This window comes from Capricornis sumatraensis, chromosome 6 (genome assembly GCF_032405125.1).
Source record: "Capricornis sumatraensis isolate serow.1 chromosome 6, serow.2, whole genome shotgun sequence".
Taxonomy (NCBI): domain Eukaryota; kingdom Metazoa; phylum Chordata; class Mammalia; order Artiodactyla; family Bovidae; genus Capricornis; species Capricornis sumatraensis.
Window position 1 is genome coordinate 104,332,060 of NC_091074.1, and position 142,788 is coordinate 104,474,847.

General features: G+C 39.8%; 2 protein-coding genes across 2 annotated transcripts; both read left to right on the forward strand.

The window, feature by feature from the left end:
- The first annotated feature begins 29,789 nt into the window (after nucleotides 1–29,789).
- FKTN (fukutin) lies at nucleotides 29,790–66,875 on the forward strand. Its single transcript, XM_068974036.1, has 9 exons — nucleotides 29,790–29,902; nucleotides 30,660–30,719; nucleotides 32,862–33,068; nucleotides 36,406–36,683; nucleotides 37,350–37,482; nucleotides 43,380–43,509; nucleotides 45,473–45,606; nucleotides 47,003–47,130; nucleotides 66,662–66,875. Exons 1-9 carry the CDS (start codon nucleotides 29,798–29,800, stop codon nucleotides 66,873–66,875), a joined length of 1,389 nt encoding a protein of 462 aa, XP_068830137.1. The 5' UTR covers nucleotides 29,790–29,797.
- Nucleotides 66,876–98,958: 32,083 nt separating this feature from the next.
- TAL2 (TAL bHLH transcription factor 2) lies at nucleotides 98,959–99,276 on the forward strand. The gene has a single exon (XM_068973532.1). The coding sequence runs from the start codon at nucleotides 98,959–98,961 to the stop codon at nucleotides 99,274–99,276; it is 318 nt and encodes a 105-aa protein (XP_068829633.1).
- The last annotated feature ends 43,512 nt before the right edge of the window (nucleotides 99,277–142,788 follow it).

The following is a 142,788-nucleotide window of genomic DNA, read 5'->3' on the forward strand; positions in this document are numbered from 1 at the left end:
CTGAAAAAATTGATTGGGCATGCTAGAAAGGTTTTCTTGGTAGTTTATTTTTCCCCTTTTATAAATAAGTTGAGGTTTGCTAAATGATTGTCTTTTATTTTTCAACTAGATTGTATATCATTTTCTTCTTTCCAAATATTGTGACATTTCTCTCACAGTTTATAACTCAAAATAGAGAGTGGACAGGAAGTGTTTCTAGATATAATAGCTTTAAATTGCCCAAATTTCAGTTTTTTACCTGCTGCAAAGGGATATTCTTTATACATTACCTTGTTTAATTAGACTTCTTTCCATTATTTTGAATGATGGGTAAGGTTTTTTAAAGCTTTATATTTTCTGATTTTTTTTTTGTCTGGTTTAATAGAAACTTTAATAGTTTTGATAAAATTCCCACTTGAATTTGGTGTAATAACTGGTAATAATTATGCTTATTTTTAACATTTTTAGTAAGGTGAAAGATCATTAAAGCTATATAGAAAGTAGAAAAAGCTACCTATTCAAGTTTTATTTATAAGGAATAGGTTATAAAGGGAGGTGCCTAAAACTATTCTTTACTGAAGTCATCTATATCTGCTTTTTAATAAGATGGAATGGTTAAAAACAAAGAGTTTTGAAAAAACTATGTATCTCTGACTTATTTGGCACATGAATTTTTCAGACATACCTATTCAGAGGTTATTTTTCTCTCAGTCTTTTTGCTACTTAATTTGCTTTCTAAAGGATCATAATTCTTCAAAAAAAAATTAACATAGAGTGATCTTTACCATATGTCAGGAAGATGTGTTAAACCATGAGTAACACCCATGGTTATTGAGCAAAGCATTTATATTTTTTAAGTTGATTAGAATTTGTAACAAGTTCTTTGAGCCAAATTGAAAGTTGTCATTACGGTATTTAAGAATTCCTTGAGCGTTTTCAAGAGGTCTGGGTTTGTATATTCCTTAATTTTTGAAGCTGACTTTTTCATTACTTTCTCATGTTGACTTTCTTTCATTCATATTTTAAGTATATTGTCTTATGATACCTTTCTCCCTAGAAGTGACCATTGCTGTGTACATTTTAGTTACTTTAGTTACTATGTGAAAGACTTGTGGGATAGGAATAGCTCAGTCTCTCTTAAAGTTTATTGTTTACTGATGGGATATTTTGTTCTTTGTAAAACAAATCTAATGAGGAATTTTATTCAAACTGGGTATTCATTTTTCCAGAGGAGAGTCATATCTATACCGTTGTCTGATAACATATTTTAAAAAGCATAAGGCTCAGTAGATATTGTTTTGATTCTCCAAATATAATTTTGATTTTTGTTTTTCCTAGAGATTTTGAAAGAATTTTTGGATGTCCTGTTCTCTGCAGCAGGGTTATTGCAGGACCTAAGGAAACAGGAAGTTATAATTCTCTCTCGTAGAGTTAAACCTGAAAGCAGTAAGTTAGTGGTGGAGCTGCTTTATGTGAACAGTCATGTATATTTTAACAAAAATGACACTGAAAAAGCCAGAGGTTCTTGTATAAAAACTTTTACTATTATGTCTGTATAATTATATCCTGTTTTTAATTTTAAGTGCCTTCTTCCTCCAAAGCATGCTCTCAGTCCATGCCCCATGCATTGTCAACTACTTAAACCAGAGACCATTATGTAATACTGGTGAGGAGTTCTATTGCAGGGGCATGAGGAAAGGAAAATACTAGTCAGGGGCTGGAGGAGTGCATATGATTCTTGTGTGTGCTCATCCCATCATTTAAAACCCTTCATATAAAATATTCTAGTATCATTTGGAAAAATTCATTTGAAGTAATACTTTTATACTTCAGAATAAGAATCTGGGGTTTCCCTCTTACTATGCTTCTTCTTAAAGGTCCCCCCCTCCCAAAAAAAAACAAAAACAAAATGTGTGGACTTTTAGGTTAATTCATTTATGATATTTGTGTGAAGTTAAATTGGAGGAAGTGTGTCATTCTCATTTTCAAACTAGAAGATAATAACTATAGTGCCTATTTACATAGTCTCAAATTAAGGTAACTGTTAACTTGACACAATATATACATTCTCATTAACATTGGAATTAAAAAATATTGAGATTTTTTGCTCAATTGAAGACATGAAAAATTGGTATACTCTTTAAAATATTTTTTTTTTTACTCTGTTTTGACAGGTCAAACATGATTGCTTTCTACAAAAGAAATGCATGAGAGGTTGATGGTAGTGGATATACCACAGGTGTAAAAAATTATGTTTTATAAAAATATACACTTAGTATTGCCTTTCTCTTTTAGCAGTTGAATCTCAAACCAGTTGTAGTAAACTGGATAAAAAATGAAGGAGTTGCCTTAAGCACTTTAGAAAAAAGAATTTTTTTACATTTCGTTTTGACTCTTTGGACTGACTGTCACATACATCTTTAACTTTTCGTAAATATGTACATACCAAATATTTACTAAGTGCACATAGAAATTTAATATACAGTAATTCTTTGAATGTTCCAGGTGTAGGTAGACAATTTGAAAGTATTAAAGGTGTGCCTGTCTGTACAGGGGTTTAACTGATAGAATCTGTACTATTTTGACAAACCATGAACTGCTGCTGTACAGCTAGACTTCACCGAATTTGTTCTGCAGTCATTTTCCCCATATTGTCATCTGAAGAGACATACTGGCTTGGTTTTATTTGCTCACTTATGAAATTAAAGTATGCACAGTATTATGTATAATTTGAATTTTTGTGCTGATCTTCAGTGATATAAAGAAGAAAAATGATTTAGTTAGGCTAAGATACTCTTATTTCATGACTTACCCAGAATGATTAGTTTTCCTACATATACTTTAAATCACATAAAATTATTAAGTTACTTAGTGTCTTTTGGAAACATACGGGGAAAATTGGAAAAGGATATATATGAAAAATGATTATTTCAAAGTATTCATTAGAAGGGATAGTGTAGACTTCCATAAAATATGTGAATCTGAGCTAAACAGACTAAGGACTGTATTTAAAAATCACCATGATAATTCTTTTGGAGAAAACTCCATATTTGTAAGATCAGTATTCATTCATTTGTTAATTTGTGTAACAAATATTTAAGTCTGGGATGGCAGTCATACTTTCTATTCAGATTTCCTAACTTTGTGAAGTTTGATTTTCTGTGCGTACAGTGCTTTTGCTGCTTTTGAGAGGTATGACAAAGTTTGCATCTTAAAAACAATGTTTTTGCTAATCAGTCAGAAATTTAAAAAATGTTAAGAGTTTATAAAAAATTATAATTAACTGCATGTAAAATGGTTCACCTATATGTAGTCATGTAAGATGTTTCTGAAAAAGTTTCTTCCTTGATTTTATTTTTACACTGAATATATTATTTTAGGGAAGTGAATGGTCAGCATAAATAACCATAAAGTTATTTGTTATTTTAAATTTATATTTCATAATGCCAGTGCTGGAGCATTTATAAGTGATCACGAATTTTCCTTAATCATTGCAGAAAGATTACCTCATAGTTAGTATAGTTTTAGTTTTATGTGTATCTTACAGTATTCATATTATGCAAATACTTGTGATCCCGATGTCACATATGATAGCTTTGTTACCTGGAATATTTGATTAATGTAAATAAGCTTTTTGAGTAATTTGGAGGTTAACTGGATCACACATGGTATATGTTTTTGTTGAAGATATATTGTTGGGTATGCCATATAAAGGTTAGTATTGACTTATAAAATAAATATCAGAGATTACCATAGTACTTTTCTCCTCAGACTACTCACATTCAAGTTAAAACAGTATTTGTTATTTCTGAGTCAGTATAAGGTACTGACTTTTGATTTGTAATCATTTGAGCTGTGTTAGTTTAAATTGGTATATTTTCTTTACGGTACCCAATCAATATATGTTGGTTCTTGGGGATGAACATGCAGAGGATTTCACAGTATGTAGGACAGCCCGTAAGTTAATGTGTTTGCTTTGCCTTGGAGCTACTTAAGTTTATTGTAAGTGATTGGTAAAAGATATTTTTGTTAGTGTTAGAACATTTTGGAGAGCTTAAGGGTTATGAGAATGCTTTTTTTTTTTTTTTTTAACATTTCCAAAATCTCTAAGATACCAAAGCATTGCATCTAATTTACCTTTTAGGGGAGACTCTTTAAAATCAAATTTATAACTAATTCATACAATAAGATATATAATAGCTAAAGTTTTGAAATGATTTGTATTAAAAACCACTAGTCTTTAACTTTTCTAGATATAACAAAAATATTTTGGCTTAATTTCTTTTAAAGTATTTAAAATTAATCACCTTAGCTCTACCATATACTGTATCTGTGATCTCTACATAATCACTTATCATCTTTGGGCTTCCATTGCCTTACATAAAGGCAATGTAACTTGCATTTACAACAATGTAACTTGTTCAGCCTACCTCACAGGGCTGTTGTGAGGAATAAAATGAAATGGAGTATATGAAATAGATTCAACCACAGTAAAATGCTATGTAAATGTGAAGTATTACTTTTAGTTAATAATGGACTTAAGTGTTTGGATACCTCTAGATGCCATTTACTTTGATAAAGCATGTGCTTAAAGTGGTATCACCAGGACATGAAACCTGATTTTTTTTTTAAAGCCTGATTAAAATATCCTTTAACATTTTTAGTTTATGCATGACTTGTGGCCTTTTTGTATTTTCTCATCAAGGTGTATTCTATATCAAGACTTCTAGAACTGTAAAATTTCTCCCAAAGCATTAATGTGTGTCAGAGTAGAATAGTAGCATAAATAAATGATTTAAGCTGTTTCCATCCAGGCATTTGCACTTTCATGACTGCCCAGGGCCACTTGCAAAGACTGAATTTGGCCTAACTAATTCTTTGCAAAATACCAGCTTTGGAATGGTTCAACAGTTTGTTGTCATGGGATGGATGATATAAGGTGTATGTGACCATTTAAAACACTTGATAACTTTTGTTGCATTATCATTTTTAAAAACACAATGACACATTTCAAAACTCTGTTATCCTGGATATCATTTATCTCTCCTAACATAACTTGTTTTGCTTCAAACTGAATTAAGTGGCTTACAAATTATCTTGATCCACAGATTATTTGGTTTTTCTATCATCTGGACATGATTTTGCTATGCAGTTCTGATAATAAAAATTCTAATTCCTCAGGTTTAATGTTTAAGTTAAAGATGAACATTAATGAACTACTTACAATGTACACAGTGCTGAAAACTAGTGTTTTATAATAAGCATTTTGCCTCATATTTTGGAAGCAAGACAAAGCTTTTAAAATGGTTTTTGAAATTTCAAAATAGAGTATTCAAGATAGAGTAACTTGTATGTTGAAATGATTTTATGTTCTGTATAGAATAACCAAATTCTTAAAAAAGCACCTGGAATATCTCATCTAAAAATTAAACTTTTTTTTTCTTGCTTTTTTTTGCTTCAGTTCTTGCATTTTATCCGCTCTTATTAAATATCTACAGTGTGCTGTTGAGCATGAGAGATAAAAAAGCCATTAGGAATTTTGCCTCCAAAGGTTTTTTTTTTATTTTAGAGCAGTGCTATTCAACGCAGTTGTTTGCAATGACAGAACGTTCTGTAACCTGGGCTGTCCAACACAGTAAGCCACTAGCCACAGCCACCTGTTGAGCACTTTAAATGTGTATAGCTAGTTCAACTAGGGAACTGAAATTTTCATTGTAACTTAAATGTAAAGAGCCACATCTTGCTAGTATTAATACCTGCTGCTTGTACAGTGCAGCTATGGATGCTGTAACTATTATATAAACCAGGAACTTAGTTTCTGTCTTTGGAAGTTGTCACATCTTGGATTACATTTTGGTAGCTAAGACAGAATCAGAAGCTCAGATTTTTTAAATTTATATTGTAACTTGAAACCAGTTTGGGAGATAAAAGAAAACCAGTCAATGACCAGACAAGGCTGGAGCTCTTGTAACTAAGATCATTTTTACCAAGAGAAGAATGAAGAAATATTAGATAGCTTTGAGTCACAGGGAGAAGAGTATGACAAAGATACTGAGAAACCAATACCTTCATACAGAAAATGTTTTCCAAGGATGATTTCTTTGGACAAATATACAATTTATGGGTTTCATAAAGTTTTTAAATAACTAATTTAAAGATGGAGTGTGAATGGGTGCAACGTTTCTGGAGAACAAGTAATATCAAGGTGTTCAGTTCAGTCGCTCAGTCGTGTCTGACTCTTTGTGACCCCATGAATCGCAGCATGCCAGGCCTCCCTGTTTTCATCACCAACTCCCGGAGTTCACCCAAACTCATGTGCATTGAACCGGTGATGCCATCCAGCCATCTCATCCTCTGTCATCCCCTTCTCCTCCTGCCCCTAATCCCTCCCAGCATCAGGATCTTTTCCAGTGAGTCAACTCCTCGCATGAGGTGGCCAAAGTATTGGAGTTTCAGCTACAGCATCAGTCCTTCCAATGAACACCCAGGACTGATCTCCTTGCAGTCCACGGGACCCACAAGAGTCTTTTCCAACACCACAGTTCAAAAGCATCAATTCTTCGCCACTCAGCTTTCTTTACAGTCCAACTCTCACATCCATACGTGACCACTGGAAAAACCATAGCCTTGACTAGACAGACCTTTGTTGGCAAAGTAATATCTCTGCTTTTGAATATGCTATCTAGTTTGGTCATAACTTTCCTTCCAAGGAGTAAGTATCTTTTTAATTTCATGGCTGCAGTTACCATCTGCAGTGATTTTGGAGCCCAAAAAAATAAAGTCTGACACTGTTTCCACTGTTTCCCATCTATTTGCCATGAAGTGACAGGACCAGATGCCATGATCTTCATTTTCTGAATGCTGAGCTTTAAGCCAACTTTTCACTCTCCTCTTTAACTTTAATCAAGAGGCTTTTTTAGTTCCTCTTCACTTTCTGCCATAAGGGCGGTGTCATCTGCATATCTGCGGTTATTGATATTTCTCCTGAAAATCTTGATTCCAGCTTGTGCTTCTTCCAGCCCAGCATTTCTCTTGATGTACTCTGCATATAAGTTAAATAAGCAGGGAGACAATATACAGCCTTGACGTACTCCTTTTCCTATTTGGAACCAGTCTGTTGTTCCATGTCCAGTTCTAACTGTTGCTTCCTGACCTGCATACAGGCAGGTTTCTCAACAGGCAGGTCAGGTGATCTGGTATTCCCATCTCTTTCAGAATTTCCCACAGTTTATTGTGAGCCACACAGTCAAAGGCTTTGGCGTAGTCAATAAAGCAGAAATAGATGTTTTTCTGGAATTCTCTTGCTTTTTCAATGATCTAGCAGATGTTGGCAATTCGATCTCTGGTTCTGCTGCCTTTTCTAAAACAAGCTTGAACATCTGGAAGTTCACGGTTCACATATTGCTGAAGCATAGGAACCTGGAATGTTAGGTCCATGAATCAAGGCAAATTGGAAGTGGTCAAACAGATGACAAGAGTGAACGTCGACATTCTAGGAAGTCAGCGAAGTAAAATGGACTGGAGTGGGTGAATTTAACTCAGATGACTATTCTGTCTACTACTGTGGGCAGGAATCCCTTAGAAGAAATGGAGTAGCCATCATGGTCAACAAGAATTCGAAATGCAGTACTTGGATGCAATCTCAAAAACGACAGAATGATCTCTGTTCATTTCCAAGGCAAACCATTGAATATCACACTGATCCAAGCCTATACCCCAACCAATAACGCTGAAGAAGCTGAAGTTGAACAGTTCTATGAAGACCTAGCAAGACCTTTTAGAACACTACCCCCTGCCGGGGTCCAGCCCCGGTGGATCCAGGGAATTCGAAGCAGGGACTGCGTTGGCGAGGAAAGACTTATTTATTTATTAATGTAAGATTAGATTAGGAAGAAATAGTGTAGTAGGAAAATTTAAGTGGGGAGAAGAGGCTTGATTAACTTGGGTTACGTGGAAAACCAATGAAGTTCCAGACAAGGAGCTTGCACCGTCTACATTAGGCCGCCGGTGCCTGTTTGTATATCGGAGAGTGCCCCGCCTTGGGCTCTCTCTCTTACGGATCTTAGAAGCCGGGACAAGTAAGTAGATACAGTGAGCCTGCGCATTCCAAGAGATCAGCCTGAAAAGGAGAGGGAGGGAGCAAGAGAAAGAATTGACACGGGAGATGCCAGTCCAGCGACTGGCTCCCCTTCTATTGTCCTTCAAGGCCTTTTATACTTTTGATTATACATAGAGATCAATGGGTAATACAAAATTACGTAGGATTAGCAGCCCAGACTCTTTCTGTGTATCTTTTTGTATACAAAAGGTCTCAGGTGATTTACATTATCTTCTGGCCAAGAGGCTTGTTAACACTTTTTGGCTCTCTTCCTTAATTAATGTTAATTTCGTTTCCCCGGAAATGTTTTTCTTTAATCTGCATCTCCTTAAAGCACTAAAGTTACATCTCTATAGAACAAAGGCACATTGGGTTATAACAAAGAAGGTACTTAACTCAAAGATCTAATGTTGCTAATACCAGGTCTACTACTTGTTTTTCTATATACCAACTATATCTAAAAATAAAGGATATGAAAATTTGGCAGCAAGTATTGGCTCAACAAATGAAACTTTTAATCAGTCCTATTCTAATGATTTTGACTCCTCGGAAGTCCCTACATTTCTAGGATGTTTTAAGCTTCCTGTGCCTCCTGCGGTCAGGAGGCCTCAAACAATCACACGCGCAGCTGTACGAGTCCTGCTGGCAGGCTAGAAAGCCATCAGAGGGGTTTTTGGATTGAAACACTCTTTCAAATGCAGAAGACTAAAGCCCTGAATTGACTTTTTCCAGAGAATATCAGAAGAGTGGAAAAGCAGGCAGATTCTTATTTCTGGGGGGTGGATGCTCAGGAAATTCCAGGGGGAAAACCTGAGGTCTGATTAGCCTTGCCATCAGAGCTCTGCTGCATGACCTTGTCACGGGTGGAATTCCTCACGCTGGCTCCTGGCACCCCCTGCCCCCCCAAAAAATCAAGGTATTAAAAACATATATAAGGAGTATTCCTGCAATGGTAAGGAGTCTGCCTTCAGTGCAGGAGACCTGGGTTTGATCCCTGGGTTGGGAAGATCCCTTGGAGAAGGAAATGGCAACCCACTCCAGGATTCTTGCGTGGAAAATCCCGTGGATGGAAGAGCCTAGCAGGCTACAGTCCATGGGGTTGCAATGAGTCGGACACGAGCGAGCTACTTCGCTTTCACTTGAAACGTTTAATTCCATTTCTAGGTATTTCTGTTACATATACAGTCACAATGTTGCTAGTGGTAAAGAACCTGCCTGCCAATGCAGGAGACTTAAGAGATGGGGGTTCAACCCCCGGGTCAGGAAGATCCCCTGGAGGAGGGCATGGCAAACCACTCCAGTGTTCTTGCTTGGAGAATCCCATGAACAGAGGAGCCTGGCAGGCGAAGGTTCATGCAGTGACAAAGAGTTGGACATGAGTGAAGTCGGCATGCACGCACACACGCATGTTGCAGCATTATTATAGCAAAACACAACCTGACTGTTAACAGTGTACTACCATGGTTGGAGAAGGAAAAGGCACCCCACTCCAGTACTCTTGCCTGGAAAATCCCATGAATGGAGAAGCCTGGTAGGCTACAGTCCATAGGGTCGCAAAGAGTTGGACACGACTGAGCAACTTCACATGCAGAATATATTTACACAAGTATACAACTTGTGCAGCAACATAGAAAAGGGAATCCATCAGAACCATAGTGAATTGCGACCCTATGGACTGTAGCCTACCAGCCTCCTCCGTCCATGGGATTCTCCAGGCAAGAATACTGGAGTGGGTTGCCATTTCCTTCTCCAGGGGATCTTCCCTACCCAGGGATTGAACCCAGGTCTCCCACACTGGGGGCAGACGCTTTAACCTCTGAGCTACCAGGGAAGCTTACCCCCTCCCAAAATGTTATATAAACCATTTTTGGAATTGGCTTCCTCAATTAGAGAAACTTTTCCTTGATATGCCAGTCCTAATGTGCCTGACTGGATCTCTGGGACAAGAACTCAGGAATTGTGTACATTCCACTTTTTTGTCCAACCGTCCCTTATTACACCTCATTTTATTTTTACACTGCATGGTACTAGTAGTATGTTTATGCCCATTTTGCACAAGGTCATGGGATTAGATAGTACCTCGAGGTAACCCTACACAGCTGATACTGTTGTAAATGGGAGGGTTTTCATGATACCATGAAATGGAAAGAGCAAGCCCAACAGTATATATAGCATGATACCATAGGGATGGGCATGTACACTGAGACTTGGGCAAGAAAGGGGTCCCTGCCCTGATCCTCAATCTCAGGCTGTATCTTTCCACAGAATGAACAAGTGAAGCTGGTGAAGAATTGTGTCCACTCCTGGTCTATGTTCCACTACCCACTATGAACGCGACAGCCAGGATCCCATAATCCCCTGTCCCACCAGCCCAAAGCTGGCTTCCATAACACATGCAGGCCTCTTCCCCAATCCATCCTGAAGACATTCTGTGCTACAGACATATACCGCTAGACTCAGGGGAGGCAGTTCAGGAGTTTGGATGTGCAGACTGGGGTGTCCCACTTTCATGCTACCAGGACCCTTGGGCAAGCTGCAGCTAGAGGCTGAAAGGAAACAGTCCCAGGGGACTTCAGGGAGAACAGGCTGACCTGGTTCTCCTGTTGTCGCTTTCCAGCACATGTCTGACAATTCAATCTTGAACCTAAATTTCTGTTCCTTGAGAAGAAATATTTATCAAGATAGAAGTCTATATGTTATATGATTGACTCTTACGTATTTAGACACTTAAATCAAGACTGGCCTCCATTTCTATCTACTCTTTTTGCCCCAGACCCCACAGTGTTAAGAGTGGGCCAGGATGTGTATGTGCTACTGCGTCTGAATGATTTTTAAAAGATGGATATCTGCTAATAATAGGGACTGTTTTTACCAATCCTTGTACCCCTCCCCTACTGGACTGGCTAACCAAGTTAAAGTAACTGACTGTGATTCACAGTGAGTTGAAGGCTCACGGCTGGGCTCCCCTCTGGTATACTGGAGAAGCACTGCTCCTGCCAGCTGATTTAGTATGTATACCTCTAGTTAGCTGTTTGTTCCCCAACTTGTGCCAATGGCATTGTTGTATAATTTAAATATTACATAAACCAATGGAATTCAAGTATGAAAAGTTACTTATAAGGAAGGTGAGGGGGAACTTCAGTGATGAAGATCAAGTTGCTGATGAGTTAGTTGTATATAATTGTAAATTATAGAGGATTACAAAAAAGAAAAATCTAGGACTCTGAATTGAGATTCCTTCACTTCTATCTTTAAGTTCCTGGTCCACTTTAAAGAAACATACCAGAAGGTATAGATGATCCATTATGTCTCTGGTTTATGTAAGAAAAGCTAGTCAGTTGGTCCACATTTATAAAGACCATAGTTTAAATCAGCAGTGTTGGGAATTCCCTGCAAGTCCAGTGGTTAGGACTTTGTGCTTCCACTTCAGTGGACATAGTTTAGATCCCTGGTCAGAGAATCAGGTCTCCTGAATGCCTGAGGCGTGGCTAAAGAAAAAAAAAGACTGACTAATGTAATCCTTTATTATAACTGTCTTTTTTAAGCTTTACATAGAACAAGACTTTTTATGCACTTTACATTTATGAACCTGATAACTTTCCCCTTTTCTTATTATGAGTTTTCAAACATGCATGCATGCATGCATGCATGTGTCTGACTCTACAACCCAGTGGATTAACCCGCCAGGCTCCTCTGTCCATGGAATTTTCCAGGCAAAAATACTGAAACCGGTTGCCATTTCCTTCTTCAGGGGAACCTCCAGACCCAAAGATTGAATCCGCATCTACTGCATTGGCAGGCAGATTATTTACCACTGAGCCACCTGGCAGAAGAGTAGAGAGGCTATTTATAATGAACACGTTTATGCTCACCATCTAGATTTATCAATTGATAACATTTTGCCATGTTCATCATTTTTAAGTTCTAAAAAATTTCACCCATAAGTACTGCAGTATTCATCAATGATGACGACACAGCCACATTCTATTAACATTCTTAGCAAAATTAACAGCAATCCGTTAGTATCATCTAGGCTCAGTCTGTATTAAAATTTCAGTTGTCTCAAAAATGTGTTTTTCTGGTTACTTTTTAAAAATCAGGGTCCAGACAAGGTCCATACATTGCATATGGGCATATGTCTCTTAAGCCTGATTTTGCATTAGTTCCATCACCTTTTAAATGCCATTGATAAAGAAACTGGGACATTTGTCTTGTAGAATGTCCCACATTATGAGCGATTCTCTATAGCCTCTGTTAAATCGAGAGTTATGGTTAAATGTGGGTTCAATTTTTAGGCAAGAATCTTTCACAGGTAGTGCTGTGTACTTTCTGTTACATCACATCTGAAAGTGCATGGTGTGATGTTGTCCCAGAGTTAATGATAAGGTTGATCAGTGGGTTCAGGGGGTTCCAGCCTAATCCATCTATTAAGAAATTCCCCATCAACATTTCAACTTAATTTTAGCCTCTGCTGATGAGGGTGGTTGTTCTTATTTCACTAGGAGTAGCAATGATTGTTCTATCATTCCTTCTTATTAGTTGGAATTCTCATTAGCATTTTGATTAACACTGAAATCCTGTTCTAATAAGAAAGGCAGGATAAATGCTCAATGATTTTATCAAGTTTCAGGGTAGTGAGTTCATGCCCTGGCAGTCTTCAGTCTTCACTAATGAGTTTCACTTGTATGGAACCATGAAGTCAAGAATTTCTATGTATGTTCTGTATTTCAATTAATGGCAGTTACTCATTTTGATGCTCAAAATTTACCATCTTCAGTCCTTTAGGTGAACACCTGTATCCAATGAGCCCATGAATCTTCGGTAACTTCCTTTCTCTGAGTGTTACCTACTTTTTAAATTAACCTACTACTAGTCCAAGTAATAAGAGGGCTCTGTGTAAAACTGCATCCCCTAAAACAGTTCCTCTGGTGACTTTATAATTAACCTCTTTATCCCAAACCTTATTTCTTATTCCCCATTTCAGAACTGAGTGTCAAAAGGGGGGACTGTAACGAAGCAGGACCCTAGGGGACCTTCCCTGTGACAGACAACTCCCCCACCCCCAACCCACCCCACCATGTCCTCCACCTGCCTCTTGTTTGCAGAAAAGCTTTAGTCTCCCAGTGATTCTCAAAAGGCTGGCTCAATAGTTAATGATTAGGAAACAGGAAGATGTAGAAACAAAGATGCAAAGAACTGACTCATTGGAAAAGACCTTGATGCTGGGGAAGATTGAAGGCGGGAGGAGAAGGGGACAACAGAGGGTGAGACGGTTGGATGGCATCACTGACTCGATGGACAGGAGCTGGTGGACAGGGAAGCCTGGTGTGCTGCAGTCCATAGGGTGGCAAAGAGTTGGACACGACTGAGCGACTGAACTGAGAAAGAAAAGCAATTGGGCCAGGAAACTGGCAACAATTTAGACGATAAACCAGACACAGAAATATCAAACTCACAGTTTGCCTGAAAGATACAAAGGTCTGATTTACACAGCCTTAAGTTATTTTAACAGGAAGCCAACCCCCCACCTGATGAAAACTGCTGACCATAAGCACATAGACCACACACTGGTTGAAAACAGAAGATTGGTGATGCTGGAAACTTCACCTTGATGCCAACCAAATCCAAGAACACACAAGCTGGTCACGCACCCTGCTCCCTTCCTCACACTGCCTTTACAACATTTGTCTCCTAACTAGCAACTTGGAGATAGCCTTAGGACAGCAGACCACCGTCTTCCCAGGTTGCGGGCTTCTTGAATAAAGCAAATTTCCCTTTTCTACTAACACTCGGCTTGAGTACTGGCCTTCTGAGCAGCAAGCAGTGGAACTGGATTCAGTACTGGTGTTGTCTGGCTACATACAAAACAAATCAGTATGTACACAGAAAACTGCAAGGAAAAGTAAGAAACTGATAAGGAACATAACCCTGGGAAGTAAGAAAAACACTTAATTTTATGCATTTCAAAAAAAGTTCAGATTCATGTGCATTATTGAGCATTTCATAATAGTAGCATTCTTCTAGAAGGCACAAAAATGTATATATCATGCATCAAGTTGGAAACCAAGTTAACCCACTAAAAATAACTCAGGGTGTAAGAAAATGTATATACAGTATTAGGTATTAGTACAAAAATTGTTATACATACCAGCACTACTACTATTATAAAATGCTGATTTCAAAATGAAAAAAAAGTTTAGCAAACTACTCAGATATATGAGGAGAGTATTTTCAGTTTTCACCCTGGGCTGATACTATACATTTTTGTAGAAAGAAAATTACAGTGATTTGTTTAGTGCTTTATAGTTTTCAAAATTATGTTGAAACTGATTCATATGTGTTCCTTTACAGTAATTCTTTGGATTACAGTTAAAAGTTAGTCCAGTCTGGAACTGAACGTGTATTTCCAGAATTTAACAGGAGTGTAACAGTTCGCTGGAGCTTGGATGTTCCCCAGGCACCTCAACCTCAAGAGCAATATTAACTCAGTTGTTTTCCACGTGGATCAGTGGTAAAGAATCCGCCTGAAGACTCAGGAGACGGGTTTGACCCCTGGGTGGGGAAGATACCCTGGAGGAGGAAATGGCAACCTACTCTAATATTCTCGTGGGAAATCCCACGGACAGAGGCGCCTGGAGGGCTACAAATGCATGGGGTCGCAAACAGTCGTACCAGAATTAGCGACTACACAGCTTAGCGACTCAGCACGACGATCGTTTCCCACTCCATCCCCCGTCTCACCCGATGGTACCAAAACCAGAATCTGGAGTTACTCTGAATCCCTCTGCAGAGCATACACACTAAAAAATTATTCGTTGCTTATATGAAGTTCATATTTAACTGGCGTCCTATATTTTATCCGGCAAACCCACACACTTTGGGGAACACACCTCAGCGGGTGCCTCTCCAATTCTTGGACCACTTCCTAAAATCTCAGATCGCCTCTGTGCGCTGCTGTAGTAGTTACCTAGGCAAGAGATATTATTAAAAAAAAAAAAAAAAAAAAGCTTGGCTACGTAGCTTAATCCCCCAAACCAGAAAATTTCCGGGTTCAGTAAACTTCGGGTGGTGAGGAAGCGCCAGGGATCGTAGACCTGCCGGTGGCCGTCTCCCGAACGTGCTTTACGCCGCAGACACCAACCAGACCAGTGCGCACGACTCCGCGCTTGAAGGTCCCTTTTGCAGCAGTTGCTGTGAGTGCCGTAAAGCGGAGTTGCCGCCGCTGTTGGCTGAGGTAAGGTGTGAGAGGCGCTGCTTGGTCTTCGGGGACGGGCGGGCATCTCAGGAGGGTGTCGCCGGTGGCTCGGCTGCCGTCACTGGGCATTCCCCCAGCTCTCTGGGCACCTGCCCTGGCCCAGACAGGGCACAGGTTGAGCGCCCTCCGGACGGGGAATACTCAACGTGGCGGTCCACGAGCACCTCAGGGAGGGTGTGCTCGGGCTCCTCCCCTCGCTGCCGCGCTTCTGGTCGTGTCAGCCACTAAAATCCTCCTCCCGGGATAGGACCAGATTTGGACTCCATCGAGACCCTTGTAGGACCCGGTTGGGGTCGTGACGTTTGAGTAGGGTCGTGAGAGCCGTCTCGGGGTTTGGAAAAGGATCTACGGGGAGGAGGAGAACGTTGCAGGTTGTGGGGCCAGTGTGTATAAAAGTGTAGAAGCACGAAAGGAGCTCCCAGGTTTGGGCAGCTCTGCGTATTAGGGGAATGGCTGGAGGGATGGGTGCGGAGACGGGAAGCCAGGAACGTGGCGGGAGCTAAAGAGGCGGCTCGACTGGGAAGGGCCTTGATGCCCCGTGAGGGAGTGTGACGTGCTTCCGCGGGCAGTGGGGGAGCTAGGATACCTTTCTAGAGATGGGTATTTAAATTAGTCATCCCTTTCTCTCTTGCTTTTCCCCTGGATTCAGCTTTCAGTTCAGTAGGAGGAGTGTTTACTGACGCGTCCATTATGTATGCTTAATAATGGGATGGACACTGCTAGCCGTGTAAATAAAGTTTCATATGGCACTGACATGTGCCTTTTGTTTATATTATCAACGCGGGGTGTCGGGAAAGACTGACAAGTAGAGAGCTGACGCAAGCTTTGGATAGGAATCTGGGGAACTGTGTTCAGATTTTGTCACCATCACCAGTTCTTAAGTAACACAAGAGAAGTCACTTTTCTCTGGGCCTCAGATTTCTCAGATTAAACAGAGAAACTCGATGATATCAAGTTCTTTTTACTTTTTAAGATAGTAGGTTTCCAAAGAATAAGCATCAGCCAAAATCACTGCAGATGGTGATTGCAGCCATGAAATTAAAAGACGCTTACTCCTTGGAAGGAAAGTAATGACCAACTTAGATAGCATATTCAAAAGCAGAGACATTACTTTGCCAACAAAGGTCCGTCTAGTCAAGGCTATGGTTTTTCCAGTGGTCATGTATGGATGTGAGAGTTGGACTGTGAAGAAAACTGAGTGCTGAAGAATTGATGCTTTTGAAGTGTGGTGTTGGAGAAGACTCTTGAGAGTCCCTTGGACTGCAAGGAGATCCAACCAGTCCATTCTAAAGGAGATCACTCCTGGGTGTTCTTTGGAAGGACTGATGCTAAAGCTGAAGCTCCAGTACTTTGGCCACCTCATGTGAAGAGTTGACTCATTGGAAAAGACTCTGATGCTGGGAGGGATTGGGGGCAGGAGGAAAAGGGGACGACAGAGGATGAGATGGCTGGATGGCATCACCGGTTCGATGCACATGAGTTGGGTGAACTCCGGGAGTTGGACAGGGAGGCCTGGTGTGCTGCAATTCATGGAGTCGCAAAGAGTCGGACATGACTGAGCGACTGGACTGAACTGAACTGTGAACAAATACAAAAGTGAGTGATGGAGCAGTGCATTAGAAATTGGGGAAAAAGATGTCTGGGATTGGGCTGTACTTTGAGGATGAATAGAGTTTGAGTCATCCAGAACCATCTCTATTAAGCACCATAGATAAAGGTAGAGGCAGCAGGAATAAGCCTCTGGGAGGATAGAGGACTTCGGGAGGATGGCACTACATGTTGAAGGAACTTCAACTGAAAAGAAAGTGCAGTGTGTTCTAAAAAGAAAAAAGGAATGAGAGAAATGTCAACAATACACAGAACTTGATTTTTTGGATCTAAGTGATTGATATTTTGAACCTGTGTTTCTAAAAAGTGAATTTAAGTGCTGTTGATAAAAATGAGAATTCTATCAAAATTCTAGAATGTGATAATGTATTGGGAGTATGGTGGTGCAGACTGTAGTTTTGTGTTGCCAATAACTAGCCTCTTGGGCTGTCATTGAATTCTAGATCCTATTCTCTTCTGTAAAATAATGTTGTTAGACTTAGTGGTCTCTCTTCTCTAAAACTTGTAAAATGTGAGTCTGTGACAATGGAGAACTGTTCTCTTCTGAAGAGGGCAGGGAGATAGTTGATGGAGAATAAAAGGGTTAAATTTGAGGTGTAGGACATAGAGTTAAATATTTAGATAGCTGGAGTTTAAGAAAGTTAAGTAGTAAGGTTTCTCTCTAGAGATGTTAGTTAAAATCTTGAAAATGAGTTTGCTTTGAGGGAGAGACTGTAAAGAGTCACTATAGGATGTGTGCGTAGATAGGAGACTAGAGAAATAGGACTACATTTTGGGGGTCAACATTTTACTAAAATAATTTAACAGTATTTACAGTAAATATTAAGCAACCATTTCTGGGAACTCTGGCAGAAAATAAATAATTCAGATAGATACAGTCTCCACTGTCATTCTGATGTCTATTCAGAAGTAATATCATTTACATGCTTATTTATTCAACAAATACTTATGTTTCATGCCTGGAATGTATAATGAAAAAGGCAGATGTTGTTCCTGTTGTCCCTGCATGTAAAGGCCGTAGTGTCTAAATCAGTGCTTTTCAAATTTTAATGCACATATGAATCACCCAAGGATCTTAAAGTGTAGATTAAATATAGATTCTGAATCACGGGGCCTGTAGTAGGGCCTAAGAATTTTTGACACGCTCCAACGTGATGTTGATTTGTTGGTCTGAGGACCATGCTTTTAAGTAGCAAAGATTAAGCTATTACTACTACTTATTATCTACTTTATTAATAATTTTGTTGTCTTTATGAAAATAATATGTGTTCATTATAAAAATATCAGGACAGTGTAGAAAAACATAACAATGTAAAAATCACACCAATCTCCATACTTAGAAATGACCATTATTGATATATTGGTGAACATACATCTAGATTTTATGTACGTACATATATTCACACTTACATATTGTACTAAGTACTTGATGCATGCTGAGTCATATGTTTGATCCTGTTAGCTTTATAGTTTTACTGAGATCAGGACCCAAACATCCTCAACCAAGCAGTTAAGTACTTGCATTCTTGGGGGAAAGACTTTACCCAGTTACATATAACTTGGTTTAATGCTATTCTGTTACTCCAGAAATTGGGAGATATTGAAATAATGAAAGCTTGTGATGTTGTAGGGGCTGTAGTATTTGTTAATTGAGCCATAGAATGAGAGAATTTTTTTAAGTTTTTTGGAAAACTTGGTCATTTTTTTCTTCTCATTACAAAATCAGTTGATATTCACATAGGATAAATAAAAAGGAAAAAGAAAAACACCTACAGTCCTCCCAACCCAAAGACAACCACTGTTGTTACTCTGGTGTGTATGCTACTAAGATAGCTCTTAAATGACCCATGAAAATGACATATGTAAACTATGTTTGGGTCAAAAGAAATCCTTGGTTCATCAACTTTCTGCTGCCTTTGCAATAACCATAATCTTTTGTTTATACTATAGAGTTGGAGAAGGCAATGGCACCCCACTCCAGTACCCTTGCCTGGAAAATCCCATGGACGGAGGAGCCTGGTAGGCTGCAGTCCATGGGGTCGCTAAGAGTCGGACATGACTGAGCGACTTCACTTTCACTTTTCACTTTCACGCGTTGGAGAAGGAAATGGCAACCCACTCCAGTGTTCTTGCCTGGAGAATCCCAGGTACGGAGGGACAGGGAAGCCTGGTGCGCTGCCATCTATGGGGTTGCACGGAGTCGGACACGACTGAAGCGACTTAGCAGAGTCTTATAGCAGGGAACAACTCACAGGTTGCCTGGTGTCTGTAGGGTGTACATAGAACCCAGTAATATTTGTGAACTTAATGGAAAAAATGAATGAGGGGACAAACCAGACTGGTCTGTGTGACAGACTCTGGCTGTCACTCTTCACCTGCTGGTACTTGCATTCACCACTTATCTCAAATACTTTTGTACTGTTCTGGGGACACAGCTTTTCTGGGGTAATGGAAATCCATCATAAATCTTTTACAGTCTATGTGTTTGAATTCTACAGTGGAAGAATATAGAATATGAAATACTGAGGAATATGGAAACATGACAGCCTCCTGTCTCAAGGAACTGTAACTGATTAAGACTGACTACAGAAATAATACAAGTGCTGTGTGGATGTAAATGAGGGGACCTTTAGTTATTGGACAGCAAAGGGAATGACTAGTAGACTAAAGGTATGCTAGTTTTTTGTCTACAAGTTTTATTGCTAGCATTTATCATGTTAGAATTTATCATGTTCTAGGTACTCTTCAGTGCTTTACATGTCTTAATCTGACAGAACAGCCCTGTGAATTAAGTAAATTTATAGATCCATATTTTTTAAGATGGAGGCACAGAGAGATTAGTAACCTGCCTAAGAACATATGTATAATAAGCTGCAAGTGGCAGAGCAGGATTTGGATATAGTAGTCTGTCTTCAGAGCCTATGGTCTTAACTACTCAAAAGACAGTGAGAGAGGCAGGGTGTTGGGGAGAAACTGTTACACACAGAAGGAATAGCATAGACAAATGCACCAAGGTAAGAAGGTGCTGTATCAATGGGCTCACTTAGGGGATTAGTACTCAGTTAGCCGAGGAAGTCCTTAAAGCAAGGGAAAGTGACACAAAGTGTCACTGTAGAAATGACCACTTTGGTCCCTAAGATGGCATTTCAAGGAAAGCCTAGTAGTAGAGTACAGTTCTTCCTCAATTTGATAAACTCATCATAAATTGAAAATGCGTTTAATGTACCTAGCCTGCTGAACATCACAGCCTAGCCTGCTGCTCAGTCACTTCAGTTGTGTCAACTCTGTGTGACCCCTAGACGGCAGCCCACCAGGCTCCCCTGTCCCTGGGATTCTCCAGGCAAGAACACCGGAGTGGGTTGCCATTTCCTTCTCCAATGCATGAAAATGAAAAGTGAAAGTGAAGTCGCTCAGTCGTGTCCGACTCTTAGCGACCCCACGGACTGCGGCCCACCAGGCTTCTCCGTCCATGGGATTTTCCAGGCAAGGGTACTGGAGTGGGGTGCCATTGCCTTCTCTAGCCTAGCTTACTTTAAATGTCTTGAGGATACATATGTTGGCCTTCACAGATGGGCATAATCATCTAATATGAAGCCTCTTTTATAATAAAGTATTAAATATTTCATATAATTTATTGAATACTAGAAATGAAAAGCAGAGTGGTTTTTTAAAGTATTAAATATTTCATACAATTTATTGAGTACTACAGATGAAAAGCAGAATGGTCTTAAGTGTCAGTTATTTACCTTGTGATCACATGGTTAGTTGGGAATTGTGTCGCACGCTGCCACTGCCCAGCGTCGTGAGAGATTATGTGGCACTTATTGCTAGCTGCGGGAAAAAAATCAAAATTCAAACACAGTTTCTACTGAATGCTTGTCACTTTTCCCCCACTGTAAAGTCAAAAACTGTAAGTCAAACCATAAGTCAGGGACTATCTGTATTCATGTAGGAGGCTTTCTGTTTAGGCAGAGTTAATAAGGCCTTAAAAGTTGGCTAACTATACTGGAAATGGGAAAGAAATGACAGCTTTTAGAGGCACTGAGAAGAATGTATAGTTTGTTGACTCTTTAGATAAGGAATTAGAACTGTAAAAACTGTTTTAAAGATAAATAATTGAGAAAATAGGGATACCATTAACAGAATAGAGGGGCAAGTCATGAAAAAATCTGGCTTGAAGGTGAACAATGAAGTTTAAGAGGACATCACCAGCAGTCTGGTGAAATATTTGTAAGTAGTAATCAGTCAGTAGACACGGGAAGTATATCTAATTAAATGATTAGGAACAGCAAATGTAAAGAGAACGTCCATCCAGATTTCATATCAAACACAGAACAGTAGGCAATGCCACTTCCTTCACCCTTTTACTTTCTCCTCATAAATCAGTCCCCTCCTGTCTTCATTTTCTTTCTTATCTAGGTCTTTCATTTCAGATGTTCTCTAAAAGCTCACTACTCCATAGTCATTTCAGAAGGAGTTGCTGTGTAATTTGGATTTTTCTGGAGCATCAAATGGAGAGACTAATTTTTTAATCTTCAAATGTCAGCATTTTGAGAGCGATTATATTGCAAAGCGTTAAGGAGTGAGTGGTAAGCAGATGAAGAGACTTCTTAAACCCTTACAGTCTAACCTTTGCTTCCAGGTTACTGACCGTCTTGCAAAGTTAGCAATGAAAGAAAAAGAACAGTATATATAGAAAGGACCAGCAGTATTTGAGTAAGATGGATAGCATCTGTTGCTACTGGGGTGTTTTTGGCTTAGAATAGCTGAAAATGTTGACTTTTTTTTCCCATCTTCTCTCTGAATACATCTTCAGAAGCATTTTCTCTTTATGTCTTCCAGTTTGCTACCTTATTTCAAAACAATGGCTTTGATTGTTTACACTACCCTCTTTCTTCTCTAATTTAGCCTCCTGTTTTATTTTGCAGTGCAGGACATATTTGAATCTCAATTCTGTCACCCACTATGCCTTCCTCGCATTCCTCAGTGTTCCTGAGTAAATTGGGTGTAGCAGCATTGAGGGCACCAGGCTAACATACGTCATCTGCGAATGTAACTGCACTGCTAGGGCTGGTCATTTCTTGTTCAAGGGCCTCTGATATCAAGAGAGGTGATCCAGAAGCCACTAGTGGGTAGAAGTGTAATAAAAAAGTCAGACAGCTTGACATTCTTTCAAACAAATCCCTATCAAAATAATCCTCAAAAGAGTAGTGGAGGACGGGTGTTACATTAAGGCAGATGCCAAAATTTTTTGTGCTATTACCATCAAAGAACAAGTGATAATGTGAAATGGCAATGGGAAGCTGAAAGAATATGAAATGCTGCTCTTGGTTGTAGTAGGAGCCTGAGAACTGTCTTGAGCTTCCTATCCTATACATCTTTCCTTCAGATTTGTGTGCGGCTGTCATCTTACCACTAGTTTTTCCCAGGCTTTCTCATGCCTTGATACAAATTGATAATAAAGGACAAAAGAAAGGGTAAAAGAATGTGTTTGTTCTTGGCTGGAGGTGACAGTCTTGGTCTCTAGTTACCCCAGGCTCAGAGACTGATAGGACTGGTAACTGACATCCATAACCCATTAAAGGTTCAATTGGGAAGCAGATCTGCCCATTCCTTTCTTCTTAATTGCCAAATTGTAGTTCATGCACTAGTTAGAGCCTGTTTCCAAGTCATCTAAGGCTAATTCTGTGCTGTAGTGTGAAAGTTGCTCAGTCGTCTTTGACTCTGTGACCTCATGGACTATATAGTCTCCAGGCCAGAATACTGGAGTGGGTCACCTTTCCCTTCTCTGAGGGAATCTTCCCAATCCAGGGATCAAACCCAGGTCTGCCTCATTGCAGGTGGATTCTTTACCAGCTGAGCCACAGGGGAAGCCCAAGAACACTGGAGTGTGTAGCCTATCCCTTCTCCAGTGGATCTTCCCGACCCAGGAGTCAAACCGGGGTATCCTGCATTACAGGCGGTTACTTATATATTAGCCTTTGCATATTTCCATTAGAACTTGAAGATACTTAGGTACTTAAACTTCATAACTCCCCTTAAACTCCCCATTACATTTTTTAAAAACATTTTCTATCTCCCTCCACCATCCCATCATTTAAATTTACTATCTGTGTAGTGTTGTTCTTTTCCATTAGACATGATATACTGCTTTCTTTTTGAAGCTTTACCTAAGTATAAGTGAAAATACATTACTTGTCCTCCCCAGCATTTTTAATATCTAAAATGTCACATGTAAAGAGAAATGTATACACAAATAATATTTTTCTTTTGGTTAGATGCTGTATTTCTCCATATGTTATTTTTAAATGTTTACTGTTCAGGAGTTAGAACTAAGTATGGGCATTAAACTCTAAAAATTCACTTTTTCATATTTTATATTGTTTTATTATAAAAGTTCCTGTAGGACAGAGAACTTTTAAAAATAAAACTTAAAAAAAATAGTTTTGTGTTCTCTTGAACATTGTGCAGTTATTTGAATATATGGAAAATCCCACAGACGGAGGAGCCTGGAGGGCTGCAGTCCATGGGGTCGCTGAAGGTCAGACACAACTGAGCGATTTCACTTTCACTTTTGACTTTCATGCATTGGAGAAGGAAATGACAACCCACTCCAGTGTTCTTGCCTGGAGAATCCCAAAGGACAGAGGAGCCTGATGGGCTGCCGTCTATGGGGTCGCACAGAGTTGGACACGACTGAAGCGACTTAGCAGCAGCAGCAGCAGCATACTTAATATTTCTGGATATTAATTCAATCATTTTTAGTGTGATAGGGGAGGTAATTCATGTATTTTAATAACTGTAATTCAAAATAGAAAATAGTAAAAGCCTTAGGGTTAGTTTCCTCTCTTGGTGCTCCATAGTAGCCTGTACTTATTTCTTCATAGCCATTACACTCTTGATAGTGTCTCTATATTTATCTCTAATACAGTCTAACACAAACCAGAATAGTGTTTCTTAATAGATGTGAAGGTGGTAAGGATGGTGGTTGTGTGTTTTGGAAAATACTTCCCATGCTGTTCTTTAGGACTTCTTACCCTTAACCACCATCAATCACCATTCTTTTAAAAACCCTTATATACTCATCTCTAAAATCTTTGAAGATAGGGAACAGTATTTTACTTATTTTCTCTGCAGGGCTTAGCATTTTGTTGGCATCTCTCCCTTTTAAGGTAGACAGTAAATATTTATTCCTTGCAGGAAGGTAAGACTAGGAATTTATAGCTGGAAGAGATTGCTTCTGACTTGGAAGAGCATGAAAGACTTCATAAAGGAAGGTCATTGAGAAGAGCTGTGTAAAGAGGTATAGAACTGGTTCCCTGGAAATAGGTAAGAATACTTCAGACAAGAGGGAATGAACAAAAGCAAAGAGATAGCAAAGTGTCGTGTGTATTCCAGGAATACTTGGGCAGTATGTGAAGTGGGAGAAAGTCTAGAAAATTTGCCTTGTGTTCAGTTAGATTGTGAATGCCCTTGAATGCTTCTGTATTTGACCCTTGAACAGTGAAGTTGGCGGTGCCAAACCTCTGTCAACTGAAATAAAAACACACATTGTGAGAGCTGTGAGTTTCAGTTTTATTTGGGAGACAGTCTCAGATAGTTCTGAGTAATTTCTTAGAAGAGGAAGTAGATAGGGGAGGTCAGTAGATACATAATTTTGCAAAGAGGTATGTGCACTTGTGCACACATCTCTGTAGAAGTTTACTTCTAGTCTCAAGGAACATGTATCTCAGTTAATGATTTTAGTGCTTTTCTAAATATGGGAATATGTAAGAGTCCAGCTTCATAAACTGTTCTCCTGAAATATTTCCAACTATCTAAAGGCCTGTTTTCCCAGAGGACAGAGTGCTTCATCCTGCCCTTCACCCTGAATTCCTTTCACATATATTATAGGTTAGCAACTGCATTGGCTAAAGACTTGATTCTTGTAGAATTGGATGGTAGGCACCATCCTTTACACTGTCAAAAATCTACATGTAATAGAGTCAGCCCTCCATGTCTGCAGTTCCATATCTACAAATTAAGTCAACAGCAGATCGTGTAATACTGTAGTGTTTATTATTGAAAAAAAATCTGTGTGTAAGTGGGCCTGTGTAGTTCAAATCCATGTTGTTCATGGGTCAAATTTATGTGAAACTTGAGCTTTACTTGTAGGTGGTAAGGAACCATTGAAAAATTTTGATGATGTAATTTGATTCATTTATCAGCAGCTTGGTATGTCTGTCAGTGTAAGATTATGAGTAGGCAGAAAGTGGAGCCTGGGACATCAATTAGAATTAAGACATTTATACAATTAGAGTTTAAATTAGAATGACAGTGAAGAAAGAAGAGGAAGTTGGTACAAGAGATATTTTAGAGGTAAACTCAGTAAGCTTTGGCCTCTTAAGTATAACATTAGTCATTTTAAAATGGTAATTCCATTCCTAATGAAGAGATAGTGCTAGCGAAAAGGAATGTTTTGATGGGCTAATAATCATATCTTTGCAGTTAGTTGAATTGGTTTGGCATTTACAGAAAATAAATAATGAAATAAAGTTAATTGGATATCATCTTGATAATATAAATGTAGTTGTGATTAATGATATATTTTGTAGATTTAGTTCATGTAAGAATTAATAGTAGGTTAGAGTTATGTCCAAAAAGAGAACAAGATATTAATTTTGACTATATTTTTCTGTAGTGGTTTATGTAGGTCTTTTATGTTTTCTTCCCATTTGTTAATTCAAGCACAGGAAAGACTGGACTATAGCACACTGCAAGTGTTACTTTAGATTTTAGGAATCAGAGTACAATACATTGATGTACTTTTTAACACAATTACAAAAAGCTGAGCTGAAATACTGAAAATAAAGGCTGTTCTTTTTATTATCTTGTGAGATATCCTTATCACAGTACATATTTGACTATCTTTATTTTAGGAGGTTTTAGCTGACAGCAGAACTAATACCATTATTAATGTTGTTTGATGTTGCTAATTTTTACAGTTTTAGGAGATAGAATATGATCATGATTTCTTCAGTTATCTTTGCTTGATGCATTATCTATAAATCAAGTAGATTACTCACATCACTGGTGATATTCCTCTTAAGTAGTTTGTTGGCTTTATGTAACATCATTGGATGTTTGCTATATATAGGCTTTCACTCTGGAAGCCCATTTAGATTGTTTCAAAATCCTACGAATTCTGCTTTAAAGATGGCAGAGTGAAAACATTTGTGCCCTCTTCTTCCCTGGTGGCTCAGAGGGTAAAGCATCTGCCTGCAATGCAGGAGACCTGGGTTTGATCCCTGGGTCAGGAAGATCCCCTGGAGAAGGAAATGGCAACCCACTCCAGTACTCTTGCCTGGAAAATCCCATGGACAGAGAAGCCTGGTAGACTATAGTCCATGGGATTGCAGAGTCAGATACGACTGAGCGATTTCACTTTCACAGCAAGGAAAATGAGAGACAGAGATGTATAGTTGACCTTTGAACAACACAAGTTTGAATTACTACATGTGGATTTTTTTCATAGTAAATACTACAGTATTATATGACCCCTGGATAGTTGAATCCACAGATGCAAACCACATATATGAAGGAAACGCAGATACAAAGGAACGTTTGTATATGGAGGACCAACTATAAGTTATATGCAGATTTTTAGCTGCATAAAATGTTGACATCCCTAACCCCTGCATTGCTCAAGGGTCAGTTATAGTTACATCTTCAGTAGGACTAGAGTCCTGTGTCCCAAATTGAAATATTTGAGAACTGTTTGTGAAATGTAAGCAGGAAGAGATTAAAAGAGCATTCTGACAGAAAGAGATCTCAGGTAGAACTGACAGAGCAATGAAAGACAGATCTGTTTACAGTGGTGTCAGGGTGCATAGAAAAGCAGTAGGAGAAGCTTCCTTGGAATGTCTGGCAACATATTCTAGCAGGAAAGGAAGAACAAATGAGAAAGCACACAGATACACGATCTTTGCAGGAAGCGCTCTTTTGATGAGGCAAGAAATAATGGCTAAACATCTTTCTCTTCCTTGTTCTCACATACATTGTCTCTCTCTTACACACGCATGCACAGGACACCCTGTGTCATAAAGAGCTCTCTTGTAGGCTAGAGAGACTACCTTCTAGTCCAGAACACAGCCTTAATTCTTCCTCCTACAATCCTCTTGCAAATAATTGGCCTGGGTGAAGCTCATGTCATACAAGATAAACAGTGATAAAAAGAAAATGAGTACAATATGTACACAAGTGTTACAGAAAGAAAAGCAAAAAGAAATGGAAAAACGTGTGATGAAGGCCCATGAGAAAACTGTAGTGGCATAACAAATTTAAGGAGACAACTACTTCTTTAAGGGGGTCCTTGGTAGCTCAGCTGGTAAAGAATCGCTTGCAATGTGGGAGACCTGGGTTTGATCCCTGGGTTGGGAAGATCCCCTGGAGGAGGGCATGGCAACCCACTCCAGTATTCTTACCTGGAGAATCCCATGGGCAGAGGAGACTGGCAGGCTACAGTCCAGGGGGTTGCACAGAGTTGGACACGACTGAGTCACGAAGCACAACACAGCCACTTCTTTAAAATAATAGAAAAAGCTAACTGGCTAGGAAGAAATAGTAAGACAGTGGTAAATAATGAGTCATAATTTGGCAGAACTCAAGAAAGAAAAATAAAATCAGGAATAAAAAGCCACACAGGAAACAGAAAGGAGAATTAATATTGTTGAAAACTCAGTAAGGGCTATGACGACAGGCTTTTGAAAGTTGAGCAAAGTGAAACGGGAATGAAAAGAGATGAAACAAACGCTTAATTGTAGTTCTGGAAATAGAAATTCAACATTAGAACAGAAAAGTATTTAAAACACATAAGAAAACCTGTTGCAGAGAAAGAAATCTTGATTCTACAGATTGGAAGAGCACATAATGAAGAAAAACTACTAACAATCATTAACATCATTACATAACCTAGTTTTTAAAAAATTGTATTTCAAAACTAAGGAATGTGTTCTTTGCTCATCCATTAAAAAGATCATCTTGCCTGTAGTGCCAGGGAAAGGATCACATACTGTGAAAGGAGTATTTAGTATTGCAGAACAGTGGTACAAGTCCTGTAAGTCATCAGAGGAAAGAGGGTGTAACCGCAGAGCTAAACTATTAGTTGACACCTGTTTTTGAACAATGCAAGAACCTGTTTTGAACAACAACTCAAGGTAAATAATGCCCATATTCTAAGGAGAACATGAATATCAGCCATCTAATAGATGAACAGAGATGACACAGTGAAAGGACAGGGAGGGAAACATAGTAGGAATAAGATTTTAAAAACAGATTTGTATTACAGAATAAAAGAGAACTATAGCAAAGTGAACTAATAAAAATCAGGATTAAAAGGAGAGATGTAGAAAGTGTTAATAGATTCTCTCTTATTTTTTAGCTGGAGAACTAAAGACACAGTTTACGCATGAAATAATAGAAGTATTAGTACATAGTTAACGGAGAAGGCAATGGCACCCCACTCCAGTACTCTTGCCTGGAAAATCCATGGACGGAGGAGCCTGTTAGGCCGCAGTCCATGGGGTCACTAAGAGTCGGAAACGACTGAGCGACTTCACGTTCACTTTTTAGTTTCCTGCATTGGAGAAGGAAATGGCAACCCACTCCAGTGTTCTTGCCTGGAGAATCCCAGGGACGGGGAAGCCTGGTGGGCTGCCGTCTGTGGGGTCGCACAGAGTCAGACACAACTGAAGCGACTTAGCAGCAGTATATAGTTAAAGGAATAAAGATAGACATTTGAAGAACCAAATGCAGTGTGTGTGACCAAAATCGAACAGTGAAGAGGAGGTAAGAAGAAATAGAACTGTATTAAATTACTTGTTCTAAAGGAATAGTCAGATGGGACCAAAGATGAACAGAAACTTTGAGGAATTCCCTGGTGACGTAGGGGACATGGGTTCAGTCCCTGATCCAAGAAGATTCCACATGTCACAGAGCAGCTAAGCCTGTGCACCACGACTACTGAGGTCACGTTCTGGAACCTGCAAGCCACAACTAATGAGCCCCTGTGCCATAACTACTGAAGCCTGCACACCCTAGAGTCAGCAAGTTGCAACTACCGAGCCCATGCACCTAGAGCCTGTACTGCATGAGAGGAGCCACTGCACCTGAGAAGCCCACACGTCGCAGCCAGAGAGCAACCCCTGCTCTTCGCAACTAGAGAAAGCCCGTGTGCAGCAATGAAGACCCAGTGCAGCCAAAAAGAAGTAAACAAAGCAGTGTGTACATGTGAAAGAACAAAATTTTTTATCATGACTTTTTTTACACTTGCCCAAAACTGAAAATGTATATGGGATATTTATAAAAACTGACCACAACCTACATCACATTAGACAACAGAGCTGTTACACAGGTGATGTTCCTTGACCAAAAATTTATTTTTTCTTTGGCAGTGGTTCTTAGTATGTGCATCAGCATCACCTGAGAATGCATCAGAATTGCAAACTCAGAGGCCTCACCCCAGTTCTACTAAATCAGAAACCCTGGGGGAGAATCCCTCTCATCTCTGTTGGTCAGTTTTTATGGATATCCCACTTGAGTTTGCAGTTGTAAAGAATGCCATGATAAACATTTTTGTTCTTCCAGCTTTGGTCTTATATCTGATGATTTCTTTAAAATAGGACATTACCAAATCAAAGAATGTTCTGTTGAACTTTAGGTAACTTTTTCATGATTAATAAAGGTAAAAAATTAAATATAGGCTTTTTTTTGGTCTCTTCAGAAATATTGTTCACAGAAAACAAGATTATCTTTTTATCCCAAAAGATGAAACCAACTGGGTTACTTTCCAAAGACAACCAAGTGAGCACTGCAGACTGATGAGTAGAATCAGTAAGAACGTGATTTTGGTGCTTTTAACTTTGACAAGTTCTGCATTTCTGCTATTTCAGTTGTACTACTACAAGCACTATTTATCAGCAAAGGTAACTTTTTTTCCTTCTTTCTCATTATTAAACTTCATTTTAGCTGTATATCTTCCTAACATACTTTCCTTTTGCAGTACCTAAAATTAATCAGTTTTTTAAATCCTTGCAGAAATATTTCTTTGAAATTCTCCTCTTCATGGGTATGATAAGAAGCAATTCAGAATAGCAGTTAAATTATTATAATAACACACTAAAAGTCAGAGGTGCACAGTTTCAGTGATGTTGAAATTTTCTGATAGAATTATGTGAAAATTGTCATTTTTCCAAACATTTCATCACTCATTGGAGAGAGTTCAGTGATAAATAATTTTGATAAAATGTTAGACTTAGTTTAGTACAAAGTCGATTTTAATATAGTGCCTAACAGAAAGTGTAGTGTTATAACTTACCTTTATTATAAACCTTTAGGCATAAAGATAAAGAGACAATGATTTAGAATCTAGTAGCTTCTAAAGATCTTATAAATACAGTAATTCTAAAGAGATAGCAAAGAGTTTACTATTATTTGATGGAAGTTAATAGATTCTGAGATGTTGACCATATATGCCTGTTTGATAAATTATAGCAGTCTCAGTGTTGTCCATCTTGGGTAGTTGTATAATTGTAGAATTCTTAGTTCATGACTATGTGTATTTAGATTATGCTTTTTAATGATTATTAGCCAGTTACATAGGTTAAACCTTATACCTGCCCTAAATGTAATGTTAAGTGCTGGGCTTTGCATTTACTAACTTTTTTTTTGTTATCTTCCTAGAATGGATCTAGTTTATCAAAATCCAAAGAAAGCCGAATTGGATTTGATGGCACACAGTGGGTATGTATGACAGTTGAGAAATTCTTCAATTGCCAAGTTCATTTAATTCATTCACTTATATACTTAATAAGTATTTGTTAAATTATGGCAGTTTTAATAGCTGGCTTGGTGGGAAGTGGGAGTAGGTGATAGAGGGCAAGGGGAAGACACTGTGCCAGGTGCTTTATATGGAGTATCACATTTAGTCCTTATGCAGACTTGATGATGTTAATTTGTCCTCAGTTCACTTAATAAGATTAAGGTTGGTTGGCTAATAAGTGACTGATTCTAGATTCTAACTGCTTGCTTCCAAAATCCTCATTCATTGAGTTGTGGTGCTTCCCCAAATGAATAAATATGTGAAAAGCAGAATTGAACCAAGAAAATATAAAAAATATTTGCAAAACATGTGTCTGACAAAAGATTGATATCAAGGATAAATAAAGAACTCCTGCAACTCAGTAATAGATTTTTTGGTTCATATTCTATCAAATTGAACAAGTGTCCTATTCCTGGTTTGCTGAGAGGTTTTTATTATGAAATAGGAATTGAATTTTGTCAAATTTTTTTTGTGTTGAAATTGTCATAGAGGTTTCCTCCCTTTATTCTATTAATATGATTGATTAATTTTCAAGTGCTGCCTTTCATTCCTGGGATAAACTATACTTGGTCATAACATTTTCTCTTTTTCTAACTACAAGAATTAATTTTTTAGTATCCTATTAAATGTCACTGCATCTGTGTTCATGAGGGACAGTGGTATATACTTTTCTTTCTTTCTCTGTAATGTCTTTGTCAGGTTTTGGTATTAGGATTATACTGACCTCAAAATGAGTTTGAAGTGTTTCTTCCTGCTCAGTTCTGAAACAGTTTTTGTATAATTGGCATTATTTCTTCCTTAAATCTTCGATAGAATTCGCCAGTGAACCATCTTAGTCTAGAGTTTTTTCTTGTTTTGATGGCAAGACTTTTTTTAATACAACAAATTCAATTTCGTTAATAGTTATAAGGCAAGTCAGATTTCCTGTTTCATCTTCTGGTAGTTTTGTTAATTGTGTTTTTAAAGGAATTTATCCATTTCCTCTAAGTTATTGAATTTTGGGGCATAGCATTGTTTATTCTAACTTTTTACTTCATTGTCTCTCCCACTAAGAGATAATAAACTCCTCTGGAGCAGAGATTATTATATTCTTGGTATTTGCATAATACCCTACAGTAAAAACAAAGGATAAGAGACTGATTCATACATTTGTCTCACTTTTTTATCTTTATAATTCCTGATATTCGAATCTGTTTATTATCTTGTATATGTTTTTATAAGTTTCTTCAGATTTCTGTGAGTAGTCATTTCTCCTAAATTCCATGAAACATCTTTTTTGATGGGCATACATCCCTTTGAAGTCATTATTGCTTTCATAAATGTAGGCTTTTAAGCAACAATGTATGTTATTTATTCTGTTTATCTTGGCTACTCTTAGATATTGTTTACTCCTAAGTGTGATTATTCGGTTTCCATTCTGATTTCAAAATTTATTTTTTGCAGTAGAATGTTCTGCTTACTGCTCAGCAGAATTGTATTTTAAAATATCAGTATTACAGTATTATTAGAAAGTCAGACTGTATACAGGAATGGTCAAGCAGACAGTGTATTTTAGTTTGTATTTTGCTTGGCAATATTATTAAGCAGTATTTCAAATATGAAGAAAAGTTCCACATACAATTGATTTTTGATTTTGAAAATGTTGACATGACTAATTTTTTAAAATTGAAAGACCTGGTATTTCCTCTTCAACTTTTGCTTGAAAAGATTTGGCTACTACCAACGGAATAATTTGTAAGTCCAGAGTTGTCATCTCAGATACTGCTTCCTCTGTGAAGATTTCGATATCCTTTTGATGTGCAGTTAATTAGTTGATTACTGTTCTGTACTTACCTTATATTGTAAATATTTGTACATCGTCCTCAGTAGACCATGAACTTCTTAAGAGCAGGTACGGTGTATTATTTATTTGTGGGTTTTTTAATGTTAGCAAAATAGTAATCCTGGTATGTATTGAATAAGTACTCTATATGTATTCTTATAAAATTAATGAATAAAATTTAATGAGATAGATTATTGTATTGGTTTAGAAGAATTAAGGGAATTCTTTTCCTCTCAAACAGCGTGCAGTTAAAAAATTTATTATGCTAACATCCAGTCAAAATGTACCCGTGTTCCTTATTGATCCTTTGATTCTGGAATTGATTAATAAAAACTTTGAACAAGTCAAGAATACTTCTCATGCCTCCTCCACTTCAGAATGCAAGTTTTTCTGTGTTCCAAGAGACTTTACTACATTTGCACTACAGTATCAACTATGGAAGAATGAGGTAAGATGATTTGCTTTCAGGTAATGGAATGTGCCTTTTGTAAAACAATGTAAGATTAAACCAATTTAAACTGTAAAATATTTAAAATTTTTTATAAAGGCATAAATTATATCAAGAATATTTTCAGCTATAAATAACAAAACACAAGGCTCCTCTGTCTGTGAGATTTCCCGAGCAAGAATACTAGAGTGGGTTGCCATTTCCTTCTCCAGGGAATCTTACTGATCCCAGTTATTGAACCCACATCTGCATTAGCAGGTGGATTCTTTACCACTCAGCCACCTGGAAAGCCCATAACTGGAAGTAGATTTGTGCAGTATAGCCTTGGGTTAGGCCTTTGCTGTGTTTGATCAGAGCAACTTCTTTGTTCTTGACTCTCCTCTGTCATGATTATGAAAAGGCAAGCCATTTCATAGTTCTTCCTGTTTTGTCTGTCTCCTCACACTGGAGGTCTGATTCCTCTTCAAGTTCTGTCTGGGCTTTTAAATTTTTCGTAAATTTACCAATTTATAATGTTTTTATTTCATCCTGTACAGTAGATTCCTGGAGTTGGTGATGGACTCTTTGCGACCCCATGAACCACAGCACACCAGGCCTCCCTGTCCATCACCAACTCCTGGAGTCCATTCAAACCCATGTCCGTTGTGTCAGTGATGCCATCCACCATCTCATCCTCTGTTGTCACTATTTCCTCCTACCCTCAATTTTTCCCAGCATCAGGGTCTTTTCAAATAAGTCAGCTCTTCACATCAGGTGGCCAAAGTATTGGAGTTTCAGCTTCAACATCAATCCTTCCAGTGAACACCCAGGACTGATCTCCTTTAGGATGGACTGGTTGGATCTTCTTGCAGTCCAAGGGACTCTCAAGAGTCTTCTCTAACACCGCAGTTCAAAAGCATCAATTCTTCGGTGTTCAGCTTTCTTTATAGACCAAGTCTCACATCCATACATGACTACTAGAAAACCATAGCCTTGACTAGACAGACCTCTGTTGGCAAAGTAATGTCTCTGCTTTTTAATATGCTGTCTAGGTTGATCATAACTTTCCTTCCAAGGAGTAAGCGTCATTTAATTTCATGGCTGCAATCACCATCTACAGTGATTTTGGAGCCCCCAAACATAAAGTCAGCCACTGTTTCCACTGTTTCCCCATCTATTTACCATGAAATGATGGGACCAGATGCCATGATCTTAGTTTTCTGAATGTTGAGTTTTAAGCCAAATTTTTCACTCTCTTTCACTTTCATCAAGAGGCTCTTTAGTTCTTCTTCACTTTCTGCCATAAAGGTGGTGTCATCTGCATATCTGAGGTTATTGATATTTCTCCTGGCAATCTTGATTCCAGCTTGTGCTTCCTCCAGCCCAGCGTTTCTCATGAGGTACTCTGCATATAATTTAAATAAGCAGGGTGACAGTATACAGCCATGATGTACTCCTTTTCCTATTTGGAACCAGTCTGTTGTTCCATGTCCAGTTCTAACTGTTGCTTCCTGACCTGTATACAGGTTTCTCAAGAGGCAGGTCAGGTGGTCTGGTATTCCCATCTCTTTCAGAATTTTCCACAGTTTAGACAGGGTAAGTTACATTAATTGCTGCTAAAAACAACCCTAAAATCTCATTGACTTAGTGCAAAAAAAGGAGTAATTGTCTCAAGACAAAATCCAGTGTGAATATTCTTGGTCAAGAGTATTCCTGGATGACTTTTCCTATAAGCAGTGCCCCAGGATGCAGGATGTTTCATTTGTGTGGCTTCCCTATCCCATAGTTCTTTGTTTCTCTACATGCAGATAAAAGAGAAAAAGCAGAGATGATCTTGTGGGACATTGTAAGGCCAGGCTTAGAAGTGGTATTTGGTGTTTCCATCTGCATTCCTTTGACCAAAACACAATTTCACTCTATATCCAGAAAGGGGAAGGCAATTGTAATTGATACTGGTTAGCATTCTGTACCAGAATGATCACTTTTTAGACTTAGTTCCAACCTTTAATAACTTTAATGCCTGATATTACTACTTAGAACTTTATTTTCCTTAACTGTAGATTAGGTGTAATATCTTCCCTGTTGACCTCACATAGTTTCTATGGACATTAGATGAAATAATTAATGTGAATAAGCTTCATACACATTATATAAATATAGACTTAAAGAGGTGGTGGTGTAGAGTAGAAAGAACTTTGTATTTGGTTACATAAGATCTAAATGCTGGCAGTAGCTTTGCCTCTTGCTAATTTTGTCTCTTTGGACTTCTGTGAGTCTCTTTCTTTATCTACAATATCTGTGCTGCTTACTCTTTAAGATCAATGTCATGAATTCAACCAGTGAGTGAAAGTCGCTCAGTCATGTCTGACTCTTTGCAACCCCATGGACTGAACCCCATGGACTGTACAGTCCATGGAATTCTCCAGGCCAGAATACTGGAGTGGGTAGCCTTTCTCTTCTCTGGGGGATCTTCCCAACCCAGCGATCAAACCCAGATCGAACCTGCATTGCATGTGGATTCTTTACCACCTGAGCCATAAGGAAAGCCTAGGAATACTGGAGTGGGTAGCCTATCCTGTCAGGGGAACTTCCTGACCCAGGAATCGAACCGTGGTCTCCTGCATTGCAGGCGGATTCTTTACCAACTGAGCTATCAGGGAAGCCATAGATGTTATATGTAAATACAGTAATGTTTATAAAAGTTCTTTAAAAACTGTACATTTCTGTTCAAATGTGAGGTGTTCTTAATAATTACTACTGTTTAACCATCTGTAGCACTGGTTGTTAGGATTAAAAATCTACTCTATAGGTTAAAGTTATACTATAACTAATAACTGTTTGAAATGTACTTTGCTTTATAGTGTATCTTAGTCTGTTTTCTAATGATGTATATTATGATAGACTTCTATTTTAGTAGCAGTTTAAGGCATTGGGATATAACTATGAGATGAGAAACCCTGCTCTTATGAAGCACTTTTGAAGATTATTAGAAGTTAAGTTGAGAATCACAGGTTTAATTTTAAGTCCTTACGTTAACGTTTACTTTGGAGATGCTAACCAGAGAACACTATAGTGAATGGACATTCTCATTCCAAGGGAGAAATTTGTATTGATTTTCATAAAGAGAGTTTTTGAACATGTCTTCCATGCTCTTTGGTTTCTCTTTTTGATGCTTTCCTTAATTCTCCGACCACCACCTTTCCTTCCCCACCTTCGTTTTTTAATCTTCAGGCAAAGAGCAGGTTAGGACAATAATACAGAAGACTTAATTCAGTGTAAGAGTAACTTTAATTTTGTTACTAGTATTTATTTTAAATATTCAAATATTGAAAATATTTAAATGTTTCTTTTGTTTTAGGAAGGCTGGTTTCGGATAGCTGAAAATATGGGATTTCAGTGCCTAAAGGTCGAGAGCAAGGACCCCCGGCTGGATTGGATAGACTCACTTTCTGGGACTGAAATCCCCCTGCACTACATCTGCAAATTGACCAGTCATGCCATCCACTTGGTGGTCTTTCATGAGAGGAGTGGCAACTACCTCTGGCATGGCCATCTACGGCTGAAAGGACACATCGACAGGAAGTTTGTTCCTTTTCGAAAGTTACAGTTTGGTCGTTATCCTGGAGCTTTTGACAGGTAAATTCAGGATCTAAAGGGAATACGTGAAACCTACCTTGTTCAGTCATGAATTCTTTTTCTCTTTTTCACATTTATTAAAAAACCTAAAATGTATTTCATGCAAATCAGTTTTGAAATGTAAATATTCAACAAGAAGCAACTCATGTACATATACTCCAGGAAATATATATCAGAATGTTCATAACAACATTGTTCTCAGTGCCCCAAACAAAATGTGATGTGTTTACACAATGAAGAACCATGGGGCAGGGAAATGAAGAAGCTCTTAACTCATGCTCTATGTAGCAACAGAGATGAATCCTACAATGCTGAGTGACAGAAGTGAGGCATAAAAGAATACAAATCTTATTATATTTATAAAGAGATCAGACACAGGATAAAGTATGTTTGTGGATATATACTTACAAGTAAAAGTGTTCAGAATGTAAAAACTTCCAGTTATGAGATAAGTTCTTGGGATATAATATATAGCATGATCACTATAGTTAATTAACATTGCTGTATTATATATTTGACAGTTGCTAAAAGAGTAGATATTTAAAAATGATACCTTATATGCTTGATCTTTAGCTATTTTGCTTATGTTGTATTGAATGTACTTTGAAGAGGCTGCCAGTGTTCTGAATTTAAGTCCTTGTAATAAGTCTTAATTTTTGTTTTCAGGCCAGAGTTACAACAAATCACTGTTGATGGATTAGATGTTCTCATTCCAAAAGATCCAATGCACTTTCTAGAAGAAATACCACACTCTAGATTTATTGAGTGTAGGTATAAAGAAGCTCGAGCATTCTTTCAGGTTAGAGATAACCAAATATTGTACTTTACAATTTAAAGGAAATATGTTTATTTTTAGTATTTATCAGTTGAGGTGGGGGGGAGGGTAAAGGGACTTATGGTAAAAAGAGACTTAGATAAGAAAACATCTTTTCTGATTTGTCTGTTTCCTTCTAGATTGTTTAAATTTTTTAAGTAGATTAAACATTAACCTTAAGGAACAATTTCTTCCCCAGTTGAATGGTTTGATATTTACGGAGACCTTATTTTATTTGGATAGACATTGACAGGTTTAGCACTGGCCTCTGCTTTTATTAGGATTGCCCACAAATTTTATAAAGATGGTACATTCTGTTCTTAATGCAATCCAAGTAGGATCAAACCATGTAGAATACCTACTTCATAGAAAATACAGTTTTTCTCAGAGGGTTGGCACTGAATATGAATTTTTTGTGTTTATGAAGGTTTTTCAAGATAAATGCTACACAAAGACCAAGTGCTTTTGAACTTTACTTTATTCTGTTGTTTTAACTTTCAGTTCAATAAACATTTATTAAAAGCCGGCTTCCCAGGAACTCTCCTGACCCTGGGGATATAAAGATGATTTTAAAGGACATGAAAGTTCAGCTCTAGGAAATGACATGAAACAGAGGTACAATGAAAGCAGTCAGATCTATGGTGGGGTTTTGGTACTCTAGTTTTTCCTCATGCCCTTTATTTTTCTGGGCAAAGTTTTATTTTATTTTATTTTCTGGGTTCCCTTCCTAGAAAGCTGTGTATCCAAGGACTGAAAAGGGAATGAGAAAAAGAAGTACCAGCTGTATCATCACCAGCCAAATTCCCAGAACCCAAAAATGCAAGGGTTTTTTTTTCTGATAGGTTGTGCTGGCACCCAAGGCCTAGACTTGACAGCTAGAGTGGGCCTTCCTAGCCCTGTTCCTTTAAATCTGTAGATTTGTGGCTGAAGCCTCATGAATGAGAAGCTGGAAAACTGCATGTATAGCTGGGCCAGTGTCAGTGGGCAAGTGCTGCCCTTCACGTCCCTACCACAGAGTATGAGGAAGCAGAAGAGAAGCAGACTGATGCCTGAATTTCACCATCCATTCACTGCTTCTGTCTCAGTTTGTTCTGATTGCCACCTCTGTCTTAGCAATTATCACAATTAATTGTGAATGTCTGTCCTGTCCACCTGTAAGATGGTGTGAACTTTTTGATAGCAGGCATCTTATTTTACTCACCTTTGTAGCCCCAGCATCTAGCACAATACCTGACACAAAGAGAAGATCCTATAGTGGTAGGAAAATGCATAAAGAATAAGGTGCTCAGAATCAAATGGTTGTTTTTTTCTTTTTTTTTCTAGAACACTTATTGGGGCTGTTCCATTTACTTGGCAAGCATTTGCCCATACTCATTTTATTGATCTTTGTGAGAAGGCAGTGTAAAATGTAAAATGTTTCAAACTATTGAGAAATCATGAGTATCAGTTCAGTTTAGTCACTCAGTCGTGTCCGACTCTTTGCCACCCCATGGACTGCAGCACGCCAGGCTTCCCTGTCAGCTCCCGGAGCCTACTCAAACTCATGTCTGTCACATTGGTGATGCCATCCAACCATCTCATCCTCTGTCGTCCCCTTCTCCTACCGCCTTGAGTCTTTCCCAGCATTAGGGTCTTTTCAAATGAGTTGGTTCTTTGCATCAGGTGGCCAAAGTATTGGAGTTTCAGCTTCAGCATCAGTCCTTCCAATGAATATTCAGGGTTGATTTCCTTTAGAATTGACTTAATTTCTAATGTTAGAACCAGGAAGGTCAGTTTTCAAATTAAAGTGAACATACATAACTTTGAACACTTGATGGCGCCAAACAGTCTTAAATACAATGCCTGGTGTTTTAAAAAAAAAAAGTAATGAGCTAATCTACTAGATCTCATAGAGCAGCCTTCTAACTTTCCTTTTTTAAAATAGTAATTTTGGAAACGTTTTCAAACTTTCAGAAAAGTTACAGATGCAATATAAATAATTCCTTTTCCTTAACCATTGGGAGTTATTTGTTGATATCTTCCTCACAACCTCAAATAATTTATTATTTCTTAAAAACAAGAACATTCTCCTAATATCTTAATACAAAAATCAGAAAATAACATAAAGATTATTACCATTTAATCCTCATTCAAGTTTTGCTAATTATCCTAGTAATTACCATTATAATAAACGGATCTAGTTCAGAATCACATGTTGCTTTTATTTTCTGTCTCTTTATAAAGTTTCCTTAGATCGGGAACAGTTTCACAATCACTTTTTAACATTTATGACTTTGATACTTTTGAAGATTACAGGCCAGATATTTTATAAACTGTCCCTTGTTTGGGGTTTGTATGGTTTTTCCTCATGTTAAACATTGATGTTATACACCTTTAGTAAGAATAACACACAAGTGATTCCGTGCTTTCACTTCATCCTGTCAGATGCTTCTTGATTTTGATTTGCTCCATGTGGATGCCCACATCACCTGCTCAGGCCCCGATACCCATGCCAGGCCACCACTGTTCACTTTCTTGCTCTGCCTCATGTGATGGTTCTAGTTTAGAAGAGTCCAGGAAGGGAAAGAGAACAGAGGAAAGTGTCTCCTGACTTCCTTTATTTACTTCAACTATTTTCTCAATCTACCAAGAAGCATAGGATAATACATATTTTTCTGCATTTGATTTTGTCTCAGCAGCAGCTGTCAAAAAATAATTGGTGCGCTCCAGTGTGTTGAGTTCCAGTGAAAAAAACCATAGAGGATATGGAAATATCTAGACCCCTAGTTCAGGAATATCTAGAAAGCTATATTCATATCCTCTTCTACTACATTGCTCTGAGACCTGGGGCAAATTTCTGAGCCTTAGTTTCCTCATCTATGAAATGAGGGGGCACCTTCTGTTATCTTGTTATTTTTAATCTATATTTTGGGGAAAGATTTGGGGAAAGGTTGCCTGAACAGGAAAGATCAAATATGACATGGTATTTAAATTAGGATTCAGTCTTTTTCTAAACATATGATAATCCCAAGATTTACATGAGACAATTTAAATGGAAAAAAAAGTATGTTTGCTCAGTTGTGTCCAACTCTTTGTGACCCCATGGTCCATAGCCTGCCAGACTCCTCTGTCCATGAGATTCTCCAGGCAAGAATACTGGAGTGGGTTGCCACTCCCTTCTCCAGCTCTTCCCAGCCCAGGGATCAAACCCAGGTCTCCTGCACTGTAGGCAGACTTCATACCATCTGAGCCACCAGGAAAGCCCTATGTATAACTATAATTTTTAAAGTCCATAACACATGTAAAGGGTGTATAGGTATATACATGTTTATATTTTAACACATATGAGGGTCAGTTCTAACGAATAAAATTTCTGGGAGTGTCATGGTATTAAAGGTGTGTCACAGAGATGGGAGTATGTCCATGCAGGGGCAGCCTTAATGGGACATAACTATCAGAGTAATATTTTTGTAGAACATAAAGTTTTCATTTATATTATTTAATTTGATCCTTTCAGTTACTCTGTGAAATAAGCCAAGATTCACCATTAACCTTTAAGAAAACTAAGGTCTCAAAATGTAAGATATGAGGTCTTGAGATATAAGTCACGGTCATTATTGGCTGAGCATGGACTAAATTCTGAGTCTGTAAACTCCTGGCTCTAGGCTTTTCTCTCTGCAGCAGGGGTAAGAGCATGCATCTCTCATTCCAGTCGTATGTCCTAACAGCATTATGGCTCTGAGGATGTTTTCATATTAAAGAGATCCCATATACTTTCATATTGAAGAGATCCCATATACGTATTCTGGAGAATGTAACTTACCTTCCGCAATCCCTCTTTTTTCATAGGAATACTTTTTGCTTGAAATATATGGTCCTTGTAGGAACTATATTTCCTCCTGTTGTAAAAGAATGCCATGATATTTTAGGATATTGTTGGCATGGGAGGGGCTTAATCAATCATTTATTTATTTACCCATTCATCAGTATGTGTTAGTCACATATTATATGCTGCTGCTGCTAAGTCACTTCAGTCGTGTCCGACTCTGTGCGACCCCATAGATGGCAGCCCACCAGGCTCCCCAGTCCCTGGGATTCTCCAGGCAAGAACACTGGAGTGGGTTGCCATTTCCTTCTCCAATGCATGAAAGTGAAAGGTTAAAGTGAAGTCGCTCAGTCCTGTCCGACTCTTGCATATACACTGATGGAGAGATTCAGTACCTACCCTCAAGGAATCATTTTTACAGCCTATTGGAGGAAATATAAATAGAATCAGCAGTTAGAATGAAATATGATAAGTGAGAATGGGCAAAATAGGTGAAGGGGATTAAGAGATACAAACTTCTAGTCATGGGGTGTGTAATATACCAAATAAGGAATATAGTCAGTAATACTGTAATAGCTCTGTATGGTGACAGATGGAAACTAGAGTAATGATGATCATTTTGTAATGTATGAAAATATTGAATCACTGTCTTCTACACCTCTATGAAAATTTCAAATCACTGTGTTCAGTACCTGAAGCTAATATAATATTGTATGTAAATTATAATTCATTTAATAAAGAAGCCCTTGGTCTTTTTATATCCAAAAATAAAAAATGAATTAAGTATAATAATTATAGTAAAAGTTTATAAAAATGGTAATTTATGAGCTCATTGAACAGATTATTTCATTGGTCTGTGTCTACATATCTAGTAGCAAACATAATTTTTTGCTCTCTAATGTTGAACTGAAGAGGAGTCCTGGAAGAATAAATATATGTGTATTCCTAGGAAAATCAGAGATTGTTTTTCAGAGGGTGGAACTGAAACATTCAAGATTTTATTAGTCAAGGGCATTTCAAACAAAGGAAACATGTTATGAAGACACAGAGGCTTGAAAAATTGTGGCATATTTGGCGAGTGAAATATGAGGGTGGAGATAAGTGACAGACAAGTGACCTTGTTTGTCATGCTAAGAAATTTAGATTTTGTCCTGTAGGTAGTGAAGCATTAGTGAAGAACTTATAGTTCTTTCTTCAGTTCCAGAACTCCCTAAAAATGAAGAAAAGTGAAGAGACTATAGATAAATGACTAGTATTTGTATAGAATTTTAAAATTTGTGAGACATTTGTCTGTCATCCATTAGCTCGTTAAATTTTCACAGTTCTCTTGCAGACTATAATTATTATCCTTTAATTACTGATGAGAAAATTATATCTGAGAGAGGTTTGTTCTTTCATTCTCTCATTCATTCAGGCACTATTTTAGACATTGGAGATACAGTGATAAACAAAATGAAGTCCCTTTCCTCATAGAGCTTATTTTCTCCTGAAGTGATATGCCCAGGGTCACAGCTAAAATGAAGTGAGATTAGACTTGAACACAGTCTGCTTCAAAAATCCCATGTTCTTTCTACTATACTATTCAGTCCTAAAGAGCATTTATACTAGAGAATGATGAAAATATCATTGAACGCATTGTACTTCAGATATGCCTGTAACCCTCTTAATTAGCCTTCTTTTCCTGTAAAACTAGAACATATAAAACTCACCAGAGAGATGGTATGGGGAGGGAAGTGGGAGGGGGTTCAGGATTGGGAACACGTGTATACCCGTGGCGGATTCATGTTGATGTATGGCAAAACTAATACAGTATTGTAAAGTAAAATAAAGTAAAAAAAAAAAAACTCACCCCTTGGGAATCCTGATTATATTCCTTCCTCCTTTAATTTGGCTCTGCTAGAATCTGCTCTTTATAGTCTTATTTTAATGTGTGACTAACAAGGAATTCTGAAACCTGATTTTTATACTAGAAAAATTATAATATGGAGTTAGTTTTCAAGTTTAATTTGGATGTCACAGAAATATTTCTGGGAACTTAGAAATGGCTATAGTAGCTTACTATTTGTTATATCTGTAGCACTACCTTGATGATAACACTGTGGAAGCTATGACCTTTCAGAAGCGGGCAAAGGAATTGTTGCAACTAGCAGCCAAAACATTAAAGAAGTTGGGAGTACGGTTCTGGCTGAGCAGTGGGACTTGTCTAGGTAAAATTCTTCTTGCTTATAATTTGTCTTTTTGACATTTCATCCTTTTTGGCTTTAGGGATGACTGCCTGAGATGACAAAACATCGGTGGTATTTGAAGTGTCATATTTATAGACAGAATAAACATAGTGCATGGAGCAAGGATTTATTTAAGAAATAACTTCAAAATCATAAAACAAAATTAGGAAAACCATGTTGTGTTTCCCAAAATAATGTGTGTAAAATTTATATCAGAACATGTAGACTACATGTGAACCTCAGGTAATCTTTAGATTAGCATTTTATTATTTCTACCCATAGGTTGTTATTCTCTTTAAAAAGAAACTGTATTCTGTTTCTTTACATACAAACAATACAGACAACTTGCATTGCACCAAAAGTTTCTTAAGAGCAAGTTTTTTTAAGAGAAACAATGAAGGGAATGTTATAAGGTCTTTCACAAATCTTTTCCACATCATGATGGTATCACTGATTGGACATCATTGTCTTACCACATTCTGCTTATTCTGAGATGGGAAAGTATAGAATCCAAGAAAGATTTCCAAATCTCTTTCCACTATTCATTAGATCAAACTTCTTTGGAATGTAAAATTATTTAGAATCGTAAAATTTTTTGAATTCTTTCTTGTTTATAATGATAGCTGATTATAGCTGTTTTTGTTCCCTGTTAGTTATAACTATTTGTACAAAAGTTAATTCTGCTTCTGCTTTTAGAGGGTTACCGTATAATTTATTTAATTTGAGACATTTTTAGAATGAAAGGAGTGCTGTTAGTAATTATGGTATAACAGGTATAAACAGGGATATATTGTTATCTTGTCATTTAAGCTTTGTGGAAAATTTACATGATTCTTCCTGTCAAGGAGTTTACAGCTAGAGTAAGCCACCTCCGCCCCTTGCCTTGCACAAAAAAGAGTACATCTCGTTTATGTGGTATATGCTCTAAGGTTTAACTTTTTGAAGCAAGATTGTTTTGTGGACTGTTACCAAAATTCTTCGTAATCATTTCTCATGATATCTTTTGAGTTCTTAGCCCCATAAGAGCATTTATAAAATGAGAGAAGTTGGATTAGGTGATATTTAAAGTGCCTTCCATATTTTTCTATTTTAATAATTTTCATTTTTAATAATTTGTGACTTTTTGATAGATGTGGATTATAGATTTTTCTTAAACTGGATGTGAGATCCTCCTGTGCTTGGCTTCTAAAGATCTGTGTTAAAACTGAAATTAAAGTTTAGAATTCCAAGCAGTATTTCCCAAAGGTAATTGTAGACATTTGTTTACTTTTTGAATACTTTGAATGGAAGGAGTAGCAGGATATTAAGGGAAAACCCAGTGCCCTTAGTAATATTAAGGTATAAAGTGTTTTCCTTTTAAAAGTATAATAACACCTAACTTATAGATAGATACATAGTAAATATGTAGACATATCTTTGGATGATATGTGAAAATTGAGGTTGATACTGCTCTCTTTTTTTATATGGCCCATCACACATTCAGAGTTATTAAGTTCTACAAATTACTGCTTAGGAAAGGAATATTAATTAAGCAAAAGAATTAAATTATGTTTTTAGCATATCTTAAACGCAACCTTCATCATAGATTTATGAGTAAACATTTTAAGAAGTAACAGTGTTTTAAATGAATGGCTCAGTTAATGTTATTAAAGCTAATAATTTATTCAGAAATTAAAGTACATCATGAAAAGTCTTGAGGTGGCTGAGTGTTCAGAGCAAGTGAAGGAAGGACGGAATAAAAGAAATACTCTTCAACAATTGGCTCCTATGATCATAAATATTAAGTTGGGATCTAATTATAAAATTCTGATAAAGCACACTAAATCTAATCCTGTAAAACAAAATACATTGTACAAAGACTGTCCATTCTAATAATTACTAATTATTTCCAAACTTAAGTTTTTAAAAAAGTTTTCTTATTCCTTTTTTTTTTCTTTTTTTTTAGGATGGTATCGGCAATGCAGCATTATTCCATATAGTAAAGATGTTGACCTAGGAATTTTTATACAGGATTACAAATCTGATATTATTTCAGCATTTCAAGATGCAGGACTCCCACTCAAACACAAATTTGGGAAGGTCAGTAATAAAAATGCTTCACTTCATTAGTAACATGTTTCAAAAGTAAAGTTTATATTAAGCAACTCAGAGATATTTCATATAGCATTTTATCATTCAGTATTGGCCAGAATGAGTTCAGCAGAAAATTATTACCACTTGTGACTTCTGCACTATTTAAGGAAAACTAGAAAATCTGGCTTTTTATTGACCACAAGAAAGTGAAAAGGATCTTGGACTCTTAAAGAAGAATTTATTGCCATTACATTAGGGAACAACATAACATAATAATTAATTAATATAATAAGTAAGAATCCCACCTACCCTACCTGAAGTGTCATTTATTTTTTTGTTCACATAGACATCATATTATTATCACCTCAAAACATTCCAGTTATTGCTAAGGACTCAAAATACAGAATCATTTCAAACATTACTTGGGTTTCTTATTTATTTCACATGTCCTAGGTCATAGCAATTTTCTCACAGGTCATTGTGGCTTAGATGAAATCTCCTTTTAGATAATTTAATTCATATAGCCTAAGCCTATGATCCCTGGCAATCACCTTACTCTTAATGTGCTTGTTCCCAGGGAAGTGTTGTCCTGGAAAGCAAGGAGTATGTTCTGTTTGTGGAAAATTACTTCCCTCATCATAATCATTCTAGTTTATTTAAAAATTTAATAAAGTATCTTCTTGAGGTCAAAGTCAAAGCAATAGAACTCTAATCATTCAGCAAATGACTTAACATTTCCTTAACACCCAGTCTCTGCCTGGCACTGTGCTCTGCATGGATGGCAAAGGTGAATAAAGTACAGTCCTTATCCTTGAGGAGCCCACTGTCTAACTGAGAGAAAACAAATGCGTAAACAATTAAGTGGTTAGTGCTACAACAGACAAGTATACCAAGTCCAATGGGAACTTGGAGGATAAGTTTGTAGGATAAGTTTCTTAGGGAAATGCTCTCAGAATCCTTTGTACTTTTATTTCTTCTTTTTTCATATATATAATGCAGTGATATATGGGTTTCTATACTACCTTTACATAAGTACTTAGTTATTGATTATAATGACTTCTTGATAGTTTTACTTGGTTATAAAAGGGAATAATTTTTATTTGATTACTTTTCTTTTTTAGTGAGAAAGGAGCTCTGGAACAGGATGTTTTGCAGAGTGATCCTTTAACTACTATAAATCATTTATTCTGAGTTGTCTTCAGTTGTAAAAAGCAACATTATTTTATGTACATTTAAGAAAGAAATCTAATGATTGTGTGCTACTTTCAGAGATGCTCCAGCTTGAAAAACAGTTAAGACCTATATTCTCTCTATATAAAACATAAGAATCTTTTTTTCTTTTGATTTAAAAAAATGTTAATTCCTTTGTTTCAGTCTGTAAAGGTTTTCATCTTCTCCCTAGGTAGAAGACAGCTTGGAATTGTCTTTCCAAGGAAAAGATGATGTAAAACTTGACATTTTTTTCTTCTATGAAGAGACTGACCATATGTGGAATGGAGGCACTCAGGCCAAAACAGGAAAAAAGTTTAAGTATGAATCAGATAAGTTCTTACAAAGGGGGCTTTAGAAATAACTGCAGAAGGTAGAAGTAAGGAAGTAACTGAAAATGGGGTGGGATGGGGAATGACCATCAAGGCTCCACTGTTTAGCTGATACTTCTCAGCTTCCCAAAGAGTTTCCCAGTTACACTTGAGAAGTGAGGATACCTATCAGGACTGAGGAAGTGCCCCTGGGTTTGTCACTCCAAAAAGTCATTGTGATTGGAAGTCCTTGAGTCATCAGAAAGGGAAAGCCAAAATAAGGAACAGAAAATTAGGCCCAGATTCTGAGCCAAAAAACCAATTGGCTGTTAGAGCTGTTGGAACTTGATAATTTAATGAGAATGGGTAAGGATCAGTAAGAAGGAGATAGTTAAGGTGAAGTGAAGTTTAAGTGAGGAGATTGGGATTGGCTGGAACTGAGGTCATGAATGCTGGGCAAGCTCTGGAATGTGCCTTTAGCATAGACTGAGGCCCATTCTTTAAAGGATACTTTAAAGAATACATTTAAAGGATAATACGGTAGTTAACAGCTACCACGTTTCCTCAAATGTAAGGTGATATGCATTGTAAGATGTACCATTATTGTATGTGCTAACAAGAAAGGAAAGCACTGCTAATTATAATCTTTTTTAAGACACCTGGTTCAGATAGAAAATTGTAGGGGGAAAGTATCTCAATTCTGAATTAATTGATGGACTACAATATATTAGACTGGCATTTTGAGCATTTTTTTTTAATGCTACTGTAGTCAAACTCCTTGATTATTAAGAGACAAAAATGTAGAGTAACTGTGTATATACCCTTTATGATGCAGTTCGCTTGTTGACAGTTCTGAGAGAGAGAGAATGAATGTGAACCTGAACCCAAAGAATGTGGGCTCCGGAGTCAGGCAGACCTGGAAAATGTCAGCTTCACCCTAACTAATTGTAGCCTTTAGCTTTTTTGAACATTAATCTCCTCATACTACTGTGGGTCAGGCACTGATGGGAACATTTTTCATGTGTTAACTCATCTAATCCTCGTAACAACCATAGATAGTCTGGGAGGCACTGAGAATTTAAGTCGTTTGTTCAACATCACAGCAAATAAGTCAGGCAGCAGCCTGTCTCTGGAGTTCATACTTTTGATCACTACCCCCTACTGCCTCCCTAATACACCTGGCAGTATGAAGCACTTAGAGTGATACTTAGCCCTTACTATCAGTAAGTGGTGGTTACCTTTGTTATAATTATTTAATGTTGTTAATATTATGATTGCTAGTGTGACTGCTGTCATTCTTATGGTTCTTATGTCATTCTTACTGGTTCTTATGACCAGGAGCATAGATTTACCTCACCAACTAGCTGAGATTAGGGCTTCTATCACTGAATAAACTTGAGCCACTGGGCACATTGGAGAATGTTCTGTAGCACAGAAGAATAATTCCAAACTCAGACTGGTTTCTCCTGGATACATAGACATTACATACTTTATTTGAATCTTTATTTGAAGGCAAGGAGTCTCCATGTATTAACCTTGTTCTGGAGATTTGAGAATAATCCAAACCTTTTTTCTCGAAGTCATAAAGTATCCCCAAATTGACATGATCCTGGAGTGTGTTCCTGGAGCCTATATATTATAAAATATTATTTTGCTTCATGACAACAAATGCCTTCATGCTAAGTAAGCTCTGATTATAAGACAGAAATACTTAGTAAGTTAATAAATATGTAGTTGACACTCTCACTGTGGCTAGGTGAATACGGAGGTGTTTTTTTGACATTTAGCTAGTTTGTTTATTAAAATATAATACAGATGCCAAACTTAATGTATAATTTCCAGACTTAAAAAAAAAAAAAAAACTGTGAGATAATATACCATAGAAATTAAAGGCATGGAGCCAGTCTGTTTGCTTTTGAATCCCAGCTCTCCATTTTACCAGCTAGTTATTTAACCTCCCTGGTCCTGAATTTCCTCAAATGTCAAATGAGAATAATAATAGAAATTGCTACATAGAATGGTTTTAAGAGCTGAGTTAATCCACAAAAAGGGTTTTGAAGAGAATTAAACATATCTTGCGTGCTAAGAAGTTATTAGTTGCTATTATTAATACTCTCAGTAGTAGTAAAGAAAACTATTCTTCTTCTTAGTCTTATAAGAAATTTATAAATCAGAAACCTGTATAGTTATCTCCATATTAAACTGCCACATCTGTTCTTAGAGACCTCATGAGAATGTCACCTTTTGTTTCTGGAGCTTGTATTATAATCCTGTTATTCTTAATTTTTCTTCTAAAGCTTGGATTTCTTTGTTCCCACTGGCATGATCCCATGTCAAACCTCAAAAGAACTGTGCATTTCTAACCACTACATCTCTGGCTAGAAAAAGCTTCTTTCATTCTGCTTTAACTGCTCTTTATGGTAGCACTGTTTGGGAAGTGTGAATTGTTCTGATTATTTAATGAGAGAAATGAACAGTGATAGAACTGCCTGGACAGATGGTTTGAGTCCCAGATTTTCTATCATGTTACTGCGACCTTAAAAGGCAGAGAAAAGAACAGGGGATGGTTGTGAAGAGTAGTTTCTTTGGAAGATTCCCTCAGCCGTATGCCATTTTCATTCTTTTCAGCACTATTTACTGTAAGAAACTGTAGAATTATCACCACTACTATTCCTAGAGGGAAAAATCTTTAAAGCTAGTCTAAGGGTCTTTTTATAATCTACTTTTTATTCATGTGTAGTTTATTCTGAGAAAAAACTTAATGATAGTAGAATACTTACCGTTTTTTAATGGTTCAGAGGGTTAAGAATCTGCCTGCAATACAGGAGACCTGGGTTGGGAAGATCCCCTGAAGAAGAGAATGGCTACCCACTCCAATATTCTTGCCTAGAGAATTCCATGGACAGGGGAGCCTGGCGGGCTACAATCCATGGGGTTATAAAAAGTCAGATGTGACTGAGCAATTAACACTTTCACTTTCACAGTTTTGTATGAAGTTGAAGAGGAACTCAGGAAGGAAGCAAAAGGTTCCCCCTTTTAAAACTTTGTTCTGCATGCCTTCAGAATGATGTTTTGGTCATAAGATTGAATTATGATTACAATATTGATAGCAAATGATAAAGTTATAGCTACCAGGGTATCTACCTATATATCAGGCACAATGATAGGTGTTTTATGATTTACTCTCAGATCATCCTCACATGTTCCCTGTGGGTTAGATATTCTCACTTCCAGTTAGATATGAGGAATCTAAAGCTCAGAAAAGTGAAGTAACTTGCTGAAGGTTCTCTGGCCATTAGTGATAGGGCCAAGATTTAACTTAAGACCTGTTGGATTCTTAAGCCCACATGCTTCAGTCCAAGAGTTAATAGGTTAAATGAGTTAATATGTGTAGTAATGCATTTAGAACAGTACCTGGCATATAGGAAGTACTGTATAAGTATTAGCCACAGCTGCAACTGTAATTACCATATTATTATTCTTTTACTATTACTACTCATGTTGCACTGGTAAAAGCATAGGACTTTCAACCAGTGTTAACTTGTATTAGTTACTCTGGGTAAGCATTTTTTTCCCAGGTCTCATATTTCTTCCATCTTTAGTTCTTAGTCTAAGCCTGTACTTTCACCTAAAATCTAAATTCTCTTCTTAAATATTGTCTAGATTTTTAATATTTATTTTTATTCTCCAAGTTCCAATCACCAGTGATAAAAGGTGATGAATAAATATATTAACCTTGCCTCCAGCTGTGAAAGTTTCATTCCACAGCTTTACAGTTCTTATAGATGCCCAGATTCCTCTGGATTATTTCTTTCCTTCACATCTGAATCAACTAATGTAAGTGAAGGCCAGAAGTTTAAGAGGCAATAATAATGGTAATAACAAAATTTAACTTCTATTGAATATTTACTGTGTTCTAGGCACTATGCCAAGCTTTTATATGCATCATCTCATTTAACCCTCACCACAAATTTATAAGGGAGGTTTACTGTCAGCCTCATTTTATGGATGAGGAAATTAAGGCAGAGCTAAGACTCAGACTTGGGCCATATCACTTTAGAGCCTATATTCCAACCCGCATACAATACACTGTCACCACAATCTCAGTCATATTGTTAATACTCCCTCTGTGAAAAGAGCCCTTCTGTTTATTGACATTGTCAGAATATTACAGCTACCTCTGTGTCCACTGATAGAAAATTTACTACCCCAGGGCTAGTTGTGGGTTCCTTAGACCTTCTGTTATATGCAGCTTCTGCTTACTGTATAGATCTTCAAAAAAACTGGATTTGTCCTCTGTGGGACAAGGCTTATCCAAGTGTGACTGCTATATAATTTAACATTTTATTTCTGAAGAATTTATTTGCTAACTGCTATGTGCCAAGGATTCTGATGTAAATATAACTTAGTTTCTGCTCTCAAGAATCTCATAGTCTAGACCGTGAAACAGATATTAAAGTACTCTATTGGCAGAACATGATTTAAATAGGTGTCATGTATAGTTGAGATACAGATCAACTCTATCTAGAATTAATGACAAGGAAATGTGGCATAAAGTATAGAGAAGTTTGTTAGATAGACTTGGGAGGAATATGGAGAAGGGTCTAATAATAGTGAACTATTTTTATATTCAGATTGTTTCCATTTTTTATTACTAAAAAATTCCGTGAGCATCTTTGTACATTAAGTGAAAGTTTTACTAGGGATTGTTTCTGTGAATAGATTCCCAGAAGTGGAATTATTATTATCGTTTGATTGTGCTGTTTGAGAACTAGAGGGGTAATTGGGCAATCTTCTGGTAACAGTAAACATACAAGATTTTACCCTCAGTGTTTTGTTTTATCCTTTGACTCTTTTAAGGCACTTTGCAGATCTACAGGCCTCCTCAGTCGTCCTTGTCAGCATGCTTTATTCTCCCTGCCTTTTTTTCCCCTATTTTTAAAAAAATAGACAGCTAATTTTGTGATAATTTTAGATTCACAGAAAAGATAATATAATGAGTTTCTGGATACAGTTACCCAGTTTACCTTAATGTTAACATATTGTTACCATGGTACTTTTGTCAAAACTATGAAACCAGTCTTGGTGCATTACAGTTAACTAAATGTTATCTGTTCTTCACCAGTTTTTCTGCTAATGTCCTTTTTCTGCTCTGGGATCTAATCCAAGATCCCACATTGCATTTAGACCTCAGCATTTTGAAACTTGATTTTGGTCCAAGATTTTAAGTATATCACTAGTAGTACCAGGTTATTAGACATCATTCCATGTCCCAATTCTGCTATGCGAGGGTATTGAGTTGCCTTCATTTAGAAGTTGCTCCTCAGTTCCTCTAAATGGAAATAAATCTCCTCTTCCTTTGAATTTCCATAGATTTTTCTTTTCTGTTTACCTCTCTTATGGTGTATTTGGGTACTTTAGCTGATTTATCTGTCCTTTCTGAGTTATAGGTAAAATCAATCCTGATAAATCTATCAAGCTGAGTGAGACCTGAGCATTACTGGAAACTAATATCAAATCCTCTTAAACACAGTCTGTAGTGTTGCCTTAAGATGTAAGGGTGACCCTGGATTGATGACTTGATCCAACCTAGCACCTTTGGAGAATCAAAGCCATGAAGTTGTTCCCTGTTATTTTCAGTCACAGCTTCAAAAGAAGTAAAAGTGGTATTGATTGTTGACTCCCCACTCATAGGCTCTCTCAGCTCCATAGATTGATAACTATGCTTCCATAGTTTTAGCTCTCAAAAAACACATTCTCTTTTGAGTACTTACAGCTGTGAAGCTAAAAAGACAGATTTGAATAATTCTTTAAATGAATGCATTTAAAACATTAGCTTTACTAAAAATGATGTCATATTTCCAACTCTGTTTATACCTTCATATTTTACATTTAGACTATATTTAGGCCTCCTTAATTAATCTCCAAACCATCAAGGGCGGGGACACTGAATGCATATTATACGGTAATCGTATTTCTTATACGCTATATTGAAGGGGCAGTTCTTCATTTGTTTTTTTTTTTTAAGAGACGATTACCTCATAATGAATAGTCAGCTTTTTACTTATGTGAAATAAATTTTGTTTTTAAGACATATTTTGTTGTTTGAATATATAAGAGACTCTATAAGGTAGTATTCTGATAGAAATGAAAACAAATTTTCATTAAAATTTTAAAGAGTTCATAGCAGTTTTATTCATGGTAGCCAAAAAATAAAAACAACCCAAATGCCCATCTTTTGGTGACCAAATAGACAAGTTATGGTATGTTCAAACAATGGAATTCTGCTTAGCAACAGAGAGGAACCAACTACTGATACATGCAGTAACGTGGATGAATCTCCAAAACCTTGTGTTAAGTGGAAGAAGTCAGATAGGCAGAATATGTACTATGTACCTGCATTTATTTGAGATTGTAAAGCAGGCAAAAAGCAGGCAAAAGCAGTCAAGAATATAAAAAGGTCATTGATCACCAGGGGCCAGGGTGGATTGACCGTATGCCTGCCACAGAAGCAGAGCGCTTTAGGGAACCAGGGTGGTAGAAATGTTTTATATCTTGATTATTTTAGTGGTAACCCAGGTGTATATATATCTGTCAAAATCTGAAATGGGTACTTTTCATTATGTGTAAATTGCACCTTGAAAAACTGATTTAAAACATTGAAAAACAAAAAAATCTATGACTTAGAAAATTTATGCTAAGAGAAAAGCGCCCAAGATCACAGGTTGAAACAAGAGGATATCTGGGACCAGAAATCATGAATTTGATCAAGGCAGACCTAATTGCAATGATAAACTTGGAGCCTTTTGCATCAGCTTGGACAAATTGGATAAGCTGAGATCAAAATAAGCCTTTTATATGTTTAGTATGAAATTTGAAATCATAACTTAATCTCCTTTTTTCATTATCTGTTATATCGAAAAGGAATAGTATACAAATTGTCTGAGACAAAGCAAGCACAGCTGGAGTCTAATTACTTGTTAATGAGCTAAAGATACAGTTTTTGAAAGTTATGCAGTAGAAATAAAAATGTCCAGCAGCTCTGTCCTGTGACCTGAAAGAAAAGTTTTGTGCATGCTTTAAATGAATAGTTTTTGATATGGTTGTTAGGCATGTGCATTCAGCTGTTAAATGATACAAGCTTTAATTTGTCTACTCATTGGTGATATAAATTTCTTCTAGTTCTCTAGTTTAGTTCTGTCCTATGGAGATTGCATAGGAGAGTTTGCCAATAGAATAGATGGGATCACTCAATTCACAGTGGAATACACAAGGTTCAATGGGTAGAATTTTATCTTATAAATATATATATGCTATATATATATTCATTATATGTTAGAAGTTTGGGACAGGATTGGTGTATGGAATCAATAAAAACCTCAGAAAGACTATATTCTAGCACAGTCTATGAAAAGTTTGTTAACCATATCTCTATTACGTCTTTTGCTTCGGTATTATCTGTGGCGGGATTGTGAGGAGTTTAGTGGAAGAGATGGTTCAAAAAATACTAGTCAGCATGCTGTAACTTTGGTTTTCAACAGTTGATTCATAGAAGTGTTTAGAAAACTATGGGCAGAATCGATGCTAATGACATGATTAATGTGGCAGAGTAATTCTCACTTTGTCATATTCCCTTTGCTCTAAATATTACTGATGGATATATCTAAAACACATAGCTGAGCTAAAAGAGAATGGAGTAAATAATGAAAAAGCAGTATTTAAAAAGAATTTCTATATTAAAGACAGATGAGCAGGATAAATTGAAGAAAGTGGGGAAAACCACTACACCATTCAGGTATGACCTAAATCATATCCCTTATGATTATAGAGTGGAAGTGACAAATAGATTTAAGGGAGTAGATCTGAATGACAGAGTACCTGATGAACTATGGACGGAGGTCTGTGACATTGTACAGGAGACAGGGAGCAAGACCATCCCCAAGAAAAGGAAATGCAAAGAAGCAAAATGGCTGTCTGAGGAGGGTTTACAAATAGCTGTGAAAAGAAGGGAAGAGAAAAGCAAAGGAGAAAAGGAAAGATATACCCATTTGAATGCAGAGTTCCAAAGAAAAGGAAGGAGAGAAAAGAAAGCCTTCCTCATTCTTGAGTACAAAGAAATAGAGGAAAATAATAGAATGGGAAAGACTAGAGATCTCTTCCAGAAAATTAGAGATAAGACGGGCTTAATAAAGGACAGAAATGGACCTAACAGAAGCAGAAGATATTAAGAAGAGGTGGCAAGAATACACAGAGGAACTGTGCAAAAAAGATCCTCACAACCCAGATAATCACAATGGTGTGATCACTCACCTAGAACCAGACATCCTGGAATGTGAAGTTAAGAGGGCCTTAGGAAGCATCACTACGAACAAAACCTAGTGGAGGTGATGGAATTCCAGTTGAGCTATTTCAAATCCTGAAAGATGATGCTGTGAAAGTGCTGCACTCAATATGCCAGCAAATTTGGAAAACTCAGCAGTGGCCACGGGACTGGAAAAGGTCAGTTTTCATTTCAATCCCAAAGAAAGGCAATGCCAAAGAATGCTCAAACTACCGCACAATTGCACTCATCTCACATGCTAGTAAAGTAATGCTCAAAATTCTCCAAGCCAGGCTTCAGCAGTACATGAACCATGCACTTCCAGATGTTCAAGCTGGTTTTAGAAAAGGCAGAGGAACCAGAGATCAAATTGCCAACATCCACTGGATCATGGAAAAAGCAAGAGAGTTTCAGAAAAATACCTATTTCTGCCTTATTGACTATGCCAAATCCTTTGACTGTGTGGATCACAATAAACTGTGGAAAATTCTGAAAGAGATAGGACTACGAGACCACCTGACCTGCCTCTTGAGAAATCTGTATGCAGGTCAGGATCAAATAGTTATAACTGGACATGGAACAATAAACTGGTTCAAAATAGAAAAAGGAGTACATTAAGGCTGTCTATTGTCACCTTGCTTATTTAACGTATATGCAGAGTACATCATGAGAAACGCTGGGCTGGAGGAAGCACAAGCTGGAATCAAGATTGCTGAGAGAAATATCAATAACCTCACGTATGCAGATGACACCACCCTTATGGAAGAAAGTAAAGAGGAACTAAAAAGCACTTAATGAAAGTGAAAGAGTAGAGTGAAAAAGTTGGCTTAAAGCTCAACATTCAGAAAACGAAGATCATGGCATCCGGTCCCATCACTTCATGGGAAATAGATGGGGAAACAGTGGAAACAGTGTCAGACTTTATTTTGGGGGGCTCCAAAATCACTGCAGATGGTGACTGCAGCCATGAAATTAAAAGACGCTTACTCCTTGGAAGGAAAGTTATGACCAACCTAGACAGCACATTAAAAAACAGAGACATTACTTTGCCAACAGAGGTCCATCTAGTCAGTTCAGTTCAGTTGGTCAGTTGTATCCAACTCTTTGCGTTTCCATGAACCGCAGCACGCCAGGCCTCCCTGTCCCTCACCACCTCCCAGAGTACACCCAAACCCATGTCCATCGAGTCAGTGACGCCATCCAACCATCTCATCCTCTGTTGTGCCCTTCTCTTCCTGCCCTCAATCTTTCTCAGCATTAGGGTCTTTTCAAATGAGTCAGCTCTTCGCATCAGGTGGCCAAAGTATTGGAGTTTCAGCTTCAACATCAGTCCTTCCAGTGAACACCCAGGGCTGATCTCCTGGTTGGATTTCCTTGCAGTCCAAGGGACTCTCAAGAGTCTTCTCCATTACGACAGTTGAAAAGCATCAATTCTGTGCTCAGCTTTCTTTATAGTCCAGCTCTCACATCCATACATGACCACCTTGGACTGCATGGAGATCCAACCAATCCATCCTAAAGGAGATCAGTCCTGGGTGTTCTTTGGAAGGACTGATGATAAAGCTGAAACTCCAATAGTTTGGCCACCTGATGCCAAGAGCTGACTAATTGGAAAAGACCATGATGCTGGAAAGATTGAGGGCAGGAGGAAAAGGGGACGGCAGAGGATGAGATGGTTGGATGGCATCACTGACTCGATGGACATGGGTTTGGGTGGACTCTGGGAGTTGTTGATGGACAGGGAGGCCTGGCATGCTGCAGTTCATGGGGTGGCAAAGAGTCAGACACGACTGAGTGACTGAACTGAACTGAAGCAGGATAAATAATAAATCTACATCTGGATGCTTCTTAAAGAAACAATAATACCCAAATCAAAAAAATTTACAGGTTACCAGAGACAATAGATTGCTCACAGAAGAAAAGCAGATATACCTCAGCAACAATAGAGTACAGAAGATAATGGAGTAACATCTTCCAAAAGTTGAGGAGAAATAACTCTCAAGTAAGAATGTTATGTACACTTAAAACTAGTACTCAAGAGGGAGGTCAAGATAAACGCATTTGGATATGTACAAAGACTAAGAAAGTTTATTTTTTACAGATGTACATTAAAACTCTATTTAAGAACCCAGAAGGAAGAGTTGATATATATGGAATAATGGTGGCCACAGAAATGGATCAAACATCTCAGTAAATTTGTTAGCTCTTGTCTGGTTTACAAAAAGAAGACAGTATGTTAAAAATAAGTTGAGAAGGAGATTTGTTATGTTTTCAAGGAATAAGTATACTAAGTCCCATGTAAAGGAAGAGTATAAAGATTCTGCATATATTTAGTCTTTATTAGAAAATTTTATACTGTTACATTTGCTGAAAAATAAACAGTAAATATTACAGACATTAATTCCTACTGGATAGAAGTATTATTTAAAACTTCCACACAAGCAGAACAAAAGATAATTTATAAACCTTTACCAATCCAAATGAAAGTAGGAAAGGTGGGACAAAGAAAAAGTATAGTAAACTGAAAACATGTAAAAATAAGCATAAAATAGTCGGCATTGTTACATGTGTTTTGGATACTATTCTGTGCACTTTACATTTATATATTCATTCTATGCTAATATCTCTCTGAGGTACTGCTAGTAGGGTAAAGCGCAAAGAGATTGGTCAAGGTCACACAACTAATAATTGGTGAATCCAGGACAGGAAATCAGACAATCTAGCTATAGAGTTCAAAATATGTCCAACTACATAATTTATTACAGTAAATATTCACAGATTAAGCTAACCTATAAAAAGATAAAGATCATCAAATAAAACACCATTTAGCTATAACATGCTTGGAAAAAGCAAAATTAAAACAAAACCACACAGGAAGCTTGAAAATTATGGGGATGGAAAAGATATACCCAGGTATTATTAACCAAGGAAAATTGTACTGTAATTTTAGTATCAGACAAAGTAGAATTTTATTGAAGGGAATGTTAAAGGATTAAAAGGCCCACTACATAATTTTACAAAGGAATAGTCCACCAAGAAGAAATAATATTTATGACTGTAACTGTAATGACTGTAGCAATATACCTTTGAAACATATAAATTGAAAACTGATGAAATTATTATGAATATTTGACATGTCCACAATTATGGTGGGAGATTTTGGTTATACTTTTATTTTAAAAACTGCTTATTCAAGCAAAGAAAATGTCAGTAAAAATATTGAAGTGAAGTGAAAGTCATGTCTGACTCTTTGTGACGCATGGACTATAGCCTGGCAAGCTACTCTGTCCATAGAATTCTCCAGGCCAGAATACTGGAATGGGTAGCTATTCCTTTCTCCAGAGGATCTTTCCAACCCAGGGATTGAACCCAGGTCTCCTACATTGCAGGCAGATTATTTACCATCTGAGCCACCAGGGAATCCCCAAAATATTGAAGATATGGACAAAATCAACAAGCTTGACCTACTTAATGTATTGATATATAAAAGTCTTCATCCAGCAAATGATGAATACACTTTCTTATCCACTATAAATGGAGCGTTTACACAAGTTGATAAATGTACTACATATCAAAACTTGTAGAATTCAGTTAAAAGGATAGAGGTAACCTTGTAGCCTTGAAAACAGTAAGTATGAAAGAATAGATTTTAAAAAATAAAGTTACCAACTGAAGAAATTAAAAGAACAGCACAGTCAGCCCAAGGAAAGTGGAGGAAGGAAACCTAGAGAAGAAATGAATGAAATAAAAAAACAGTATCAAAGACCAACAAATAAAAATGCTAGTTCTTAAATTATAAATGTTAAAATTAATGACAATATTCAATACTCAAACCCTGGATGTCTGGCTTTAGAGTTTATACTCTCAGCTTTGCTACACTGACTGAAAAGAAAATCTGTGGACTACTAAGACAAGTCTCACCAAGGAGCGGTAGTAATACAAGTCTATGCCCCGACCAGTTAACAGTGAAGAAGCTGAAGTTGAATGGTTCTATGAAGACCTACAAGACCTTTTAGAACTAACACCCAGAAAAGATGTCCTTTTCATTATAGGGGACTGGAATGCAAAAGTAGGAAGTGAAGAAACACCTGGAGTAACATGCAAATTTGGCCTTGGAATACGGAATGAAGCAGGGCAAAGGCTAAGAGAGTTTTGCCAAGAAAACGCACTGGACATAGCAAACACCCTCTTCCAACAACACAAGAGAAGACTCTACACATGGACATCACCAGATGGTCAATACCAAAATCAGATTGATTATATTCTTTGCGGCCAAAGATGGAGAAGTTCTATACAGTCAGCAAAAACAAGACCGGGAGCTGACTGTGGCTCAAATCATGAACTCCTTATTGCCAAATTCAGACTTAAATTGAAGAAACTAGGGGAAAACACTAGACCATTCAGGTATGACATAAATCAACTCCCTTATGATTATACAGTGGAAGTGAGAAATAGTTTTAAGGGACTATATCTGATAGAGAGCCTGATGAACTATGGATGGAGGTTGGTGACACTGTACAGGAGACAGGGATCAAGACCATCCCCATGGAAAAGAAATGCAAAAATGCAAAATGGCTGTCTGGGGAGGCCTTACAAATAGCTGTGAAAAGAAGAGAAGCGAAAAGCAAAGGAGAAAAGGAAAGATATAAGCATCTGAATGCAGAGTTCCAGAGAATAGCAAGGAGAGATAAGAAAGTCTTCCTCAGCGATCAATGCAAAGAAATAGAGGAAAACAACAGAATGCGAAAGACTAGAGATCTCTTCAAGAAAATTAGAGACACCAAGGGAACATTTCATGCAAAGAAAGGCTTGATAAAGGACAGAAATGGTATGGACCTAAGAGAAGCAGAAGATATTAAGAAGAGGTGGCAAGAATACACAGAGGAACTGTGCAAAAAAGATCTTCATGACCAAGATAATCACGATGGTATCATCACTCACCTAGAGCCAGACATCCTGGAATGTGAAGTCAAGTGGGCCTTAGGAAGCATCACTACGAACAAAGCTAGTGGAGGTGATGGAATTCCAATTGAGCTATTTCAAATCCTGAAAGATGATGCTGTGAAAGTGCTGCACTCAATATGCCAGCAAATTTGGAAAACTCAGCAGTGGCCACGGGACTGGAAAAGGTCAGTTTTCATTTCAATCCCAAAGAAAGGCAATGCCAAAGAATGCTCAAACTACTGCACAATTGCACTCATCTCACACGCTAGTAAAGTAATGCTGAAAATTCTCCAAGCCAGGCTTCAGCAGTACGTGAACCATGCACTTCCAGATGTTCAAGCTGGTTTTAGAAAAGGCAGAGGAACCAGAGATCAAATTGCCAACATCTGCTGGATCATGGAAAAAGCAAGAGAGTTCCAGAAAAACATCTATTTCTGCTTCATTGACTATGCCAAAGCCTTTGTGTGGATCGCAAGAAACTGGAAAATTCTGAAAGAGATGGGACTACGAGACCACCTGACCTGCCTCTTGAGAACCCTATATGCAGGTCAGGAAGCAACAGTTAGAACTGGACATGGAACAACACACTGGTTCCAAATAAGAAAAGGAGTACATTAAGGCTGTATATTGTCACCCTGCTTATTTAACTTATATGCAGAATACAGCATGAGAAATGCTGGGCTGGAGGAAGCACAGGCTGGAATCAAGATTGCCAAGAGAAATATCAATAACCTCGCTATGCAGATAACACCGCCCTTATGGCAGAAAGTGAAGAGGAACTAAAAAGCCTCTTGATGAAAGTGAAAGAGGAGAGTGAAAAAGTTGGCTTAAAGCTCAACATTCAGAAAACGAAGATCATGGCATCTGGTCCCATCACTTCATGGGAAATAGATGGGGAAACGGTGGAGACAGTGTCAGACTTTATTTTGGGGGGCTCCAAAATCACTGCAGATGGTGATTGAAACCATGTAATTAAAAGATGCTTACTGCTTGGAAGAAAAGTTATGATCAACCTAGATAGCATATTCAAAAGCAGAGGCATTACTTTGCCAACAAAGGTCCATTTAGTCAAGGCTATGGTTTTTCCAGTAGTCATGTATGGATGTGAGAGTTGGACTGTGAAGAAACCCGAGCGCTGAAGAATTGATGCTTTTGAACTGTGGTGTTGGAGAAGACTCTTGAGAGTCCCTTGGACTGCAAGGAGATCCAACCAGTCCATTCTAAAGGAGATCAGCCCTGGGTGTTCTTTGGAAGGAATGATACTAAAGGCTGAAACTCCAGTACTTAGGCCACCTCATGTGAAGAGTTAACTCATTGGAAAAGACTCTGATGCTGGGAGGGATTGAGGGCAGGAGGAGAAGGGGATGACAGAGGATGAGATGGCTGGATGGCCACTCGATGGATGTGAGTTTGAGTGAACTCCGGGAGATGGTGATGGACAGGGAGGCCTGGCATGCCGCGATTCATGGGGTTTCAGAGTCATTCACGACTGAGCGACTGAACTGAACTGAAGACAAGTCTCAAGTGTGATAATTAGGTAAAATGTGGAAAATGATAAAACTTTCTGGAAATAATAGCAATATCAACTCAAGAACACCTAAATAACTTATACTCATTAATGAAATTGAATTGCTAATTAAAAATCCTCCTTTTCTTTTCTTTTCCCTACCAAAGACTTAGAAAATCTATAGGAAACTTTTACAATGCCTTCATAGTATAGATTATTCCCTATATTAAGTAATTCATTTGGGGGGAAAAAGAAACTTACTTTAATGCATTCATTTTGACTAATAGGAAAACTGAACTTGAACAGTACCAAAAAAATTCCAAGGGAAATTACTGTCTTAGTGAACACAGAGGAAAATATTCTAAATGAAATGCAAAAGAATAGAATTTTGTAGTGTGTGTGTATTAGTGTAATTCTCAACACTTGAAGATTAAAGGAATTAAAAAGTACAGGATTATTTTAATAGATGACATTAAAGACATTTGATATATTTCATAATTAACAGTAACAAAAGACCTTTTAGTAAACTTAGAGTAAAAGGGATCTGAAATTTCTTTAAACCTGGTAAAGGGAATATACCAAAGACCTAAAGTGAGCAATCATTTTTAATGGTGAAACTTCAGAAGCGCTTGTCCTTTTCTTAATCATTAATTAATTTTAATTAAATTTAGTTTTTAATTTGAGGGAAATTGCTTTACAGTACTGTGTTGGTTTCTGTCCTACAACAATGTGAATTAGCCATAATTATACATGTATCCCCTCCCTCTTGAGCCTTCCAGCTCCCATCACCCCACCTCTCTTGGTCATCATAGAGTGCCAGGCTGGGCTCCTTGAGTTACATAGCAACTTCTCACCAGCTATCTATTTTACATGATAGTGTATATATGCCTTTGGCTACTTCCTCCATTCCTCCCACCCTCTCCTTCCCCCATTGTGTCTGCAAGTCTGTTCCCTACATCTCTGTCTCCATTCCTTCCCTCCAAATAGGTTCATCAGTACAATTTTTCTAGATTCTACATATATGCGTTAATACACAATATTTGTTTCTTTCTGACTTACTTCACTTTGTATAACAGGCTGTAGGTTTTTTTTTCTTCCTGATTTTAAGAGAAGGGCTTCTGAACATAGAAGCCCTTCTCTTAAAAAAATAAAACCTAAGAATGTGTGCTGTCTCTGCTTTTATTAAGCAGTATGCTAGAGGGCTTAGACACTGCAATTACACAAGAAAAAGACATTAAGAGTTAAAAGTGGAGACAGAATTGGTAATGAGAATACGCTAGTGTTGTTTTGCAAGAAATTCTTTAAAAAATGGCTTTGCTATTCCAACTCTAGAGTTTAATGCAAACTTAAGTTTAAAAAGGTCAGATTCGGTTGTAATAGATTCTCACTTAGCCTAGCTAACTAACAACAGTAAAAACAGTGTTTGTCACTTAGCTATTATGTTTATAGTTTGTACAATTGATGAAATTAGTTTATCCAGCCACCAATAAGTAGTTTTACAGATTTTAAGGATGTCTGTGAGGGAAAAAATGATCTATTCCAACTAAATTCTAACTACTGTTTTTTGCAAAACTAAAATGAAGTAAAAGCGGTATGAAATAGAAAATAAATGGATTTTTTTTGTGTGTGATAAGATCCCTTGAACTTACGTTCTGATTGGGGCTTGCTTAGTCTGAATTAAATGTGTTCACATTTTGGATCCTATCTCAGAGCTTTAAAGTAAAAACTGCTTAGGAGAACTTAATCTGGGCTTTAAAAGCTAAAATAACATTGACTATATTATAGTCTTAGTTATTATTCACTGGTAACCTGGACAGAGTGTGCTGTTCTGAGTCACTTAACACCCTACCCCCACAACTTCCTCTCCACAATCCCATTTTACAGTCAGTTTTTACATTTTATGGTTTGTTTACCTTCCTTCTTTTCCTAGGAAGCTGGAGTTTTCTTTTTGCTGAAAGGCTTAAAAATTATCTGGTGAAAAGAAAACCACAGTTTTAGGGATATTTCTATTTAGGAACAAAAATAAACATTTGAGTTAAATTGTCTTTGAGTAATTTTAAGATTCTTTATATATTTTAAATGTTTTGTTTTTGTTTGTAAATCTTTCATTGTTCAGTGAAAGTTTGAACATTTTATTTTATGAAAGCTTTGATAAAATTTTTAGTATTCTCACCCACCCTGTCATCCTGGTTTTTCATTCTTTTCAGTTCAGTTCGGTTCAATCACTCAGTCATGTCTGACTCTAAATGGGATGTTTTTTCATTCTTTTCATTCTTGTACCTCTTTTCTAAAACTGTAGAGGATAAAATTTGAGAGAGAAGTTTCCTGGCCTATTTTACTAGATAGACCATGATTTCTCTCTCATTTCAACTTCAGTGTGTCAACTTGATAAGATGCGACAGGTGGACATTCTGCTGACCAGCATCTGATTGCGGACGGTAGAGGCTGATGATGGATGGTTATATCTCATGGCAAAATAAGCAATTCCATGAATATGAGTGTGCAGAGTAAAATTGGGACCAGCAGATGGTGGAACTATGCTGTATCCTATTTCTTCCTCAGCACTGAAATTTGCTGTGGCCTTCTTTTCATAGAAGCCAGCTGGGATTGTCTATTAACTGCCAGCACCTATTGCTTTGGGTAGCAGGGACTTGTTGCTTTCTTTAGAATTGCTCAGCCTGTCATTTTCATCTGTGGCTTTAAGTTCATCTGGTAGTAAAACATGATATTGAGAAGCAAAATATATGAGAACTGACCTTTCCTTGAAGAACATCCCCGTTAGATCCCTTTTTCTATAATATGATTACACTTTGAATCTGTTTTTTCTCTGTTCCTTTTTTATTTAATCCTCTGATATTTTACATTTCTTTCATCTCTGGTATTGCTACTTCAAATCTTATTACTAAAGGTTCTTGCCATGTTGTGAAGGAAAGAAATATTTCCCAGAAAGCAACAACACAGAAATATTTCTCAGAAAGCAACAACACAGTCTATAATATAAACTATATAAACTTAAATCTAACAAACCTGCTAGTTCCCTTTGTAATATAGAGCTTTTCACTGATCCAAAATACCTTTAAGAAATGTGTTTTAGTAACAAAACTTACTAATTGAAATAATTCTGCTATGAGTTGAGTTAAATTCATTATAACATATTCCTTGGGCTAGCTTAGAGAGATTCTTTTGCATTTGAGATGAAAGAAAGAAAGGGAAAAAAGGGGAGAGGAGGGTGGGTTCTTGTGAGGAATGGAAGCAAGGAAGAAGCCTGGGAGAGCATCTTAGAGTCATGCCTGTCTTCTTCCCTGAAAAGTCCATGCTGTGAAGGAAGCATCACCTTACACGGATGCTGCTTATTTTAGTGTTCTTTAGTTGGGTTCTTTTAGTAGCAGTTTGAATTTGATAGAGATTTAATGATGTGCAACCTATTAAAAATAAGAAAAAAGTTTGAGACTGAGAATAGAAATTAAAAAGGGCAGGTGATAAAAGGCAGAGCAGGAAGAAGGTGGTTTGTATAACTGTTTTTTTTTTTAGCGAATTATTGTTGAAATACAGAACATCCAAGCATAGGATCTCTATTCCTGCATCTGAGGAGGGGGTGGGGTGAAGCTTTGCTTAAAAGGCCAATATATATTGGGTCTTACCTTGTTCACATATTGTGGTATGAAATTCTCAGTACTGTACAAGTTAGAAAAAGAGTTTAAGAAATACTCTGACTGAGCCTGGGAATTTCTTCTTTAGCTCTCTAGTGTTATCAAAAGCCATTTAGGACCACAGTGAAACCCAGGACAGAGAAATTAACTTGACCTGTCACAAAAATACAAGTATTTGTGATGCTGTTGTTGGAAAATGTCATATATTGCCAGGATTGATTTAGGTTCTCTGGCTAACTAGGAAGGTTTTGTTTCCTCTCTCACTTGCTATATGTACCTCCCTCGATGTATATGAATTTCAAATACTAGAAATGTATTTAAAAAGAATATTTATATATTTAGGGCTTCCCTAGTGGCTCAGACGGTAAAGCGTCTGCCTACAATGTGGGAGACCCAGGTTCGATCCCTGGGTTGAGAAGATCCTCTGGAGAAGGAAATGGCAACCCACTCCAGTACTCTTGCCTGGAAAATCTCATGGAAGGAGGAGCCTGGTAGGCTACAATCTATGGGGTCACAAAGAGTCGGACACGACTGAGCGACTTCACCTCAAGGAATTGTCACGGCCAAACCCAAACACTTCCCCAGGGTTTTCCAGACTCTTATCATTTGCCTCCTTCTTTTGGCAACTTTTTGCTTTAACTGCAGTCTCAGACAGGCTCTCCCTGCTAACAACAAAGCTGGCCACCAGCAGTTCTCAGCTTCCATCCCACAGCTTAGAAACCTCTGCGCAAGAACACTTCTTCCCCCGGTAGTTCCAACAGAAATTCCAAGACTGACTTCCATTTGCCTAATTTGTATAAATTCCCTTCCCTGACCTAATGACTATAATTTACTGGTTAGGTCTGAGTCTTTTTTGCCCATCTCTGGAGCCTAGGAGTGGAGTCAGCCACTTTTGGACCATAGGGACTGGGACTAGGGGAGTGAAATTGGGATACAGTTAACATTAGAAAGGAAGGAGATGCTAGACAATTAACAACAAAATGTCCCCTGTATCTGTTCCCCAAAGCTGTTTAGTGGAAGAGGACTGTCCTTTGGCCCAGAGTACACTAGCTGTGGGTTCCTTAGCTAAACTTCCACTGTTGGAGCCTAACTCCTCTCCACATTGCCTGTTTTGCCACAGGTACCTGTTTCCCAAGTTTACACTGTGCTGGACTGAGTTTGTAGACACAAAGTTTCGTGTTCCCTGTGAAACCGTCGAATACATCGAAGCCAACTATGGTAAGACCTGGAAGATTCCTATAAAGACATGGGACTGGAAGCGTTCTCCCCCGAACGTGTCGCCCAATGGAGTCTGGCCTGTTTCTGAGTGGGATGAAGTTATCCAATTGTACTGAGACAGTAGGTCGAAATGGTATTAATAGAATTCCCCTCCTACACAAAAGGGAGATGACTGTTTAAAAAGATACATGTCAAACATAAGTAGGAACCAAAGAAATATGAGAAGTTTGAAGATACAGAGAGTCCTAACTCCTGAGCCATCTGATACAATTCTCTCATCTGACATTTATTAGAGTCTCCATGTGCCAGGTGAACTAGGTTACAGTGACGAGGCAGACATGAGTGAGACAGATGCCTGCCTCTTTTCCCCCTCCCTTTGTTAAGCAACCCAGTTCCTTTGAGGGAAACTCCCTCACCCTTTGAAGAATATTCCTTATATAGAATATGATATGTTCTATAAGTGCTTTCAAAATGTTAAATAATGTTTGCACTGGAAGATGGGCTTACCAGGTGCAATTAAGGAAGGGTATATACCAGTAAAATTTTAACTCCTTTAAGCCTGTATGTTAGGGCTACTTTTAAGGTTGTGGAGGCTGAGTTAATAATCAAGTGGTCAGATTTCAGGTGATGTCAAGAAAAGATGTGAGGCGATTCCTTTTACAAGCAACCTGGTGTGGAACTGATTTAGAGCACAGGGCATCATATAAGAAAATGACAGTTTATTTCTAGTCTTGTCAAAGATATGTAAATTTCCATACACCTTCTATTTTCATATTTGAAGTGAAAAGAAAACTTATGTGTGTGTGATGCTTCAATTTCCAGCCATTGTGAGAATATTTTCATTGACCTGATAGTACTCATTTGACAAATCATTCAAGTGAGACTATGCTACCAGACATGATTTCAAAAGGGCTGTGATTTCATAAAACTTATTTTCCTTCTTTCATTCTCAATCAATAGGTAAAATATGAGCGATTCATGGTCACTTAATATTTTATGAATTTATAATCCTTATCAATCCCAATTTTAATGTTAACCCTAAAATATTAATAGAAATACCTCTACTTTTTCTAAATGTACTCCTCATTGTATTTATTCATCAATTACAGTTCCATATCTTTCACTTGTGGCCTATGAACCAGTTTCCATGGTATGTAAACCTGCCTGTGCCCTCTCCTCTTCCAATACTACATCAGGACTCTGAAATGCACACAAGTGGCAAACCTGGCAGCTGTTCCCCACCCGAGACCATCGTGTTTATAAAGTTTGCATCCATTCCCAGTTGTCCTCTCTATTGAATACTGGGGGGAAGCAAGAACTGAAACATCCCAACTTTATCAAGTACTGCCCACTCTGAAACCCCTGCTTTCTTTTCTCCCTTGAAGATACATCTCTGAGTGGGCTGGGATGGCTGTGTCTCCACATCTCTTCATGAGTCACTTTGACTGTGTATTCTAAGTGACAGGTAAAGGGATATCAGGCCCAGGAAGCATGCTATTTTTTCTTTGTCCAGGATAGGAAGCCATCTTACATTTTATTTAGGCTGCTTAGGACTACTTTCTGGACCAAACTGGCAGATTTTCCTCTAAAACTAGAGAATAACAGTAATATCATAGATGGAAACCAGAAGAGAGAATGGGCTGAAAGTTTTCCTAAAGCAAAGTTGGGAAAATGTACAACCTATGACCACACCACTCCAAATTAAAAAATAACAAAAACTTTTTGATACATGATAACCAATGACCTTCCTCTCTTAGGATGAACTTTCAGTGCATTGTCATTGGGTCTACTCATAAATAACATAAGTTTTTAGGGTTACCAGTAAACTTGTCCCCAAATGACAGGTCATTGTAATCAACTTTCTCTTTGCTAGAAAATCAGCCCATAGAAATTATACGCAAATTCTAAATAGCTGAACCTTAACTTTTTCTTTTTCATGATCGAAAAATTTTAACAGGTAATTTTAGTGTTCCTGGGCAAAATCCAGCTTGTTTAGTGAGAAACGTTTGCGCAAACTTAACATCTAGAAGTGCATACACTAAACATTTCTACCCGTTTCAGACTGGGTTTCCCACTGTTCGCCAGGGTGGGAGGGTCTTACCCACTCTTTTTAGGTTATTTTTATCTGTCCCTGAAGGGTTCAGAGTCTAAACTATCTTGTGTCCACATTGATAGAGGTTCCATATCTATCCCCCTGTACACAACTGGCTGCTCAAATACCTTTTTTTTGACTGTCTTCTGGTTTCACAGGCATCAGATCTTGGATCCTACCCTAAGTTTGCAGAATGAAAGCCCTTCCCTACACTCTGAAGGCCAGGCTTGCTCTGATAGATTCAGTTATACTTCATTCTGTGCTTCTTAACCTTGCACTCTGCTAAGTGACCAGAGACCTTGGATCCGCTAATCAGCGCCTCATCAGATCACTTTTCTTTCCTCACCTGCATATTCCAGCAGTAATTTTCCTAATCTGACCATTTCCATGTATAGTTTGCCTGCCTTCCCAGGAGAAAACCTCTTATGTTAACTTGGTAGAAGTTATACATCCATGGATGTCCCCAGAGAGGTCCTGAGAGTCAAGATTGACAGTCTCTCACTTGACAACCAGGTGGCCACTCATTCCTTCTCTAAGCAGGGAGCTCTTATCCTTCTCGCCTCTGCTGCAACTGCTGACATCTGGATCCTGGAATAAAATCTCGATTCTCCAAACGGAGCCATCCTGAGAAGCTGAGCAGTGGGACAAACCCTGAAATATGACCACTAGATGGCAGAATGTGTGCCACCATACCCCCAAACACATTAGCACTCATGTGAAAATCAGCTTGCCCTTGAAGTTTAAGAGCCAGAGGGAGCCTCACTGCAACATTCGTTTTAACCCTTTTATTTTATAGCTGAATAAACAAGCACAGAAAGGTGTGAGCTGAGCAAGAAACAGGTGGGTCTCTTAACTCAAAGAGTACCATGACTCCCAGTACATGCCTGTTTCACTGATCACAGCACAGCGTCTTTTTTTTTTTTTAATTAAAAAAATTTTTTTGGTTGTGTCAGGAAGATCTGCTGGAGAAGGGAATGGCTGCCCTACTGCACTATTTTTGCTTGGAGAAATCCATGGACAGAGGAGCCTGGCAAGCTACAGTCCATGGGATCGCAAGGAGTCAGACTTGAATGACTAGCGCTTACACTCAGCATGTGGGACCTTTGTTCCCCAACCAGGGATCAAATCTGTAGCCCTTGCACAGGAAGCACCAAGTCTTAACCACTGGACCTCCAGGGAAGTCCCACAGCACAGAATCTTTATGCCTGCTTAACATGCTTGACCGAGAAGTTTACAGGATGTTTTTGCCATTCCCCACTTAATATCTTTCTGCTCAGATTGAGAGCCTGAGGTGATAAAGGGAAGTGTTTCTTTCTTGTCCAAAATGCTTACACTGTCTTCATAACTTTATCTAAAACATACCTTATCTCCAAACGGTGAAATAGTTCATGTTTGGAGGCATTAGCCTTTGGTCATGATATTCTTAATATCCAGGAGCATCTGATTCCCTTAGGCTCAAGATGTATCCCGTTTCTACTTGTACCTTCCACTTCTCCAGGAAACCATTAGCAACAGTCCACGAAGTGCCAATTTCTGCAGACACCTTTCTCTTACTCTTTATTGATACTCTCTTATGGATGCAAGTAATTGAGAATAGACTGTGCTCATTTCTTTTTTCTTTGTGACCCTAAACCATGGATTCTAGCCTTTTAGGCTATAAAACTTCAAATGGCACATAGGACAGCAAGAAATTACATAGGAAAGCAGGGGTTTATAGATTGGGACCAGAGCTGTATCTAGGAAACACACTTGTAGTGAGTTCGCACACTCCAGTAAACCCTCACCCACTGTCACAAGGCTAAGGCTGCCAATGTCTGTAAGTCCCTAGTTCCATCTTCTGGAAACTGAACAGTTCTTTTGTTCTCCATGTTATAAATCCTCAGGGGACATTTCTCCCTCAAAACCTGGTCAGAGAAAGTGCCACATTCCCATCTTCTAACACATAGTCATAATTTGTAATAGCTTTAAAGCCTGGGAAAAATTCTAGTTTTTGATCAGTCAAGAGGATTTCTCTGAAGAAATGTCCCAGCAGCTATTTCTCTTTCTTCCTCCTCTTCCTCTGTCACTAAGACCCAGGCTCAGTTCAATTCAGTCGCTCAGTCGTGTCCAATTCTTTGTGACCCCATAAACCGTAGCATGCCAGGCCTCCCTGTCCATCACCAACTCCCGGAGTCCACCCAAACCCATGTCCATTGAGTTGGTGATGCCATCCAACTACCTCATTCTCTGTCATGCCCTTCTCCTGCCCTCAATCTTTACCAGCATCAGGGTCTTTTCTAATGAGACAGCATCAGGTGGCCAAAATATTGGAGTTTCAGCTTCAACATCAATCCTTACAATGAACACCCAGGACTGATCTCCTTTAGAATGGACTGGTTGGATCTCCTTGCACTCCAAGGGACTCTTGAGAGTCTTCTCCAACACCACAGTTCAAAAGCATCAATTTTTCAGCGCTCAGCTTTCTTCACAGTCCAACTCTCACATCCATACATGACCACTGGAAAAACCATAGCCTTGACTAGACGGACCTTTGTTGGCAAAGTAACGTCTCTGCTTTTTAATATGCTGTCTAGGTTGATCATAACTTTCCTTCCAAGGAGTAAGCGTCTTTTAATTTCATGGCTGCAGTCACCATCTGCAGTGATTTTGGAGCCCCCCAAAATAAAGTCTGACACTGTTTCCACTATTTCCCCATCCATTTCCCATGAAGTGATGGGACCAGATGCCATGATCTTCGTTTTCTGAATGTTGAGCTTTAAGCCAACTTTTTCACTCTCCTCTTTCACTTTCATCAAGAGGTTTTTTAGCTCCTCTTCACTTTCTGCCATAAGGGTGGTGTCATCTGCATATGTGAGGTTATTGATATTTCTCCCGGCAATCTTGATTCTAGCTTGTGCTTCCTCCAGCCTAGCGTTTCTCAAGATGTACTCTGCATATAAGTTAAATAAACAGGGTGACAATATACAGCCTTGACATACTCCTTTTCCTATTTGGAACCAGTCTGTTGTTCCATGTCCACTTCTAACTGTTGCTTCCTGACCTGCAACCAAGGGTAGTCACCTCTGACATGTCACTTACGGAAAGTGGCATGTTAGCATAAAAGGGCACAAAGTTTTAAATTATGCGGGAGTTTGAGTCCCAGCTTGATTATGTGGGATTTATGGTAGGGAACCTCATAGCTTCAGTTTCCATATGAGTGAATTGGTGAAATGATGGATATTTCTGACTTTTTAAAGTTAGGTTTAAATGAAGTGTACCTAGTGTCGACCTAGAATTAGGTAAGTACTCAAGAAATGTTCTGTTTCTTACTTCCAAATCCTTTTCTAAGACACTGGGATAGGACACAGTCCCTACTCAGAAGATTGCATGACTAAATTTGCTTAGGAAAAAAAGAATGTTTCATTATAACAAGGCATTGAATTGTATGGTTTATGAATTCAGAGATACTACCATGGTGCTCCCTTCTCTAAATTGAGCAGGTCTTTTCACTTTACTGGTCAAGCGCTTGTCTTCTAGGCTCTCCTTCTGCTACTCCACATGCTACCTAGTTCCTAGGTCCCAAGCAGGTCACTCTCTGTACTGCCCTGTATTTGGTGCTTGCTCTGCCCTGAACTTCTGTCTCACTATTATAGCTTTTCCTGGAAGTAAACCCTCACCTCCTTATTAGTAAATCTCTGGCCAGCCAAAATCAGGTATAAGCGATTTGGAGAGGGAGAGAATTTGGAATACTTACTTTACTTAATTTTCTGTGCCCATGGATACCTATATCAGTATTATTAAAGGGGAATTGATAATAATCATTTCCACCTTCTTCCCTCAAATTTATGTTTCTGTTTCAACTAGGCAAGAATCAACAGGGTGTGTGATGCTATTTTAAGCTGCTCCACATCAGACTGGAATCTTAATTACAGTTTATAAGTCAGACAGAGCAATTCAGTGATAATACTTTTTATATGGGACTTGTGCTTATAAAGGAGACAAGTATAAATTTTCTTGAGGGAAATCTCTGTTTCTTTATTCTCAGAACTTATATCTTAGAATGCCTTCCTTGCCATCCCCCAGCCCAACCCAGTGTGGAGATTATGTTGCAACCCATGAGCTACCCAAGCTGCTATGTTTTTATGCACAGCTCTCACCGTAGAGTTGAAAGGCAGTGTGAGGAGAATTAGAAGTATTGTATTGTGTTCTATAAAACAATGTAAACTGTCTCAAGTACCATTTAAAAAATTACAAGATTTTATATACTCATGATGACTCATTCGGAGCATGGGGAATGGTTCATGTGTTTGTTAAATAAAAATCAAAGTAGCTATTTGTGTGTCTTACATCATAACCAGAAAAATGTTAATTTTTCTAAACAAAGTGATATTTTAAATGTGAGTAAATTTCAGTGTATACTTTGTTTAGTTGCTAAGTCGTGCCCAACACTTTGTGACCCCGTGGACTGTAGCCTGCCAGGCTCCTCTGTCCATGGGATTCTCCAGGCAAGAATACTGGCATGGGTTGCCATTTAGTTTACTATTTGACTTTATCTTCAGGTACAGATAGTTTGTGGTACTGCTGAAAACACCTTTAATATTATTTTGATCAGAATTTGTAATATATAATCCTGTTTGGGATGATGAATAAAATTTTTCTAATCACTTGAGATATTTTGTGTTTATTTTTAAAGCTTGTAGTAGAAATAATAGCCATTAACATTCATAAGCAATCTAGTAAAATAGTAATCTTGCCACCAGTACAGTACTTCTCAAATTAAGGTGAGATAGGTTTTATGGTTGGACTCTAATTCAATATGAATGGTATCCTTATAAGAAAAGATTAGGATTCAGACAAGCACAGAGGGAAGATCAGGTGAGGATTTAGGGAGAGGATGGCCATCTACAAGCCAAGGAGAGAGGCCCTCAGAAGAAACCAATCCTGCCAACACCTTGATCTAAGCCTCCAGAACTGTGAGAAAATCAATTTCTATTTTAAGCCACCTAGTCTGTCACACTTTGTTAGGCAGCCCTAGCAAACTAAGGCAGAGTGGTATTGGTAAAGGGATAGACACATAGATCAATGGAGCAGAAAAAAGGAAATTAGAGACTGACATAAAAATATGCTCAACTGGAGAACAAGATGGCAGAGGAGTAGGTGGACATGGAGTACATCTCTCTCCATGGAAACATCAGGAATACACCTTCAGACACAGAAGTGCATGCAGAACACCAGCTGAGAGCAGACAGGAGTACCTGACCAGCAGTAAAGAACATATAGACCCGTGCAAAGCTCGGTAGGACGAAGGAAGTAGGGGGGAAAACAGAAGTGTTAGTAGGATTGGACCTGACCTTGGCGAATGGGGGAACTGAAGCAGGGGTCCAATCCCATCAGGGCAATTGTCTGAGTCAGAGGAGAAACATTTAAGGCTGAGAGTGAAACAGCTGATCTGTGCAGCCTAAATGCAGTGAGAATCAGACAGTCCTCGCCACAGCCATATATACCCTGGAAAGGGACATAGATCCCCTGGAAGGCACAGCGGCTGGGAGCTGGAGTATAGGGATTGTGGAGCAATCCCAGGGTGAGGGTTGCTGTTGACTATGGAGAGACAGATTGAGGGGATGTGAGGGAAGAGATTGTGGTGGGAAATGCCTATGGAGGAAAGCTGGGTGGCTGTGGAAGCAAGGCGAAAGGCCGTGCTCAGTCACGCATAGGGGGTGGAGCCATCACCATAGCCTCTCCCCCCCAACACGCCAGCATTGGCAGCTGAACAATAGAAAGGCTGGCCCATCAAACTCCGGATGCACTGAACTACAGAGTAGGACCTCACCCAGGGTGCCCCTTTAAGTGCCTGACATGCCAAACTACAGAGTAGGACCCCAGCCAGGGGGGCCCCCTCTATGTGCCTGACATGCTAAATAATAGAGGACCCTAGGCAAGAGAGCTCTTTAAGTGCCTGAATGGGCAGAGCTACAGAGAAAGACTGGCCAAAGAGGCCTTCTGATCGCTAGCTACAAGAGGCTCGAAAAAAGACTCTGATAGGGTCATAACTCCTGCAGTAGAGGCAGTCTGTGTCCCTGCACACTTGGCACAGCCAGGGTCCCCACAAGCCAAGCAGCTATGCCAACTTTATGCCTAACTCTCACTGGGGCAGAGCTGCCACTGGCAAAAAAGTCTTGCATCTATGTTCCCAGGGTCACTTTGGGAGTGTCTGACTGAGACCCTATAGAGTGTGGCCTTCCAGGCTTCTCTGTCAGGGAGAGGGATTCTCTGGGCAAGAATACTGGAGTGTATTCGCCAATACTGGTTGCCATACCTTTCTAAAGCACTATATTTCCTGCTGCCCTACCTGCCAACTACCCTAAGTACCTGGTGCTGCCAGAACCCCTGCAATCCAAGCAGCTGCACCACCTCCACACCTGGCCCTCACAGGGGCAAACCCAAGTCCTTCAGGGCAGCCTCAGGAGCAAACTCCAGTGGACAACCCACACGCAGAGGTGGAAATAAAACCACAATTGAAACCCAGGGGCAGTGTGACTAAAGAAGAAGACCCAAAACCTTCCCACCAGCTGTACAAGCTGCAGATTAAATCTATATGATAACTAGGCAGACTCTGTGTCTATGCAATATATAAAAGGTCATTTAGAGCTCCCACAAAAGAAAACACACTAGTTCTGATAGCTGTGGACATTGGAGACAAAACACAGAGGAGTAGGACCAGATTAGAATCTGAGAGCCCCCACAACAGGTCCAGAGATCAGCACAGTGTTGGAGGGCATCCTAGGAAGGTGAGGTGGACTATGACTCCCAGCGAGTGAAAAAACTCTGACAGCAGTGACTCAAGAAAAACATTTATTCTTCTTATGTTTTGGCTTGTTCTGTAGATTCTTTTGGAGTTTTTTCCTTTTCTCCCCTCCACCCCCCCACCCCCCTTTGTAGTTGTTGATTTTATTGGCACTGTGAAGTCTAATTAAGCTTTTGAGCTTTTCTTTTTTTACTTTTTTTCCTCGGTCACAGTTTTTACTTTTGTTATAAACATCTGCCTCTACACTGGGCTTTTGCAATTCTGGGGAGTTTTCCTTTTTTATTTTTCTTTTCTCCTTTTTTTAAAATTTTAATCTTTTAAACCTATTATTATTTTTCTACATTTATTCCTTTGGATTTCCTACTGTTCTTTCCCCCTTGCAGTTAATCCTTAATATATATAAATCTTCTTTATCTACCTCTATTTAACTTTGCATATATATTCTTTCTTCCTTTTCTTTCTTTCCATTCCTCTCAACATATTTGTTAGTTTTATTTTCTTTGCTTTATTCCCCAATTGGCACCGGGCTTTAGTTTTGTTTTCCAGTTTGTGCTTTAGTTAGTTTTGTTCTGGTAGATATAATTTTTGGTTTCCTTTGTTTGTCAGGTCAGTCTATTGTACTTTATTTTTGTTGGACTGTTTTGATTTTGCTTATGGGTGTATATGTATATGTGTATATTCAGTCACATTTTTTTTGTTGTTCTAAACCTCTGCATCTACATTGGGCTTTTGCAGTTCTGTGGTGTTTTCCTTTTTTTTTTTTTTTCATTTTTTCTTTCTTCTGTTTTTTCTTCTTTTCTTTTCTCTTTTTTATATTTTTAACTTTTAATTATTTTAAACCTATTATATTTTTTCTACATTTACTCCTTAGCTTGCCTTTCCTCCTGTTCTTTTCCCCTTGCAGTTACTTTACTGTATATAAATCTTCTTCATCTACCTCAACTTAACTTTCCTTATCTATTCTTTCTTTCTTTTCTTTCCTCTCAACATATTTGTTATTTTGTTTTCATTGCTTTATTTCCCGCTTGGTACCCTTCTTTGGTTTTGTTTTCCACTTTGTACTTAGTTTTGTTCTTAACTGGTAAATATAATTTTTTATTTCCTTTGTTTGCTGGGTCAATCTATTGTACTTTATTTTTGTTGGATTGTTTTGACTTTGCTCATGGGTGGATATGTATATGTGTATATTTCATTATTATTATTTGCCTGATTTTGTAACTGTCATTTGTCTGGGGTTCACCTTTAGTTTCTCGTTTTTGGATATTTGTTTTAATCTCACTTAATGCCATTTAAAAAACCACCTCTGGAATCTTCATTCCTGACCAGAGATCAAGCCCTGAGCCTTTGGAGTGAGAGCACTGACTCCAAGACCCTAGACTACCAGAGAATTAGCCCTAGGGAGTATCAAATAGTGAGAACTCACACACAGGAAAACACTTGAATACAAGACCTGGCATCACCCAACCACCAGTAGCACCTGTGCAGGATGCCTCATATAAACAACAAAAACAAAAATACAAACCAAATAATCACCAGACAGAATTACCACCTCATTCAGCCTTGCCCATCAGAGGAAAAACAAACAAACAGAAACTCAGCACAAGTCTCACCCTGTATGAAGCTTACACAAACCACTGGACCAACCTTAGGGCAGAAACCAAAAGGAAGAAAGAATTCAATCTTGAAGGCTGAGAAAAGGAGACCTCAAACACAATAAGTTAAAAAAAAAATAATGAAAAGTCAGAGAAATACTGCACAAATGAAGGAACAAACTAAAAATACAAAAGTCCAAATAAATGAGGAAATAGGCAAACTCCCTGAAAAAGAATTAAGAATAATGATAGTAAAGAATATCAAAAACCTTGAACACAAAATGGAGAAAATGCAAGAATTAATCAACAAAGACCTAGAAGAATTAAAGAATAAACATACAGAGACAAACAACACAATTGCTGAAATTAAAAATACTCTAGAAGGAATTAATAGCAGAATATCTGAAGCAGAAGAATGAATCAGTGAGCTGGAAGATAAATTGGTAGAAATAACTTCTGAAAAGCAGAATAAAGTAAAAAAGAATGAAAAGAACTGAGGATACTCTTAGAGACCTCTGGGACAATATCAAACACACCAACATTAGAATTATAGGGGTCCCAGAAGAAGAAGTGAAAAAGAAAGTGAATGAGAAAATTTTTGAAGAGATTATAGTTGAAAATTTCCCCAATATGGAAAAGGAAATAGTCAATCAAGTCCAAGAGGCACAAAGAGTCCAATACAGGATAAACCCAAGGAGAAATGCGACAAGACACAAACTAATCAAACTAACAAATACAAAGAAAAAATATTAAAAGCAGCAAGGGAGTAACATACAAGGGAAACCCCATATGCTTAACAGCTGATCTTTCAGCAGAAACTCTGCAGGCCAGAAGGGAATGGCAGGATATATTTAAAGGACTGAAAGGGAAAAATCTTCAACCAAGATTACTGTACCTGGCAAGGATCTCATTCAAAACTAATGGAGAAATAAAAAGCTTTTCAGACAAGCAAAAGTTAAGAGAATTCAGTACCACAAAGCAGCTTTACAACAAATGTTAAAGGGACTTAAATAGTCAAGAAATACAAGAGAAGAAAAAGGATCTACAAAATCAACCCCAAACAATTAAGAAAGTGACAGTAGGAACATATATATCAATGATTACTTTAAATGTAAATGGACTAAATGCTCCAACCAAAAGACACAGAGTGGCCGAATGGATACAAAAACAAGACCCATATATATGCTGTCTACAAGAAACCCACTTCAGACTCAAGATACATATAGACTGACAGTGAGAGGACAGAAAAATATATTCCATGCAAATGGGAAGCAAAAGAATGCTATAGAAATCCTCATATCAGACAAAATAGACCTTAAAGAAGATTACACGAGATAAGGAAGGACACTACATAATAATCAAGGGATCAATCCAAGAGGAAGACATAACAATTGTAAATATCTATGCACCCAACATAGGAGCACCTCAATACATAAGACAAACACTAACACGTAAAAGGGGAAATTGACAGTAACACGATAATAGTAGGAGACTTTAACACCCCACTCACACCAAAGGATAGTCATCAAAACAGAAAATTAATAAGGAAACACAAGTCTTAAATGATACATTAGATGAGATGGATCTCATTGATATTGTCAGGACATTCCATCCAAATGCAGAATAATACATCTTCTCAAGTGCACATGGAACATTCTCCAGGATAGACCACTTTTTGGGTAACAAATCAAACCTCAGTAAATTTAAGAAAATTGAAATCGTATCAAGCATCTTCTCTGACCACAGTGCTATGAGACTAGATATCAACTACAAGAAAAAAAGCTGTAAGAATCACAAACACATGGAGATTAAACAACACATTTCTAAATAACCAACAGGTTACTGAAGAAACCAAGAGGGAAATAAAAAAATTTCTAGAAACAAATGACAATGAAACAGGACAACTCAAAACCTATGGGATGTAGCGAAAGAAGTCCCAAGAGGGAAGTTTATAGCAATACAATCCTACCGCAAGAAACGAGAAAAACACTGAATAGACAACCTAACTTTACAGCTAAAATGACTGTAAAAAGAAGAACAACAACAAAAAAAAATTAGTAGAAGGAAAGAAATCATAAAGATCTGAGCAGAAATAAATGAAAAAGAAATAAAAGAAACAATAGCAAAGATTAATAAAACTAAAAGCTGATTATTTGAGAAGATAAAATTGACAAACGTTTAGCCAGACTCATCAAGAAAAGAGGAATCAAATACACAAAACTAGAAATGAAAAAGGAGAGATTACAACAGACAATGCAGAAATATAAAGGATTATAAGAGACTATTATGAACAACTATATGACAATAAAATGGATAACCTGGATGAAATGGACAGATTCATTCTTGGAAGACTGAACCAGGGAGAAATAGAAATTATGAACAATGCAATTACAAGCACTGAAATTGAAGCTGTGATAAAAAAATCTCCCAAAAAACAAAAGCCCAGAACCAGATGGCTTCACAGGAGAATTCTATCAAGCATTTAATGAAGAGCTAATGCCTATCCTTCTAAAACTCTTTCCAAAAAATTTCAGAGGAAAGAACACTTCCAAACTCATTCTACAAGGCCACCATCACCCTGATACCAAAACCAGAAAAGGACAACACAAAAAAAACCACAGGCTACTATCACTGATAAGCATAGATGACAAAATCCTCAACAAAATTTTAGCAAACAGAATTCAGCAACACATCAAAAAGCTCATACACCATGATCAAGTTGGGTTTATTCCAGGAATGCAAGGATTCTTAAATATATGCAAATCAATAAATGTAATACACCATATTAACAAATTGAAAGATAAAAACTATATGATCATCTCAATAGATGCAGAAAAAGCCTTTGACAAAATTCAGCACCCATTTATAATTAAAACTCTTCAAAAAATGGGCATAGAAGGAACCTACCTCAACGTAGTAAAGGCCGTATATGATAAGCCTACAGCAAACATTATTCTCATTGGTGAAAAACTGAAAGCGTTTCCCTTAAGATCAGGAACAAGACAAGTGTGTACACTTTCACCACTATTATTCAACACAGTTCTGGAAGTCCTCGCTACAGCAATCAGAGAAAAAAAAGAAAAAGAATCCACACTGGAAAAGAAGAAGTAAAAAACTCTCACTGTTTGCAGATGACATGATACTGTACATAGAAAGTCCTAAAGATAGTATCAGAAAATTACTAGAGCTAATCAGTGAATTTAGCAAAGTTGCAGGATACAAAATCAATACACAGAAATCACTTGCATTTCTATATACTAACAATGAAAAATCAGAAAGCGAAATTAAATAATCAATCCCATTCACCACTGCAACAAAAAGAATTAAATATCTAGGAATAAACTTACCTAAGGAGACAAAAGAACTGTACACAGAAAATTATAAGACACTAATGAAAGAAAGACATAAACAGATGGAGAAATATTCCATGTTCCTGGTCAGTCAGTCAGTCAGTTCAGTTGCTCAGTCGTGTCCAACTCTTTGCAATCCCATGAATTGCGCACGCCAGGCCACCCTGTCCATCACCAACTCCCGGAGTTTACCCAAACTCATGTCCATTGAGTTGGTGATGCCATCCACCATCTCATCCTCTGTTGTCCCCTTCTTCTTCTGCCCCCAATCCCTCCCAGCATCAGGGTCTTTTCCAATGAGTCAACTCTTTGCATCAGGTGGCCAAAGTATTGGCATTTCAGCTTCAGCATCAGTCCTTCCAATGAACACCCAGGACTGATCTCCTTTAGGATGGACTTGTTGGATCTCCTTGCAGTCCAAGGGACTCTCAAGAGTCTTCTCCAACACCACGGTTCAGAAGCATCAATTCTTCGGCACTCAGCTTTCTTCACAGTCAAACTCTCACATCCATACATGACCACTGGAAAAACCATAGCCTTGACTAGATGGACCTTTTTTGACAAAGTAATGTCTCTGCTTTTTAATATGCAGTCTTATCTTTCCTTCCAAGGAGTAAGCTGTAAAGTTTAGATGAGAGAAAATGGGAAAAGGTTATTTGAATCAGAGCATGATGTCTTCAGTAAGCTTCCTGGCTAGAGTACTACTCACAGCCTCTGTGCTAGGACTATGGTTCATTCACTGACTCACTAAACATTCATGAAGTTCTTTTAAGGCCAGAGTAGAGATGTGGGAAAATTGAGGTTCACAGAAACTCATTCCCAGAACCCTGGGATCTCTCAGTTGTAGGGTCAGAGCACAGATACCTTGCCAGGTAGGGATAAGCTACTCCGGGGGCTCAGGTGAAGTCACTCCTAGGAATTTCCATCTAGTGCCAGGCAAAGACACAGGGAGTCCAGGGGCGGGGAGATCTCGAAGCTGAGGGGCAGTTGCTGTTGCTCCAGGAAGTGGAGCTCAAGATCAGTGGTACAGGTCTCAGAGAAGCATGCTGGGACCAGGGTGGGGTCTTATCCAGAGGGTTCCAGGAGTTAGAACAGGCATTTGAAAGCCAAGGCTCAGTTAGATGACTTGAGGCAGGAGACTTGATAGTGAGATCCTTGGCTCAGGGGAAGTCAGGGTACCCAGTTAGGCCTGGGTACCACAGTGTAGGTAATATGACAGACGTAGGGAAGAGGCTGGAGCCATTTCTATACCTGCTACTTCAGTTAGAACCAGGACAGGATGGGCCCTCCTGTGGGAACACTGTAAGGCCTGGCTGTGGGAGCTGGGAACTGAAGCCAGGAAAGGAGAAGGGTGCAGTCAAGATGTTCAGTTCTGGATCTTAGCCTGACCCTCATCTCCCTAGTTTCTCTTGACTTCTGGAGACTCTGGTTTCCAATGGGTAAAGAGGAGGTGTTCTACTTGTCCTGGGAGTACAGCTTATGCTAACAACTGACATTGCTCTTCCTAAGAAGTCCCTGAGAGCCTCCCAGAAACATCTGCTGGATCTGAGGGGACCAGGGGTACCTCCTTCATCCCCTCAGTGTATGGGTTTGGTGTGGGATTTGCCAGTCTGGGAAGCTCAGGGCTCTGGGCAGTTCAGGCCTGGCAGATTTCCCCCACCTGCCTAAAATTCAGCCCAGGAGGGCAAAGGCCCCTCCCCAGCCCAGTGCTGCACCTCCACTCTCCAGTCTTTGGAGCTGCGGCCTTTATTTCAAGTCCTGGTTCCCCAGGGGCTGAGTGGGGAATGAGGACAGCTGATAAGCCTGACATTATTGACTTTATGAGGAGTATGCAATGAATTTACTGTCTGCAAGAAGGCTGCACTCTTATCTGCTACCCACAGAGCATCTAAATCCTCATCTAGGAGACCCATTCATGAATCATGTCTCTTACAAAGACCAGAGAGTATAAAGAGAAAAAAGGGGGTCACATTCCCACCCTTTTCTTTTCTCCAGTACCTGGCTTTGCCCACCCTCACTGCCCTTACTTTCCCACTGCCCTCGGGTTTATTGGCTGGAAATAGAAGCACTCACAGCTCCAGGCCTACAGAGTTGAGGCCAAGCCAGCCTGGTCTTGAGAGTGTCCGCAGCTGGGCACACTCAGGGCTGTGTGTGCATCCCCCTAACTGGTAACTAAGGCAAGAAAAGCCCACTCACTTGAAGCCGTTGTGTGCCCTGGTTTCTGCTGCAACTGTCAACATTTGCTCTGGACAAAAATGAAATACCCACCCAGCCTCAACACCAGGTGTCTTGGTGGCGAAATGTTAGGGCAGGCCAGGGGGAGGTTACCAAGGGGCCTGGGTCTAGGGAGCTGGAAAGTGAAAATTAACTGTAAGAGAGAGCCTGCTGGTCAAGAGAAGTTTTTCCTTCTCTTCCTCTTACATCTCCTTCATTCATCCAGCCCTGCAGTGTTGGCTTCAGTTAGTGGAAGGAAATAAATGCTTCTTTAGTAAGTAGCACAAGATCCAAAGCAACTGGAAGCAGAGAGGTGACAGCCAAGATAATGGGTTGAGCAAATGAAAGAAAAAAAGTGCCGTTTGATTAGGGGGAATTAGAGACACGTGTTCATATTCCCTGTCTAGTTTTTGGGTAAAGTTTTCTGGTAATATTGATTAAATACTGGCTACTCCAGTAAAAATGATTGTTTATTGATCAGCTATACTTTAGCATTTATTCCCAAGCATTAACTTTACATACATTAGAACACTGAATCTTGCAATAACCCATGAAGTTGATATTATTTCCACTTTACAGCTGAGAAAATTGAGACTGGGAGGAGTTAAGTAACCTGCCCAGTATGGCAGCTGGTGTTGGAGCAGAAATTCAAATTCCAGTCTGCCTCCAAAGCCTAATGAAGGGCTTCTCAGCTTCTATGCCAGACTGCTTTCCACTTGGTATTCCTCAGTAATTTTTCCCACTTAGTCTACTGCATATCAGTGAATATTTATCACCCCCATTTTATAGAAAACAGGCTCAGAAGAGTATTTTTTTCCAATTTGACCAACTTTTGATTTCTTAAGCAAGTGGCCAGTTTAATTGAGAGTCTTTAAACTCTCTGCTCATCAGTGAGCCTTTAAACAAATTTAAAAATTCCTCTACTTAAATCCAAACCAGTAACCTCATCATTGTGCTCATCCCAGGCAAGGCACTGGGTTAGCAGATAGAAAAGAGGGGAGACAAGAAGAAAGGGCATCAACGAGGCAGTTGAACAGTGTTAAACAACAGTGCAGGGAGCCTTTGAAAATCTGATTCCGGATTGTGGATAGATCACTCTCCCCACCCCTACCCGCTTTATTCAAACAGGGCTCCTCACGTGTGGATCCAGTTGAGGATCGTCATTTGCTGATTCCTAGATGCAGGATGCTTGGTAACAGGCTGTGGCAAGCTTCCAAGTAAGGGTAATTGTGTTTACAGTGTAATGTTATTTCTCCTCCTTTGTCAAGGAAAGTCACTGTGTGCTACAGGGGAAACCTGGTTCAGCAGGTTTGTTTTCTCCTAATCAGTATCATTTTTTTTCCTCTGTTGTTCTATCTATAAGTATGTCCAGGGCTACAAAACCTGTGTACCTTAGGGACTCTGGTCTAAAGATTCTAGCATCTTCACTTTTCTGTCACGTCTAGGGAATAATCTCAGGGAAGTCCCAAAATGATGATGAAAAGCCAAATCTCTCTTTTCTTGGGAGAGAAGACCAAAGCTCTCACCCTTCCCAATGGGCCATGTCAGTGTATTTCTCCCTTCCACATACCCTGGTTTCCCACGTCACCCACTTTCATCATAGAGGAGCTAGCTACTTGCTCTGTTATTTTTCTATTTGGGGGATGTTAGAGGAGGGGTGGCAGGAAGAGTCTCAGAGGAGGGGTGCTCATCAATCAGTTGTCCTGTGGGTCCTGTGAATGGAGTGACATTAAATGTGAAGACTTGTTTGGGCATACATTTTAGTATTTAGGGAAATACTAAATTTATTTGGAGCTAAATTGTGTGGGAGCAATATTTTGTTGGTGGCTCAGACAGTAAAGAGTCTGCCTGTAATGCAAGAGACCCAGGTTCAATCCCTGGGTTGGGAAGATCCCCTGAAAAAGGAAATGGCAACCCACTCCAGTATTCTTGCCTGGAGAATTCCATGGACAAAGGAGCCTGATGAGCTACAGTCCATGGGGTCGCAAAGAGACATGACTAAGTGACTTTCATTTTCACAATATTTTGTTTTGTCTAGGATAACAACTTGTTGTTAATGTAAGTTTATAATGAAAATATTTAGTTTTTCATTCAGTTCAGTTCAGTCGCTCAGTCGTGTCTGACTCTTTGTGACCCCATGAACCGCAGCACGCCAGGCCTCCCTGTCCATCACCAATTCCCAGAGTCCACCCAAACCCATGTCCATTGAGTCAGTGATGCCATCCAACCATCTCATCCTCTGTCATCCCCTTTTCCTCCTGCCCTCAATCTTTCACAGCATCACAATCTTTTCCAATGAGTTAGCTCTTCGCATCAGGTGGCCAAAGTATTGGAGTTTCAGCTTCAACATCAGTCCTTCCAATGAACACCCAGTCCTACCAATAATCTCCTTTAGGATGGACTTAGTTGGATCTCCTTGCAGGCCAAGGGACTCTCAAGAGTCTTCTCCAACACCACAGTTCAAAAGCATCAATTCTTCGGCGCTCAGCTTTCTTTATAGTCCAACGCTCACATCTATACATGACCACTGGAAAAGCCACAGCCTTGACTAGACGGACCTTTGTTGACCAAGTAATGTCTCTGCTTTTCAATGTGCTGTCTAGGTTGGTCATAACTTTCCTTCCAAGGAGTAAGCATCTTTTAATTTCATGGCTGCAGTCACCATCTGCAGTGATTTTGGAGCCCAGAAAAATAAAGTCAGCCACTGTTTCCACTGTTTCCCCATCTATTTCATAAAGAATGAGAAAATTGGGTAAAATGCCTAGCATGACACCTAGTACTTAGTGCTACATAAGGGATAAAGAATTCAGTGTGTGGCCTGGAGTTGGTGCTTGATGCCACCCCCTTTGTCAATCCATCATCCTCTTGGCTGTATCCCTATCACAGCCTCCTAGTCTCCCCACATCATTTCTTGGCCCCCTCCACACAGCAACCAGAATGTTCTTCTCATTTCCTTAAACAATCATTAAAGAAACTCCTTCCTTGGCCTTAGAAGCATTCACTTTACAGAAACAAGTTATGTGACTTCTGATGGAGAGTGGGGCAGGCTGGAGGCAACCATTTGGAGAATGAGTCATCACTGTCTTATGTTCATTCATTGAAAGCAAATAAACTGGAATGAAACTTGTTTTAAAGAATCCAAAATGGAGATGGGGGCTCCTTTAAGAAACCAAAGGACTCAAAGGAACCTAAATTTCCCAAATAAAATGTCACAGAAAAATAAAACCTATGACCAAAAGTAACACCCTCATACTGACAAATTTAATTGTAAAAGAACAGTTTATTTGGAAAATGCAAATTTAAAAACACGAGTTGTAGTATCATAAAACAAAATGGAATTCATGACAAGAAGCAAGGCAAAGAAGATCATTTTGTGTTGACACAGGGCACAGTTCTCTTAAGTCAATAAAACTTCCATGAGTCTTTATGTATGAAATGCCTTGTATTTCAGGGTATAAAAATCTAAAGCAAATACTCCTGGAAAAACCAAAAGGAAGGAAACAGACACAAAACAGTAGAGGAAGATATTCACATAATTCTAACAGATCAAATAGACCCAAACTCCCATGAATAGAGAAGATCAATTTAGTGGATATATATAAAAAATTTTATTTTTCAAACAGAGGGTATACCTCCTTTTCTGTTACCTATGGGTCATTTATGGAAGCTGATCATGTTTTACCAGAGAGAAACTCTCAGTAAATATCCTAAAGCAAAAATAATACAAGATATATCTTTGACTACACTGCAAGAAAATTAGAAATTAATAGCAGGTGTTTACCAAAAAAATACCACAATAAGGAAATTAAACAACAACAAAAAAAACCTCTTCAAAAGAAAACTTAAACAACCTGTGTTAGAGGTTAACGGCAAAGATACTCGAGTGGAAATGCAGGATGACATCAAAGACGTATCAGAAGAAAATTCATAGCCTGAAGTGCTGTTCTTTTTAAAAAGAATGTAAATTAATGGACAGTCTAAGAATGGAAGGTAGAGAAGGGACAAAATAAACACAGGCAAATGAAAAAGAGCTGATGTAACAAAGATATAGTAGAAAGTGAAATAAGTCAAAGGGAGAAAGACAAATACAGTATGATTTTACTCGTGGAATACTTTAAAAAAGTAAAACTTAGATGTAGAAAATGGAGTAGTTCTTACTAGGAGGGAAAGGGGTGGAGATGGGGCACAATAGCTAAAGAGGGGCCACTGTATTGTGACAGAGGGAAACAGCTTTTGATGGTGAGCACTCTCTACTTTTGGTAGTATCCAGGGAAACCTGGCGTGCTGCAGTCCATGAGGTCACAAAGAGTCAGACACGACTGAGCGACTGAACTGGACTGAACTGAACAGAAGTTGAAATATATTATTGTACACATGAAGCTTATATAGTGTTATAAACCAGTTACACCAATTTTTGAAAGAAGATGGAACCTAGAAAGTCCAAAAAATTTAAAAGATAGTATAAATTAATACATTAGAAAATGAGAAAAATGATGAACCATAGAGGTAGTTTTTTAAAAGAAAAATGGACAAGCTCTGCAAAGCTAATAACAGAGAAGTCATAAATGTATAAGGAATGAGAAAGGTGATAAAGTAAATGTCGAGATAGTTTTAAAAACTTTGAATAACTGTATGTAACACTTTATTAATGAATGTGAAAATGTCAAAGTTTTCTATGTCAAAGTACCAAAATTAACTTGAAAGGTAGTACACTTGAAGGAACAAAACCTATCTAGGATTGACTAGTAAATTCTATTAACTGTCAAGAACCAGCTAATTCATGTGATGAATAAACTGATGGAAGCTTAACAATAAATGCATGGAAGGAGAGCTGGATGTATAACTGCATAAATGGAGAAAAAGATGGATGCGTTGGGGCCTGGATAATGCAGAATTAGGAACTGGGAAGGAGGTTAAGATGAGCAGGGAAGAAGAGAGTTTTAAGACTGGATAGAGCTGATGCTTGACCTTGAGCCAAAATGACCTTAGCCCACAATCACCTGGGCTAACCAGAATCCCTTCTGAACACCTCAGTTTGGTCTTTCCTGAAGCTGACAACCCCAGCACACAGGACTAGAGATCCAGCATCACAGGCTAATCCAGACAGATCAATTAAGTCAGCAGAATCAGAAAGGCTAACAAAGCTGGAGCCCTCCTAACGACCTAGTTCCCTCCCCAGCCCCCTCGTCCCTCCCCAGGACCCTGTCCCCACCTCCCTCCCGCAGGTGCAGTCTCTCCAGGGGGCGGTGAGAGCCATGAATAGTAAGGGTCTTAGCTCAAGCACACAGAGGCGTTTAGCTGCCCAAACCTAATCCCCCAATAATCGGATTATGTAAATTCCTACTTCAACCCCTTCCCCTGCAAGAGCTTGCCCCTAAACTCTCCACACTGTGGGACCAGCAGGAAAGACAGCACAGCACGCCGAAGAATCACTGCTAGTGGAATGCTGCACCAAAATGCTTTCCCCATTTTAAAAATTATAAAACCAGCAATAACATGGAAGAAACTTCGGAGAAGAAACCAAATGTTGACCTCGGTTGCACTGTGCTGGCACCTCTGTGCTCCATTCTTTGCAGTCCTTATCTTTCCCTTTGTCCTGTCTCTCGATCCTGGTCCACTTGCACACAGATCCTGTTTTACAATTATTGTTGTTTCCCTTAGCTTCACGTATTTCCAGTCTTGCTTCCTAGTTACTGTGCTGTGCTTTGCTTAGTCGCTCAGTCGTGTCCAGCTCTTTGTGACCCCTTGGACTGTAGCCTGCCAGACTCCTCTGTCCATGGGGTTTCTCCAGGTAAGACTACTGGATTGGGTTGCCACACCCTCCTCCAGGGGATCTTCCCAATCCAGGGATCAAACGCAGGTTTTCCACATTGCAGGCAGATTCTTCACTGTCTGAGCCACCAGGGAAGCCCAAGAATACTGGAGTGGGTAGCCTATCCCTTCTCCAGGAGATCTTCCCAACCCAAGGATCAAACTGGGGTCTTCTGCATTGCAGACAGATTCTTTACCAGCTGAGCTACCAGGGAAGCCCTGCTGCTGCTGCTGCTAAATCGCTTCAGTCGTGTCCGACTCTGTGCAACCCCATAGACGGCAGCCCAGCAGGCTCCCCTGTCCCTGGGATTCTCCAGGCAAGAACATTGGAGTGGGTTGCCATTTCCTTCTCCAATGCATAAAAGTGAAAAGTGAAAGTGAAGTCGCTTAGTCATGTTCGACTCTTAATGACCCCATGGACTGCAGCCCACCAGGCTCCTCCGTCTATGGGATTCTCCAGGCAAGAGTACCGGAGTAGGGTGCCATTGCCTTCTCCGTACACTTCTTTATAACTGTAGAATGTGCCATTAAGAATATATTACCTCGCAGGCTTTGGCTGAGAGGAAGGATAATGTAGGTTCTTGGTTTAAATTCTAACATGTACTCTATCAGGACTGTAGTAGGGTGGAAAAGCATGGGCACCAAGAGGCCCTGTGAGAAAGCAGTTCTCCTCAATGGTACACAGAGACAGGCAGCAGAAAGGACAAATCAGGGCTGCTCACTGCAAACACCAGAGTATGTTCCCAAAGGCCCCTTTGAGCCTGTGCATCACTGACCAATTCATTTTCTCCAACCCACCCTCCAGTCCATCCTCTGATGCCAGAATAAGCCTCAGAACCTGTAAACCTAAACATATCACTCTTACGTTGGAGGCACACAGTTGTCTTCACATGGACTGCCCTCTCCTCCACTCCTGCATGTGTGATTCCTACCCAGCATCTCCCACTCTTGTACCTGGGCGGCCCAGGCCCCTGCCTTGGGTTTTGTGCTTTAGATGGCCCTGCCTTGCTCTGGGCCTACTCCTGTGCCCACCATGTACCTGCCCGTTTCCCACATTCTAGACCATGCTTAGGGTATCAGGGACCCCTGAATTTAGATCACACTCTGTATCCAGAACCGCAGCATTTCTGCTCAAATGGCCTTGAGTCCATTGTCAGAACCTACATGGACGTGAGTCTGAGTGAACTCTGGGAGATGGTGATGAACAGGGAGGCCTGGCGTGCTGCGATTCATGGGGTCGCAAAGAGTTGGACACAACTGAGCGACTGAACTGAACTGAACTGAACACGGGCCTTTTTCTTAGGTCCATGTGGACTGGGAGTCCACGTTAGATACCAGGCCCCTCACAGAGCAGGACAGCTTGAGGTGGGAAGAGAAAGGGATGGGGATGGGTCAGGAGTCTCCATTTGTACCCTTGTCCTGGGTCCACCAATGTCAGAGGCAGCCCTGCCTCAAGGCCTAGTTTAAATGTCATCCTTCCCACGATCAATTACTGATCCTCCAGCTAGAATCTTTGCCTCCCTACCTCCAATTTCATACTCTCTGGCACTCAGGACTCTCTGCCTTGTATTTGGTCATGTTTGTCATGTCCTCTTCCTCCCAAAGACTGTGAACTAACTCCTTGAAGGCAGATGTATAATTTTCTTAACTTCCCTGCCCTCTGAGAACCTAGCAATTTGGGCAATAGCTTTCTTATTTATAATAAGAACTGTATTCATTTTTTTTGAAGAGGGAGGCAAACAACCCCCAAATCTCAGTGGCTTACAACAGCAAAGATTTATTCCTGTCTCATATTATGAAGGCTGGAGTTGGCTATGGGTTTGTTTCTTCAGAGAGCAACCCTCAACATGACTTTCTCATGACTGAGCTCAATCAGCAATCACTCTTAAAGCTTCTAATCCATTACAACCAAGTCAAGTCCATTCACATTCCATTGTCTGATGTAAGTCACATGGTCAAGCCTGGAAGGGAGCAAGCTGTCTCTTTACCTAAATTACCTACAGGGAAGCACTGCCAGTCACATAACAATCCTCTCACAAGGAAGGGGAGGGAGCCAGTAGTTGTAACAATAATGCGATTTATCAGAGTAAAATTTGCATTAGTCTGACTGTGTGCTAGGCCCAATGCTAAATTCTTTACCTGTTTTTTTTTTCTCATTTAGTCCTCAGTTCAGTTCAGTTCAGTCGCTCAGTCGTGTCCGACTCTTTGCGACCCCATGAATCGCAGCACGCCCAGCCTCCCTGTTCATCACCATCTCCCAGAGTTCACTCAGACTCACGTCCATCGAGTCTGTGATGCCATCCAGCCATCTCATCCTCGGTCGTCCCCTTCTGCTCCTGCCCCCAATCCCTTCCAGCATCAGAGTCTTTTCCAATGAGTCAACTCTTCGCATGAGGTGGCCAAAGTACTGGAGTTTCAGCTTTAGCATCATTCCTTCCAAAGAAATCCCTGGGTTGATCTCCTTCAGAATGGACTGGCTGGATCTCCTTGCAGTCCAAGGGACTCCCAATAGTCTTCTTCATCTAGTCCTCATGACCCTATTATTGTCCCCGTTTTACAGATGAGGAAATTGAGGTAGGGAGAAGTTACATGATTTGCCTATGGTCATATAAGTGGATAGATAGGGGATTTCAACCTGGGTAATGCAAATCCAGAGTCCTTTGCTCTTACCCACTAAGCATTAATGCCTCTGTGAATTTATTGTGCCAAGTCCTATGCTGGTACCTTCAGGGAGTGTGATACCTAGAAGTTTGATTTATTAACCAGCATTTGAAGAATGCCTATTCAGTGGGACTGGAGAGACAGACAAAACAAAGAAGTAAAATATTACTACATAGCAGTGAATACTAAGGAGAAAAATAAAGCAGGGTAGGAAGATGCAGACAGAGCCTTGTGTGTGTGAAGGTGCAGTTTTAGATCTTGTGGTCAGAGAATCTTCATTGAGAAGGTGACATTTGAGCAAAGACCTGAAGAATGTCAGCTCCTTGAGGGCAGAAATTTGTGTCTGTTTTGTTTGAATCCCAGTGCCTGTAACAGGTACTGGCTTATAGTAGACACTCAGTATTAATAATTTCTGAATGAATCAAAGGAGGTGAGGGAGGGAACTATTTGGATTTTGAGAGAAGAGTGTTGCAAACAGTGGAAACAGACCATGCAGAGGCCCTGAGGCAGGAGGGTGCCTGGAATGTTCATGAAACTACAGATGTCAGAGTGGCTAGAGCTGAGTACACTTCTTCAGCTTCTTCTCAGGCAGAGAAGGAACAGACAAGTCAGGTAAAAGGTATCTGGGAGCCAATGTTAAGACTTCAGCTTAATTCTGAGTGAAATGGGGAGCCAGAGGAGGGTTTTGAGTGAGAAGCAACAGGAACCTGACTTGGGTTTTCAAAGGATCATTCTGGGCGATGCTGGAGAATTGATGGAAAGAGGAAAGTACAGAAGCAGTAAGACCAAGGAGGAGGCACTCTGGAACATGGGATGAATAAATCTGGGAATCTGTCCAGTGCAGTGACTGTTAAACTTCTCCGTGTGTGTTAATCTCCTGGGACACTTGGTAAAAAGGCAGATTTTTAACCCTATCCCCAGGAAACCTGATCTGGTGGTCTTGGCTGTGGGTGTTGAAGTCTATACCTTCCCTCACCCATGATTTTGAAGTAAGTGGTTCTTGAACTACAGTTGGGAGACTCACTGGGGCTTAAATGATTGACATCCGATGAGTTGATGAGTTGACCTCGGGGCACGCACTTCCGGAGGTTTGTAGACACTGTAGAAAAGGGTTGGTAAGTTGCATTCCGCCCTCCGGGGTATGCTGTAGTCCGGGTGAGTGTCAGGACCCCCTCGTGCCCCAACCGTTACACAAAGCTGGGGCTTCTTCCGCCTCTGCTCTGTTCTAGGGCACAGGGAGACTGGTCCCGGGAAGCGGGGATGTAGGGGTGGAGGGTGGGTATGGGAGGGACCTGCGGGAGTCTAGGGCGGGGAAGGGGCCCCGTGGGTCCCTAGACAAAAGGCGATGCCTATAAAGGCGGTGGCGAAGGGGCAGCGCCCAGGCGAGGGCGACAACTGCGGCGCGGGCTCCCTGCTCGGAGAGGAGGTGCGTGAGCTCCAAGAGGGTTGGGGGCGCTGCTGGGTTTGGGCGCCAGCGAGTCTCGGGCGCAGTTCCCCAGTCCGAGCCGCACTCGCCGCGGCGGGCAGGGGTGTGGAGGTGACTTGGTGGCAGCCACCAAGGCGACTCGGTGAGAAGACGTGGGGACTTCCGCGGAGCAGGGGCCGTGGTGCAGCTCCGGGGAAGCCTAGCGGGTACCTAGCGCGTGTCGCCGGGGCTGCTGAGCCTTGATATGTGATGTCCCGGACACCCAGGAGCATCTCCGAGGGCCGTCTTGACAGCTTCTGAGCTGGGGTGAGCGACTCCTGGAAACCTGGCAGGTGCGAAACTTTAGATGTTTCTCCAGAATGCCTGAACTTAAGTCGCAGGGCAGGCGCTGCAGGCAAGGGGGAGCAAGGGTTAGAAAAAGAGAAAGGGGAAAGCTGGGAAGTGAAGCGGTCAAGGGCAGCAGGTTGGGTCGGGTGGGCGTGAGCTGGGAAGGCAGGTGTAGAGCGCTGTTTTGAAACAGGTGGCCCTCCCAGTGCACCGGGAGCCCACCCAAACATCCACATTCACAGTAAATGTACTTGTTTGGAACATCAACATGCAGAGCTGTCTGGTGAGAAAAGTAATTGCATAATAGCACGTATGGTGATTTTTTAAAATATATAGAGAGGATATATTATATAAAGACACACCAAACTGGCTGCTGCAGGAGAATGAGTTTGAATAGGTAGATGGATAAGGGAGGGGGACTTTTTTTTGCTTTATCACTCGCGGTACTGCTTGATTCCCCACCCACCCCTACCCCCCCTTTAAGTTAGCCTGTGTTACTTCTATAGCAACTTCTAAAGGCAAACCTGTGCCTGGTGTTTGAGGTTAGGCACCTTCCCCAAACCCAACTGTATAAACCACCCTTCATTACCCTCCTTCTGTACCATGTTTTCACTTACTTTTCAAAGAGAGATGAAAGAAGAGAGAAATATACAGGACCAAATGCCAGAAAGAGAAATTAACATCTTATGAGAAGAGAGCAGTGTGAGCCTGAATGCCTGGCACAGTCCACCGTGGGAACGTTAGCTGTCTGTACATCTGTGCTGCTGCCTTTCTGGTTGACCTAGGCTCCATGTCCAGAAAACATCCACACAAAAAAGCAGCAGCACCTGTTACAGGTAGTGGTCACCTTCTCAGGGGGCATCATGTTGTTCTTTTCTCCAGTAACCTGTTACCTTCTGTGGTAACGAAGTTTGTGCTCATCTATATTCCTATTCAATTTACTGTGACATTCCTCCTATTCAGGCATTCTTAACCTTTGGCCCATGACACCTACCCACCCAGGGGTGTGTGGATAAAACTCAGGAGATTCTAAATTACATCCTTTTATCTACTAACCTTTCAACTAAATTGAGCATTTCCTTTATTTATGAATGTTTATGTAGTTTATTATGAATAAATACAGTGGTGGTAGCAGTGCTGATGCCTTTGTCATCAATAAAAATCATAGGCACCTTCAACTCTTGTTACAGATGTTGCTGATCTTCTGAAAAAACCACTTACCAATCACTAGTTAGAAATGATGGTGACAAATCTAATTATTTAATGTGTTAAAAGTGAAGCATAGGTTTTATTATTTTGCATTTTAGAATTATTCTCATACCTATAAAGTATAACTGGTTATTTTATGTGTCCATGTATTTCAATTCATGCCTTTTAACTTAATAGTCTGAGAAGACTTTTCCCTTTATATATTTGAAATAATTGTTCTGAGATGAAATCTGTCCCTGGGCTTCCCTGGCCCTGACTCAGCTGGCGTCAGTGGTGACTCAGGCTTGGGACACAGGCTCTGCCACATTGGGCTGTGTGACCTGGGACAAAGAACTGCACCTCTGTTTCAACATCTGTCTGATGCTCTCTGATTCTGTGGCATCTGGAGTATTTTTTAAGCTCTTAAAGTACTCTGAATCAAGATTTGCAGCAGTCAGTACTTGCAACAGGAAAAACACTAAATGCCATTTTCCTTTGATTTAATAAATACTTTAATAATTTTCCAGTGACCTCTACTTTGAGTTTTTCCAGCTTGTTGAATCACTGATTTTTATTTCCCAATGTGGAGAAGGAGAGTAACACACTTGAGGATAAATCAACAAGTAATTATTAAGCACCTCCTAGAATAGCAAGACTGCATTTCAGAAGCCTGCCTTCTCTCCTCCCTGTTTCTGCTTCTCACAATAGGATGGAGCTTTCTCAGAAGAGAACATCAGTTAGTTTATCCTGGCTAATCTTTTCTTCCCAGCTTGAAAATGACCCTCCCATGGGACTAGTGAATAAGCTAAAGCCTCTTTTGACAAGAGAAGCTTAAAAGTAACTTTACTCCTATAGTCCTGGCTGCAAAGCAGCCAGTTTCAATGTGAGCACAACTGGATAGTCTTAAAAATTCCCTTGATTTAGGTTCATACTTTCATATTGTAGGTATAGTTAGATACAGGTCCGACAATGCTCATTGTAGATATAAAGGCCAGGTTAGACCCTGGTTCAATTCCTGGGTTGGAAAGATCCACTGGAGAAGGGATTGGCTACCCACTCCAGTATTCTTGGACTTTCCTGGTGACTTAGCTGGTAAAGGATCCACCTGCAGTGTGAGAGACCTAAGTTTGATCCCTGGGTTGAGAAGACCCCCTGGAGAAAGGATAGGCTACCCACTCTAGTATTCTGGCCCGGAGAATTCCATGGACTGTATAGTCCATGGGGTCACAAAGAGTCAGATATGACTGAGCAATGTTCACTTTCACTTTAGGTAGATAAAAGGCAAAGGCAGGGCATTGTGGCATTTCAGCACAGAAAGAGGCCTTGGGTATCACCCCCTTCAGATTGGAAGTCCCCTGGATTGCCTGAGTTAGGTGCTGTTTCTCTGATCTTACAGACCCTGGGCTTCCCATCTGTGTCATAGGGCAGAGGGCTCCTCAGTGTCCAGCAGCCAGTACAGTGTCTGGCGCATAGGGTCAGTAATTGTTGATAGTAAAGTTTGGAGTACGTGTGACTGTATTGGATCATGGATCCAACCAGGGTGTCTCTACAGAGATAGAGGAAGTAAACCTAAGTGGCTGATGGGGGAAGCCGGAGGGTGCCTGAGATCAGCCACTAAACTTGAGCTGCCATGATTCTGCTCACCACTGGTTTCTCAGCACAGCACTGGCCTCTCCTACCCAGGCAGAAGCAGGAAGGTCAACAAGAACCTGCATGGGGAAATGTCCTAGGGGCATATATCCTTCTAGCTGATAGTCTAAGTAATATTAACAGTTTGTCACTCTTAATCCCCTAAATACTGCTTCCTTCTTAAACATAGTTTTGCTGGGTTTCAGAGCTTCTGTTTGGAGAGCAAGGCAATGTTCTTAGCGTAGGCTGCACAGGGAGATCATGTGAGGGGGGCACTGATGGGACCTCGCTTCAGGAAGACACTTGCAGTTCAGCTGCAGGGAGCGCAGTTAGCTGACAGCCATCAGTAGCAGTGCTGACTGGACTCAGGACTGGGCCTCCATTCTTCAGGTAGCTCCCAGCCTATGAGTGAGCGTGGCAGCGCTGCCAGGACCTGGCGATTCTTGCCCCATAGCGTCTCCTTTACAGGCACTTTCTGCCCCAGATCTCCCTGTTGGGTTGGCTGCCACTTTTCCAGCTCTGTACTGCAGCCTGAGGCTCTTCTGTCCAGTCCTGCAGCTTCCCTGCTTTGATTTTGCAAGTGTCAGATGTGCATTGCAGTCTGAAGACATTCTTGGCCCAAGTCTTTCTTTTCTTTTTTCATCTTTCACAGGCCTTAACTCCCAATAAACTGCTAGTTGTACATCCAACTCCAGCTTGACATCTGCTTCCTGGAGGACCAAGCTGATCCACCTGGGGAGTTTTAAAAAACACCAATGCCCCCAGAAATTTTTATTTAATTGGCCTGGGGTACAGTCTGGGTGAATCCAATAAGCAGTCCAAGTCAAGGGCCACTGGAATAGAAGAAAAGTTCTGGAGGAGAAGTTCCAAGTGTTTATTAAGTTAGAAAAGGATCTGCTTTCTCATGAGTCACTAGGGCTTCAACAAATCACTTCTTTAGGTCCTTTTCAAATAAAATGGGCCCACCCTTTCATGCCACAGGTGCCAATTTGTAACCCTCCAACTCCTTCCTGCAATGGTGGGCCATTAACACAAACGTTGTGGAAGGAAGCTGGCATTTTGAGAGGCACCTACCAACTTCCTGGTATTCTATATGTTGCTTTTATGTAACCTATGTCAGATACTCAGTGTTTACCTACAGACTCATATCCTTGTGTGTGCGTGTGTGCTCACTCAGTCATTTCCGATTCTTTGCGACCCTATGGACTACAGCCCACCAGGCTCTTCTGTCCATGGGATTCTCCAGACAAGAATACTGGAGTGGATTGCCATCCCCTCCTCCAGGGGATCTTTCCGACCCAGAGATCAAATCTAAGTTTCCTACATCTCTTGCACTGCAGGCAGATTCTTTACCAATGAGCCACAGGGGAAGCCCCTCATATCCCCAGAAAAGCCCAAATAAAAGTAGAAGAAAGGTAGAATTTAGAGAAAAGCTCAGCAGCGTTGACCTGATCATTTTGGTCTTGACATGATCCCTTGACACTTTTCTCTAGTCAGCAAGTGTCTCTCTGGATTTGGCCCTTAGTGTGTGGGACCTTGTCCTGTGATTCTTAAATGTTTCTGTATGTGCTGCCTTCTCCATCAGGCCATCCAATAAGCTCCTTGAGCACAAGTATCCCATCCCAGCCAAGTCCACAAGCCCAGCTCATAGCACGGGGCCTAGCACAGAGCAGGTCTACGGGAAGGGTTAAAATAAAGGAACAAAGGTAGCAAGAGCCAAGAGGTTGTATAACCACACTTGGTTATAGAAAAACAAGATATTACCTTCCCCCCAGTATTCACAATTCAGTATTTCACAAGTCATTTTTATTTATAAACATATTTTTGTTGTATTTATTCCTCAACACTTTTATAGCCATTACTGTGTGTCAGGCACTGTTGAAAGTGATTTACAAATATTAAGCTTATTTGATTCTCCTAATAGCCTTTGTCTACCACCAGTGGCTGCAGGGGTTCAGCAAGGGAAGGATATGGGAGGCTCTGGGATGGCCTGGAAGGGTTTGTAGGAATGGAAAGGAGGATTTAATCTGCTCTTTAAAGATTGTGTAGAAATAGGCAAGAAAACAGTGAAGAGGGAACTCATGGGACAGAAAATGCAAAGGTATGGAATTGGGAATATTTACTACTCTTTTGGTGGGGGGAGGTGGTGGTGTGGGGAACAGGAAGGGACCCTCTGCCCAGGTTGCTGAGACTGGAGCAGGTGGCAAACTGGTAGCCATGAGCCAAGGGTACCAAATGTCTGGTGCTGGGTTTTGGCTTATTTCCTGATGTGCCATAAACATTGCCATTGATGTATGTTAATCCAAGCCACCTGAACAAAGGGGCCTGTGCCTCTCAGAGGAAAAAATGGCATGATTAGGATTGGCAATACGTGATAACAATCACCTCGCCTACGGTTGGAAAGATCATCCAAATTCAACCTTGGGGAGCCTGGTTATCTTCCGCAGCATCCATATCAAATTGTCGCCCTTCACCTACTCCTTTTCTTTGTTTGGTATGCTAAATAACCCCATTGCTATTCTTCATACAACTGGACTTCAAGATTCTTCCTCACCCTGTTCCTCCTCCTCTGACTGTGGTCTGGTCTAGACATTTTAGCTCTTACACAGTGCGCCCAATCCTACAGATAAAGTCCACCAGCCAGAAGAGCTGTGCTGTCACCTTCTTCATTCCTAATGTTATGTTGTAAATGGAATCTAGGATCACAGCCCCCTCCCCCCTTTTAAAGAATCTAAATTCAACTCCCTATTAACAAATACGTATTTTATTCTCCCGTGTACTCAGTCCTGCGCCGTGCCTGATTCTGAACACTTAGGAAGAGTTGGTTATAAAAGAAGTAACGGGAGTATTAGGATAAAACCACCATTTTACCTGGAGGCTTCGAAACAAGCAGGGAGAGAAAAGCTGACAGGAGGCGTTCTCACGCTGCCCTTTCTTCTGCCGCATTTTCTTCTCTTGTCGCAGGAAGATCCACAACACCTGGAAATGAGGCAGCACATCCCCTAAGATCTGGGTGGAAAAGATGAACAACCTAAGCTCCTGGCAGGACATGGGCTGCCCAGCAGGCCTCTGACAAGGTGTTGGCCCTCAGGGCCCTTTCTCTTTCTTGTCTCAGGAACTCCAACATGACCAGAAAGATCTCCACCAACACCAGGGAGCGGTGGAGGCAGCAGAAGGTCAACAGTGCCTTTGCCAAGCTGAGGAAGCTCATCCCCACTCACCCTCCGGACAAGAAGCTGAGCAAAAATGAAACGCTTCGCCTGGCCATGAGGTACATCAACTTCCTGGTGAAGGTCTTGGGAGAGCAGAGCCTACAGCAAACAGGAGTGGCCGCTCCAGGAAGCATTCTGGGCCTTTTCCCCCAAGGACCCCACCTGCCAGACAGGACTCTGCTTGGTGACTACCAGGTTCCATCATCTGGCTCAAGCCACCACATTCCGTAAGAGTGGGGCTCTGGCTGTTGTGACCCCAGGCAGCACTGGTTCAGAAGTCACTAGCTGTCAACAGCCTTTTTGCAAGTACTAGAGTCAGCATGGTGAATAATTTGTGAGGCGTGAACTCAAGCTTCATAGGAGGTGTCTCATGGTCAGCTGCAGAATGCTAAAAGAAGGCCAGAGGGAGGTGGCCACACATCTCCTTCCCCGGGGGCTTCAGGCAGAGCAGCCTGTATCTGTTGATTTTATAAATCCAGGTTCCTGCATACGATGTTATTTGGGGGGAAAAAAAGACCCTTAGACTAAAAAAACTGGTTTGAAAATCACTGCTTTATGTAATATGTTTTCAGTTGTAAGAAGAGTTTCCTTGAAATGGATCGCAGATCGATGAGTAGAAAATGCTACCCTCCAAACATATATTAAAGTTTGTTCTGAAAAATGAGGCATATGTGATCAAGGGTGAACAGCATAAGACAAATGAAAAGATAGCTCTTGCAGAAACCAGCCTGGAGACTTGTGGGGAATCTGTGGATAAAAGACCCTTCTGACACATGAGGACCACAAGAAGGCAGCAGATATGTGCAGGAGAGCTCTGCATCCTCTATCTCTATGGAAATGTGAGGTGTCACTTGCATTGGACCACGAGTATATGTGTTATCGCTAAAGCCAAATGGCAGATTATACCTATGAGAGGAAAGGACATGATAATTTGTGAGAGTTCATGGTTTTCTTATGAAAAGAAGTACTAAAATAGTTTCCCTAATCCTTTAGTTTCACATGTCAGGTATTGAAAACTTTCAATTCAGCATGAGTTCTTGATGATTTAAGACCTGTGAAATTCAAATAGAATGGTGAAAATCTAGATATTACCATTTAACAGCTCATTTAACAGAGAGCTTAACAAAAGATTTAGAGTAGATAATAGGAGTGTAATACCAGACTCTAATGAATTGATGGATATGTGATTTGTTTTCCCTGCTGAGGAACATTAGCTCAGTTTTGCACTGGGAGGGGTGGTGCCCACAAAAGAATGAAAGGCGTGGATCTGGCAGAACTCACACCGTATGCCACCATGATGACGCTTGGATTCAAAAATGAATCCCATAGTTAAGCCCAGAATACAAATAATGTCATTTGATTGTCTCATCTCTGGAATGTCTTATTTTCCCCAAATTCTTGACAGAACATTGGTTTTAAAACCTTCTGAACTATAGGTAGGAAATTGATGGGTTTGAGATTATATATACACAATAGAGGAATTTAAATTTTCTGCCCACTCTAGAAAGAATATTCAATTTATGGAAGGCTGAAATGAACCTCTTTGGTTTGGTGATCAGAAGAAATCTGGATGAGTCATCCTCAGAATCTCATTATCAAAACAGCAAGTTCATAATGTCATTAAACTCTACACAGCATTCACACTTACGGCACAATGCATTTATTAAAACAATGCATTTAGGACTTCCCTGGTGGTCCAGAAGTTAAGACTCTGCACTTCCAATGCAGGGGTTGTGGGATTCCTGGTCAGGGTACTAAGATCCCACATGCCATGTTAGTTAATTCAGTCACTCAGTAATGTCTGGCTCTTTGTGACCCCATGGATTGCAGCACTCTAGGCTTCCCTATCCATCTGTAACTCCCAGAGCTTACTCAAACTCATGTCCATCAAGTAGGTGATGCCGTCCAACCATCTCATCCTGTGTCATCCCCTTTTCCTCCTGCTCTCAACCTTTCCCACCATCAGAGTCTTTTCCAATGAGTCAGTTCTTCGCATCAGGTGGATTGGAGCATCAAAATATTGGAGCCTCAACTGAAGCATCAGTCCTTCCAATGAATATTCAGGACTGATTTCCTTTAGGATTGACTGCTTGGATCTCCTTGAAGTCCAAGAGACTCTCAAGAGTCTTCTCCAACACCACAGTTCAAAAGCATCAGTTCTTTGGCACTCAGCTTTCTTTATAGCCCAACTTGCAAATCCATACATGACCACTGGAAAAACCATAACTTTGACTAGACAGACCTTTGTTGACAAAGTAATGTCTCTGCTTTTTAATATGCTGTCTAGCAAGCATCTTTCCATTTCATGGCTGCAGTCACCATCTGCAGTGATTTTGGAGCCCAAAAAAATGAAAGAAAAAAAAAAGAGCATGCTGTGTAGCATGGACAAAAAATAAAAATAAGTAATGAGAATAATAAAATAATTTTTTTTTAAAAAACAGTGCATTCTTGTGTGTAGGTCCTTTCTTTAAACAGCATTCAATAAACATCCCCACAGACTCAAAGTAGTCCAGGCAAACACATAAACACAGAAACCAGGGGATTCCCCCAAATTTGCATTTCTTTCTCATGAGCTTTTATTGTTCTCATGAGCTTATGTGGACTTAAATTTGTCCCCAAACTACCACGTGATATCACATCTCAAAACTCTGGTGACAGTTGTAAGTTGAGTAAGATTGCTTATTCTCTCATCTGGCATTTAATCACATTAACACTTTTGACAGTATTTTTGTACTGTGCTGTGTGTCAGTCATATCCGACTCTTTATGATCCCATGGACCATAGCCCATCAGGTTTCTCTGTCCATGGGGTTTTATCAGCAAAAATACTGGAGTGGATTGCTATGTCCTCCTCCAGGGGATCTTCTCAGCCCAGGGATTGAAACTGGGTCTGTCTCCTGCATTGCCAGTGGATTCTTTAGCACTGAGCCATTAGTAGCTTCATTTGAACTGTAGCCGAGGCAGGCACAGAAGACCTTTTTGTGTGAACATAGGATTTTACTGCTCTTCTCAGAGTGAGTGCACTTCTCTGCTGTTGGGGCCTTGTCTGCTGTGCACAGGGGGCCTTTCCACTGAAATGTAACTGAGTGCCATTGATAAGTCATGAGGAGACTGAGTATCATTAAATTAAATGAGGGGAACAGTTTTTAAAAGAAACTCTAAAGGAAATTCCTATGATAAGTGAGTAAACATTTAATATATTACTTAATGTAATTTATCTCTTAAATTATTTCTTTTGCAAGTTGAGTCTTGGTCTGTCAAGTTGTATTAGGTTAAAGTGACTGTCAAAAGGAATTGTAGGTACCTGTGTATCAGAAGCTTGGCAAGGTACACATGAGACTGGAAGCTAATTCTAAAATCACTCCACAGCTTTCCTTGCTGGCCTGTATTTACAGCTTGGTGACTGGAGTAGTAAGAATTTATGGTTCAAATGAATTATAGTTCACTGATGGTACATCTCTTTATGGATCATTTGAACCCAACAGAAAAATTTAGACCAATTATATCATCTATGCTTCTCTATTACTTGTTCTGCTATGGACGCCACTGAAAGCTTCCAGAAACCAGGTATAACAAGTCCTTTTATTTATATAAATCATTAGATTGGCTTGTTCTACTCCTCACTTTACAGAGGAAAAAACAGTCCAGAGGGTTTTGAAGTAACTTTCTAGCGGTCACATGGACAATTAGTGGAAACCCAGGACATAGTGCAAGATCTCCTGACCCAGCATCCCGTCTATTCAGCCATGAAGCATTTTAGGATTGGAAATGGACAAGTATCTTATTATTAGGCTCATCTCTTTGCGATACTGTTTGGTGATCTTCTTCATATGCTTTTTAATTGAAATTGGATCAATGTGCTTTGTAGAATGTGATTAGCGGTACCAACCAAAGATTTTATTTGTTGATGTTTTGTGAGTTTTTAATCATTGATTCTAATTTGCTATTTAACTATTAATTTATTGAAAATAAATTATTTAAGAAAAGAAATTGTTATTTTTTTCCTTTTTAGAAAATATTTCACCAATTTACTAAGCATGCCCTCCATCTCTCCATCCTCACAGCAACTGTCCTGGCTTTGAACCTCACTCCTTCTGTTGATTCTAGTCTAAAAAAAATATAGCATTCCGTGATTAGTGCCTCCTTTTCCTTCACTTTCACACAGCTTCCTAATTGTCCTTCTCAAATCACAGTCATCCCCAGCTATCAAACCTTCAGTGTCTCGTCCACCAGACTGAGACAGATACTGTATCCCAGCAAACCAGGCCTTCTGTAGTCTGGCTCAGTGTACCCTTCTTTTCACAATTGCCTGAATGTATCAGACATGCTAAGGAAACTGCTTCACTTGATGGTCCCCAAACACTCTCCACTCTTTGATACCTCCAGCTTTACTCTTGTGAGTCTCTCTTCTTGCACTAAATTCCATTTTCTAAAATCCTTCATGACTGATCTTAGATACCACTCTTTCAGGAAGCTTGACTCATCTTAAACACCATCTTACGTGAAGTCCTCCTAGATTTCCACCACTCAATATAATCTCTTCTTTTGTAGAATACTCTTATTGCTTCAAGATCCTTGCTTCCTCTTCCCTGTATTACAGACATCTTGTGTATGTTCTGTCCCCAGCAACAAGATCTCCTTGAGGGCAGTAACCATTTATAACACTGAATCCTCACAACAACCATGCCAGTGACTTTACTTTCAGAATGAGAAAACTAGATCAAGACTGGCTCCATTAAGAATATTTCTCTAGCCTCTCTTAAAAGATAACATTGAAATGGAACTTGAAGGAATTCAGCAGCACTCCAGTGGTTAGTACTTAGCTTTTCACTGTGTAATGGCCTGGGTTCCATTCCTGGTCGAAGAACTAAGATCCCACAAGCCTCACTGTGCAACTGAAAAAAAAGGAAAGAAAATGATGCAACTTTGCATCTTGAACAAGCTGAATTTCCCTGAGAAATCCAAAGTCTAAAGCTCTTTCTAAAAGTTTGTTTCTCAGAATTTCCATTCAACAAGGCCTTTGCAGCACCTGCCTGATGAGGTTTCACCACCTAAGAATTGGATGGCTTGAGATGACACAAACATATGTAAGTTATACACAACTGGCTTTGTCCTTAAGAAGCTAAAGGATGAAAGGAGCCAGGAGAATGGACAGCTTAACTCCTGACCCATAGGCCAAAGGTTAGCTGAAAGTCACATCCTTAAATAAAAAGGTCAAAGATAAGGAAGGAATCTCAGAGCTCAATGGCAATGCAAAGTGGGGGATTTAAAGTGGCAGGTGCTAGGAAGGAATGCCAAGGGGAGAGTGTGGCTAAAGGATTACAGGAAGCCAGGGTGTGACCTCCTAAACACAGTTTCCCTTCTGTGACTGTTAGAGCTTACCATAAACTGGGAAAGTTTCTGTCCTATATTCTTTTTGTTGCTAATGACCTATCACTAGCATTAAAATCTAGTGGCAAAACACTCTCAGACATAAATCACAGCAGGATCCTCTATGATCCACCTCCCAGAATTCTGGAAATAAAAGCAAAAATAAACAAATGGGATCTAATTAAAATTAAAAGCTTCTGCACAACAAAGGAAAATATACGCAAGGTGAAAAGACAGCCTTCTGAATGGGAGAAAATAATAGCAAATGAAGCAACTGACAAACAACTAATCTCAAAAATATACAAGCAACTTATGCAGCTCAATTCCAGAAAAATAAACGACCCAATCAAAAAATGGGCCAAAGAACTAAATAGACATTTCTCCAAAGAAGACATACGGATGGCTAACAAACACATGAAAAGATGCTCTACATCACTCATTATCAGAGAAATGCAAATCAAAACCACAATGAGGTACCACTTCACACCAGTCAGAATGGCTGCGATCCAAAAATCTGCAAGCAATAAATGCTGGAGAGGGTGTGGAGAAAAGGGAACCCTCCTACACTGTTGGTGGGAATGCAAACTAGTACAGCCACTATGGAGAACAGTGTGGAGATTCCTTAAAAAATTGCAAATAGAACTACCTTATGACCCAGCAATCCCACTGCTGGGTATACACACCGAGGAAACCAGAATTGAAAGAGACACATGTACCCCAATGTTCATCGCAGCACTGTTTATAATAGCCAGGACATGGAAACAACCTAGATGTCCATCAACAGATGAATGGATAAGAAAGCTGTGGTACATGTACACAATGGAGTATTACTCAGCCGTTAAAAAGAATTCATTTGAATCAGTTCTGATGAGATGGATGAAACTGGAGCCGATTATACAGAGTGAAGTAAGCCAGAAAGAAAAACACCAATACAGTATACTAACACATATATATGGAATTTAGAAAGATGGCAATGACGACCCTGTATGCAAGACAGGAAAAAAGACACAGCTGTGTATAACGGACTTTTGGACTCAGAGAGAGAGGGAGAGGGCGGGATGATTTGGGAGAATGGCATTCTATCATGTATACTATCATGTAAGAATTGAACCGCCAGTCTATGTCTGACGCAGGATACAGCATGCTTGGGGCTGGTGCATGGGGATCACCCACAGAGATGTTATGGGGAGGGAGGTGGGAGGGGGTTTCATGTTTGGGAACACATGTAAGAATTAAAGATTTTAAAATTAAAAAAAAAATAAAAAATAAAATTAAAAAAAAAATCACTCGGTTTAAAAAATTTTTCTAGATTTTAAAAAGCACTAGATTTTTACATAAACCTTAGTTAGGTTTGTAATCTATCAAATAATATTTAAGAATTTAATTTTCAGAGCTCAAAGGGGTAGTTAAACAAGACAAGCTGTAGAATTGCCTTTTCTGGATAATTTTAAAAATCAGGATTATCCAATATGTTCATACGCTTGAATCTAAGTAACTCTCCTTCTCGGAAGTTATCATAAAGAAGTAATCAGAATTATGGTTAAAGGATTATCTGTGTGGGTATCTATTTCAGAGTTATTTACAATGTAAGTAAAAATAAAATAAATTTATAACAGTAAGAGTCAGAGCCAAGATTTGCTGAACATCTTTGCCTACAATATGCTAAGCACTGTGACAAGAGTTTCTAGCATATCAGCTCACCTAATCTTCATAACAATTTATATTGTTACTGTAATATACATTATATGTTTTGTTCTTATTTCACAGATGACAAAACTGAAATTTAGAAGATGATTTTTTAAAGGATGAATTTTTTAAAGTTTTTATTTTATATTGGAGTATAGTTGATTAATAATGTTGTATTAGCAATGGAATATTACTTGCTTATAAAAAGGATTGCATTTGAGTCAACTCTAATGAGGTTGGTGAACCTAGAGCCTACTGTACAGAGTGGAGTAAATCAGAAAGAGAAAGACAAATACCATATATTAGTGCATATATATGAATCTATAAATTCATATACATATATATGAATATATATGAATAGATTCATAAATCTATTGATGAGCCTACTTGCAGGGCAGCAAAGGAGATGCAGACATAAAGAACAGACCTTTGGTCATAGTGGGGGGTGGAGAGGAGATGACTTGAGAGAATAGTATTGAAACATATACATTACCATATGTAAAACAGAAAGCCAGTAGGAATTTGCTGTATGATGCAGGAAACCCAAAGCCAGTGCTATGACAACCTAGAGGGGTAGGATGGGGAGGGAGATTTCAGAAGGAGGACGCATGTGTATGCCTGTGGCTGATTCATGTTGATATGTGGCAGAAACCATCAGAATATTGTAATTATCCTCTGATCAAAAATAAAAGTTAAATTAAATCATGTGTTAGTTTCAGGTGTACAACAAAGTGATTGTTATACATGTATCTATTCTTTCACAAATTCTTTCCCCACTTAGGTTATTACACACTACTGAGCAGAGTTCCTGTGCTTATACAGTAGATCCTGGTTGGTTTTTTTTTTTTTTTTTTTTTGGCTGCAGCACATGACATGTGGACCTTCCCTGACCAAGAATCTTGTGCTCTTTACATTGAAAGTGTGAAGTCTTAACCACTGGCCCACCGGGGAAGTCTTGGTTATCTATTGTAAACATAGCAGTTTGCACATGTCAATCCCAAGTTTCCAATCTATCCCTCTCCCCGACCCTTCTCCCCTGGTAACCATAAATTAGTTATCTAAATCTGTGAGCCTGATTCTATTTTGTAAATAAGTTCATTTGTATGATTTTCTTTTTTTAGATTCCCCATATAAGCAATTTCACATGATATTGGTCTTTCTCATCTGACTTCACTAAGTATGATAACCTCCAGATCAGTCTATGTTGCTGCAAATGGCATTATTTCATCCTTTTTAATGGCTGAGTAATATTCCATCATATATATTACCACATCTTTATTGATTCATCTGTGAATGGACATACAGATTGCTTCCATGTCTTGGCTATTGTATATGGTGCTACAAGGAGCACTGGGGTGCATGTATTCTATTAAACCATGTTTTTCTCTGGGTGTGTGCCTAGGAGTGGGATTGCTGGATCATATCTTAGTTCTATTTTTAGTTTCTTAAATAACATCCATGATGTTCTCTATAGTAGCTATACAAATTTACATTCCCACCAATAATGTAGGAGGATTTTCTTTTCTCCACACTATCTCTAGTTTTTGTAGACTTTTTGATGATGGCCATTCTGACTGGTGTGAGTGACATCTCATTATAGTTTTGATTTGCATTTCTCTAATAATTAGCCATGTTAAGCATATTTTCTGTGAACTTCCAGATGTTCAAGCTGGTTTTAGAAAAGGAAGAGGAACCAGAGATCAAATTGCCAACATCTGCTGGATCATGGAAAAAGCAAGAGAGTTCCAGAAAAACATCTATTTCTGCTTTATTGACTATGCCAAAGCCTTTGACTGTGTGGATCACAATAAACTGTGGAAAATTTTGAAAGAGATGGGAATACCAGACCACCTGAACTGCCTCTTGAGAAACCTGTATGCACGTCAGGAAGCAACAGTTAGAACTGGACATGGAACAACAGACTGGTTCCAAATAGGAAAAGGAGTATGTCAAGTCTGTATATGGTCACCCTGCTTATTTAACTTCTATGCAGAGTACATCATGAGAAATGCTGGGCTGGAGGAAGCACAAGCTGGAATCAAGATTGCCAGGAGAAATATCAATAACCTCAGATATGTAGATGACACCACCCTTATGGCAGAAAGTGAAGAGGAACTAAAAAGCCTCTTGATGAAAGTGAAAGAGGAGAGTGAAAAAGTTGGCTTAAAGCTCAACATTCAGAAAACGAAGATCATGGCGTCTGGTCCCATCACTTCATGAGAAATAGATGGGGAAACAGTGGAAACAGTGTCAGACTTTATTTTTCTGAGCTCCAAAATCACTGCAGATGGTGATTGCAGCCATGAAATTAAAAGACACTTATTCCTTGGAAGGAAAGTTATGACCAACCTAGATAGCATATTCAAAAGCAGAGACATTACTTTGCCGACTAAGGTCTGCCTAGTCAAGGCTCTGGTTTTTCCTGTGGTCATGTATGGATGTGAGAGTTGGACTGTGAAGAAAGCTGAGCACCAAAGAATTGATGCTTTTGAACTGTGGTGTTGGACTGCAAGGAGATCCAACCAGTCCATCCTAAAGGAGATTAGTCCTGGGTGTTCTTTGGAAGGACTGATGCTAAAGCTGAAACTCCAATACTTTGGCTACCTCATGAGAAGAACTGACTCACTGGAAAAGACCTTGATGCTGGGAGGGATTGGGGGCAGGAGGAGAAGATGACAGAGGATGAGATGGCTGGATGCCGTCACTGACTCAATGGAGATGAGTTTGAGTGAATTCCGGGAGTTGGTGATGGACAGGGAGGCCTGGCGTGCTGCGATTCATGGGGTCGCAAAGAGTCGGACACGACTGAGTGACTGAACTGAACTATTTTCACGTGTCTCTTGGCCATCTGTATGTCTTCTTTGGAGAAATGTCTTTTTAGATCCTCTGACCATTTTTTGATTGTGGTGTTTGTTTTTTGAATATTGAGCTGCATCAGCTCTTTGTAAATTTTGGAGATGAATCTCTTATCAGTCACACTGTTTGCAAATATTTTCTCCCATCCTGTGGGTTGTCTTTTCGTTTGTTTATGGTTTCCTTTGCTGTGCAGAAGCTTTTGAGCTTAATTGGTTGGGTCCCATTTGTTTATTTTTGTTTTTAATTTCCATTACTCTAGGAGATGGCTCAGAAAAGATATTGCTGCAATTTATGTCAAAGGGTGTTCTGTCTATGTTTTCCTCTAGGAATTTTATATTATTCAGTCTTACCTTTAAGTCTTTAATCCATTTTAAGGTTATTTTTGTGTATGGTGTTAAAGGATGTTCTAATTTCATTTTTTTTTTTTTACATGTGGCTGTCCAGTGGTCCCAGGACCGTTTATTGAAGACACTGTCGTTTCTTCATTGTATTTGCCCTCTTTGTTGTAGATAAATTGACCGTAGGTTTGACTATTGCCAAACCTATGTGTCTAGAGAGAGCATCTTTTCTAAGGATAACTTGCACTGCTGCCTTTTCTGCCACTCCATTATTCTATGTAAAAGGATGTGTGAAATGCAACTGTTTCAGCCCACTGCCCAAGGGAGACAGTGCCTGTCAGAGCTCATGAGCTTCTCAGGCCTTACTCCATCTACTTTTCGCCTCTCTTCTCTGAATATCAGGCCTCCAGATCCCCAGATCACACTTAAGGTATTTCACATGTTCAATTTCTAGTTCCAGTTCAGTCGTTCAGTCGTGTCCGACTCTCTGCGACCCCATGAATCACAGCACTCCAGGCCTCCCTGTCTATCACCAACTCCCGGAGTTTACCCAAACTCATGTCCATCGAGTCAGTGATGCCATCCAGCCATCTCATCCTCTGTGATCTCTTCTCCTCCTGTCCCCAATCCCTCCCAGCATCAGGGTCTTTTCCAATGAGTCAACACTTTTCATGAGGTGGCCAAAGTATTGGAGTTTCAGCTTTAGCATCAGTCCTTCCAAAGAACACCCAGAACATCCTTTAGAATGGACTGGTTGGATCTCCTTGCAGTCCAAGGGACTCTCAAGAGTGTTCTCCAACACCACAGTTCAAAAGCATCAATTCTTCAGCGCTCAGCTTTCTTCACAGTCCAACTCTCACATCCATACATGACTACTGGAAAAACCAGAGCCTTGACCAGACAGACTTTTGTTTGCAAAGTAATGTCTCTGCTTTTGAATATGCTATCTAGGTTGGTCATAACTTTCCTTCCAAGGAGTAAGCGTCTTTTAATTTCATGGCTGCAGTCACCATCTGCAGTGATTTTGGAGACCAAAAAAATAAAGTCTGACACTGTTTCCACTGTTTCCCCATCTATTTTCCATGAAGTGATGGGACCAGATGCCATGATCTTCGTTTTCTGAATGCTGAGCTTTAAGCCAACTTTTTCACTCTCCTCTTTCACTTTCATCAAGAGGCTTTTTAGTTCCTCTTCACTTTCTGCCATAAGGGTGGTGTCATCTACATATCTGAGGTTATTGATATTTCTCCTGGCAATCTTGATTCCAGCTTGTGCTTCCTCCAGCCCAGCATTTCTCATGATGTACTCTGCATAGAAGTTAAATAAGCAGGGTGACCATATACAGACTTGATGTACTCCTTTTCCTATTTGGAACCAGTCTGTTGTTCCATGTCCAGTTCTAACTGTTGCTTCCTGATGTGCATACAGGTTTCTCAAGAGGCAGTTCAGGTGGTCTGGTATTCCCATCTCTTTCAGAATTTTCCACAGTTTATTGTGATCCACACAGTCAAAGGCTTTGGCATAGTCAATAAAGCAGAAATAGATGTTTTTCTGGAACTCTCTTGCTTTTTCGGTAGGTGTTCCGAAAGGGCATCAGAGGGCAGACACACTGAAACAATAATCACAGAAAACTAGCCGATCTGATCACATGGACCACAGCCTTGTCTAACTCAATGAAATTAAGCCATACCATGTGGGGCCACCCAGGATGGCCAGGTCATGGTGGAGAGGTCTGACAGAATGTGGTCCACTGGAGAAGGGAATGGCAAACCACTTCAGTATTCTTGCCTTGAGAACCCCATGAACAGTATGAACAGGCAAAATGATAGGATACTGAAAGAGGAACTCCCCAGGTCAGTAAGTGCCCAATATGCTACTGGAGATCAGTGGAGAAGTAACTCCAGAAGGAATGAAAGGTTGGGGCCAAAGCAAAAACAATACCCAACTGTGGATGTGACTGGTGATAGAAGCAAGGTCCGATGCTGTAAAGAGCCATATTGCATAGGAACCTGGAATGTTAGGTCCATGAATCAAGGCAAATTGGAAGTGGTCAAACAGGAGATGGCAAGAGTGAACATCAACATTCTAGAAATAGCGAACTAAAATGGACTGGAATGGGTGAATTTAACTCAAATGACCATTATATCTACTACTGTGGGCAGGAATCCCTTAAAAGAAATGGAGTAGCCATCATGGTCAACAAAAGAGTCCGAAATGCAGTACTTGGATGCAGTTTCAAAATCTGTTCGTTTCCAAGGCAAACCATTCAATGTTCACTTTGGGTTCTGGCGAATAGAAATCCTTTCCTTACCTGCCTCCCTATACTAAATTTCTTCCCTAGGCTCCAGAGCCTCTGAAAACAGCCTCACACTGTCTTCCTTGTTCCTCTCTGAGAGGCTGCATGACACTAGGCTCCAGGAGAAAAGATGCTTCATCATAGAAATGGAGGATAGATATACTGGTGAAAAGGGAGGAGATAAAGCAGAGGAGAGACAGTTATCTGGACTAGAAAACTTCACTGTGTTTGGCTATCAGGATCCATCTACCTGGACACACGACATAAGAGAACTGAAGATGGCATCTTGCAGGTGGGATGGGAAATATGAATGCCTTGAGGAAGGGTTATTCATATTAATTGAGTGTTTGCTATGTGCCAGACATTTTATAAATGTCGTCTTCAATACTTCTAACTACCATTTAGTGGAGGTGTTTGCTTTAATTTACAGTTGGGGCGATTGTGGCTTTGAAGAGTCTAGGAGACCAACTCAAGATTCGTGCAATGAGCAAGCAGCAAGACAAGGTTCTAAATCCGTATCTGCCTTTCAGCACAGGTGAAATCTCTCTGTGTTCTTCTACCTTGAAGAATGGAAACCTCTTAGGGTTTCTAAGTGGACTTAGTTTTATAAGTGGACTTCCCTGGTGGCTCAGAAAGTAAAGAATCTGCCAGCAATGCTGGAGACCCTGGTTTGATCCTTGGGTCAGGAAGATCCCCTAGAGAAGGGAATGGCTATCCAGTTCAGTATTCTTGCCTGGAGAATTCCATGGATAGAGGAACCTGGTGGTCCATGGGGTTGCAGAGTCAGATATGACTGAGCAACTAACACACACACAGGGAGTAAGTGCTCACTGCAGGTAGGCAACGATTGAAATGAAATTTTTTTTTAAGTACAGAGTAATTTGATTGGTAATTTGGATTTTCTATCCACAAGAATTCTTTGATAGAGAATAAATTAAAGGAAATGATGAGGCTTCTGTTCCTATTATGTTGAACACCACTTTAAATTATTTTGAACACCACTGCAGATGATGTATCAACAGAAATGAGCCTCCTCTATCTGGCCTTTGATGTTCACATTGTAAGTCAGGTTTACACGAGGCTTCCTTTTAATCTCATAGGTTGGACACATTCAGATGTTCTCTGAGCATCATGTAAACTGGTGCAGAGGGTCAATCCCTAGCAAGTACAGGGATGTCGTCTCAGGACTCTTTCATCTTTAAGGGTAAAAAAATATTTCTTCCAAGTAGGAAGGGTAGAAGAAATCACCTCCTGGAAATTCAAAATTTATCACACACATAGATTAGGGTCCTTGTTAGTTTTCAAAATAATGAAAATTTCATTTATACCCATAAACTGTCTATAGCCAAGAAAGGGGCACTCAGTTAAAAAAATTCCCTGGCTTTCCATATTTTAACAGTTTTGATAGCTGAGTTTTCCTCTTGTGGTTTCTAAGCACACATCACCCACAGTCCTAAAACAACTACCATCACCCAGCTTTTTTGTTTGTTTTCTTTTCCGGAAATAAAGGAAAAATACAGAAGTCCAATTCAGCAAGTACTGAAATCAAATATCCACTGAACTTTGTTCCCAACAAGTAAACCCCTTATCAGTCTCTTGCAGAGATTCTAAAATGCTTATCTCGATAGACCCGATTATGGGGCTGACCCACTCTCAATGCTGAGTAGGAATCAAACGGGCATTCTCTTCTGTCAGCAAGCCCCGCTTTGCGATCCAGATAAATCAATTAATGGGATGCAGAGCCGCTGTCCTGCCTTTCTCTTCCCCATACTTCCCTCCCCCAGCTCCCTCGGACTTCTCAGTCCCCCGTTTAATACCATCTAAGAGTCCTTATTTACAAGAGGGCTTGTGCAGGTGCAAGCTTTCAGGCCAGCAGCCCAGGAGCAATTGTCCCCTCTGCCCTTCCAGCTCCAGGCCCCCCTCTTTGTGAGGCACTTTTCTTTTCTCTGCTTTTCAGACAGAAAAAAATGCCCCTCAGCAGCTCATCTAATCGGATTATGCTAATTTGTACTTCATGAACCTAAACAGCATAACTAGATCTGCAGAGAGCTAGGGCCAGGAAGAGAGGGACAACGACTTTGTCGGTAAACCTACCTCGCAAAAGTGCCAAAAGAAAGTACATCATGTGTTCAGTCACAGAAATCTGCTAGTCCGGAGAGCCCACCGAACTCTTGACAGCTGAGAGTGCCCAGTAGCCGGCTGTGTTCGAAACAGAAAAGGCAAGGCAGCACAGTGAAGGCACAATGAGGACTACAATGTCAAGGCTGTTTGCCCCTGTTGTAAAGAAAGTTTCCTCTTCCTCCTTCCCAACTTACTCACATTTACCCTCTTGGCAACTCAATATATCAGGTTAGAAGCTGAAGCCAGGTGGTACAGTTCAACAAACATTTATTGGCACCTACAGCCTCTTAAGGATGACAGTTGTGGTCCTGTCTTCCTTGGACTGGGAGGTGCAAAAGTGTCTAACACTTAACTCCTGCCTTCAAAATGTGCACTCTGGTAGAGAAAGATACTCAAGGTATGGAAATTAGAAAACACCTCAATGAGGCAATTGCTATTCCTGTATTTGTTCTCTGCCTTGTGTTTGCTGACTCCACTAGGGGCATCTTCTGGAATCTTCCACACCTGATTTTAAAAATAATTGATGTTCATTTAAAGCTTTATGTTTATTCAAAATATAGAAGTATATAATTTAATCTTCATAATGGACAGTGAGATCAACAAAACTGGTATTTTCAAGCCCATTTTCAAGTGTCAAAAATTCTCCAAGCCAGGCTTCAGCAATACGTGAACTGTGAACTCCCTGATGTTCAAGCTGGTTTTAGAAAAGGCAGAGGAACCAGAGATCAAATTGCCAACATCTGCTGGATCATGGAAAAAACAAGAGAGTTCCAGAAAAACATCTATTTCTGCTTTCTTGACTATGCCAACGCCTTTGACTGTGTGGATCACAATAAACTGTGGAAAATTCTGAAAGAGATGGGAATACCAGACCACCTGACCTGTCTCTTGAGAAACCTATATGCAGGTCAGGAAGCAACAGTTAGAACTGGACATGGAACAACAGACTGGTTCCAAATGGGAAAAGGAGTACATCAAGACTGTATATTGTCACCCTGCTTATTTAACTTCTATGCAGAGTACATCATGAGAAACGCTGGACTGGAAGAAACACAAGCTGGAATCAAGATTGCCGGGAGAAATATGAATAACCTCAGATATGCAGATGACACCACCCTTATGGCAGAAAGTGAAGAGGAACTAAAAAGCCTCTTGATGAAAGTGAAAGAGGAGAGTGAAAAAGTTGGCTTAAAGCTCAACATTCAGAAAATGAAGATCATGGCATCCAGTCCCATCACTTCATGGGAAATAGATGGGGAAACAGTGGAAACAGTGTCAGACTTTATTTGTTGGGGCTCCAAAATCACCACAGATGGTGACTGCAGCCATGAAATTAAGAGACGCTTACTCCTTGGAAGGAAAGTTATGACCAACCTAGATAGCATATTCAAAAGCAGGGACATTACTTTGCCAACTAAGGTCCGTCTAGTCAAGGCTATGGTTTTTCCTGTGGTCATGTATGGATGTGAGAGTTGGACTGTGAAGAAGGCTGAGCACCAAAGAATTGATGCTTTTGAACTGTGGTGTTGGAGAAGACTCTTGAGAGTCCCTTGGACTGCAAGGAGATCCAACCAGTCCATTCTGAAGGAGATCAACCCTGGGATTTCTTTGGAGGGAATGATGCTGAAGCTGAAACTCCAGTACTTTGGCCACCTCATGCGAAGAGTTGACTCATTGGAAAAGACTCTGATGCTGGGAGAGATTGAGGGCAGTAGGAGAAGGGGACGACCAAGGATGGGATGGCTGGATGGCATCACAGACTCAATGAACATGAGTCTGAGTGAACTCCGGGAGATGGTGATGGACAGGGAGGCCTGGCGTGCTGCGATTCATGAGGTCGCAGAGAGTTGGACACGACTGAGCGACTGAACTGAACTGAACTGAACTGAAAGGAGTCAATCTAAGGAGAATCCTCCAGTTAATAACTTGAGCTTCTGAGTCCAAATCCAGTGTGCTCCCTGCCCCCAACCCCTGCATGCTGCTTCACATTGGCTTCACACTGCCTCACATGCTACCTCAAGTTGACTTACATTCTGTAAGACTGTAAACAAAACATTAACTTTTATACTAATGGCTTCAAAAAAGCTTCACGTATTGTGAAATTGGAAAAGCCAATTTGAATTTTTAAATAGGTAAGTGAAATTGTTCTAGAATAATCTAAACAAGTGTTTTCAAGTAACTTCGACTCATTTTTAGCCCTTAACTTTCCTGCCACTGTTCTTCTATATTTATACCATTCACTTTCCTCCTTTCTTGGTCAAGACATAGTCAAATGCTGCCTGAATTGGTCTCTTCTACAGATTCAGGAGTCTGACCCTTTCACACATCAAGTTCTTGCTGCCTAGGTAGTTAGTACTCAGCCCTTGAGCTTGTTAGTTTCTAAACTGGTTACACACTCTTGGGTGATGAAGTCCCAGCTGTTGTAGCTATATTCTCTGGAGATTGCCACATACCTGTCTCTATCATAACTTTCTCTAATTTCAAAGCCCTCATTCCCTCTGGGATCTCACACTGAGTTCCGGTATCTGATCTGAGAGATGCTTATAATTCACGTCCATTTACAGAGTTGAAAACATCGAGTGTCCTGAAATTAATGAATGATTGAGGCCTTCTCAGTTCACATGCTCATTTCACCACACCTCCCTCTCCATCACCCCTAAAGTAGCCTAAATATGCAGCAGTAATGTTTCCATCAAGAGAAGAAAAGCAAAGCATGTTTCATCTCTGCTGTCCTTTTTCTCCCACCTTCTGTCCCCTCTCTTTGCTGTTTTTAATACCTAAAAATTTATTCTTATACTCTTATAGCCTCAGATCCTCATTAGGATGGAATGTGGGAGGCAGAGTTGAATATTTCAGATGTGTTTAAATAAATCATTTCTTGCCACAAAAATGTTATTCTTACTCAATTTACAATTTATTTAAGGTAGATTTCTTTTGGCCTGAAAATTTTTCACCAGTATTTTTGAATACATTTCCTTATACAGTTGAATATTATAGGCCAATTTCAGACTTCCTTTTGCTAGTAGTTTAATAGCCAGCAATCTAAAAAATAATGAATATGTAAACATATTAACCTTGGCGTTAATTTAGCTGCAAATGGCCTTTTTTTCACCACTATTGGATTTTTTTTTAAAGTTTTAAAATGCTTTATTGCTAAAAAAAAAAAAAATTAACCGTCATCTGAGCCTTCAATGAGCTGTGACATCAAAGATCAGTGATCACAGATCAGCATAACAAATATACAATAATGCAAAAATGTGAAATATTGCAATTACCAAAAGGTGACACAAAGATATGAAGTGAGCAGATGCTGTTGGAAAAATGGTGCTGATAGACTTGCTGGATACAGGTTACCACTAACGTTCAATTTTTAAAAAACAACATTTGCAAAGCACAGTAAAGCAAAGCATGACAAAACCAGGTATTCCTATATTCCTTATCTTCCTCAGTCAGTCAGTTCAGTCACTCATTCGTGTCTCTTTGTGACCCTATGGACTCCAGCACACCAGGCTTCCCTGTCCATCACCAACTCCCGGAGCTCCCTCATGTCCGCTGAGTCGGTGATGCTATCCAACCATCTCATCCTCTGTCATCCCTTTCTCCTGCTGCCTTTAATCCTTCCCAGCATCAGGGTCTTTTCTAATGAGTCAGTTCTTCGCCTCAGGTGGCCAAAGTATTGGCGTTTCAGCTTCAGCATCAGTCCTTCCAAAGAACACCCCGGGCTGATCTCCTTTAGGATTGACTGCTTGGATCTCCTTGCAGTCCAAGAGACTCTCAAGAGTCTTCTCCAACACCACAGTTCAAAGGCATCAATTCTTCAGCACTCAGCTTTCTTTATAGTCCAACTCTAACATCCATACATGGCCACTGGAAAAACCATAGCTTTGACTAGACGGACCTTTGTTGGCAAAGTAATGTCTCTGCTTTTTAATATGCTGTCTAGGTTGGTCATAACTTTTCTTCCAAGGAGCAAGCATCTTTTAATTTCATGGCTGCAGTCACCATCTGCAGTGATTTTGGGGCCTCAAAATATAAACTCTGTCACTGTTTCCATTGTTTCCCCATCTATTTGCCATGAAGTGATGGAAACAGATGCCATGATCTTCGTTTTCTGAATATTTAGTTTCAAGCCAACTTTTTCACTCTCCTCTTTCACTTTCATCAAGAGGCTCTTTAGTTCTTGCTTTCTGCCATAAGGGTGGTGTCATCTGTATATCTGAAGTTATTGATATTCTCCTGGCAATCTTCATTCCAGCCTGTGCTTCATCCAGCCTGGCATTTCTTATGATGTACTCTGCATATAAGTTAAATTAGAGGGTGACAATATACAGCCTTGAGGTACTTCTTTCTCTCTTTGGAACCAGTCTGTTGTTCCATGTCCATTTCTAACTGTTGCTTCCTGACCTGCATACAGGTTTCTCAAAAGGCAGGTCAGGTGGGCTGGTATTCCCATTTCTTTAAGAATTTTCGAGTATGTTGTGGTCCCCACAGTCAAAGGCTTCGGTGTAGTCAATAAAGCAGAAGTAGATGTTTTTCTGGAACTCTCTTGCTTTTTTAGTGATCCAACAGATGTTGGCAATTTGATCTCTGGTTCCTCTGCCTTTTCTAAATCCAGCTTAAACATCTGGAAGTTCATGGTTCACATACTGTTGAACATACATTCACATACTGTTGAACATACAAGACCAAGAGCTAGCTGTGGCTCAGAACTCCTTACTGCAAAATTCAGACTTAAATTGAAGAAAGTAGGGAAAACCACTGACTTCCCTGGTGGTTCAGATGGTAAAACGTCTGTCTACAATGAGGGAGACCCGAGTTCGATCCCTGGGTCGGGAAGATCTGCTGGAGAAGGAAATGGCAATCCACTCTAGTACTATTGCCTGGAAAATCCCATGGACAGAGGAGCCTGGTAAGCTACAGTCCATGGGGTTGCAAAGAGTCGGACATGACTGAGCGACTTCACTTACTTAGGGAAAACCACTAGACCATTCAGGTATGACCTAAATCAAATCCCTTATGATTATACAGTGGAAGTGACAAATTGATTCAAGGGATTAGTTAGGCAGAGTACCTGAAGAACTATGGACGGAGGTTCATGAAATTGTACAGGAGGCAGTGATCAAGACCATACCTAAGAAAAAGAAATGCGAAAAGGCAGAACGGTTGTCTGAGGAGGCCTTATAAATAGCTGAGAAAAGAAGAGGCTAAAGGCGAAAGAGAAAAGGAAAGATATTCCCATTTGAATGCAGAGTTCCAAAGAATAGCAAGGAGAGATAAGAGAGCCTTCCTCAGTGATCAATGCAAAGAAATAGAGGAAAACAATAGAATGGGAAAGACTAGAGATCTCTTCAAGAAAATTAGAGATACCAGGGAAACATTTCATGCAAAGATGGGCTTGATAAAGGACAGAAATGGTATGGACCTAACAGAAGCAGAAGATACTACAAAGAGGTGGCAAGAATGCACAGAAGTACTATACAAAAAAAGATCTTCATGACCCAAATAACCACGATGGTGTGATCACTCACCTAGAAGAGCCAGACATCCTGGAATGGGAAGTCAAGTGAGCCTTAGGAAGCATCACTACGAACAAAGCTAGTGGGGTGATGGAATTCCAGTTGAGCTTTTAATCTTTGGTATTCTGTTAGTTTCGCAATTATGTATGTCAGCATAGGTTTTCATTTACGGTATAATTCTGGTTGGAATTTTCAAATCTGGGTCCTCTCCCACCACGCTACATCCACTCATTCACTGTTTTTTATTTTTTGTTCATTTTGAACTCTTACTAGATGTATGGTGGACTCCCTATATTGATTTTTTTATTTTACAGCTTTTCTCTTATTTGTCTTTTTACCTTTTCTTACATTTTCCTTTTTAAAAATTTATTTATTTTTTAATTGAGGGATAACTGCTTTATAGAATTTTGTTGTTTTCTGTCAAACCTCAACATGAAGCCCTATTGGATTTTTACTGCTCCATTCTTTCATCAAATTCTTATAACGTACTAAGGACTAGAGGTTAGGTTTGATGTGGGTTGAAGTCTTGGGACTTTGCCAAGGTGACTGCCTTGACTTCATTCAAATCAAGTACTACAGACATAGCTTTGTTAAAAAGATGACTTCTTTATGAAAATTGTAGCAATAATAGATTTTTTTAACCTAGAAGATTAAAAAATTTGACTAAGATTAAGAAATCTTGTTGAATAGAAAATGCTTAAAGTTAGATATTCATAAGATATACTAAGAGAAAATCATTACTGATTTCATGCTGGCAGTTTTTCCCCTATGTTTTGCGTAGATCTCAGGATTTCTTAAAGCCAGACTCCAGCAAATCTCTGAATGTGGAAAACTGTGAATGAGCCTCTCCTCTCCAGTTAAACAGCAGGGGATATACTCTCTAAGAGGTGCTAGTGCAAAAACAGGAAAAGAGTTATGTATCAGGTTAGAATCAGTTCAGTTCAGTTCAGTTCAGTCGCTCAGTCGTGTCCGACTCTTTGCGACCCCATGAATCACAGCACGCCAGGCCTCCCTGTCCATCACCAACTCTGGAGTTCACTCAGACTCGCGTCCATCGAGTCAGTGATGCCATCCAGCCATCTCATCCTCGGTCGTCCCCTTCTTCTCCTGCCCTCAATCTCTCCCAGCATCAAAGTCTTTTCCAATGAGTCAACTCTTCGCATGAGGTGGCCAAAGTACTGGAGTTTCAGTTAAACAGCAGGGGATGTACTCTCTAAGAGGTGCTAGTGCAAAAACGGGAAAGGAGTTATGTATCAGGTTAGAATACTCAGGATACCAAAGCAAAATCCAGATATCTCTGAGTGTTTTTGCCTAGGATCATTTTCTAAGGTCACAGTGGAAATTCCCAACATAAGAATGTAAATGCAACATAAGAATCAAAGTCCACTGTCACATCTGGGATTAAAGCCAGAGAAAGTTAACCGATAGGAAAGATCAGAGGAATGACATCACCAAGAAAGTAGGCAGGAGGCTCTAGTCCTTGTCCCTCCACGTGGAAACGACAATTTAACAACCATCCATGAATACCTTCTTTAGAGCTCTGGAATCGAATGCGAGGTCACAGCATCCCATTCTATTTTCTAGTCAGAGACAATAGAAAAGACACAATGAAAGGGTAAGAAGAACAGATTCATTCTGTGCATGTCACCCTTCCCCAGGCTGGCACAGCACAATACTGAAAGAGATCCCTTTGAGTTGATCATCCATCATGGGGGAAGGAGAGGGCAAAGTGAGAGCCTGACTTCCTCTGCCTTTCAGACTGCAATTTGGGAGGCCCTTTTCTGTCACGCTTCACCCAAAACCCTGAGAGAATTGACAAGGCTAGATCTCTGGGAAGTCGCTAAGAACAAAGAAAAGGGATGCACAGATCTCGGCTGCTGCCTTGCAACACCCAGTAGCAAGCAGACCGCTCTTGATCCCTGGGACCAGGTCCATCTGCCTGTGGACCCCCACCAGCCAGCCCATGAAGAATCTCTGGCTGGGCTAACTGGTGAAGGGCTTTCCCTCCACCTTGTCAGGGCTTTACCTGACAAGCCCTCCCTAACAAGTCTATAGAAACTGGAAAAAGATGACAGGTTCTTCAAATGTGCAAACAGCAGTGGAAGGCTGCAAGGACCATGAACAAATACCACCAAAGGAACAAAATCAAGCTCCAATAACTGACCCTAAAGAAGTGGAGACCTATGGACTGCCTGACAGAGAATTCAAAACAATCTTCTTAAAGAAGTCAGTTAGCATAAGAGAACACAGATAGACAACTAAACAAAATCTGAAAATCAATACATGAACACAACAAAAAGTTATAGTAAGGGAAATCATAAAAAAGAGCCAAACAGAATTCTAGAGCTAAAGAATGCAGTGACTGTAAAGCAATTATACTGCAATAAAATGAAAAAAAAAAGAGAGAATACAATGGTTGAACTGAACATTTCAATAGAAATATTCAACAGTAGACCAAATCAAGCAGCAGGAAGAATAAAAAAGCTCAAAGACATATCATTTGAAATTATCCAGTTTGAGGAACAAAAAGAAAAACGAATAGAAAATAGTGAAGAAAGCCTATAGGACTTATGGCATATCTTCAAAGAAAACAAATGTATTTGTGGTACAAGTCTCAGAAGGAAAAAAAAAAAAAAGAGAGAGAAAGAAAAGAAAACTCATTTAAAGAATAATGTCAGAGAATCCACTGATGAATGGATTAAAAAAAGGGGGTATGATGGAATATTATTCAGCTTCAAAAAAGAAAGAAACCCTACTGTTTCCTGCAACATCATGGATGAACTTTGAGGCCATCATGTTATGTAAAATAAGCCAGACATAGAGGACAAGCACTAAACAATATTGGTAACATATGGGATTTCTTTGGAGGGAATGATGCTGAACCTGAAACTCCAGTACTTTGGCCACATCATATGAAGAGTTGACTCATTGGAAAAGACTCTGATGCTGGGAGGGATTGGGGGCAGAAGGAGAAGGGGATGACAGAGGGTGAGATGGCTGGATGGCATCACTGACTCAATGGACGTGAGTCTGAGTGAACTCCGGGAGTTGGTGATGGACAGGGAGGTCTGGCGTGCTGCGATTCATGGGGTCACAAAGAGTCGGACATGACTGAGCGACTGAACTGAACTGAAGGAGGCTAAGGGCTTCCCTGGGGGTTCCAACAGTAAAGAATCTGCCTGCAATGCAGGAGACCCATGTTCGATCCCTGGGTCAGGAAAATCTCCTGGAGAAGGGACTGGCTACCCACTCTAATATTCTTGCCTGGAGAATTCCATGGACAGAGAAGCCTGAAGGGCTACCTCCATGGTGTTACAGAGTCAGAGATGACTGAGTGACTAACACAGACACACAAGGAGTCTAAAATAATCACTCATAGAAGCAGAGAATAGAATGGTGGTTGATGGGGCAGGGGGCTGAACAGGGATGTTACTAGTCCTAGGGTACAAAATTTCAGCTTCCCAGGTGACTCAGTGGTAAAGAATCTACCTATCAATTCAGGAGACACAGGAGATGTAGGCTCAATCCCTGGGTCAAGAACATCCCCTGAAGGAGGAAATGGCAACCCACTCTAGTATTCTTGTGAGAAAAATCCCATGAACAGAGGAACCTGGCGGGCTACACGCCTTTGGTGTTGCAACTGAGCATGACTTCTCAAATTTTCATTTATATAAAATGAATAATTCCTAGAGATCTACTGCAAAATTTAGAGCTTATAGTTAATAATACTTGTTATATTGCTAACAGTGTAAATATCATGTTAAGTGTTCTTATCTTACACAAATAATGAATAGGATGAGAGGAAACTTTTGAAGATAATGGACGTATTTATACATGGATTGTAGTGATGGTTTCATGGGTGTATACTTACTTTCAAGCTCATCAAATTGTTTATTAAATATGCATAGCAATTTGTATGTCAATCACGCCTCATTTTTTTTTTTTGACATAGGAAAGACCGAATAGTTATCAGATCTATGTGGCAGTTGGGTGTATTTGGGCTTCTTATAAAGATATGACTTCCCAGCCCTGTGGTTGTCTTTCATTGTTCGTAAGACCTAGCTCTCTGAACTGGTATGTGACACTGGCTTCCCACCATGGTGTTCTTTCCTGCAGCTCTATGCCAGTTCTCTGCCTAAGTAGTGGCTAGGCTTTGGAACTGTAGGAAGGTGATAATGGAAGAATCCCATATGTTTGAGGTATTATAGAAATTGGCAGCAAATTTTCCGTTTCACTCTTTGGCCATTTTCCCAATTCCCAATTCTCATCCACTAAACGCTGCAATTGCTCTGATGCTAGTGGGAGTCTTTGAACTTTTCACTATTCTGAAGGATTATTAAAGATTATCTGCTTTCTAAGCCTGGTCTTTGGTAGATGAATATGTGATGGAACAGGGGCCACAAGTGGTACCTACAGACATAGTAGTGGGCCTTACAGGGCCTTTAGTATGATGCTGGGGGCCAGCAGGGGGAGCATGTATGGAGTGCTTGGCTCATGGGTGTGTAAAAGGAGCGTGAGAAGTACTTGTTGTTCAGTCACTCAGTTGTGTCCGACTCTTTGCCACCCCACGGACTGCAGCAGGCCAGGCTTCCCTGTCCTTCGCTACCTCCCAGAGTTTGCTCAAACTCATGTCCACTGAGTCAGTGATACCATCCAACCGTCTTATCCTGTAACCCCCTTCTCTCCTCCTGCCCTCAATCATGCCCAGCATCAGAGTCTTTGGAGCTTCAGCTTCAGCATCAGTCATTCAAATGAATATTCAGGATTGATTTCCTTTAGGACTGGTTCGTTTGATTTCTTGCAGTCCAAGGGACTCTCAAGAGTCTTCTCCAACACCACAGTTCAAAAACATCAATTCTTCTGAGCTCAGGTTTCTTCATGGTCCAACTCTCACATCTGTCAATGATTACTGGAAAAGCCAGATCTTTCACTGTATAGATCTTTGTTGGCAAAGTGATATCTCTGCTTTTTAATATGCTGTCTAGGTTAGTCATACCTTTTCTTCCAAGGAGCAAGTGTCTTTTAATTTCATGGCTGCAGTCACCATCCGCAGTGATTTTGGAGCCCAAGAAAATAAAGTCTGTCACTGTTTCTATTGTTTCTCCATCTATTTGCCGTAAAATGATGGGACCAGATGCCATGAGCTTTGTTTTTTGAATGTTGAGTTTTAAGCCAGCTTTTTCACTGTCCTCTTTCACCTTCATCAAAAGGCTCTTTAGTTCTTCTTCACATTCTGCCATTAAGGTAGTGTCATCCGCATATCTGAGGTTACTGATATTTCATCCAGCAATCATGATTTCAGCTTGTGCTTCATCCAGCCAAGCATTTCGCATGATGTACCCTGCATGTAAGTTAAATAAGCAAGGTGACAACATACAGCCTTGATGTACTCCTTTCCCAGTTTTGAACCAGTCCATTGTTCCACGTCCATCTATAACTGTTGCTTCTTGACCTGCATACAGGTTTCTCAGGAGGCAGGTAAGGTGGTCTGATATTCCCATCTTTTTAAGAGTTTTCCACAGATTTTTGTGATCTTTACAATCAAAAACTTTAGCATAGTCAGATGTTTTTCTGGAATTCCCTTCCTTTTTCTATGATCCAGCAGATGCTGGCAATTTGATCTCTGGTTCCTCTGCCATTTCTAAATCCAGCTTATACATCTGGAAGTTCTCAGTTCATATATTGTCTAACACTTGGAAATGAACTGTCCAAGGAGACACATGTGCTGACAAAGCAAGAGATTTTACTGGGAAAGGGCACCTGGGCAGACAGCAGTTGGGTAAGGGAACTCAGGAGAACTGCTCTACCATGTGACTCACAGTCTTGGGTTTTATGGTGATGGGATTATTTTCCTGGTTGTCTTTAGCCAATCACCTTGACTCAGAGTCCTTTCTGGTGGTGCACACCTTGTTCAGCCAAGATGGATGCCAGTGAGAAGGATTCTGGGAAGTGGTCAGACATGTGCTGTCTCCTTTTGACCTTTTCTGAACTCTTCTGGTTGGTGGTGGCTTATTAGTTCCGTGTTCGTTACCAGGACCTCCTTTCATAAAACAGCTCATCCAAATGGTTACTATGGTGCCTGGCCAGGGTGGGCAATTTCAATCAGTGTGCTTCCCCTAACACTTCCTGTATGTTACAAACCTCCATCCATAGTTCTTCAGGCACTCTGTCTATCATATTTAATTCTTTAAATCTATTTGTCACTTCCACTGTATAATAATAAGGGATTTGATTTAGGTCATATCTGAATGGCCTAATAGTTTCCTCTACTTTCTCCAATTTAAGTCTGAATATTCAATAAGGAGCTCATGATCTGATCTACAATTATGTTCATGATGTGAGAAGGAGAGTGCTCTGCAAAGCGGAGCAAGGAACAAGACAACTGTTCCTCCACCTAATTTAAACAGAAATTGTTGCATCAGTTCATGGACTTGGACTTCTAGGAGACAGCTGTGACAAATTTTAGACTTGTAGACCAGAGTCCTGATCAAGTCCCAAGTCTTGTTTATTTAGTTGGAAGCTAGACACTCTATGAATTAATATCTGGAGATAAATATCTACTATTCAGAGACCTGATTTGCTGCCATGTGATTGGTTAGGAGCCTCCTGAAAGAAATCCTCTATTTCATAGCCAGGGATGGCAGGCAAAACACTGTGGTGTACAATATGGGGTTATGACTCTAGCGTATTTGCTAAGTAAACAGCTATTTTCCAGACTTTCTCAACCTTCTGGGTCTAGGCTAAGGGCTTATCCTCTAAGAGCTCTCATAGTGCCTTGTGCTTCCTGCTGTTGGTAAGTATATAGTAAGTATATGGTAAGGATATAGTACTTACCAAGCCATATAACCTTTGTTCATTGGTCTGTATGCCATTAGAGAAAAGCTCCTGAGAGCCTGGAGGTGTCTTTTGTCTACAGAGAAAGTAGTTCACCTATACATAAAGATGCATGAATCAACCTGTTAGAGTTTCTTCACAAGAGCCCAATGTAGATGGTGGTGATGGTGGTCATTTTTCATATAATGGTTGAACCATTCACCATCCCCATCTGAATGGCAATCTTTGGGTGAGTTGTTATGTTCTCACTGCCCCCCCTCCCCCCGCCCCTCCACTACCTCTCATGATCTAGCAGCCTGGTGGAGAATAACTGTTTAGTGAATTCTGAGCCTGACTCTAGGTTCCCTTGCCATGGAGCTCTGAATTCAAGGTATACAACAAAATTTGCATAGTTGGAGCCGAGATGACGTTTTCTCACACAACAGCACAAGACTCTTAACCCTAGTTAGCTAATTTTACTTCCCTTTCAGGAAGGAGAAGAGATCCCTTATAATATGCAGAGGCACATAATTGAGGGCCCCCAGAATGGAAAGCTCAACATTCAGAAAACGAAGATCATGGCATCTGGTCCCATCACTTCATGGGAAACAGTGGATACAGTGTCAGACTTTATTTTTTTGGGCTCCAAAATCACTGCAGATGGTGACTGCAGCCATGAAATTAAAAGACGCTTACTCCTTGGAAGGAAAGTTATGACCAACCTAGATAGCATATTAAAAAAGCAGAGACATTACGTTGCCAACAAAGGTCCGTCTAGTCAAGGCTATGGTTTTTCCAGTGGTCATGTATGGATGTGAGAGTTGGACTGTGAAGAAAGCTGAGTGCTGAAGAATTGAAGCTTTTGAACTGTGGTGTTGGAGAAGACTCTTGAGGGTCCCTTGGACTGGAAGGAGATCCAACCAGTCCATTCTGAAGGAGATCAGCCCTGGGTGTTCTTTGGAAGGAATGATGCTAAAGCTGAAACTCCAGTACTTTGGCCACCTCATGTGAAGAGTTGACTCATTGGAAAGGACTCTGATGCTGGGAGGGATTGGGGGCAGGAGGAGAAGGGGACGACAGAGGATGAGATGGCTGGATAGCATCACCAACTCGATGGACATGAATTTGAGTGAACTCTGGGAGTTGGTGATGGCCAAGGAGGCCTGGCGTGCTGCAGTTCATGGGGTCGCAAAGAGCTGGACACGACTGAGTGACTGAACTGAAACTGAACTAAACTGAGAGTGGACTTGGTATCTGGTGACCATCCCCACCTCTCACCTCCACTCCCACTTTTTAAGCAGCTCTGTCCTTAGTGTAAAATTTTTTTTAAAGGAAAATGATTCAAGGAGCCAAGCATTAAGACCTGAAATTACTGGCACCTAATGACTAACTCCTGGAGAAAGCGATGGCATCCCACTCCAGTACTCTTGCCTGGAAAATCCCATGGACGGAGGAGCCTGGTGGGCTGTAGTCTGTAGGGTCACACAGAGTCAGACACGACTGAAGCGACTTAGCAGCAGCAGCAGCAATGACTAACTCCAGGATGATTGTTATTGACTTCATCTGCTCTGGAAGGAATTCTTTTAGTTCAATATTTATTTGTTTCACTGCATTGGGCCTTAGTTGTAAAAGTACATGAGATCTTTGTTGCATCATGCAGGATATTTCATTGAGGACCACGGACTCTCTAGTTGTGTCTCAGTAGTTGTGGCACACGAGCTTTGTTGATTTGTGGCATGTGGGATCTTAGTTCCCTGACCAGGGATTGAACCTGTGTCCCCAGCATTGCAAGGGGGATTCTGAAACTCTGGACTACCAGAGAAGTCCCATGGAAGGAAGTTTTTAGAAACAAGAGAGTATGGAACTAAGGGAACTGCAGACAGCTTAGGTATTGTGTAACCCTGATGATGGAGAAGGAAATGGCAACCCACTCCAGTGTTCTTGCCTGGAGAAACCCAGGGATGGGGGAGCCTGGTGGGCTGCCGTCTATGGGGTTGCACAGAGTTGGACACGACTGAAGTGACTTAGCAGCAGCAGCAGCAACCTCTGATGACATAACAATGCCTTTAAATGGACTGCAAAAGCTTAACATGAATCAGGATAGGCTTTTGTACCTTAGCTCACCGCACTACTCCCACAGACACTGGGTTTCTTCTGGGGAGACAGAAAACCTAGTCACGTCCAGACTACCTACCAAGCCCTGGTAAGTTTGTTAGAAGATGTCTTTCTTCTTCTTTAAATGAAAAACTTTGAAGTATAATATATGTATAAAACATGCACAAATCATAAAAGTACAACTCTATGTATTTTCACAGTGAATGCACCAATATCATAAAACAAAACCAAAACTCCTGCCTTGAAGAATATCCACTACATTACTCTGTCTTCTATCTCCATACATTAGTTTTGCCTGTTTTTAAACTCCGTATAAATGGAATCATGCAGAATGTATTATTTTTTAAATCTCTGGTTCTTTCTTTCAGCATTATGTTTGAGATGCATTGATATTGGTACAGTAGCAGTATTTCATGATTTTCATTACCAGGTGCTGCTAATGGTAAAGAACACACCTGCCAATGCAGGAGCCCTAAGAGAAGTGGGCTCAGTCCCTGGGTTGAGGAGATGCCCTGGCGGAGGGCATGGCAACCTACCCCAGTAGTCTTGCCTGGAGAATCCCACAGACAGAGGAGCCTGGTGGGCTGCAGTCCATGGGATCACAAACAGCCATACACAACTGAAGGGTCTTAGCACACACACATATATTACAAGCATATAACAGAGTTTATTCATTTTATTCATTAGTATTACTTTTGATGAACATTGGTTTGTCTAGTCAAGGCTATGGTTTTTCCAGTAGTCACATATGGATGTGAGAGTTGGACTATAAAGAAAGCTGAGCGCTGAAGAATTGATGCTTTTGAACTGTGGTAATGGAGAAGACTCTTGAGAGTCCCTTGGACTGCAAGGAGATCCAACTAAGTCCATCCTAAAGGAGATCAGTCCTGAGTGTTTATTGGAAGGACTGATGTTGAAGCTGAAACTCCAATACTTTGGCCACCTGATGTGAAGAGCTGATTCATTTGAAAAGACCCTGATGCTGGGAAAGATTGAGGGCAGGAGGAGAAGGGGATGACCGAGGATGAGATGGTTGGATGGCATCACTGACTCGATGGACATGGGTTTGGGTGGACTCCAGGAGTTGGTGATGGACTGGGAGGCCTGGCATGCTGTGGTTCATGGGGGTCACAAAGAGTCGGACACGGCTGAGCAACTGAACTGAACTGAACTGGGTTATTTTCATTTGGGCCCTATGAACATTTGTATGCATATCTTTTGGTAAATATATGAATATAGGAATGGAATTGCTGGGTCTAAGGATATCCGTGTTCACTTTTAGCACATACCACCAGTTTTCCAAAGTGGTTGTATCAAATTATACTCTTACCAGCAGTATAAGAGAGTTCAAGTTTGCTTAACGTCTTCAGCATCACTTGTTAATTTATCTCTTTCATTTTAGCCATTTTGATGTGCATATAGTAGTGTCTTGTAGTCTTTTTTTTTTAGATTTTTATTTTTTATTTATTTTTCAATTTTTATTTTTACTTATTTTATTTTACAATACTGTACTGGTTTTGCCATACATTGACATGAATCCACCACGGGTGTACATGAGTTCCCAAACATGAACCCCCCTCCCACCTCCCACCCCATATCATCTCTCTGGATCATCCCCGTGCACCAGCCCCAAGCATCCTGTATCCTGTATCGAACATAGACTGGTGATTCGTTTCTTACATGATAGTATACATGTTTCAATGCCATTCTCCCAAATCATCCCACCCTCTACCTCTCCCTCAGAGTCCAAAAGTCTGTTCTATACATCTGTGTCTCTTTTGCTGTCTCGCATACAGGGTTACATTACCATCTTTCTAAATTCCATATATATGTGTTAGTATACCGTATTGGTGTTTTTCTTTCTGGCTTACTTCACTCTGTATAATTGGCTTAATTTGCCTTTCTATGATGACTATTAAAGTTGAGCATGTCTGCATATGTTTATTTGTTATTTGTATATCCTCTTTTGTAAATTAGCCCCCTCATGGCTCAGAAGGTAAAGAATCCACCTGCAATGCAGGAGACCCAGGTTCAATCCCTGGATTGGGAAGATCTCCTCAAGAAGGAAATGGTGACCCACTCCAGTATTCTTGCCTGGAGAATTCCATGAACAGAGGAACCTGGCAGGCTACAGTCCATGCAGTCACAAAGAGTCAGTCATGACTGAGTGACTGACACTTTCTTCTTTCTTTTTGTAAATTACTTGCTCAATTTCTTGCTCAGTTTTGTACTGAACTTTAAGAATGCTTGTTCTCTTCTACTTATTAATTTATATGGGTTCTTTGTGTTTTCTGGGTAAGACTCCTGTGTTGGAGATAAACAGATGAAGCAAGAATCTTCTACTTTGCGCTTGTCTTTTTATTCTCTTTATAGTGCCTTTGGTAAGTTCTTAATCTTAGTGTAATCCTATTTATCAATTTTTTCTTTTAGAGTTAGAGCTTTTTCTGCGAAGACGTCTTTTGAATAGCAGGGTTTTTTTTGGTATAACTTTTCACTCATCAGGGAGAAATTTTTGTTTGGCTCCTGCCAAGTGTGAACATCAGGAGTTTTACTATGGCTAATCATTCATACCTTGTCACCCATGTGTTTCTTGCTTTATTGGCTTAACTTTTTTCACCTGACATTTTTGCTCTGGTAATGTTTGACTTTGTTCCTGCTTATGCCTGCTAACTAAACCTTATCTGGTCCTCAGCTTGGATTTCTTAGTCTCATTTACAATCTCACTGAGAAAACTTGCCAATTGCTCACTCTAATGAGCCAGTCTCAATATCCCTACGTCTAATTTTATCCTCAGTCTCTCTCGGTTATGAATTTGCAACAACTGTTGGCCCAGTATTAACCTCTGTCTGGGAGTGAATGTTCCCAGCTTTTCTTTGGAATATGCCCTGGATAACTCTTCCTTTTTTTTTTTACATTGGCATATAAAAGTTAGGTGAATTTAGAGGATTGGAGGTCCTGCTAATGGCTTTTTCTGAACTGAACTAGTAGATTTCAATGTATATGACTTATGACTGAAAGAATAAAGTGAAGTTGCTCAGTCGTGTCTGACTCTTTGCAACCCCGTAGATTGTAGCCTACTAGGCTCCTCCATCCATGGGATTTTCCAGGCAAGAATACTGGAGTGGGTTGCCATTTCCTTCTCCAGGAGATCTTCCTGACCCAAGGATTGAACCCATGTCTCCCACATTGTAGGGAGATGCTTTTACCATCTGGGCCACCAGGGAAGTATGAGAGAATGTGATAAGAGAACTAGAAAACCTCAAAAACATGCCTTTGGCTAAAGCAATAGCGCTTTCTTCATGTATTCAGGGAAGCATTATTGTTATTTTTATTCGGGTGCACATTACTATTATGAGGTATAGTGCTAAAGAGAAGGAAATAAGAAAACACAACACAAAATCCAAAAGGAGACAAGGAAAGGAGAAGTGCCTGTACTTGTTCTTGTAATGTGTGTATGTTTGCTCAGTTGTGTCTGAGTCTTTGCGACCCCATGGACTGTATCCCACTAGGCTTGTCTGCCCATGGAATATTGCAGGCAAGAATACTGGAGTGGGTTACCATTTCCTTCTCCAGGGAATCCTCCTGACCCAGGGTTTGAACCTGCACCTCCTGCATTGGCAGGCGTCTTGGAATGCTAAGGACGTTTTACTGAACTTTAGGAAGTCTGTATCCTTTTCTATTGCACACTGATCATTCTGATCATTCTTTAGGTCAATATGTGCTGTGTGCTTAGTCACTCAGTCATGTTCGATGCGACCCCATGGACTGTAGCCCACCATGCTTCTCTGTCCATGGGGATTCTCCAGGCAAGAATCCTGGAGTGGGTTGCCATGCCCTCATACAAGGGATCTTCCTGACCCAGGGATCAAACCCACATCTCCTGCATTACAGGTGAATTCTTTACCATCTGAGCCACCAGGGAAGCCCTCATATGTTTAATATTAGTGTGTTAATCTCAAAGGAAAGTTAAAAAAAAAAACAACTGCTGAAACATAATCTAATATCATACATATAACATTTAAGTATAACAAAGAACTAATACAGGGGAGCCGTATTTCTATGCATTTTACATTTATTAACATGATTCTTCTGGTGTATTTTACTATTAAAGTGATAATATGAAAGTAGGAGACAGTTCTATTGTAATCTTGTTGCAGTGTGTGTGCATGCTCAGGTCAATATGCTGCTGCTAAGTTGCTTCAGCTGTGTCCAACTCTGTGCAACCCTATAGACAGCAGCCCACCAGGCTCCCCCATCCCTGGGATTCTCCAGGCAAGAACACTGGAGTGGGTTGCCATTTCCTTCCTCCAATGCATGAAAGTGAAAAGTGAAAGTGAAGTTGCTCGGTCGTGTCCACCTTGTAGTGACCCCATGGACTGCAGCCCACCAGGCTCCTCCGCTTATGGGATTTTCCAGGCAAGAGTACTGGAGTGGGGTGCCATTGCCAGAACACAAATTTGAATGCTTTCATATGTAGGCATTTTCTATGAAATTAGGTCCAAATAGAATTGTATTCATGATAAGAGAAAACTAAACTATTTATGATGTTGGGTAAGTAAATTTTGAATAATAATAACTAACATTTATGGGATTTCTATTTTCTAGGTACTATTCTTTACATGTCTTAATATATTTAATCCTCAGAAAACTGCATGAGTTATTTTCACCATTTTAGAAATGAGAAAACTGAGGTGTAGAGAAACTTGTGTGAGGTAATTCGGTGAGCAAGAGCCAGAATCAGGATTTGACTCAGGACATCTGGTTTAGCAACTGCACCCTTAAGCACTATGTCTCTAAAGTTAGTGTAATGTATAAACTTTAGAAGTTAGAAAAGCAGTAGAAAAGGGACTTCCAAGTTCCTCTTAAGAGATCTAAATATCATAGAAGAGTCATAACTAAAATTAATTGAGCAGGTACCATGTGTCAGGTACTTGGCTAAGGAATTCATGTGTATGCGCTTTTAATTTTTCCTTCAGTTCAGATCAGTTCAGTTCAGTTGCTCAGTCGTGTCTGACTCTTTGTGACCCCATGAATCGCAGCACGCCAGGCCTCCCTGTCCATCACCAACTCCCGGAGTTCACTCAAATTCATGTCCATCGAGTCGGTGATGCCATCCAGCCATCTCATCCTCTGTTGTCCCCTTCTTCTCCTGTCCCCAGTCCCTCCCAGTATCAGAGTCTTTTCCAATGAGTCAACTCTTTGCATGAGGTGGCCAAAGTATTGGAGTTTCAGCTTTAGCATTAGTCCTTCCAATGAACACCCAGGACTGATCTTTAGAATGGACTGGTTGGATCTTCTTGCAGTCCAAGGGACTCTCAAGAGTTTTCTCCAACACCACAATTCAAAAGCATCAATTCTTCGGCACTCAGCTTTCTTCACAGTCCAACTCACCTAATTTTTCCTTCAGTTCAGTTCAGTTCAGTCGCTCAGTTGTGTCCGACTCTTTGTGACCCCATGAATCGCATCACACCAGGCCTCCCTGTCCATCACCAACTCCCGGAGCTCACTCAGACTCACGTCCATCAAGTCAGTGATGCCATCCAGCCATCTCATCCTCTGTTGTCCCCTTCTTCTCCTGCCCCCAACCCCTCCCAGCATCAAAGTCTTTTCCAATGAGTCGGCTCTTCGCATGAGGCGGCCAAAGTACTGGAGTTTCAGCTTTAGCATCATTCCTTCCAAAGAAATCCCAGGATTGATCTCCTTCAGAATGGACTGGTTGGATCTCCTTGCAGTCTAAAGGACTCTCAAGAGTCTTCTCCAACACAGGTCCTGTTTATCTGTCAGGTCAGTTTGGTTTTTCCTGTTTGTTTCCCTTTAAATTTCTTACATAATTTTTAAAGGTTACACTCCCTTTATAGTGACTTCAAAATATTGGCTATATTTCCTGTGTTGTACAATATATCCTTGCAGTCTGTCTTACACCCAGTTGTTTGTACCTTCCACTTCTTCACCCGAATATTGCTCCTCCCCCCACTGGTAACCACTAGTTTATTTTCTGTATCTGTGATATGCTCTCAGTTTTGAAAACAACACTGTTAACTAACTACTGTTATTCCTAGGTTAAAGATGAAGACAGAAGCTTACAGAGATCTAGCAACTGCTTTCTATAAGGTTACACGGTAAGTAGAATGTCTAACTCTGGAGCCTGTGGATTCTGTGTTACCACCCTTGTACACCATCTCCGAAGATGAGAGAGTTTTGCAAATGAACTCCTTGGTATAAAGTCAAGAATATAATTTTGTATGTTACTTATGGCTGGTTAAAATTAACAGAAAGGCAGCTGAAGAGATGGAGGGAAAGACTTTGACATTGTGATCTGATGGGGCTAATCTGAAAGATAAGATACATAGGTATTGAGTAAATGAACATTGTATATAACCCGATAGTACAACTGACTATAGTGGAGACAGGAAAAACTTTATACAGGGTTCTCAAGCTGGATTTCCAGTTTTGTGAACTGTTTGGAGGGGAAAAAATAGATTTCCATGGCTAAACACTTTGAGAAATTATCAATGGCACCCCACTCCAGTACTCTTGCCTGGAAAATCCCATGGATGGAGGAGCCTGGTAGGCTGCAGTCCATGGGGTCGCTACGAGTTGGACACGACCGAGCGACTTCATGTTCACTTTTCACTTTCATGCATTGGAGGAAGGAAATGACAACCCACTCCAGTGTTCTTGCCTGGAGAATCCCAGGGACGGGGGAGCCTGGTGGGCTGCCGTCTATGGGGTCGCACAGAGTCAGACATGATTGAAGCGGTACTTAGCAGCAGCAGCAGGAAGATAAGTTTAATGCCTATAAGAACTTGTGATAATATTAGAAATATTCTCTTTAGCTTTTTTAAACTAAGGAAATATTTATATTTTTGTATGCAAAAGCAAGAATATTTGGCTTCATAGATAATAAATGCTAAGAGATTTTTACATTTTAGAGAGTTTACATCTTCCATGACTTACACAGATTTACAGACATTGAAGGAACATTCAGTGATTGACGCAGTCTCTGGAATATATGTTATATCTAAGGATATACATACAGTTTCACTAATTGAGCATTGAATTAAAAAATAAACTCAGGAGATATGTAATGTAGATATTGCTGTTTCATTGTTCAGTTGTGTCTAACTCTTTGCAACCAATAGACTGCAACCTGCCAGGCTCCTCTGTCCATGGGATATCCCGGGCAAGAATACTGGACTGGGTTGCTATTTCCTATTCCATGTGATCTTCCCAATCCAGGGATCAAACCTGCATCTCTTGCAGTTCTCTTGCGCTGTAGTTGAATTCTTTACTGCTGAATCACTGGGGAAGCCCCAAAGTATTATTATTATTATTATTATTTTTGTATAAAATCTGGACAGCTTGGGGCTCAAGCAATGTGTTTATTTGTCAATTGTCATATATGGACAGCTTTACATTAAAATGACTTCTTTCCATAATTATGGGTCAGAATCATAATTGGTTCTGACCACCATATGGGTCCACCTGTGACTGCATTGGCTCTGTTTGTACTTATGGAACTCCCTGTTATTTGGACATATTTATGACTCTTTAGGTAGGTGAGATTCCTTTTGTTTGCCCAAACATCAGGTGCACGTTGTGTTCTCTTTACTAATGTTTTGGTTTAATCAACTCATCTACACAGATTACTGACATTTTGTGAGCTCCTAGCTTTAGCTACATGCATTTTCTTTTAAGCTTCACTCACGTCTCTTTAAAAATTTCTTCTATTTGCCTGTCTTTGGTATAACAAGATGTTAGTTGGGATTTTAAAAATATTTATTTATTCACTTATTTTTGGTTGTGCTGGGTCGTCATTGCTGCACCTGGGCTTTCTCTAGCTGTGGAGAGTTGGGGCTACTCTCTAGTTGCAGTAGGCGGGCTTCTCATTGCCGTGGCTTCTCTTGTTGTGTAGCACAGGAGCTAGGGCATGTGGGTTTCAGTAGTTCCTGCACGTGGACTCAGTAGTGGGGCTTGCAGTCTCCAGAACGCAGACTCAGTAGTTGTGCCTCACTGGCTTAGTTGTTAATGAAGCGTGATCTTCCTCGACCAGGGATTGAACCAGTGTCATCTGCATTGCAAGGCAGACTTTTAACCACTAGACCACCAGGGTAGCCCTTAATTGGGATTTGTTATATTGGAATTCCAGGTAGAGCTCTAAAGACAAAGGATGTTACCTTCACATTCTAAAGAGAGGAGCTGGGCTGTGCAAGTATGACTTAATTAAAGATAAAAACTGGCCCAGAGAACTCCACTCCCAACAGCCCAAGAGATCAAAAATCTGAGAGAAAATTCACAGAAGGGAATTCAAAAGGTTAAGAGTGCTGTGCTCTTCTACTCCTCTCTCTATGAGGAAGGAGGTGCTTCCCTTCCCCAAGCCAACTGAGACTCTATTTAAACAGATGAAGGATAATTTTTTTCTTGCATAGCAGCAAGTCTGAGAGAGATAACTGATACTGTCAGCTATCTACTCTTTTCTTGACCCTTCTTCCATGGTCACAGGGCTTGCCCCAGCTCAAGGCAAAAAAAAAAAAGAGAAGGGCCTATCTCAAGGGCATAGTCACTTTAATTACAGAAGCCACATTGCTTTCATCCACTTGTTTGTCTCTTCCCAATGCCACACTGTCTTGATTATTATAGATGTATAGTAAGCCTTAAGATTGTGCAGTGTCAGTCCTTCAACTTCATTCTTCTTCACTTTGTCTTTGGAAGCATGTTAAACAGATTCGCTTCATTTTCACTTGCCAATATTCTAACACATTGCCACCCCTTGCTGAGAGACTGGAAAAAACACATTAATGTTTTAACTCAACATACAAAGTTGGATATGCCTGTTGGGTTAGCCATCTGATGGTATTTGCCATAATTTCAGGTGTTGCTATCCAGAGGTCCATGGCCTCTTTGTGAAATTCACAAATGTACCCTATGCATGAGTCAGCACTGGAGCCTGCTGTAGAGAATATCAGTAGCAAAAAGAAAAACAAAAACTATAACAAACACTTGTGAATTAGAAAGCCTTTTGTTCCCTTTCTGTAATTTCCTTATCTGACACCTTAACCCTGGAGGACACAGAAGGTGTAAGGGAGAGATCAGGAAAGGCTGAAAGACCACCCCATGCCCCTTTCCCCCACTGCAGGGCTCTGGGCCAGGCAGACCTGAGCTGAGGGACTGGGGAAAAGCTCTGAATTAGATGCAACATTGACATTATAACTGGATTGGACTTTTAACTTTTTAGTATCTTAAATGATGAGGAAGTAATGGAATCTGCTGACATAAAGATAAAGGTTGGGGGCTTTGTCTGGAGGATAATAAATCCACTTCCTGGCGGCCTCACTGAGTTCACCCTCTTCAACACATTGGTTATGCTGGAAACTACAAACTCCTTTGATCCTGGCTGTTGACCCACAGCCCTGACTCCTAGTAGGTCTTTCTCGCTCTCATCTGGTAGCCTTTTCATTGCTGTGGGGATGCTATATCTGTCAGTAAAAGGCAACTTTAGGAGAACCATTTGGGTTGCATGGAACCAGAGAAAGCCCAGTAGGGAGATTGATTATAATAGGATAATAACAAATCCTGGTCTGTCACTGCCTGTGTTTGTGATCTGTCTCTCTATCTCTGAGTTGCCTTCTCTGAAATAAATGGCCTAAAAATGATTGTAATAGATACCTCTTGTGAAGGCTGTGTGACTCCATCCATTTTCAGGACACTGCCTCCGATACCTAGGGAAGTGACCCAGCATCCCTCTGAGGTGATTAACCAGGAGAGGGCATCTGTCCCAGGAGAGAGCAGGCTTTCTTTCCTGGCAGTATTGAATTGGGGACACAGAACTAGACAATGTTGACATTGACTATCATTAGTAACTAAGGGCAGCCCACACCCACCTGCTGCTGCCGGCCTCAGAAATGCCCAGCTTTTTGCTCTTTGGGGGATTGATGGCTGATTCCCTGGTAGCCTTTCAGTAAATCCCTCACTTTGTTTAAGCTGCTCAGAACTGTTTTATTTGACTCACATCCAAAGTTACTTTTTTTAAAGAGTCCATTCAACTTGCACAATTCTATTATCCTTTGATTTAATGGTACCTGTTACTCTTGAACAGAGATGAATAATAACTTGGAGGACTGGTAACCATAGACACCTGGCAGCCATGGCACCAGTGGCTGACTGCAGTTTTGGCCCTGGGGGCTCAGACAGTAAAGCGTCTGCCTACAATGCGGGAGACCCGGGTTCAGTCCCTGGGTTGGGAAGATCTCCTGGAGGAGGAAATGGAAACCCACTCCAGTACTCTTGCCTAGAAAATCCCATGGATGGAGGAGCCTGGTAGGCTATAGTCCATGGGATCGCAAAGAGTCAGACACGACTGAGCGACTTCACTTTCACTTATACTGATGAACACTAGAGATATCCCTTTTAATAACATCAGATTGTTAAGTAGGTAAATTTGTACTTGTTACACATGGAGAGTATTTTTAGTGTAATTTTTATATTACAGGTGTAAATGATGTTTACAGAAAAAGATTTTAGTTTCAAGAGTAAGAAATGTAAGCCAAGTTATTATTTTCAAGTCATCACTTTAATGTGTATTATTAGATACACACTGAATCTAAAGAGTTGAGTATATAATTGAATTGATTTATCACTTAAATCTCATTTGCCAGCATTTCATTGTACTGATTGAATTCAGGGCAATTGGTGTTCTTTTAGTTAATCCTCCTTGATAATGCAGACCATTGAAAAATAGAATTAAAATTAAACATACTTTGTCTTAAATGTCATACATTTTTACACTATAATTTGAAAATGCATAGTTATCAAATCCCTATAAAAACAACTTTAGAATGAAAATGCCTAACCAGATACTAAAGATTAGAAGTGAAATTGGCTCCTCTAATGTGAAACTTCCTCATCATGGACTCTTCATGGTTTTTAAAAAGTTATTGTTATTGACTTCCCAAAGTGAAAGGCATGCCACTCAGTGGATAGAAAGCAGTATTGCAGATTAATAGCTAGGATTACCTTTGTGGTGGGCTTCCCATGTGGCGCTAGAGATAAAGAATCTCCCTGCCAGTGCAGGAGACATAAGAGACGCAGTTTTGCTCTCCAGGTCAGGAAGATCCTGTGGAGTCGGAAACAGTACCCACTCCAGTATTCTTGCCTGGAAAATTCCATGAGCTAGAGAGCCTGGGGGTTGCAGTCCATGGGGTCCCAAAGAGTTGGATACAACTGAGCGAGTGACACACACACACACACACAGATACACACACATACACCTTTTGGTGCTGGGTTTTGAGATGTTTACAACTTGATCCAGGGGATAAATGATCAAGTTATGCAGAATTAACTTGATGATTAATATTAGATGCATATTGATAATGTTTCTATATGCATTATGGAACATGCTGTCCAAAATTTATTTTTTTATAAAGTAATTCTGAACTAGGGAATTTTGCTCTCCCCCCACCCCCTGCCTCAGGGACATTTGGCAATTCTAGAGACATTTTTGGTTGTCACAGTGTGTGTGTGTGTGTGAGTGTATATGTGTATGTGTGTGCTACTGGCATTTATTAATAGTGGGTAGAGGACAGGGATGCTGTTAAACATTCCATAAGACATCCCACAAGACTACAAATTATTCAGTCCAAAATATCAAGAGCATTGCTGTTCAAAGACTTGGAGTATGACAATTAGTTTCACATGTTTTTGTACTAAAAATGCTTTGAATATGTTTAGTCAAAACTCTTTTCCAGATTTCATATGGTTAGGCCAGTTTTGCATTCTATTATATAAGCAATACTTTTATAATTTGGATTTCTTTTATCTGCAATAATTATGTAACTTTGTAAACTGCTTCCAAAAGTCAGGGCAGGTTTTAATTTTCATGAATAATTTCCCCAAATCTTGCCTTTCCCTGTTACCAATTTAAAGTCTCCCCTCCTTTCATTGCCTGCTTCATTCTGTTCTGCCCATTTCATTAGAACAGCTGAAGCACTGACCAAAAGCAAATATGGTGAGCACAGTTAAAATGTAGAAGGTGTCTTTTTGTGAGGTTATGATTTCGTTTCTCTTAGATAAAAAAAATTCTTTAGGCTCTAGGCAGATGTGGGGGGATCTGACATATTTTTAGTTTTGAAATGAAACAAGTTTCAGATTACTTGTAGAGTCTGAAATGATCCGTTCTTTTCTGTTGGAATTAATATGTTTAGGGTAAGTACAAAAAAGATCTTCACGACCCAGATATTCATGATGATGTGATCACTAATCTAGAGCCAGACATCTTGGAATGTGAAGTCAAGCGGGCCTTAGAAAGCATCACTACGAACAAAGCTAGTGGAGGTGATGGAATTCCAGTTGAGCTGTTTCAAATCCTGAAAGATGATGCTGTGAAAGTGCTGCACTCAATATGCCAGCAAATTTGGAAAACTCAGCAGTGGCCACAGGACTGGAAAAGGTCAGTTTTCATTCCAATTCCAAAGAAAGGCAATGCCAAAGAATGTTCAAACTACCGCAAATTGCACTCATCTCACATGCTAGTAAAGTAATGCTCAAAATTCTCCAAGCCAGACTTCAGCAGTACGTGAACCGTGAACTCCCTGATGTTCAAGCTGGTTTTAGAAAAGGCAGAGGAACCAGAGATCAAATTGCCAACATCCACTGGATCATGGAAAAAGCAAGAGAGTTCCAGAAAAACATTTATTTCTGTTTTATTGACTATGCCAAAGCCTTTGACTGTGTGGATCACAATAAACTATGGAAAATTCTGAAAGAGATGGGAATACCAGACCACCTGACCTGCCTCTTGAGAAATCTGTATGCAGGTCAGGAAGCAACAGTTAGAACTGAGCATGGAACAACAGACTGGTTCCAAATAGGAAAAGGAGTACGTCAAGGCTATATGTTGTCACCCTGCTTATTTAACTTCTATGCAGAGTACATCATGAGAAACGCTGGACTGGAAGAAACACAAGCTGGAATCAAGGTTGCCGGGAGAAATCTCAATATGCAGATGACACCACCCTTATGGCAGAAAGTGAAGAGGAGCTAAAAAGCCTCTTGATGAAAGTGAAAGAGGAGAGCGAAAAAGTTGGCTTAAAGCTCAGCATTCAGAAAACGAAGATCATGGCATCTGGTCCCATCACTTCATGGGAAATAGATGGGGAAACAGTAGAAATAGTCTCAGACTTTATTTTTTTGGGCTCCAAAATCACTGCAGATGGTGACTGCAGCCATGAAATTAAGAGACGCTTACTCCTTGGAAGAAAAGTTATGACCAACCTAGACAGTATATTCAAAAGCAGAGACATTACTTTGCCCACTAAGGTCCGTCTAGTCAAGGCTATGGTGTTTCCAGTAGTCATGTATGGATGTGAAAGTTGGACTGTGAAGTTGGGCTGAGTGCCAAAGAATTGATGCGTTTGAACTGTGGTGTTGGAGAAGACTGTTGAGGGTCCCTTGGACTGCAAGGAGATCCAACCAGTCCATTCTGAGGGAGATCAACCCTGGGATTTCTTTGGAAGGAATGATGCTAAAGCTGAAGCTCCAGTACTTTGGCCACCTCATGCGAAGGGTTGACTCATTGGAAAAGACTCTGATGCTGGGAGGGATTGGGGGCAGGAGGAGAAAGGGACGACCCAGGATGAGGTGGCTGGATGGCATCACGGACTCGATGGACGTGAGTCTGAGTGAACTCTGGGAGTTGGTGATGGACAGGGAGGCCTGGTGTGCTGCGATTCATGGAGTCGCAAAGAGTCGGACACGACTGAGTGACTGAACTGAACTGAACTGAACTGAAGCAAAATGTTTGATATATCTTAACAAACAAACAAACAAACAAACAAACTCTAGTGCTTTTCACTCTTGCCCTATTGGTGTTAGTAATGAATTTAATTATGCCTCAGAGTGATGTTGGCATAGACATATGATTTAGAGATATTATAGTATTTTAAGTCCAAGGACAAAACACATACTTTGTGGAGTTTAAGACATTAAAACTAAAATTTGGGGAAATAACATCCAAGTTCTGCCCCTAAATTCACAATACTAAAATGCCAAAGATAACGAAATGTATAAAAATTGTGGAAAGAACACACTGAAACATCAAGATATAAATAATCACGAGTTGCTTTTTTCCTTAGTTTGGTGCAAGGTCACTTGGTAGGATTAGTAGTAAAGCACCAGTCTGCCAGTGCAGGAGACATAAGAGCGCGGGTTTGATCCCTGGGTGGGGAAGATCCCCTGGAGGAGGGCTGGTGCCCTATGCCTGTATTCTTGCCTGGAGAATCCCATGGCCAGAGAAGCTTGGAGGGCTCCGGTTAATGGAGTCACATAGAGTCGGACACGACTGAAGTGACTTAGCACGCACAACTCTGAGCGTCTCCTCTTGTGAACTGCGTTTATCCAAAATTATAGAACTTTATACTAAAAAGGGTGAATAAAATGTATGTAAATTAAACCTTTAAAAAAAGTTGCCTTAAAAAAAAATTGTAAAGGATCCCGGAGTCCTGAGACTTTATGTGGGTTTCATTTATCAATACTTAGCATATTAGAAATAACTAAGAAACATTTAAGGAAATGGCAACCCACTCCAGTGTTCTTGCCTGGAGAATCCCAGGGACGGGGGAGCCTGGTGGGCTGCCGTC

Bases quoted from the DNA above. Each gene is read 5' to 3' on its own strand.
- FKTN (XM_068974036.1), top strand. From the start codon at position 29,798: ATGAGTAGAATCAGTAAGAACGTGATTTTGGTGCTTTTAACTTTGACA. The intron at 33,069-36,405 runs GTAAGATGATTT...CTTTTGTTTTAG, and splicing joins ATCAACTATGGAAGAATGAG to GAAGGCTGGTTTCGGATAGC. The intron at 47,131-66,661 runs GTATGAATCAGA...GTTTTGCCACAG, and splicing joins AAAACAGGAAAAAAGTTTAA to GTACCTGTTTCCCAAGTTTA.
- TAL2 (XM_068973532.1), top strand. From the start codon at position 98,959: ATGACCAGAAAGATCTCCACCAACACCAGGGAGCGGTGGAGGCAGCAG.